The following is a 121,896-nucleotide window of genomic DNA, read 5'->3' on the forward strand; positions in this document are numbered from 1 at the left end:
AAAAGTTGGCATGCACTCGCACGGGAGCTGGTTCAGCTGTACTTTAGAACCTTTGTGCCCCAGGCGACATATAAACTTGATTCTGAAGTACCCATAACGTCTGCTGTTTGTAATGGTTTGTTTAATAAGGAAACAAAATCCAGTCTTTTCAAAATATTAGATGCCTCTCTCACTCTTTGCTGCATCGGTGCTTTCTCTTGTTTTGTGGGAACATCCATTACACATGCTCAGAACTGAATGCAAATTAGGAACTGAGATATTGTATATCCTCAAATAGTAGCCTTTGCTGTAATCAACATCATGCCTTAATGAATGCCCATGTTGTCCACTTAAATAAACCCACCCACACCCCACCAGGAAAATAGTAGCAGTTGGTGCCACTAGGTACCGGTAACTGTTATATAGCACATTTCCCCCAAGTGGGACTGTTCAGTTTGGTTGACTTACCACCCCGCCATAGACAAGTATCCATCCCTGGGGCATTTGGTACGGGGTCACACAAAGAAAATACTTTTTTTTAAAAAATATTTACTGAGTCACTTACAGTAGATATAGAAGTGCTATTCTTCTTTGTTTGTGTCTGCATGACTATATTATACTGCCTCACAGTGGCCAAGGCAGGCACACCCGAAGGAGCAGCACAATGAATTAGATTGCAGCATTAAATCATGATGCACAAACTGTTTAATTCTTTACATTCTATTTAATTATGGTATTACTCTATGTTTTAATAAATTACAATATTGTAGAGTGCTTTTTGTAAAATGCAATTTCATGTTTCTCGAAGATGATATCAAACCCTTTGTGGCCTTTAAGAATTTGGACTAAACAACCTGGAATGAGACGTTGTTTAAAGTTAATCTGTTTTCAGATTTTTAACTGCATTGCACTTACTCCCTGTCTCATTTCTAAAATCAGTGCAGCTGACACTGGGAAAGATGTAGACAGACCTGTATGTGGCGTTGCAAAGTGCGCACAGTGAGAGGGGTCGGGGGTTGGTAAACACACTCAACTGTCAGCCAGGTGAGAGGTTGTGCAGCAATAACAGTGTCACATTACTTTCATGTAATTCTCACAGTGAGTGTGGCCTTTGTAATAGTCTAAAACCTGTAATTGCCAAACACTATACTGTATCATTGGGTCAAAGTGTGATGCATGTAAACCGTGTAGAACTACAAACTAGGACAAGCTTGTGTGCAATGCATATGGAAAAGTGTGAGTGTGTGAGTGGTCATATTTCAGCCTCATTGGGCTTGTGTTTGCCTTTAAGTGTTGGTGATGGGGCTAATTTTCCTCAAGCAAACAGAAGCATCCGTGCACACACACAGAGGCAAGGTTGGTCTGATGTACTCTAGTGTGAAAGAGCATCAGGTGTGTGTAAATACAACTTCATCCGCCATATGGACAGGGACTGTTTTCTTTCGCTTTGTGACTGGGCGAGGAAGCATCTGCGTGATTTACTGGATTTTTTTCCTAAACAAAAGATAAAAAAAAAAAAATAAAAAAAATGAGAATGTCACGAAACGTTTCTTAGAAACCAGTGGAATGACAGCTTGGCATGTGATATTTGACAAGATGACCCATGATCTAGCAGAGGTGAGTGTGGGTGGGATATTTTGGGGCATGTGCTGAATGTGTGACTCCACTTCCCCATCTGACCTCATTTCTACTGTCTCATATCCTCTTTTGACCTACAGACTGTAGCCTCTGTCTTACACAATCTGTTTTTTTAGTGAAAGAAGTTAGGGTCTGAGTTGCATCTGAAGATCTGGAGGACACACATACACACACACACACACACACACAGACACACACACCGCAGCTGGCCTGTTGTTTGTGTGAACAGTAGGGGGTCGTACTAATTTGTGTTTGTAGCTCTCTTAAATCTGATTAAAGGTCCTCAATAATTGTTAGCTTTACTTCTACTTAAACTGAACGGGTATAGGAAAAAAATCTCTGTAATTTTAGACTAATAGAAAGTCTTTTCTTTACAGCATACAGCAGAATCAGCTCTTTTGATATGGTCCACTGATGATTCATGCCGGTGTGTTGCTATGTCAGACAGGAACTACTTAGTTTTCACTTATCATATCATGTGCCACACACTAACTCAAGCAATTTCTACTGGATTGGCTGAGATGACATTCTATGAATATTCATTGAACGCCATTACTGAAAACCACGTGCAACCTCATGTTGCCATAAAGACCACGTTGCAATGTAATGATTAGGTGTACCATTATTATTACCAATAAGATGATAAAGACACGTTTCTGGAAATGGTGATCATGCATCACCCATTAGTAATTCTTAAAACAGTAACTGTGTCAATGAGTGAGTGATTCAGTCATTCAAAAATGTCTCCTTTTAATTGCAGAAACGCCCATGCTTTAAGAGGCTGTGTATCTGATCAGACACACAGATTATTCATCGTTTCAAGAGGGCAACACTGTCTTTATATTTAATGACAATTAACTCTCACGGCATTGAGGTACAAAGCAAAAGAGAGTGACTCGCATTAATTTTGTGCGACTCTTATCTGGCAACTGATCTTAGAAATACCTCCCATTCCATTTCGCTTTGCATGGTGACTCTCAGCCATGCAGAGAGAAATGCTGCAGGGTGGGTTTGCAGGTTCTTGCAAATGCTCTCTTTCTGACATTAGTTCACCTGTAGTTCTCCATTTGTTTACATAGTGTTAATGAATGGAAAAATGTTTTTGGGAGAAGAAACATCATGAAGTTTCGCTACTATTATTGGCACATCACTTTTTAGGTATGTTTTTGTTTTTGCTCTTGCTCTTATGGATTTGTCTATCAGAAATGTCCATAAAACGGCAATAAAATTCGAATTGATGTATTTGTGAGGATACAGCGGTACAGAAAATGGATAGATGGATGGTTAATAACATAACAGTTCACATTTAACCCATCATTAAATCCCGTTGTTGTGGATGAAATATCCCAGGGCAAGAATTAGAGAAAACAATTTAAACTGTACTTGAGCTTTGCAAGGGACCATTTGCCAAATAGTTGAGACTCAAACTTTCTTCTCTTGGCTTCATTGTTGCACCTATGACAAAAGCATAGTGGAACTGATCATAATCCATTCAGCACATTGGTCAACCTCTGATTTGTTCTAATTTCAAAACAGTTTTTAATATAATGGAAATAGAAATTATCAATTTCTGGTTCCTATTGTCATCATCCCAAAACCTTCACTATAACTGTAGTAACATTTAAAAGTAAAATTTTGACAAGTCTTAATTGAATTACAATGTAATTGTGAAAATTATGTATTCCTTTATTTACAGGTGCTTTGAAACGATTCACCTGAGCGAGCCGGAAGTGCTTTTACCTGGTTTGCCAAATGCGGAAGTAGTTTGTGCATACACCAAATTGAGAACAGATTTTCATTTGTAATGCCGATCTGGCAGTGTTAAAACAAAAACTTGGTCCTCCAAAATGAATGGCGAAGGTATAATAGGAAGGTGACTTACTTCGCAGTTCTATTTTTTTTAACATTCTTCATTGTCACACAAGTGTAAAAAGAAGTGGAGAAGGAACTACTACTAAGACGTCAAAATAATGCAATAATGTACATTAACCTTGATAAAAAGATGACATAAAGTGCATCCATTAAGTATTTAAATTAGGGGTTTCAGTTCACGACTGCAGATTTGTTTTAATCGACACTAAAGGGATGAAAGTGGAGTTGATGTCGATGAGTTGCCGATGTCATTGATATTTTCTTTAGTACAGTACTATAATTATATTTAAAAAAATAAAATAAAATAAAAAAAATCAGAGGGGGAGGAAATGCTTTGGAATGATCTATTTTTTGGGGGAAATGGACAGCCCATACACCAAATTTACACAGAACATTAGAACACGAGCATTGATGTGGGCTGGGTAAATGTTTGCCTGCTGTTGCGTGATGGTATTTCCAGCCAGAGAAAAAAAAAATTCTCTCGCTTGGTATGCTTGCCACTGCGACAGCCAGGTAACATTTGGACAACCTGGCCAAATCAGGAAACCTGTCCTTGTTCTGGGCCCACTACAAGCAGTGAGTTCTGCTTGGTGGGAATTTACAGTGTTTACAAATAATCACGGACCTCTTTGGATGCGGTGGAATAATTCTTCGCTCTCCTTCCACTTTAATAGTGTGGGCTAAAAAAATAAATCAAAATCCTGCTCCAGCCTGCCAGACAACATGATTTTTGTTGTCGTTGCAAATTTATTAAAGTGAAAACAAACTAATAAATTACATGTACATGTCAGTATTTACAGCCCTTGATCACTATTTTATTGATGCACTTTTGGCAGCAATTACAGCTTCAAATCTTTTCTCTGATGCCTCAAGCTAGCCACTTCAGGTTGTTGTCCTGCTGAAAGATGAACTGTTGCTGCAGTCTGAGGCCAAGAGTGCTCTGGATCAGATTGTCAACCAGGATGTCTCTGTACATTGCTGTGTTCATCTTTTCCTCAATCCTGACTAGTTTCCCAGTTCTTGTCACTGAAAAACCCACAGTACCCTGCTGCTGTCCCCATGCTTCACTGTCGTGATGGTATCGGTCGTCCATCAGTATCATCTGGCAGGTGTTCAATGTGTCTCATCAGAACAGAGAATTTTGTGTGTTGTGGTCTGAGAGTCCTTTAGGTGTCTATGGGTGACTGAGTTTAGAGCATACATTTCCTGAAAGCCTTGGTCGATCTGTACAATGTGAGGCATTTAAATTTTAAGGTTCCGCTGTATCGCTTTTAACTGTACACTATGTACCACAAAATGCAGTCGAAGCATAGTAACAGCCCAACTCACACTAATGGAGTATATAATGTACTTGACGTTTGGCATATGTCAACATGCAGTTTCTCAGTGAAGAAATTTATGCTTTTTTTTAATGATTGAATGTGCATTAAATGTGACACGTCTCAAGGGTTCAAGTGTAAACCCTTTATTCTGTGTATTTACTACTACTGGTCAGTCAATAGCAAAGCCAAGTGTGGTCACCACATGCCAACTCAACCATTTGACACAGTGCTAAAATGTCAGTCTATACATGTCGAATTTGTGTTCCTCCTCTTAGCATCCATGGTGATAACAGCTCGGAGTGGAAAGTGGCCCCGGCCCTCCCTGCTCCCGAAAAAAAGGGGCATGGATTCTATTTATATATGTGTGATGGATCCATTGTCAAAAGAGTATTTGACTGTCTTGGTCAGTAATGATTTCTCTGGCTCCACTTTCCTTTTAGGATTGACTGGTCTTGACAGGAATGCAGGTTTCCCAGCCAATAAACTGAGGGCCTGGAGGGGTCCTGCCCCTGGACCAAAATAACCCTGTAAATACACTGCGGGCACTATGAGAACTGGAATTGGCCCAGCTGATGAATGCTTTGTGAACAAACAAGGCATGTTTGTCAGCCGGGTACTGCTGAACCATACAGGCCTACAAATGTTGGCCTTTGTTGTGATAGGCACCAACCACTCGTAGAGGGGCACTTTGATACCAATGTTTTTGTGCATTCATGGAAACAAATACTATAGGCAGGTTACATACAGTTATGTTGTAAATTCTTTTTTATTCTATTTTATTTAATTTTTATTAAGCATGCCATTCAAATAACCATCTTTCACAGATGTTCTATAATAGCAGATGGTGATAATTTCTTAAAACACTTTTTAATCAAAACTGAGTAAAATAGTATTTTTTTTTTCCAGACATTTATTTGTAACTTTTAATAGATTTTTGGCCCAACGTGTTTCTTTGTTACTCAACATGTTACCACAAGAATGTTCCCTTATAGCAAAATACTGTCACTTGATTCAGATGCAGATTGGGTTGCTTTTGGGGCTTTTTAAAAAAATAATAAATTATTTATTTATTTATTTTTAAGCAGTAATGTATATGGGTATGCTGAATATTTCACTGTGCATGTCCATACCGACTTGTCTGTTTTGTTTATAAGGGTGGTCAGGCCTGGACAGGAGAAGGAAACATTCTGGATATACAATATACGCAGACTTGGAAAATTATTCATCTGTCCATTTTCTATGCTGTTATTGTCATTAGGGTCACAAGTTAGCTAGCTGACTTCAGGCGAGAGGCGGGGTACACCCTAGACTGGTTGCCAGCAGAGCACATATAGACAAACAGTTATTCAAACTCACAACTATGGACAATTTTCGTCTTCAATTAATGTGACATGTATGTCTTCATAATGTGGGAGAAAGCCAGAGTATCCGGATAAAACCCACGCAAGAATAGTGAGAACGTGCAAACTCCACATAAGAGCTTGGATATGAACCCCCAACCTCAGAATTATGAGGCGGATGTTCTGACCTTTCTACCACCTGATTGACACAACATAGATTTTTGTCATTGCATTGTTGTCAAAATTAATGTAAAATATATAGAATTTATCAATAGATATCCAAAATTTGAATAATATTCCTAATCTCTTTTTTAATACTACTGATACTAGTTTGTCGAGTGTCTCATCATTTGCAGTGCCTGATGTTTCCTTGAAGAGGAATATCATATTACTCGTATTTGTTCATTTTAGAGCTGTTGTAAGAAAGTTGGTAACTAGTTTCCACGTACTGTGCTGTCCTGCAGAGATTTTCTGTAGCCCTATAGTCCAATCACTAAAAGCCACTTCATAAAATGTCGTCTGATCTTCATCTGAGTCACTGCAATAGACAAATGCAGTTTTCTTTAAAAATAATACCACACAAAATATTTTTTCCATGTTTTTACTTAAAACAACATGGAAATGTCACATCGTAGGGAGGAAAAAATATGTCAACCTTTTGGATTTAATAACTGGTTGAGCCTCTTTTGTCATAACCTCAACCAAATGTTTCCTTTAGTTGCAGATCAGACCCCCCACATGTTGGACCATTCCGCTTTACAAAACTCTTTCAGTTCAGTTGACTCTGACTTGGCCACTCCAGAGGATGTATTTACTTCTTTTGAAGCCATTAATTTGTTGATTTACTCTTGCATTTTGGTTATTGTCGTGTTGCATTACCCATTCTCTGTTAAGCTTCAATTGGCAGACAGACAGATGCTGGTGTGCCTTCCCCATTTTCCTCCAAACGTAGCATTGTGCGGTCTTTCCAAACAACTCAACTTTCATTTCATCTGTCCACACAATAGTTTGCCATGAGCATCCATGGTGTCCTCCAATAACATCCATTCGTTAAATGTTTTTGCTACTGTAAATTTGTCAACAGAGATGTTTGCATGGGCCCGAGATTTCTGTAAGTCTTTAGCTGACTTTCTAGGATTTTTCTTCACCTCCTTGAGCATTCTGCGCTGTGCTTTTGCAGTTATTTTTACAGGAGGGTTACGCCAGTAGAGACATTGCTTTTGCAGACAGTCTGCTTTACCATGGACTGGTGAACATCAATGCTTTTAAAGAAAAATTTTCCAGCTTCATGCAAGTTAACAATTCTCAATTTTAGGTATTCTGGGAGCTGTTTAGTGCGTGGAATGGTGCTTATCAAGCAATACTTACAAAATCAAAACAGGTGTGTGTTTGTGTGTGTGTGTGTATACGTGTTTTTAATAGGGCAGGGCTGCTTTAACAAACACCTCCAATGTCGTCACATCGATTGGACTCTAGGTTGGTTGACTCCGATTACTTCTTGGGTAAGGCATTAGCCTAATTGTTCACATACGTTTCCCATCCCTCAGTGTGAATGTTTACATGGTGTGTACAATTTACAACACACATGAAAACATGTAACTGTTTGTATGGTACGAGTTGAAGTAGACTGTCTATCACGTCGCATTTTAGGACCGAGTTATTAAAAAAAAAAATAATAATAATCCCTTCAAATTGTATCACGTACCTTCTTGTAATTTTATTTTTCACAAAAATTCTCAACTCTAAAATTTACAAGAATTTTAATTAAATAAATCTGGTGATTCACTGCCCTATATTGTATAACTAAATGTATTCTTAATTATGTAAGGTGGGTATACATCAAGGAACAGGGCTGAAGTTTCCACTGCAGAAAGAAGAGGAAAAAAACATTGGAGATGCATTTGTTTAGACAACGTTCCTCTTGTTTTTGCTTGACTCCATCTATCAGACTAATTTAGGGGAATAGTACGAGTGGGAGGAGGAAGCTGAGCCGGCGTTTAGAGAGAGGGGCGAACAAGATGATGAATAGTGACTGTAACTCCGCCAGTTCCGAAGGGGTGGCATCACAACCATTGAACTTGTTTTTTTGTAAGCAGTAGTTTTACGAGGCTCTGCAAGCAAAGTGTATCTGTGGCACGTGGAGGAGCAGCTTTCACATGGACTTGTTGATTTTGAGATAGTTGGAGAATTGCCGGTAAGAATTTGAGCTCCTACATTCTGCAGGTGACAAGAAAGTTGATTTTGTGGTTCTACTAGTGACATAAAGTTAACTGGACAACAGAAACACGTCTAGAAACTACGATATGATCACCCAGCATTATTTAGCAAAGATTGATTGCTATGTGGAGCTATATAATTGTGTTAAAAATTACCACTACTCCCTGAGAATATGTATTTTTTCAGATACAGTACTGTATAGTTTTTTGCTCCCAAGTATATAATATGTGTTAATAACTGTTTTTGCTGCAACAAGTTGTATAGCTTATGATCTGAGTGTGAATACCTGTGTAAAAAGTGTTCTCTAAATGATTTATGTCCAACCAGTTTGGTTAAGCATAAGGAATGGTTGTTTTCATTTTCGGGATTCAAATTAAACACAATTCTCTTTAAACCTTAGTCAAAAAGAGAAGAGAATACCAACCTTACCTGTTCCAAAATTTATATTGAAAAGTTCTCCTAATGTTTTTTGAAAAAAAGCACGAAAACGTTGGTTGTTTTCCCGTGTTGTCTGGAGAGGAAATTGCTTCACCTCTGACAACAGTTGGAGTTGTGATAACTGAAGTGAGAAAAGGGAAGTGATGCACTGTGTTTTGTTGATTGTGCTCATCTTTAGTCTTTGCAGTTTCTTTTCGGACCTAATGTTTATACATTCACTCATGGTGGACTAAATATAGACATTTGTTTTGTATTGTGACAATGTGATTCACTCATAATGTCGGCAGTTTTAATCCAATTTATGGTGGCCTTCAGAACGTTAGTTACTTAGCATTTATGCTCATCTTGATGATTAATGTGAAAGTGTACAGCAATTTGTTACATTAGGCAGGTGCTTTAAGTAGCTGTAGAGACCATTGTGCAACATGTTCAAATGTATACTGAGCCCCTTTTATGCTTAACTCAATACTTTTTTATTAGAAGAGCTTCATACTGTATATGCTTTATATTTGAACATGCTCTGTTCACACGTATCAGTGTATGCAGATACTCTGTTCAAAACCACGGTCTGTTGATTTCGTTCTTCCACTGCTTAGTCTTCAAGTGTTATTCTGCGGGTTGTGCACCTGTTATGTTCTCCCTGTGAACATGTCACTCATTCACATTGGTTTTGCCAATCTGTGGTCTTGCATTTGCTCTACTATCCTTTCATTAACGCCAGCAGTTTTCAAAGTGCAAAGGTTTTGAGCTGTGCATCACCTGGGAGGGCACCAGGGGACTTAAGACATGGCAAAACAAATAAAAATAAAAATAAATAAATATTCTAAGCTAACCTCAGTGTGAAGGCAACATGCTGCATTTTTTTGTTCCTATGGGGATAGAGGAGAGCGGAAAGCTTCAGAACAGAAAATCAGTTTGTTAACAAAAGCTTATTTTAAAAGGATTTCCATATGATTTTGTGTCATTAATGCAAAAGTACTTTATGGTGAGCAGCTACAAATTAATTTAATATCAGAGCGACGGCGATGGTGTTGTTAAAATTTGATTATTCAATTAGGGCTAGTTTCTGTATTTAAAGTTGATCTTAATTCAGGTACCCTGCAATTTCACTGTCAGTGTTGGAAAATGTTGGGCTGAGCACAATAGTGTTTTTTTTAATACCAATTTCAAAATCTTTAAGTGGACACCACACAGTTGCATCAACAGCAATAGCTTTTGTATAATACTGACCATGTGTATACTGTATCTGGCAGGCCCAAGTTATTTATGTTCTCTGAAGGGGTGCTCAATGTGCCACAAAATCAACGATTCATACCATTTGCATTTTGTAACCAAGCACCTTTTGTCTTTTTTGTCTATTTGTTCATGTTTCATCTCATCAACACTATCCTCCATCGTCACCATCATCATGATTCAGCTTCCAGACATGTAGTCAACAGCAGAAGCAGAGCGTATTCCTGTTTGCAAACTATTTTTCCTCTCAAACAAGGTAATTATGCATACAGTAGGTCTGCACAATGTGAGTTAGATTACTTTGTAGTGAAACTCATTAAGTCTAGAATTACCATTTGACCTCACCCACTCTAGCAGTCATTCTTCGTAGCACCTGCATGTTCCCAATGCTGATAATCCCTCATACCTGTATTATATTTATTTACAAGCTTTAGTTCACATTAGTGGATGCCAACAGAATAGCGGGCTTGTTTGTACAGTATAAAAAGGAGCTGTGTGTCTGTCTGTCTTCATCCAGAATGTTTGGTGTGTTCTTGTCACCAAGGGCTATGGTTGTTTGTGTTTGTGAGTTCATATTTGCCGTCCCAGCCGAGTCACCTAATTGTACCAAACATAACCTGTAACTGAAGACACTATCTGTCATGCTCATAGGCTCACCTCAAGCCACACACAAACACGGACATGTGCACAACACTAAGACAAGAAACCATGCATGGTTCTAAGGAATGTTGCAACGTGTTCCTAAAAAGACAAACAGAGAAAGCGAGCATGTTATTTTAGCCCTTACTCATACTGTGTGTTTGTGCAGTAAGGCTGATTGACTGCAATGTTACATTTGTGTTTTTGGGAGAATATTGGACTCAGACCTGAAATATTTTCTGAAACTAATTGGCAATTATTATGAATGCATACTTTTACAGTTTGTTTGGTAACTTTATTTGTACCCGAGGGTAGATTTGGTTGCAGTGAGCTGGATGCTCACACATACAGAGACATCATTTAACCATAAATAAAATAAAAGGCATAACATGACATAACATTGACAACAATGCTTCAGACATAAAAACATGGCTAAAACAAAACATTGAAATGCTCATATTTCTTATTGAGAGAGTGCACCTCTGTGTCTGTTAATGTCTGTGCACTAATTCTTTTTACCCCTGTGCCTTTGGCTGCCTAAAGCCCTTCCTTGGCATTGGACACGTCTAAAAATACACACTCTTATTAACGCCATATACAAACAAGTGCCATGGCCCCACACTGCCCCCAAGTGTGTTTCTGTGCACACTTTCAATTGTGTGCTATGTATTTGTTGGATTGAAGTAAAGCACTCCCTGCAATATGTCAATGTTTTAATGGCGTCCATGGTTTGCACACCACTATTGACATGCATGTCGGTGACTAATCTGTAGAGTTGACCTCCGAGGCCGGCTTCCTCCGCGCAGTGTCTTCCCACTGGCACTCGGTGTTTGAAGCGCCGGGCCCTGTGACATCAGAGGGTCAGACACACAATAGTCCTGCTGTCCCTGCACTGCGTCACAAATGCCTGCTTCCCCCGGTGGATGCTTGGCAATGGGAAGGCCAGTGTGGGATGTTATACTGCCTGGTAGCCATGTGTCACCATATGAGGTCAGAAAGTGATAGCCTACTCGTGTGCGTGTGTGTGTGTGGCACACTACAAATGTTGCATATCATGGCTTAGTCATAGCTGGAAACTATACACCAGTTACATAATGTGTGTTTGACAGCAGGCCTGTGGAATGTAAATGTTGCCATCACGATATCAGCTTTCAGGAGCAGTTGTGGTGTTACGTCACAACTGATTTGCAACAGACTGGTATTCATATGTTTTCATATAAAATTACTAAAATTCATTGTCACATGTCAAGTGACATCAAATCTTTTTGTCTAGAAAATTATATATATTTTCTTCCAATTAAGCTTTGCAATTGTTTTATATTTTATTAACTCTAAGCACAACGTTGAAGGTGAGTGTTTATGGTTTGTTAGTTGGTTAGTTAGTTTCTGAGCAGGATTCTTCAAAAAGGCTATCTCAAATTACCAAGAAATTTAGTGGAGAAACCTTTGGTGACAATTTTTGGTGCAAATCCCGCCAGTGGAGCTGCAGTAAAAAAAAAAAAAAAAAAAAAATATATATATATATATATATATATTGTTGTGTATGGCAGCTTTGTTTATGTGTACCGGCAACAACTGTACAGCAAAGCAGAGTGTTTACAGCTCCTCAGAAATAAAAATGGAATGAAAACAATACATGGTACCGTCCAGATGCCGAGATGTATTGGGGGAAGTTGTGACTGAAAAAAGGGAAATTACTGTATGTGGCTTTACAGTTAAACAAAATATGATTAACACCCTGGCTAACGTTTGAGTTAAGGTTAATTTTTGTTTGGGGAATGGGTATCTTCTGGCTTGAAATGACACGAGAAAGTGGCAAAAGAGTTGTTTTACAGATATTTATGGTCATATTATACTGTATTTCTGTTATAAAGGATCCTGGTAACTTCTATCATCTAAAGGATTCTGTTCTCGTGTCAGTTTAGAACACTGAATACCTGTATTGTGAGCGTATGCATAATTTTGTACACCTTTTTGTCAAACTGTAAAAAAACTAGCAAATACAGTATATCCATCCATTTTGCCTTCATTAAACATCCATCCATCCATCCATCCATCCATCCATCCATCGATATTCTGAGCCGCTTCTCCTCACTTGGGTCGCGGGCGTGCTGGAGCCTAACCCAGCTCTCATCGGGCAGGAAGCAGGGTACACCCAGAACTGGTTGCTTCATTAAACAACTCAACTTTATTTGTATAGCACTTTCACGACAACCACAGCGATAGCAAAGTGTTGTACATAAAACAGACGAAAATAATGAAAATACTGATTTAATTTATTTACTCTTTCCTAATTAAAATATAGAAGAGCTCCATTTACATTAGCATTTAGCATAGAGTAGGTGCAGTTTTATTCCCTCTTGTTGCACGTTGTGTGAAGCTGTTAGAGGAGCAAGATCAAGTCTGATAAGTCTCCATTGACTGGTATGAGATGTTGAAATTGTAATCTCGCGATCGGCGCATGCATTACGTCACTCTCGTTTGCCCACAAGCTGAAAGTAAACAAGTAATTGTATTTGTCTAATAGCCGATAGTTTGTCTGTTGGTCAGTAAGATGCATACAGAAATATTGTTTCAATTTTCCTGTCCCATTTAGTCATCTATCTCGCTTCACTTCATTTTAGTGCCAGGTCTCATCCCTCACCATATCTCCTCCGGGACGCATTTGGCTCCACGTTGTGGGGCGAAGCGCCTCGCGGTTGTAAATCCTCATGGTTGTAGCATCGCAGACAAGTGGCGACTTTGCATAGCTCAATAAAAATGGGGCTGTTTTAAACATGCTGCCAGTGGAAGGCGCAAAACAACAAGCACTGATATTTTCTGCCAAAGATCGCCAGTCATTCACAGGGCACCTATAGACAAACAACCATTAGCAGTCACAGTCTGCCCGTTTCTCTCTCAGACTAACACGAAGGTGCTAATGCATGCGTTTATCTCCTCTAATTGATCAAACTACTGCAATGCCCTGCTCTCCGGTCTTCCCAAAAAGAGCATCTCTACTCTACAACTGCTTCAGAACTTAGCTGCTCGTGTGCTGATGAAGACCAGAGGGCTGAAGCACATTACACCAGTTGTAAGATCGCTGCATCGGCTCTCCGTGTGCTTCATGATCGATTTGAAGGTTCTTTTACTAAATTGGGCCATTATATTTATCTAATATGCTTTTATCAGATCAACCCTTGCGGGTCCTGAGGTGCTTTGGCACCAGCCTTTTAATTATTCCAAAAACTAGACCAAAAACCTACAGAGAGGCTGCATTCAGCCATTATAGCCCGCACCTCTGGAACAGGAATCAGGAATGCAAAGACTATTGAGTCCTTTAAAAGGGGGCTCAAGAATCACCTGTTTGGTTTAGCTTTTAACTGATTTCTTTATTATTTATGTAGCTTTTAACTGATTTCTTTATTATCTATTGAGGCATTTATCTACTCAATTTGCTTATTCATGTATCGATTTATTTTTATCCTGCTTTATTGTATCTCCTATTGTCCTTCAGTTTTATCCTATTGTCTTTTAGTCTTTTTAGGTTTTACTCCAGTGTCTCCTTATGGGAGCCTCCACTCTGGGAGGTGTGTTCAGTCTGCCCAAAGGGATGTCATCGTACGTTTTCCGCGGAGTGGGGGGCCTGGGGAGCCCAGCACAATGTGGGGAGTCCTCCCCCGGTCTACCGTAATTGTAGTGGTCTGTGTGGTTGTGGGCTGTGGCTCCCACAGGTTGTCTTTGCTCACCCAGGATCCTCAGTTGCTTTCCATGTCTCTATACTATTAGTCAAAAGGTGCTGTGTTTGTGTGTGCGTGTTCTTATGGGTGTCTTTGTGTTTATATGTGAGGATGGGAGGGGTGGGATCTTGTATATTTGCTACTAATATAATTGTCAGTCTTTCTCTGTGAAGCACTTTTGGTTACTTTTTTGATGTACTGTATGAAAAGTGCTATATAAATACAATTTCACTGATTGATTGATTCACACCTATGGACAATTTTTTGAGTCTTCAATTAATCAAAGAAGCATGTTTTTAGAATGTGGAAGGAAGCTGGATTACCTGGAGAAAAAAATGTCAGCACACGGAGAACATGCAAACACAGAACCTGTTAACTGAGGCAGACATGATGACCATAATATCCCTTCACATAACATGCCATTTTAATGGTCCTTTCCACTTTCTTGTGTCATTGCCAGCAGATACACATTCAAACAATAAAAAATTGTTTAGTTACAGAATTTGGACAGGGTATTAATCATTTTGGGCTTTGCTATAGTGTGTAATTCAGAGACATTTCATAGCTTTAGTTCAGATGTCCAAGTAGATTACATCCATCCATCCATCCATTTTCTTTACCGGTTATCACCACTTGGGTCGCGTGCGTGCTGGAGCCTATCCCAGCTATCTTCGGGTGGGAGGGGTGTACAGCCTGAACTGGCCGCCAGCCAATTGCAGGGCACATAGAAACAAACAACCATTCGCACTCACATTCACACCTATAGGGAATTTAGAGTCCTCAATCAACCTAGATTACCTTACATGTTTTAAATTATTTTGAACAAAAACATAAAGACTTGCATATCAGAGTTAGAAATGACCCCATTTTTGTCAGATTGTATATTCCACCATTACAGCATTCTACCTCTTTTCTATTTATATGCTTCTTGAAAACATCTATATCCAGTTTCCTAGTGTCATTCGGCCTCTGAGGGGCTTTGAGTGTGATCACATTTCCAATTTAGTTTTTTGTGTTTGAATGTGAGTGTTTCAATTTGTCGTTCTGCATGGGTGTATGTTTTTCATGTGGGCGATCCAACGGGCACAAAGCGGGCAGTGTATGCCCCCTCTGGTGCTGAAATGTACACTTTGGACAACAGGCAGCTTCAGCCTTTCTCAATAGGAGCTGCCCTTCTTATTGTACCTCACGCACAAAGACCTTTTCTCTCTCTCTGTGTCTCTTTCCCCTCTGTCTTTCTTCCCTTCGTGACCAAGAACGGCCAATGTCTGAGTCTGGCTCTGGTTGGTGGTTTGGAACCTCATGTGACTGCTTCTGTGGTTCTCAAAACAACACAGAGACACGGAAAAGGAAGTAGAACCCATCAGTCACTTCCCAACACACCTTTTGTTGACTCCAGATGAGCTTAGTCATGCAGCGAATGAGCACATGTCATTGCAGAAGGGGAACTGGGACTCCCCACTGAATGTTTGTATGTGCATGTTGCAAGACTGTGTATGCGTGAGAGAAAACAGAAGAAGCTGCTGTAAAGAGGTCAGGGTGTTCCCCATTATCCACTTGCTTACATGACCAGAGTCAGCATGTGTTGCAATACACGTTTTATCATCCTAGTACCGATGATCAGCGTCATCGTCATTATCATCATTTTGAGATCAATTCTTTTTTGATACTTTGAAGTCAAACATGATCAGGATCTTTGAAAATAGTGCGAGACAGTCAATTAGTGCTGGAAAGACAAATCCATCCGAATATTTTCTTTTGCAAGAGGCGGCGAGTACACCCTGGAATGAATGCCAGCCAATCGCATGGCATACGAACAACCACCACCATCACACTCACGTTCAAACCTATGGACACACCTAATTTAGAGTCTTCAATTAACCTAACAAGCAGGTTTTTGGAATGTGGCTTTGTAGCTGGAGTACCTGTACCCACACAAGCACAGGGAGAACATGTAAATATTTGAAACCAAAAACTCAAAACTGTGAGACAGATCTGCTTACCACAATAACATTACACTGGCCAGGAAATTATTCATCATTCTAAAAAGAAATGAGAAAAAAGGAAATGAAACTTTTGGCTGGGTATTGGTCATATGCGATGCCACATGATTTGTTTCGGGGAATACTCAAGGTCTAAAACATCCATCCATCCATTTTCTGTACCGCTTATCGTCACTAGGGTCGCGGGCGTGCCGGAGCCTATCCTAGCTATCTTTGGACGAGAGGCGGGGTACACCCTGAACTGGTCGCCTGCCAATCTCAAGGTCTAAAACAGTTTTTTTTTTTTGCAAATATTGCAGTTTGGAAATTATTATATTTAGTACAGAAAACACAGTAATCCACCCCAATCCGCATTAGTCTCATAGGGCAACTATCAGATGAAAAGGTATAATACAATATTTTTTGTACTCTTTTTACCAATTTCTTGTACTGTGTAATATTACAATGTGGCCAAAAGGGCAAATTAAACAAACAAAATAAAATTGAGCAAAAAGCCATATTGATAAAAACATTGCACATTTTCCCCTCTCCTCGTCTCTTCTAACCTTTCCATATCAATTAGGCTTGTGTACAAAGACTATCATATTCCGCCAAATAGTGACGGAGTCATTTATTTGAAAGAGGCATCTATTTGACAAAACATATGCACTTGCTTCTTAGCTCTAAGACAATGCTAAGTCTTTTTTGTTTGTTTGTGCATGCTTCTTAGGGATGCTACAGAATGCAGCATGCAATTATTGCCTTCCAGCCTACATGTCTGCAGTGGAAACTACCCATATTAGCTTGCTATTAATTATTTTTTTAACCTGCATTTCATCACAGCTTCCTCTACCTCTCGGACTGGACTTCGGTGCGTTGACTTCGTCTCGCCCTCCCCTGCCCCCTCGCCCCCCAGCAATGGCCTCACGCATTGGTCTGCGTATGCAGGTAAAAGACATGAGCATCGTTTGTCACCCATTGTTATTGTTGTTGTCCACTTTTTAGAAGCTTGAGGGTAAGTAGAAACAAACTGTAAGAAGGGATTACCTTGTAATTTTGCAGTTATTAATGCTTTATTGCTCAGTGATTGTACGTATTTATTTCTTCAGCTAATGCGAGACCAGCTGCAGCAGGAGGAGCAGCGCGAGCGGCAACAGCAGCAAAATGCTGCCCTGCAATACATGCAGCACCACATGGCTGGACCACCTGCCCCCACTGCAGCCATCAGCGCCCCCCAGAACTACCAAAGCATGCAGGTGCCCGTGGAGGTTCTTAAGGTAAGTAGTACTCCAGCATATGATCATTTTAATTGGAGATATATTAACCCACACTCTAATTAATACAGCTCTTTAAATAATCATAAAAAAAAAAAAAAAAAACATGACTTATTTGACTGACATACAGTTAACCCAGAAAGTCAGAATTCGGTCCCTTTCGCCCATGAACACTGGTATTCCGTTGGATTCAATTTATTTACTGTGGTCTGTGAGACAAAGAATAATCAGCAAATGCATCTTGCATGTACACGTTAATGAACCCAGGTTACATACAATAAATGAGTGTGTTTAAATTATGTAACACAAATGCCACTTTCACAACTCTCATCAATAGTATTAGCTACCATAGTAGCCAAAGAACACACTCGCACAAACTGATGTGACGTCATACGTGCAAACAAATACGTGCAGTAGCACTTTAAACAAACGCTATACATGTAAGTCATTAAACTCATCTTCTGGGATTTACAATAATAAGTGTTAGAGAATACAGGAAATTTGTAACGGTAAACTATTAGTAGCTGCATTGAGATAGAAGCAAAAAAAAACTTTCTTTGACAGATGAAAAAATACCATCAATAAATTAAACCTAACAACAACAAGATGCCACAAGATGGTGCAAAAGTAATAACCTTTATTGCTTTGGCCTAAGCACAAAAAGACCAAATAGGCAAGTTTTTCAACGACAAATGGAACATTGCTTTCTCAAAATGATCTGCGAATTTGTGAATGCGGAAGTTAAGATAATAAGCCGTTACTTTATTTACAACCCCAATTCCAATGAAGTTGGGACATTGTGTTAAACATAAAACGATTTGCAAATCATGTTCAACCTATATTTAATTGAATACACTACAGAGACGGCGGCACGGTGACCGACTGGTTAGAGCGTCAGCCTCACAGTTCTGTGGACTAGGGTTCAATCCCTGGTCCCGCCTGTGTGGAGTTTACATGTTCTCCCCGTGCCTGCTTGGGTTTTGCGTGAGAAAATAGTCGAACAGTTTAAGGACAGTTCCTTAACGTACAATTGCAAGGAATTTAGGGATTTCATCATCTACGGTCCATAATATCATCAAAAGGTTCAGAGAATCTGGCGAAATCACTGCATGTATGCGGCAAGGCCAAAAATCAACATTGAATGCCCGTAACCTTCGATCCCTCAGGTGGCACTGCATCAAAAACCGACATCAATGTGTCAAGGATATCACCACATGGGCTCAGGAACACGTCAGAAAACCAATATCAGTAAATATTACAAAGTGGTGCAAAGTGGAAAAGTGTTCTGTGGTCCGATGAGTCCACATTTCAAATTGTTTTTGGAAATGGTGGACGTCGTGTCCTCCGGGCCAAAGAGGAAAAGAACCATCCGGACTGTTTTGGACGCAAAGTTCAAAAGCCAGCATCTGTGATGGTATGGGGCTGTGTTAGTGACAATGGTAACTTACACATCTGTGAAGGCACCATTAATGCTAAAAGGTACATACAGGTTTTGGAGAAACATATGCTGCCATCCAAGCAATGTCTTTTTCATGGACACCCCTGCTTATTTCAGCAAGACAATGCCAAACCACATTCTGCACGTGTTACAACAGCGTGGCTTCGTAGTAAAAGAGTGTGGGTACTAGACTGGCCTGCCTGCAGTCCAGACCTGTCTCCCATTGAAAATGTGTGGCGCATTTTGAAACGTAAAATACGACAACGGAGACCCCGGACTGTTGAACAGCTGAAGCTGTACATCAAGCAAGAATGGAAAGAATTCCACCTACAAAGCTTCAACAATTAGTATCCTCAGTTCCCAAACATTTATTGAATGTTGTTAAAAGAAAAGGTGATGTAACACAGTGGTAAACATGACCCTGTCCCAGCTTTTTTGGAACATGTTGCAGCCATAAAATTCTAAGTTAATAATTATTTGCTAAAAGCAATAACGTTTATCAGTTTGAACATTAAATATCTTGTCTTTGTAGTGTATTCAATTAAATATAGGTTGAACATGATTTGCAAATCATTGTATTCTGTTTTTATTTGTTTAACACAACATCCCAACTTCATTGGAATTGGGGTTGTATTTATGTATTTATTTATTTATTTATTAAAAAATGACTTATTATTTTTGTTGTTCATATTTTGTTTTGGCAATAGCAGTATTTTGGCTTTTCTGTTTCTTTATTTCCTACAGTAATGTTTACAGTTTTTGTTTTATCTCACATTTGTATGTATTCCCTGCCCCTGAACAGTGCAGTGAAGTGAAGTGTTTTGTTTTGCAGACAGCTTAAAGTTCTTCAAGCTCTTTAGTTGCCATAAATGCTGATTCAGCATTTAACATAAGTCTGATAGCTTAATGCTAACATACAATGGGAAACCCAAATAAATGTGTTAAAGTAAATTAGCATTGGTTTTAGATATTTTAAACCATCAAACAACTGTTTGAACTAAATGGCAATAACACATACTGTAAATGGCATTACTGTTAGACCACTGTTACAGTTTATCCATTTCATTTTTTGTTTGAATCCTGTGATTGCAGTACTGTCCAATATTTAATTTAAACTATGTGATGTGTGTTTGGGCATTAAAGAAGAAAATGAAGTTTGTTGTTATTTAAAATTTGTGGAATAACGATATGGACATGACCATGACTATGTGGGATAAAAGGATCTACTGTGTTAGTTACTGTTTTTTTGTTTTTTTATGTTACTGGGAATGATGTGAGACACCAAATAGATGGTGGCGAATACGTCAGTCACACGTCTCAGAGAGCAGAGTCTCTAAGGCCTAATACACACCAAGCAACATAGCCCAGTGTGACTAACAACACAATCACGAAAAAATACTGTCAGTGACACAACCGCACACCCTTGCTGCAACAGAAAAACTGCGAAACCTGTTGTTCTTATCGCAAAACAAAGTTTTGATGCGTCACATTTTATTGTACTACTGTGTGTGTGTGTGTGTGTGTATATATATATATATATATATATATATATACACACACATACATATTATAATAATACAAAGAGAGAAAACCGGTGACAAATAAAGAAGAGTGTGGATATTTTTCTCATCGGCTGCACTTTTGTATTTCGGTGACAGAGTATCCACGCTTTGCCATTTTACTTTTTAGCCACAGGTATATATGAAAAAATTAATATAGGTAAGTATTTTTGTAAAACACATGATATAACGTTAGCATTGGGCAGAAACCTTGCATCAAAACCATCAGCTTTCAAGTCACCAAAAAAAAAACCCAGCAGGTTTGTTAAGGCATTAACATTGCATCGTCAAACAGAGCAAGCCATTTTCAACCCTTTATATTAGTCAATAAATTCTAAAAATGACATACCCATGCAAGGGATTGACCAATGGTATCGATTTGTGAAAAAAATGAAATTGTCCAAATTTGGACAATTCAGCTCGACGGCAGCGTTATCTAGACTGTATGTGCCAGATGGATCTGAGTTCTCTCTCTCTCGATATATATATATATATATATATATACACACACACACACAAATAATATATGAAATAAAGCTAATGGTAATAAAGCTTATGAAAAGTAGTCACAGAACCCTGCACACCACTCAGCTTCACCGCTTTGTGTGTGCCAAACCTGAGTGGGTGGGGTGGGGCCAAATCAAGGACAGATTTGGAACAAAGCATGTGGTGGAACAGCAGACTGAAGAAGGACGCAGATGTGTTGATAAGAGTCGTTATACATGTTTGGCAATGTAGGTAGTCAGACAGTGACTGAGAAGACTCAAGTGACGTTTCCCCTGATTCCAAAGATACTTTTGTGCCCGTTGATGGTGTGTCTGAATACGGTATCTATATATGTCCATGTGCTTCTATGCCTGTGTGCAGTCTAAGGTATTTGAAAGTTCAAAAGGTGTGTTTACTGTATATGTATTGCTGGGAAGACTTTTTACAAGGTTCTGGGTCTGTTGGATTATTTCTTTTCCACCAGCAGTGAATGACTAATGTACTCTACTTTCTAACCCAAAATTTATTTGTTCTTGCAAACATGAAGACTGATTGAATTTACTCATCGTACAAAAGGGGAATGACAAACTATGATGTGTTTCAAAAAGTGTACAACTCATGATCTATTCAGCATCTTGTGTTCCCCATAACTGTGAATTTGTAATTTGTAAATCCAGTCAAACTAAAAAGATATTAATAAGAGACCTTAGAGTTGTGCTTTGCTTCCTAATGCAGGTACAGACCCACCTTGAGAATCCTACAGACTACCACATCCGTCAGTCTCGGAGGCAGCAGGTGAAAGAATACCTCTCCACTACCTATGCCACCAAACAGGTATCTGTCCATTACCATCCTTTATCACTACTGTTAGACTGTTCTGTAGGCAGTCACACATCCACTCTTCTTCTTCCCTCTGTCTTGAGATGGTCCACGCTGTAGCAGGGCCAATGCCACCATCTCCCCCTGCAGCCATTGGGCCTACAGGGAGTTCGGCGTCTCTACCCCCGCCCCTCCACTCTCCACACAGGCGCACTGAGCAGCTCATGACTGGCAACAGTGCACCCAACAGCCCAATGGCCATGCTCAACATTGGCTCCAGCCAGGAGCAAGAGGTAGTGGATTCGACAGCACGGTGTACACCTCTAAACATTTGTTCTAGGTCATGTCAAATAGTATAGTTTACAAGAACCACATTGAACATAATATTGCTGAAATATGGCTTCATTGCATGCATATAACATTATGAGGATTGAATATTATCCCCATTATCGTCAACATTTTATGAAGCATCGTAATGATTTAATTGGCCTTGGATAAGCTGAAGCGGCATTGTAAAAGCTATTCGGGTCGCGCGCACAGTAGGTGAATAAATGTGTTGACTAACTGAGGCTGACACTGGCTTTCATTGAAGTTTAAATGCTTCATTATGGCCTTGTAGCGGCAATTACGACTTAACAAGTGACAGAGAAACAATTTACCATGCCAAGGCCCTTTGAACCTTGCAGACTTTGACCAAAACCTCTCATACCGTAGCTCTCAGCCTCTGTTTTGTCAGATTTATTGAGAGGAAATAGTCTAAGCAGTTAGCCTCCATGGACAACTCATCTTTTAAGTCGACTCTAGACTGAAACATGCGCCTGCAGGTGAGTTCACCTAAAGGCCTCGACATGTAAACTGGTGTCAGCGACTTCAGTAGAAGAGAATTTAGTGTGCGCAAATGTGGCTCAGATGCACAATTTGTCTTAGTTAGACATTATGCGCTATTGTAGTACTCAAATAGCAAGTTTTACCATGTTTTTTTTTCTTCAGATGGATGAGGTCATTGATGACATCATCAGCATGCAGTCCAGTTACGATGATATTCAGGCCTACGTAGACCCCGTACAGATGCCCAACACAGTAAGTCGGGCTAAAAAGGACGAGTGAATGAACATTCTGAATGACGCTCAATGGACAAACGTATTGACACAAACGTCTTAATCAATTCATTAATCAATTAGTGCAGAGTTCATCTACAATGATTTGTTTTCTCAGAATTTTAATTCATCATCTCACCCTGACATATTGGAAATGTCCTTGCTTGCAGCTTGGTAGTAATCCAATTATTTTGGATAAACGGGGAAAATTTCCCAAAGACACACTTGAAAATGTTGAAGAAAATCTTCTCAGAAGACTGGAAGCTGTTATAGATTCATAGCTTCCATTTTAATTTCCTGTATGTGTAATAACCAGGTGTAAGGAATCCTGACCATTTAGTATCTGTTATTAATTAATGTTACAATCCAAGCACAATGATTTAGATCCATCATATGCAATTATATCAAATTATGACACATTAATGTGCTATTCTAGTGAACTGTTCGACTTTACCCCTTAATTAATTATTGTAGTATTTCTTTCATACCAAATGTTGTTCCATGTGATAACACGTTCGGGATTTGTATTATTTCTTTATTTAAATAATCGATTGATTTATTTTTAAGAGAGGTAAAAAAAATACTAATAATGCTAATGATGACAATGGTGTTCAAGTAATTTCAAGCAGTTAACGTTAAGTTTTTTAATAAAAATGTGATTTTGTCATTGCGACTGAAAATTCCAAGTGTTTATCACATTTATGCTTTTTATTTTTTGTGTCTGGACCCAAGAAACAATTTATGATGTCATGATACACAAGCATCTTGCGTAAACGCACAATGGTTTTATTGATTTGAACATGCTGAGCAAGGTTATGCACAAACCCAACAAAAACATGTCAATTGGAGACGGGGGGAGGGCCAAAATAAGAATTAACAATTAAACTGCCAGCAGTTAGAGTTAAACTTGTTTACAAGATATTTGGAAAAAAGGAGGAGGAGGAGGGGAGGTGCACAAAAGCAGGGAGGAGGGAAGGGGGTGAGGGCAATTTGAGCAAAGGGAAAACAGGCTGAAAGTCCAGTTAGGGGAAAGTTCACTCTTGTTTGGTGGTGGGTAGAGGATTATCTCAACGAAAGATTGGATCATTGCTACTGAGGTCAGTGTCCCAGCACTGTCTGCCTTGGAGCGAGGAGGAAGGACCCCTCCGACCTTGCAAGGATGAAGGAGATGAGTAACACGTATGCCATTGTGGAAGTTATTGAAGGAGAACAAATTCAGTTGGTAAGATGCTGACGTGCTATTTTACCAAGTATCAGTTGTGATCAGTGTTGGTGGAGTTGCTTGGTACTTACTGTTCTTGGCGAAAGACTGAGACCAACATGGTGCCTTCTTTAACTCCCAGCCTCAGGTCGCTGATTACATGCGGATGCACATGGAGTGTGGGGGTGGAAGGCTTTTTTCGGTTGTCTCTCTGCGATACATGGCATGACTGTTGTTTGATTTAATCTCACTACAGTGTGGCGCATTGGTGGTTTAAAATTTCCTCTGACCTCTGATTGGTTTAAGTTGAGCACATTTGTCTGCGTACATTCGTGTGTCAATATGTGATCCAACAATCACAGCAATAGATTGATTAAATTAGGATATAGATTAACACTGATGCTGTCTGTGCACTGAATGAACTGTCACAAAAAGATGACTATTATGTAAGAATGTACTGTATATGTGTATATAAAAATATACATTAAAACACAGTTGAAGAAAAAGCTTTTCTTTTAGTCCCAACTGAAAAACCAACGAGTCAATCAAACTCACCTGCTAATCCTGATAGGGATTAAAGAGGCATACTCTTGGAATTCTTGGAATCTCAAAGTTTAGTAAGAGCCGGGAACACCGCTGAATACCAGGCACTTACTCTGGAATGATCGTTAACTGTCTGTGTACGTGTGGACTTGTGCACTAAGCACTGAGCCATACAGTGCCTCATTTTTCTTTTGGAATATGAAGTTCGGTGGCACAGAGTTTTAGCTGAAAAGCCGTTTGGAACTGGATGCGCATCTTAACTGTTAACATGCAAATTGACAAACTAAATAAAATAATTTGAATAGCATCTGGTTAATTTCATTATTTACATTTCAGAGCATGCATTTGCACACAGAGGAACCTGTGTTTGTTTGTGTGCAAATGTGTGTGCGTGCGTGCGTGTGATGTCTGAGCTCGCACAGTAGCCAGCAGATAATGTATCGCTTCCTTTGAACTTCTTTATCATTCAGGCCTCATTAGCGCTGCCCCGTTTGCCCTAATGCCAGGGAGTTAAACACGATAGGCAACCAGGTATTAAGAAGTAAATCAATAAAAGAATAAATTTAAAAGGTAATCAGTTTTTTTTTTTTTAGTAGTTCGCACAAAGCTAAATCACATCTTTTTAGTGTTCGTGTTGAAGTGCAACCTTTATGAGTGTGTTTGGAAGGGGGCTGCACACGGCCGAGGAGAGAATAAAGCTATAGAAACTGATAAAATACTGGCAAGCGGATGACAGTCAATCATTGCTGTATGCCTGTCAGGTAGTCCTTAGGTGTGATATTATTACTTTATCCTCAGCTATCTGTTCTTCACAGCGCACTACACATGGACACTGACTTTACAAAGGTACTTAAGTGGGGATGTGAGGCCGTAAATGAGTCGTCTTGGAACCGTAGAGACATAATCTGGAGTTACGCCCTTTTGACCTTTGTTTGACTTTTACATTTTTATGATTGATTTTATGTGAGATTACGTTTAGGAAGGAGTTATGCCATTATGTGCATTATAATATTGAGCAGTAGCTCCCTTTAATCCAAGGCACGTATTTTACATTAGGAAAAACTCATGGCACACATGCCAATAAAAATGCGATAAAAAAGTGGATACACACGTTAAATGGCGTCTAGCGGAAGAGCATTCAATTGTTCTGCCTGTCACTATATGTCGTTGGCATAGATAGATGAACAAAGATACATTATTTGTGATTAATAAATAATTTTCAGACCAATTAAGTGAAATTCTGCAATTTTCCGCAGCACACCATGTCTCTCTCATGACACACTCATGTGCTCCGGCGCACTGGTTGGGAATCACTGCACTAGAGGTTTTCATGTTATGTAAGAGTGCTTATATTTAATTTCTTCATCATTCCCTCGGCTGTGTCAAGAAAGCCTGCTTATGTGTTAAGCTAGTGACACTTTTGATTCCTGGTCGTCTTATTGTTTTTGCGTGCATGTGCCTCCTCCCCAGCTCCCTCTGTCCAGCAGCCACCTGGATGTGTACACAGGTCCAGGCATGAAGGGGCCAGCCATTGCAATGACCAGCAACTCCTGTCCTGCCAACCTGACCATCAAACGAGAAATTTCAGGTGCAAACATTTTGCATAATTATTGATAAATGATTCATTTCCGTGAAGCCGCTATTTGTACGTAAAACAAACTTAAGCCATTAAATAGCAGACTTGTAGATGTACAGTGCAACCTCTAAGCTTCATTACTCTCTTCTGGGTCACTGGTCGACCACAGATGTGTTAGAATTTCACTTTTTCCATGGTCATACTCATTGAGACGCCATCATAAAATCTTTATGAACTGGACAGGCAATGTTTTATTAAGAAACATTTTAACATTGTAACCATACATACAAGTGTAAAAGAAGTCAACTACTATTAATGTTAACAAAACTGATGAAATACTCATACCTAAGGAGTAATACAAAGCTGATTTGTAAATGTCCTCAACTTTGTAATATTTCTACTTGTTTCTTCAAGTGTAAAAACGAGTTAACCAATGTAAGAAGCTCTCTGGTGCTGGACTGAATTGTGTAACTTCTGGTGTATATTTTTCTTCTCGTTTTTTTATGAAAAAGTGTTGCACCACAGCCAAAGAAAAAGCAAAATGGGCACAGAGTTAATCATTTGATGTTTGTCAGGCCTCACACAATATGCCGACCTGTCCTGTGACGGTTCGAACTTCCAAGTTTTTGTGCAAGTTTGGAGTCATATTCTTCCCTAACATTGTGGTCATATTCATAATTGTACAACCCCGATTCCAATGAAGTTGGGATGTAGTGTTAAACCAGAATACAATGATTTGCAAATCATGTTAAACCTCTATTTAATTGAATACACTACAAAGACAAGATATTTAATGTTCAAACTGATAAACTTGATTGTTTTAGCAAATAATCATTAACTTAGAATGTTATGGCTGCAACATGTTCCCAAAAAGCTGGGACAGGTGGCAAAAAAGACTGCGAACATTGAGGAATGCTCATCAAACACCTGTTTGGAACATCCCACAGGTGAACAGGCTAATTGGGAACAGGTGGGTGCCATGATTGGGTATAAAAGGAGCTTCCCTGAATTGCTCAGTCATTCACAAGCAAAGACGGGGCGAGGTTCACCTCTTTATGAACAAGTGCGTGAGAAAATAGTCTAACAGTTTAAGGACAATGTTCCTCAACGTACACTTGCAAGGAATTTAGGGATTTCATCATCTACGGTCCATAATATCATCAAAAGGTTCCGAGAATCTGGAGAAATCACAGCATGCAAGCGGCAAGGCCGAAAACCAACATTGAATGCCCGTGACCTTGGATCCCTCAGGCGGCACTGCATCAAAAACCGACATCAATGTGTAATGGATATCACCACGTGGGCTCAGGAACACTTCAGAAAACCAATGTCAGTAAATACAGTTTGGCGCTACATCTGTAAGTGCAACTTGAAAGTCTACTATGCAAAGCAAAAGCCATTTATCAACAACACCCAGAAACGCCACCGGCTTCTCTGGGTGAGAGTCCACATTTCAAATTGTTTTTGGAAATTGTGGAGTTCAAAAGTTCAAAAGCTGCATCTGTGATGGTATGGGGCTGTGTTAGTTCCAATGGCATTGGTAACTTACACATCTGTGAAAGCACCACTAATGCTGAAAGGTACATACAGGTTTTGGAGAAACATATGCTGCCATCCAAGCAACGTCTTTTTCATGGACGCCCCTGCTTATTTCAGCAAGACAATGGCAAACCACATTCTGCACGTGTTAGAACAGCGTGGCTTCGGAGTAAAAGAGTGCGGGTACTAGACTGGCCTGCCTGCAGTGCACACCTGTCTCCCATTTGAAAATTTGTGGCGCATTATGAGGCGTGAAATATGACAACGGAGACCCCGGACTGTTGAACAGCTAAAGCTGTACATCAAGCAAGAATGGGAAAGAATTCCACCTACAAAGATTCAACAATTAGTGTCCTCAGTTCCCAAACGTTTATTGAATATTGTGAATGGTTAACAGAACGTCCCAACTTCATTGGAATTGGGGTTGTACGACCTCAGTGGCGTTAAACATCTGTAGGTCCTTTAATAGGCAAAAATGACATTCCTTACCTTTTGAGAAACAAGGGCCATTTCAACACAATATAGACTGGCTGGTAGTAATCCCCTTACAAGTTTTACTTGTAGTACTGTCTTATACAATGTTTGTGTGAGGCATTAGCTGATGACTTTTTGTTATTGCAAAGACACAGAAGCCCGTGCCCTGGCCAAGGAGAGACAAAAGAAAGATAACCACAATCTCAGTAAGTCCCCCCCCCCCCCCCACACACACACACACCTCCAGCATGCAGTTTTCTTCTAAATGTAATGCTGTTGTTATTCTGTGCTTTGCATGTGCCGCTTACACAGACAGGGGCAACACACACAGACACACAAACTATAATCTTGTACCGTTGTATATCCCATTTTGCTGATCTAGCAGACATAGTGCAATGAGTGGGTGGATGGATAACCCATAAATTCGTTGCTGCTTTGGCATTGTAAGTGCACTTAATTGCCCATGACTGTGTGAGCTTGTGTGAGTGCGGGCAATTGTGTGTCCGAATACAAGTACCGGTATGACTCTTTTTATAAGACCCTTTCTTTTCCCTATTGTGTCTTTTCATTTATCCCCCTTTGTCTTTCCTCCCGTGGTTTATTAACAGTTGAAAGAAGACGGAGGTTTAACATCAATGATCGTATTAAAGAGCTTGGCACAATGATTCCCAAAACCAATGATCTGTAAGTATTTTATGCTATATTATGTTTAGGTTTAGGTTTGGATGTGTTGTGTAATTTTATAATTTGCCCTCCAGATAAACATACTGATGTCAATTTAAAAAATCTTCATATGAGCAATCAAAATTTGTGTCCAGTTAATAAGGGTAATCAGATAAAAATGTGTGGGATTAATTACACTGAGTTCACTCAATTAAAGATGATTATTATTTATATAGAGTTTTCATGCACTATACAGCATCACTGGTAGCTGCTTCAACATTTCAATTGCCTTTATGGGTTGCATAGCGATGCTCGCTGGAACAAGGGCACCATCCTGAGAGCGTCTGTGGACTACATCAAACGTATGCAGAAGGATGTACAGAGGACCAGAGAGGTGGCGACTAACTTCAAAAGGATGGAAATGGCCAACAAACAGTTGATGCTTCGCATTCAGGTAATTTGCCAAATGTGCCTACTGTAAACAATTCCAGTAAGTCCAACACTGTTCATACACTGAAATGTTATTGGATGAGGATCTTCGCCGGAAATCACACAGTAAAGTGGGGGGAAAAAAAACTGCAAGACAATGTGTTAAAGATATGAATTTTAAAACAAACTGCACTGAAAGGCCTGAGGTGGAATTTGATCCTAGAACCTTGGACTGTGAGGCAGTTGTGTCAATCAAATGCCTCCATGCATATCAAGGGTTCTAAATGTATACTGTAGTTAATGGCGTCATCAGGTTTGTGGTGGGAAAATATCCAATTTCACTTGTTGGCTAGGAAATGTCCTTTCTGGGTGACGTTTTAGGTTTCAGCTTCATATCATAAAATGTCTTGCTTTTATTTTTGTTTTGTTTTTGAGCTTCAGAGAGGGAAGGGATAGGTCACCATACTCACACACAGCAGTAAAACGTGTACTGTATGCTGCAAGTCAAAAACGCATGGTGTGTTTTTCTGGGATTTTACTAGTCTTGGCATAAACCGTATATACACATGCAAGCACACACACGCACACACACACACACACACAAACAATGCTCCGAAAATTACTCATTTACTACAAATAATGTATCTTTGTATAGATAGATGAACAAAGATGGTTTGTGGTAGGCAGAACAATTAAATGCTCCTCCACTAGATGGCAGAAGGTACAATTGACCTGTTGCCATTCATACAACAGAATAATAACTTTGTTCAACTAAAAAGGCCCAGAATTACACTGAGTAAGCATATTTGTGAGTAAATTGAGACAAGGTCATCGTTATTTTAGCAGGAAACACTTCTATAGATTATATTGGAAGTTGACTGGTGCAAAATATTGCGTTTCCTCAAAACTGTCCGATAAGATCAGGGATATGCATAATTTACTAAATTTTCATATTCTAATTGTAAAAATAAAAGAAGAAATCTCTCACACGAACCTCTTATCATTTTTTGTCACCTGGGCAAATGTGGCCTGGGTATGAATCATTTTGGGCCTAACTGTATGTTGAGACCCCTCAGTACAGTACTCTTTGACTGAAATGATGACGTTAACAGGAGTTGGAGATGCAAGCTCATCTGCACGGCCTTCCCAGCAACTCTCCATCTGGCCTGAACCCGGCAGACGTGATGACTCCATACATAAAACAAGAGACCAGCCCAGAGGAGAACCTCTCCCACACTCAGACACAAGCTCCACACCATCACCTAACCCAGAGCCAGGCTCCTCCCCAGCCCCAGCAGCATCACTTCCTCCCGCAGGCCCACCTCCACCCACAAAGCCATGCTCAGCCTCAGCAGTCCAGGCAGCTGACCATGCTCCCCCAGCACCTCCAGCCTCAGCCGCCCATCCAGTACCCAGCTATAGGCAGCTCCCAGCCCTTTGACTTTGCCCAGTCGCTGGACTTGTGCGACGGGATGCAGGCATTCTCAGACGGCATGTCGGGGCTGGGCGATCTGGGAGGACTGGATATGCAGGGCCGTAGAAGCGATATGGGATTTCTCATGATGGATGAGCCGTTGTCCCCCATGGGTGGGGACCCTCTGCTCTCCACCATGTCCCCAGAGGCCTCTGTCGACTCCAGTCGCAGATCCAGCTTCAGCATAGACGATGGCGAAATACTGTAGACACATGCATGCACACACACACACAGACACACACACACATACACACTCCTGCAAGTACATGCTAAAAAAAAAAAAAACGTGTTGGTACCACTATGGACAGCATAAAAAAAGGCCATCATCACAATGACTGGACGCCATTAAGCAGCAGAATCCTACATCACATTCAATACACGTCAAAAGTGATATCACGCACATGCAAAACTGGATAAGACATGAAATGAGGATCTTGAAACTTTCAAAGAACATTTCCAAGGGGTAAACAAATACTGAGAGGTCAACGTTCTACAGTACATTGTTTTCATGAAGGTGGTGGTCATTTTTCATTCATAAGTAGATATTTGTAGTAGGATGATTGTACATTGTCCCATTTTGCCGTATCAGCATAAATGATTACATGATACAGAAGGAGCAGCTTCGTGGTCCCGTGTGTGTAGTTTAGTCTACAGCGATGCTGCTCGGTCTCATTTTTGTTTTGCTATATCTGTAATTGCACAGTTTGTCGTCACGATTAGCACTATATGGTTGGTGTCAGGTAGAGGCCATCGTTAGCATGCTAAGCTTAGCATGGCCTTAAAGTGGCCATATTGACATGCACATTGTGGGCTTTATGGGAGTAATTCTAGGTGTCCTTTTCATCAACTCACACATTCACCAGTACCACTTTATACGCCTCTTTGCTTCTGTTAGTGTCCTGGTTGCCATTTAAAAGCATGTCATCCATATCTATCATACTCAGGTACTGTAACGGAATTCACAAGCGGGGGTCATTTTAAATAAGTGCTGATGGGAACTTGAACCAGGCCCATAACTTAAGCAGCTTTTTAAGGCCAGAGTTCATGACAAGAATTGATACTGTTAAAAAAAAAAAAAAAAATCAATGGTAGAGGGCCACACACAGGGTGGATTTTAATCCTGTGCAAATTGCAGTATACAGATAGCTCACATTAGGTTCACACACATACACACAAAGTGTTCACTAGACACAGATACAAGATCTCCCAACACACACACACAGCACATTGTGTATTAAGGCTGGTTTCAAATCAGCACCATAGTGAGGGTGTCTTTGACTGAGGTGAAGCTCTCAACTGATATTCACACTCTCATCCAAAGGGCATCTTTTTGGTCCATCTTGTCGTCATGGCAGTCTGAGCGTTATGGATGGTAAAGAACTCTTGTGGTGATATTTTTGATTATAAGTAGGGATGGGCATTTCACTACATTTCCTTGATTAAAAATAATGGTCAATTAATTGATTATTTGTTCTTTTAGGGAGGGGAGAATTGCTCTGGGAATGTTCTCAACTCCTGTTTCCATGGCACAGTAAAACCAGCTACGACTGAACCAACAGCGCCCCTGCTGGTCCAAACCAAGTAGTGCACTCCATTTTGCCTCAAATGCTCCAAGACACAACTAATTCCACACAATTGACCAAACTCTTAATCATTATCACTTTATCGATAGTTGATTATGCCCATCCCTAATTATAATGTGTTTCTTTATTGTAGTTTGTTGTTTATTCTATCTCCCAAAGCACTGGAAAGTATATTATTGTTTTGACTTTGTACAAAAATGATTATTTTGCCTTTTTATGCCGCTAAGCAATTTTAAAGTATTTAGTTTTTTTTTGTTCATTTTTCATTTTATTTGAGAAAAAATATTTTCATCTCCCCCTTTAAAGCCAGTTGAAGCCACCCATGTGTTACTTGATTTGGAGCAAAAAGCCATTTGGGAACTTTTTGTACATCATTGTCCCTTGTTTTTTTGTTTTTGTTCTGTTTGTTTTTTTAACATGATTGGGCTTTTGGTTTTCTCATTGTTAACTTTTGAAGCCAAATAATACATGAAATGTGATTCTTTGATCTGATTGAATTCAAATTTCTCACATTGTGGATGTAAAATTTACCAGTGTGTCTGGTCAGTGAGAAGTCAGTTTTGCTGTGCCTTTTCCCTTTCTTTGTAACTGTGGTTTCCACGGAAACTGGAAGACTGACCTCAACTCTGCTGAGGAGTTGCCACTGACTGAACGTGTTTGTGTTTCCACCAAAGTTATGCTTTTTCCCGTTTCAACCACAGTTTGACTGTTGTTGACAACTTTGCCAACACTCCAAAGAATCTCTCTGAACCCCTCTAATATTCCACTAGAGGGCGCTATACAGCGCAACACACACAAGGGACATGTCCTGATTTGAAATGTTATAAAATGTTTTACCAGAATTAATTAACTTGCGTCAAGTGTTTCATTCTCTATCTTGACATATTTTGTGTGTGCGTTTCTGCGTGTACATGGTATGGTCAGGTGAAGTGGGGTACATGCATTGATTTTTAACATCATAACCAATTTTTTAAAATATGAGAGACCCTTACACTTGAATAGGAAAAAAAAATGGGCAGGTGTGTGCTTACTGCTCTTATAGTGTACACACACAACAATATCCCCACCCACAATCAATCCTCTCAATGTATTGTAGTACCAGGAGTGATCTAAGGGAGGCAGCATAGTGCCAGATGTTATCTAGACTGCATGAAGACACAACAAAGTAGAGTAAGCGCAGAAGATGAACTCAAAGACGCTAGGCAAGCTGTTAGATATGTGGAAAGTACATTGCAGTTGTAAACTTGTGATGAATATTTGTGAGGCACATACAAACACTAAACACAAACAATTTCTCCTCTATTTGTGTGCGGCGACAGCGTGATGTTCAGGTCGCTTCCTAAGTGACTAATTGGACAATCACATCTACGATTGTCGGCCCGGACCGTTTCCGAAGGAAAAATCAATCTGATCACAGCCCACAGGACAGGCTAATTGCTCAGATTAATCTTTCGTAGACATCCCAAAATCAGTCCTTTGCTGACTTTGATTGGAAGAGAGGGAAAAATTATCAAATTTGTCCCAATTAGTGGTATCTTTTTACGCTGCTCTGGTTTTAGTCAAAACCTAGAGACAGGATTGACCAGTGTCATAAAGTGAGCCCCCGTTATATAACGTAATGCGCTTTTATTCATATTCATGTATCTTTTTACTTGTGTGACTGTTCAATGAAGCGATGTAATGCAATGTCCTTTTTCGTAAGATAATTATTGTGTTGTTTGCGTGTATTGTATGTGATCAGACCTGTGCTGGTTTCCAGTGAAAAAAGAAAAGAAAAAACAGTACAGTTCAAAGGCTGTCTTGTTTTCAGTTAGATAAGACAGATTGTGTGCTGGGCTCCAGTCAAACATAAGACACTGACTCAAATTAAACTTTTACTTACCATCAATACCACCTTAATAATATTCGCTGTTATTTTAACAAAGTGGATTTGCCAAATAGTGAGCCTGCACTTTCTGTTAATCTGTTGTAGGTCATTTACAACTCCACATTAATGGCTCCAAAAGAGTTCGTTAAGTCATTAGCAACCTATTTATATTCAATTTATAAACCATCTTTAAAGGGCCCCTTTGCTCCATGTCATTATACTAATGTCCACGAGGGGACACCAAAGATCTATGGCTAGTTGAAGACTAATTTCTTTATAAAACCACCGTTATGGAATATAGAGTAGTCGTTTTGAGAGGTGCACAATGTTATTTGTGCAGATATTTGCAGCTAAAATCTTTTGAATTCAATATGTTTGGTCCCAGGCAGTTACTATATATATGTATATATATACATATATATAGTAGAAGGACATCACATTCGATGCACCTTCAAGAAGAAATTCAATATTCGCCGAATTGATCATTTTCCTCCTTCACATTTCGCCTGCCAACTTTTGTCCGTCCCCCCCCCATCTTCTTGTGATGTATTAGCCCAAAGCTCATACAGGATGAACTGTAAACTGTTTAATAGTCCTTCTTAACTTAAATTGAGGTAATCTCATTTCTAATACTCTCTCTCTCACACACACACACACATAGTGATGCACTGAGAACATGTTAAGTGTAGTAGTGGTGTGTGCAGCCCGTCCGCAGGCCCATTCTCCAGGGTCTTTATGATGCTAATGTACTCCCTGGTCTAATAAATCCCTGTAGAGCTGCATAGAGTAGATCTTATGGTTCACTCCGATCACCACCTCCGATCTGCCTCCAGCGCACACACGTGCACTGCTATTACTGTGGCAGAAGTGCCTGCCTTGCACTTCCATTGATACTTGGGAGGCTGTTTAGTGAGAAGAAGCAAGGGGAAAGGTTGAGAAAAATCAAACACGAAGGGGCAACTTAAAGAGACGTTGCGCATCACTTGCAGCAATAGATTGAGGGCAAAATATAGAAAACGTCATTTTCAGATGCCTCGGAACTCTTGGAGGTTTTAGCATCCCAAAATCAAAACTATCATTCTTCATCCCACCCATACCTGCTCCCCCTCTCCTTAGTCTTCCTCTGGCCACTGGGCTTAGTGTTCCCCCTCCCACTTCCCTCTCTCCCTCCTTCCTCCTCAGGGGAGCAGTGTGTCACTTTGCTGGAAGCCCATGGAAGAGAGGTGAGAGGGGACTGATTGAGCTAATTTAGCCCCTGGATGTGAGAGCAGGCAAGGCCTCACCTTGTGCTAATAGACAGACATCAAAATGGAGATGAGGAGGATGGATGAAAGGAAGGGAAGAAGGACTATAAAAACTGGGAAGAATTTTTTGATGGATTTATCTTCTTTTATTCTTCAGGGATGTGAAGCAAACTTTTACGAGTGACATTGTGAAGTTGCTAAAGGTTTATGCGTATTGCCTTGCTGATATAACTCATTGATCCATCCTCCCCCATTAAGCTACCGTCAATCACTGCCTGCTTTACGATCTCTTCTGCATCGGCCCGATCCCCGTACATCCTCCTGGGCAACCAAAATAAATGGCGCACATCACATGATGAAGACTGGAGACAATTTATAGCTTCTGCGGCCATACATCGTTGTATAGTACCTCCCAAAGAAAGTCACGCAAAATTTAATTGAGAGCCATCATTCATCACTACTGCAGATTGAAGTTTCCAAGTTAGTTAATTGCAGTGGAGCCTCTAAATTCGAATACCACCATTAGTTGCACAAAAACTTCGATATCAAATTACCTTCATGAATTACATCGCACAATACATCAGTTCAGTTTGCTAATCTTTTTAAGATTTCATCAAGTAAGGATGGAAACAGTGATACACCATATCTGTAGACTGATTGATATCACATTACAGGCATCCCCTGCCATCCCAAAACCAGTCCTCAGATCCATATACAGTGAACCTCTACTATTTGCAGAGGAGAGTAACCGTAATTGATTTGCACCCTAAAAAGGTTTATGCTTGCCCATGCTACAAGATGGCAGCAAATCATCACTTTTGTCCAAATGAAATTCCTCAACCCACTTTAACATAGTTCCTTGACACCAAGATGGCAACAAAGCATTATTTTTGTCTAAATAAACTCCTCAACATAGTGCCTTGACACAAGATACCACAAGGTGCTGGCAAACCACTGTTTTTGTCGAAATGGAACTCTTCAACTCACTTCAACGTAGTTCCTAACTTCCTTGACACCAAGATCCCACAAGATGCTGACAAAGGACTATTTTTGTTTAAGTGAAACTCACTTCTACAGTTCCTTGCCACACAGGAATTCGAACCTCCAACCTCAGAACTGTGAGGCAGATGTGCAAACCACTTGTTCACCCTGCAAACCCACTTTATATTTTTATTTTTATATACTGTACTATATCGTTAACTACATTTTTCACTTGTATTACAGTTGAGAATGTTAAATGCTATTTAAATAATCACCTGTACATAGCAACAGTTTGATAAAAATATTTCTATGGGGAAAAAAATGTATCCAGCTTAACAGTGGCTTGCGTTCGACCTTGGAGGTTCCACTGTGACAGCAGCCACTTTAGACATTGACACTTTGGAGCCTTCCTTATTGGATCCCCATTGGCTCTACATTCAAATGTGGAAAAGAAGTGTCCTTTTTTTTTTTTTTTTGAAAGGTCAAAGCTGAGAGCACATAGCCACCCGTCAGAGAGAGGCGATGCGTCTTCTCTTTTCTTTCTCTCGTCTTCACATCCTCTCACTTTAACTACCTCCACACCACCGCCGCACACCTCCCGTCCTTCTTCATTCCCACCTCCGCTGCCCTTTTTATTCTGCCGCTCCTTTTGTCCATCTTCTTCTACATATTTAATACTCTTCACTGACTCCGCTCACCGTCCTGTGCTTCTATTCCTGAAACAAAATGCAAACTCAAATTGGCTGGAGAAATGAATAATGTCCCCGCCATTAACAGTGGCAAAGGAAAGGTTTGGTCTCTTCATGTGTGTGGAGGTGATGAGATGAGGGGGTCTGATGGTGGGGTGGTCAGCGGTCCGGGTCTGCCTATTCTCCTTTGCTTAGACTACTGCACAGAATGATGTCTAGTGACACGTTAAGAGATTTAGCCGATGACAAAAATAAAAGGACACTTAGTTTCTCGAGTTTTGCATAGCTATTTATTTAATTTTGCACCAAAATGAAGCTCTTGGACTGTAGCTTAACCATTCCCGTGTTACTAGCAATGTTGTTTTAATCATCACAGCCAGTAGGGGGAGTTAGTGGTCCACAACATAAGCCGACCCCATCGAGGCGATGACAAACACGGCCTGCTGAACATTGTGTGTTGCAGTAACAGCAACGGACAAACATTCTCAATCAATCAGGGGTTACTTCCTCCTGAAATGTAAATCTTCATCATTCCAAGATATTTTGGACTGCTGTGGAAAAACTTGACCTAAACCCAACCAGTAAGACTTTTGGGATGAACTCTTTTTGACCTTGCAAATGCCCCTCTGTATGAATGGACACACATTCCCAAGGACACATTCCCAAATCTATTTGTTGTTGTCCTCTCTCACATTACTGTGCTGTGAAAGATCATTAGCTGTGCCTCAGGAAATTATCTGATTTCACCTACGTAATTGGTCTGAATATTTTGTATTTGGTACAAATAATGTGTCATCGTTCATCTATCTATGCCAGCGACATACAGTGACACACTCTTCCACTAGATGACAGAAGGTATTTCATTAAGCTGTGAATCCACATTTTGTGACATTTTTTTTTACACTGTAAATGATGTGCCTTGGCTCAGTAGAGTTTGAAAAACTCGTGGATGTAAAACTATCATTCTTCATCCCACCCTTTGTAAAACCAAAACGTGTACGGTTGGGCCGGCTTTAGTTCGTCTGTTCGAATGATCAACGAGGGAACGCAAATATGCCGCCATCATTTAGTTTTGTGCTGGCTGCTAATTTAAGCTCGTCATTATTAAGATAAATAATGCATCTGGCAGAATTTGTCTCATTTTGAAGGTTACAGACTCCATTTTTTCTCCGGCTGTTAAGAGGGATGTAGCCTACCCGCACCTTTTCTTGATTGCAGCCTTCTTGTGGCGATAAATTTATCTATGGGACAAAGACTGGCGAAATGACGGCTAATTTCATTGTCCTTGATGAAAGAGTGCGAGCTTATGGTGTGGCACACAGGATTCATTCTAGCCTGAAAGCTCCTATTAAGATCTATTTGTCCTGTTGCTATGTTTGTTTCTGTCCGTCAAGGCACTCATCCATTCATCCATCCATCCTGCAAATCCGTTTGCAATGTTGTGAGTACGAGTATGTTTCAGTGAACTTATGATGTGAAGGTCGCAAAGATTAGATTTTTTTTTTTTTTTTTTTTTTTTTTTTTTTTTTTTTATCCACATCACTCCATGAGAAGGAGCTTATACAGCCTACAGCTGTTATCACATTTATGCCCTTCTTCAAGCTTCTTTTTTAGTCTCGTACCACCGTCTCCCCGAAGATAACGACGCGCCACATGACGCCATTGTCCCCCCCACCCCTTTTTTCGTAGGTGGAGATTTAAAGTTGTGTTTTAAAACTGCCACTGTTCCAATCCTACTTACCCCCCCTCCTTCCGCCTCCTCCCTTTTGTCTCCCCCCCTCATGAGTATACCACCTAACCCCTCTGAACTTCAGTCAGAGTTAGTGAAGACTGAGAGTACACTGGGGAGTCGAGATAGACGCAGACTTAGCTGACTGCTATTCCCCCACTTTTTCCACTAATAAGAAAACTTTCTCTTCTTGTGTGTGTGCATGGAGATCACACATACCTTTACACCACTTCACATAAACTCTTTGCTGACTGTAGTGTTTGGACATCTGACAGCAAAAAGGTTTGAATCTGTGCCTTTCTGATTGGAGTTTGCATTTTCTCAATTCCACACATTCCAAAAATGTTGGCTTCATTGAAGACTAAATTGTCCACAGATGTCAATGTTAGTGTGAATGGATGTTTGTCTATTTGTGCCATGTGATTATCTGGCGACCAGTCCAGGGTGGACTGCATCTCTCGCCAAAAGTCAGCTTCCATAGGCTCCAGCTCAAAATGGATGCATGAGAGTAGACCTTGAACGGCTCAGGTCAGTTTCTCTTTCGTATTAGATGTACAGTACATGGGTCGATGTCAAGTGGTAGGTGTTCGTTTGTTAGCCTAATGGATTCTTTTAGGGCAATGGTGTGCAAAGGGAGGCGGAGGGGGCAGTGGCCACGGGCAACCACCTCGTTGGGGGCGAAGGGGGCATCCAAACGGGTTTCATTGGGCATCCAACTCTTCCTCGCCATCAAAGTAATTTCGCTCAGCAAAACTGTCATAATTTCTATCCGCGCCCCTCCATCGGCAATAGTTTTTTAAGGTGCAGAAACTTCGAACAGCACCCAACCTCCGTCGACGATTGGTTTTCAAGGTGAAAAGATGTTGCTCATTTGAACAAACATAACCACTCAACATCTGAAGTAAAATGAAATTTAATCCTGGCAGGACAAGCTAGTTCAGCTCACTGACCAAAAAAGTGGGAGAGTTGAAGTGAGGAAGAAAGTAAAACTCTAAAACTGTTCATCCGTCCATCCATTTTTTGAACCGCTTAAAGTCTTCACTTAACCTACCGTGCATGTTTTTGGAATGTGGGAGGAAATCAGAGTATGTAGAGAAAATGCACACAGGCACGGGGAGAACATGTAAATTCCACAAAGGTGAGGCCGGATTTGAACCCATAAATTGTTAAGATTTGTTAACTTAAAATATGTAAAATTGTTTGGGACTGTTGTGTCGAGATTCTGAACAGAGAAGGGAATTTTCTTTCCCTTTATTTTATTTTTCTGAAGTTTAAGCACTTTATTTGAACCCGTACAATTTTCACTTTTTATTTACTTGTTCTTATTTAGAAATGCAGCCTTACTTTTACTGAGTAAATGAACATTGTAAAGTTGAGCTCATAGTAATTATAATGAATTGGCACAGTGGACAACTGGTTAGAGCATCTGCCTCACAGTTCTGAGGGCCGGGGTTCAATCCCCGGTCCCGCCTGTGTGGAGTTTGCATGTTCTCCCCGTGCCTGCGTGGGTTTTCTCTGGGGTACTCCGGTTTCCTCCCACATCCCCAAAACATGCATGGTAGGTTAATTGAAGACTCTAAATTGCCCGTAGGTGTGAATGCGAGTGCGGATGGTTGTTTGTTTGTATGTGCCCTGCGATTGGCTGGCAACCAGTACAGGGTGTATCCCGCCTCCTGCCCGATGATAGCTGGGATAGGCTCCAGCACGCCCGCGACCCGTGTGAGGAGAAGCGGCACAGAAAATGGATGGATGGATGATTACCGGGCCATAATTAATAACATGTGAATCATTGTTTAAAGAAAACATGAAGGCTCAAGCCAAACACATTTAATTTTATTTTCAATGTGATTCAGACTAAGGCTTTTCAGAAAGGCAAATCATTAAAGAAAAAGGAAAAAAAAGAAGCCAATGTTTCACAAATTCTGCCAGGGCATGTAAACTTATGAGCCCAACTGTACATAAAAATACTACGTCTTCGTTTAGTCTTGTCTTACTTGACAATAATAAATGCCCAAAAGGTTTTTGAATTGTATTGAATGAATTAGATTTGACTGAGATATTGATTACATGCAGATGTAGAACTAGGTTACTTAAATAAATATAACAATAAATAGATGTCTAACTATTTATTGATCTTCCAGACCTTTGCTTCAAGAAATGTTCTCCATTTGGACCTTTTAAAATTTGAGTTGAATACCCATGGCCCTAAGCTACTGCTTTAGGAACCTTTTGGGGCGTTAAAAAATGCACGAACAAATGCCCTGGTGTCTAAAAATTATACGAAATGGTGTACATTAGTGTAGATTGTATCTTGAGGGACTGAACTGAAGAGTTTTCGCAGAAGAATTTTGACTCGGGGGGTGGGGGGGGGGGGGGGGGGAAATATAAGGGATTTCATCCAACCCATTCTAATTTAATCAAATGATTCATCAGAATAAGGAATTAAACTTACACTAAATTGGTACAATAATGTGCTCACAGAAAAACTGAAAATACTAATTACAATAAAACCTTAATGGTATTTAAAAGTAACATGATGTGCAATAAACTATGGTGTTTATATGCCATGTGCAATATACTAGATGTTCAATATTAAATAATAGTGTTGTCCATGCAGAATACATGTAGCTACACTTTGCATGGGAACTGAAACTTAAAGAAACTAATTGTGTGTGTGAACGTGGTTTGAGTCAGAGGCTTTTCCACAAAGGTCAACGTATTCAACACGGTATCCTAAGAGGCAGGAAATTTAATACCCCCTCTTTGGTTGAATTAATTAATTATAATATTAGGCTAGCTCTGGGGCCCTTTTCTTCAGTGATTAAGTGAGCACATATCTTTAAAAGAGTGTGCTGGTCTCTGGGGGTGCTGGGGGCTTGTGAACCTTTGGGGGACCACAGAAAATGATGTTTAATACATGAGAGGACGGCGAAACACCGGCCACTTTTCTCACCTCCACAGTGAGAAAGACACACATCATCTTCCGTGTTTAGACCCTCAATAGCTTGTCTTTATCTGCAGGGAAGGGGGGGGGGGGGGGGGGGGGGGCGCTCTGCCGGTCCTCTGACCCCGTACGTCCCAGCTCTGGTGCCTCTGGATACAGGTTAGTCCACTAAGTAGTGTGCGCGCACTTTTCTTTCGCAGCTTTTGTATTCACATGCTCAAAGTGCCACAAAAAAAGGAGTTAACACTAAGTACGTGCTAGAAAAATAAAATAAAATAAATAAAATTATGCAAATCAGTCCTCCTATCGAGTCTTACTTTATTAATGTTGCAGCATTTTAATGTTTAGGTCATTCGTGTGCATCTGAGCTTTAACATAATAATGTGTTTCTCATTTTTGAATAGATATTTCCATATCTTGTTTTACAGTAGGCACGGTGGACGACTGGTTAGAGCGTCTGCCTCACAGTTCTCAGGACCGGGGTTCAATCCCCGGCCCCACCTGTGTGGAGTTTGCATGTTCTCCCCATGCCTGCGTGGGTTTTCCCCGGGCACTCCGGTTTCCTCCCACATCCCAAAAAAAACATGCATGGTAGGTTAATTGACGACTCTAAATTGCCCACACAATCTGTGTGTGAATGGTTGTTTGTTTATGTGTGCCCTGCGAATGGCTGGCAACCAGTTCAGGGTGAACCCCGCCTCCTGCCCGAAGATAACTGGGATAGGCTCCAGCACTCCCGCGACCCAAGTGAGGAGAAGCGGCTCAGAATATGGATGGATGGTTGGTTGGTTTACAGTAGTTTCCATTGTAAGGGAAGTATTAAACATGAACTTTTATTCATATCAACGGGTTTCGCACATTTTATGAAATAAACACAAAGTAGGTACATCTAAAAAAGGTGACAAAAAAGAATATGACAGCATGCTGATTCTATTTAGTTAGTGGGTATTAACTTCAATAACAAACACAATCGAGATGTCAACTTAATCCACGCAATTGTATTGTAATAGTTTAACCCCCCAAAACATTAAGTTAAGGTGGCCGAAACATATACACTTGAATTAAATACAACAAAATACAATTGTGCAGAATTGGTTGATTCTTTAAAATTTAAGTCTCAAACTAACTTTAAGTGTTTAAATATGATTTGCATTGCAATTCCTGTTTGGACCATCTTATGTTGCAAAATTAAGTAATTTGCACTAAAAGCAGCATTAATAAAAGTACATATTGTGTGTACAGTAGATCCTAGTATGTCACAACATGAATTCATTATAATTTTCTGGCTTTGACCATACTGTACATGCATTTTTAGCCTGTGCTAACCAGTGAGCAGCCTGACAATGTGTGTGTGTGCATGCGTGCGTGCCTGTGTGTGCATGAGTGTGAGTGACAGGGCTCGGACAAGACGTCTCAATGATGATGACTTAATGATTCTTTCTGTCTCCAACAAAGGTGGAAGATGGAGACAAAGAGGCACGGCAGTGATGACAAGAAGGTGATGACAGGGTGAGAGACAAATTATGACTGGCTGTAGCAATGTGTGTGTGCGCATGAGTGTGTGTAGGCGCACCTCACTTAACCTGCACACACACCAGAGGAGTTACCTGACCCCACTAAATATCCAGGTGCAATTAAGAATTCATTCCTGATCTAACGCACACAGTGCACTGATTGGACACCCTGAGGGTAGTGGGGGCACTGTTCACTTTCAAGTCATGAATTTTAATCACTTCAAATATATCGATCAATTATTAATTAAGTGACTTTAAGTGATACTTTAAGTGATGATTTTTCGGGGTATGCGTTGAGTGTTAAAGTGTGTCTCGCAGGCCTGATTTTTTTATTATTGGGTGTCAAGGTATCTGATCATGTACTGTATTTACATACAGTAAGTAGCGACCGGGGTGTTATTTACTCAACTGCCAACGGGAAGGCCTTTATTTGTAGAAAGAGAATTTTGGCATATTATTAAAACAACATTACCAGTATATTGTAAGCTAGTTTAACATAAGTGTTTCGACCCTTAATAGCTTGTCTTTATCTGAAGGAAAGGGGGGCGCTCCGGCCAGTTTGAAACAAAAAAAAGAGACCTTTATGGAGGATTGGAGCCAAACCTTTAGCCATAAATCGTAAACACAGACGCACAGAACATGGCGGAGCGCTGTCAGTCTACTGGAATTCCACCCTCTCCTCTTAAGAAATCATCTGAAAGATCCTCTTTAATGCTGCACAAGGAACGCATTTACAACATGCGGTTCGACTCCTCGCTTTAGCTCATCTGAGAGATGGTTTCGGTGCTGCTGTTTTAGTTTGCAACAGAATTCAAATAGGCAGAGCTGATAACTATAATTTGAATGTGGACACCTTTTTTAATGAGCTGAGATAAATGCACATTTTTTTCTGATGCGAAAAGAGAGACCTTTAACTGTCTTTAGTGGATGCACAGTAACATAAATTGAGTTCTGTAGCCACCCATCTAATAATAATATAATAATAAATCACATCTTGTATATGTTGCATGTCCTCCATCTAGGTATACAAGATGGAGGACATACAACATATACAATCAATAGCGTATTCATCAAGTCTTATAAAAGTTCCAGGACAGGTCTCACAAAGGATATACAGGTATTTCAAACCCAAACTACAAACTATGAGTATTTACTGTGTCTGTACAGTGTACACAATGTAGCTACATCGCGGTAGATTGAGTACAAGAATATAGCACCCATGTTTCAACAGCCCTTGTTTGCGTGGGTGTGACTGTTCTACGGGTTGACCTCCTGAACAAGACCCGAGCGGGAACAGGACAAATTACAAATTACTTCCCTAATTAGGCCTGACCCCAAATTTCCTTTTATGAATATTCATCATGCCCGGCCCGCTCGGCGCGCCAAAGAAATGAATTTGCCCTCTCCTCCGAGCGGACTGAGAAAAAGGAATGATTAATGGAATTCTGCGTGGTATGAATCCATCATTCTTCAGATGGAGGCTGGCCTGGTAATAAGGATCCAATTAGAGCCACAGTGGGTGGGACACGGCAGGAGATACTACAAGACCGGCGTTATAACACCTACACCACCACCCCCCCCCCCCCCCCACCACCACCACCACCCCCACACACAGTCACATTAGGTAATTTTGATGCTCTATCAAAAAATGTCATTAAGGATGAAATTGAGAGTTTGAATGTAGACACACTCCCAGTCGAGCAAACAGTCTCTGCTCTTTTACAAATCCTTTTTTGGGCTCTTTTTGGGTGGCGCTGAGCTGCTGCACCTCCTTGTTTTTCTTTCAGCTTTTTCACTTAGTTGGCTCAATCTGATGAGTTAATTTTTCGGTATTGTGCAGTGGTTCTCAACTGTTGTCACCTTGGGACCACCATTTTCCTATTATCGCCAAGTCGCAACCCACTTTTACAGAATTGAAGCACAATAAAGAACATTAACTTCAAAAATAGCCTTTGAAAATATTTGTATGTCATATTTTTAAACATTACACATGATTATACGCTCAAAGTGAAAAAAGGAAAATTAGCTATCAAAATTGCACAAAATAAGGCCACAAAATTTAATACATTTAGGCACGGATCTCCTCCTTTTAGGAAAGTCAAAATAATGTTATTTTCTAAATAAAAGTCAAGTTTGACCTAAGTTACAATTGGAATATTTCACTGGACAGGGGGTCCTCAGCTTTTTGCTTTTATACGGAATTTGTATGTAAGTCGGCTCTGCGCTGTAGTCTATCACTAATCTACACTAGTCTAACACAGTAGTAAAGCCATAATGACATTAGCATTTTGTATGAAAAATACTTGATTAATACAAACGTATCCAAGGAAAAACAATAAGTAAAGCATTAACTGAGGATTCGTTCTTGTGCCATGTCGTCTTACGCAGCAAACTAGTTCATTGCGTGCCATTCGTAACTTCGAAACGTTGTATGTTGGTACCGTTGAGGACCTCCTGTATTTTTTATTTTATTTTTTTACTGCGTCTTCGCGGCCCACCCATTATGGGTCCGTGACCCAGTTTCGGGTCCCAACCCACCAGTTGAGAATCACTGATCTAGTGTTTGTGTTATCAAGGCTATGCTTGCTTCTCAGGTACTGAACGACTTGAAGCAAAATGGGGTGCAATACTCGTCTGCAGCCAACAGAGGGAGTGGTCCATCCAATCAGAACTAGTTTGCTGATTAAAGAAGTAGAGGAGAGGTTTCTGTATTCAAAATGATCATTTTATAATAGTAATATATTTTAATATTAATAGCAGTAATGACACAATGATGATTTTTTTTTTGGATAAAAACACGGCCATGGCTAAAAGAACATGTTGGTAAAAATACTGCAATATGCCCATCGATCTAAATTTGGTTTGCTGGCTAAAGAAGCGGCAGAGGTTGAAATTACACATGGTCAAATGGACACTCTTCTATTGTTCTATTCCTTAACGTTCTGTTCAAGATATCATAAAAGTCAATAACATAGGAAATATTCAGCATGTGTCATCAATTACATTTCCATATACAGTATCTGATCAGATACAGTATATTTAGTCAAGTTCAAACTCTTACTCCAGTCAAATTGGCTCACTCAAGTTTGTGACTGTAATGCCTTGCTGAGGCCTCCTTGTCGATAAAGAGGTCCGTGTCTCACCCGTGGCCAAAAGTAAATCTCACTTCCTGCGGTGTCTTTCATATTCCTACATCGATTTCCTCGCATCATTTAATGAGTCGTCGCTCTGTTGCTCTCCCGCATCAACTAAAACCTTTTAGATGAATTACATCTCCTTCAGCTTTATCTGCAGCACAGTGGCTCCCTCCGCTTGCCTTTCTGACTGCATTTAATCCACATCGCATCTTCATTCAGAACAAATAGCCTCGGCGTGATACGTCGGTGGGTGCAGATGCTGAAGAGGTTTGCGGGTAGAAAGCAGAGAGAAGTGGAGCTGTGCCAGCCAGCACTCTGATCACATCCTGGATAAGACTTTCAGCTAATTAGTCACCGCTTATGTGAATGGAGACAAAGACAATGAAGCTGCCTGCCTGCTAGCTCAATAGCCAGAAAGGCTGTTGAAAGAGAGACAGATTAACATTTGTTCTTTTACATGCCTCCCTCTCGCACTCACACAATAACTTTGCTTATACTAATTAACAATTAGCAAAGACTAGTTGGCTAATTGTGTTATTGCTCCTAATCAAGGGGCTAATTACCAGAATGTCAATTTAGATTTAATTACTCAGCGCTTTGTTAATTCCCACTGAGCATACGTTAACCCTCCCTCCCTCCCTTTGCATTGCTCTCCTTCTTCCTCTTATTTGGTGTTGAACCTGCTCCCAGGTCCTGTGTTGGCGCTGGGGGTGGGTGGGTAAATACTCAGATAAATGAGGGAATGTATTTGAGCAAGGGGGCCAAGAGGCAGAGGCATTAATGAACACATTGTAGCACCGGGCGGGCCTCCAATTAGTCGCTTCTCTGCTGCCAACACCGGAGACAGGAGACAACCTGCGAGATTGACTCAGGCCTGCCCGCTACCATGACCATCACCTCCATCGTTCCCACAACCGTGACCGCCACTACCCCATTGCCACCACAACCACAATTACATCACTACTACCAATAACAGCAATATCGCCACTACCATCATTACCAGCATCTCCACCACTTCCACCACGATTACCGTCATTACCACTACTACCAACATTAATAGCGTGACCACCATTTCCGCCTTTATCAGCATCTCTACCATTACCACAATTGTACCTCAATTATCACCGCTATCACCTATTGCCACCAGAGGTGGGTAATAACGAGCTACTTTTACTCAGTTACATTTAACGTAAATCATTTTTTGGATGAATTGTACAGAGTAGATTTAATGCAACATACTTTTTACTTTTACCCAAAGATTTTGCTTTAGAATAAATGTTACTTTTACTCCGGTACATTGAGCGAGAGTCTTCTCGCTGCTTGTATTTTTTATCAACAGGTATTTATTATTGCTTGTGCGATCTATATTCGTTTGTTAGAAAGACGTGTCACATGACTCTGTTTCACCAATCTAATGTAACCGCTAGTAATGTTTGACTCCGCTTCACCAATCAAACAGAGGTAGGCAGTCACATGACCGTAATCAGTCCCCGCGCCTTGGCCCATGATATGAGCAACATTTTCAAAGTGATTCAATTACGTGAAACATGGTAGGAGTCTCGATTCACCTTACAGATAGACTCAGATACAAAAAATGGATGGCTGGTGTACGAAAAAGAGTGGCTATTTCACGCGCTGTCGTTTGTGTCTGCCTTAAAATGTCGGCATTTCTGCCTTCAACCACTCCACTTGGAATTTAAGAAACATACGAGAGGCTGTCTCGCTCTGTGTTTGCAAAATGTAATCCCCGGCCCCGCCTGTGTGGCGTTTGCATGTTCTCCCCTTGCCTGCGTGGGTTTTCTCCGGGCACTCCGGTTTCCTCCCATATCCCAAAAAACATGTGTGGTAGGTTAATTGAAGACTCTAAATTGCCCGTAGGTGTGAATGTGAGTGCGAATGGTTGCGATTGGCTGGCGACCAGTTCAGGGTGTACCCCGCCTCTCGCCCGAAGATAGGTGGGACAGGCTCCAGCACGCCCGCGACCCTAGTGAGGATAAGCGGTACAGAAAATGGATGGATATTAATATCTATATTTAATTCCTAATAAAGTGAATGGTCTGACTGTACAATCATCAGCACCTTTTAAGTCACCTCTAATGCAATTGTTTTTTTTCTCCATGGCAGTCATTATAACAGCACCACTGATTGGTCGTGATGTCACTCGGAGTCCAAAAGCTTCTTATTGCACCAAAGTAGATACAGATGAATAATAGAAGTATATACATGTATGTAATATTTAAAAAAATATAGATAACAATAAAATAATGTATTACATGATGTTATATAAAATCATAACATAATATTTATAAAGCATATCAGGAGGAATTAACGTGGCACACACAGAAGTAGTGTAATGCTGTAATAATTATGCAGTGTAGAGACAGTAATATTGTAATATTACTAATAACTTTGACAGTGAAAACAGCAAGTAATATATAGGATTAATTTTTGAAGTTTGTTTAAGTCCCAAGCAACCCTGATTCTCATAGAAATTGTTTGACAAAAACGGTCGACTTTGACTCCCATCTGACTTTAGACGAGAGGTGGATTACTCCCTGGATTGGTTGCCAGCCAATTACACAAACAACCATTCACACTGACATTGACACGCGTGAACCATTTTGGGTCTACAATTAACCTAACATGCATGTTTTTGGAATGTGAGTTGAAGTTGAACAAAAGCCCACACTTGGAGAGAGTGCGGAGAAAAGAATTCACATTTGCCACACAAGAAGGCTGCAAATATCTAATATGTAGTAATCACAGACACAAAACCTAATGTATCAAATGAATTTGTTTATTTAAGAGACTCTTCTTTGTTATGGATGTCAACTATACCGTGGTCCTCTACCTCTTCATTTGTTACAAAAATGACACAGATGTACAACCCTACAGAATTAATTATCTTTGAACAAGTAACAGTTAAATGTAGGTTAAATATAGGGTTCATAGGTTACACTATTTTGCCACAACAAGACTTCATAGTTAGGGGGATAGGAAATATTACCAGTGCTACCAGAGCTACAAATTCATTAGTTTTATGCAAATTATTGCTATCTCTTTAATCTTCCTCATGCATCATGTCGGGTTTGTTAACATAATGAAGTCAATTGATAATTTTATCAATCGGTATTTTTTTTTTTCAGAATTTTGTCTTTCTCACAACCAAGAATATTTGAGATGTCATTGAACTGCTTTTGTCATGCCTATAGCGAAAGAATGATACATCATGGACGTGTACTATAATGCCTTTCCCAATAAGCGCAACATGTGTTCTTTCAAGGCCCTCCATTTATCTCCTCCTCCAGTGCACTGTGATCACGAATGTTTTGTCTGTCCATATGAGCACCTTTTATGAATTCATTAATTGATTTGGAATGCAAGCCACAGGCTCAGCCACGGTTTGGTGCTGTTGTCTCACAATTACTCATTACCTGGAGCAGCAGTGAAGATGTGTCACGTCCACAAACATACGTGCATATCTTAAAAAGAGCAAGTACTTTCACTCTTTCATTCTAACTGCCTGGCTCCTCATACTCCTGCCAAAATACCACAAGACAGGGTATAATATATATAATTATCCCCACTTACATTAGCCATTATGCCAGTGGAGCATTGCCTGCAGAATGACACACGACCTGTCAAGACTTCATTCATGCCATTAATAAGCGCCATTAGTGTCTGCTTTGAATACCTCTCTTGCTCACTGCAGTCATTTCAACATGTCGTAGATTTTAATTTGAGGGTAAAAATAGCTGTGAGGATATTATGCACTCTACCAGAGAGTCTTTGTGGTCTTCTGATGGCGAGGAAGTTCACAGTGTGACCTTGGATTTTCTCTTTATTGGAATTAGAACCATTACTGCTCTTTAGTGCTGTGGGCCAGCGACGAGCGCTCACATGGTGGTGCACCTTCGCTTTGTGTTGTCCATCAACAGCCTTCAAATTTTAAGTTTTAAACCATTAATTTGTCACAGATGACATTGATGTAACCACCAGCATCTTACGTAAAGTGGGTTAACGCGCCTTTAATTGTTGCTGAAACACAATATATGGTCACACTCCAAGCCCCTGGAATTATCTTTTTTTTTTTTTGTGGCCATTTTGACTTGTCTAATCCTTTCAAATTTGGTTGTTAATTTTCTTACCCAAGTCGACATTCTGTGAGCTGTGGAGGCTGTCAAGTACTAGGTTAGGTAGATACTTTATTGATCCCCAACAAAATTCTGGACTCAGAATCTAACTTTGGGGTTCTGTACTTGACCCAGACATGTTTTTTTTTCAATCTGAACTTTTAACTCCCAAGGGCCAACTCTCTCCAACAGGTTGTCAAACTCCTCCTTGCTCAGCCTGAAAAACACCTCCAAGAGGCCTTCGTGGAGCTGTAGCTCATGGACGAACCTAAACTCCCCCAGATCCTACCCGGCCTTTAGAATCCAATGAAGCCATTTCCTTTTTTTTTACCTGCTGCATATCTCTTCCTGCTGCTCATTATAAGCAAAGCTAGAGCTGCAGCCTATTTTATGTCCAAACCACAGGGAAAAGACAACTGTTCATCCGCTTAGCAACCAGCACCAAGTATGGGAAAGATTGCTCTGTGCCATCCTGCGGTGGGCAACATGAAAAAAGGTACAGCGTGTAAACGCCTGAACGGTATCAAATCACTGATCAGTAGAAGAATGCGTGCTGACGCGGCATGTTACTGCCCCGTTTAGGACATATTTGTTTGGCCTCGATGGAGGTGTTCTTCCTCATTAAAAAAAACATTTCTGATTGTTGTTTTCAATCTTTGAAACCCAGTCTGGCTTTGCTGACATCGACATATGTGTAGCCTGTTTCATACAGGCCAATCTGCAGCGGTACTTCCTCTTTCATTCTTTTCCTGTTGCCTCCTTTCCCTAGCAGGTTCTGTCTTGATGTGCAACATTGCGTGTCTGTCTTTAAGTGTGTCACCCTGTTTGTGAGTGTGCAGCACTCCACCTCAGGAGGAGGCACAGGGGAATCTCCCACAGGTAAGAAGACGTGATGACTGTGAGTGTATGTGCGTATGGCAGAGACACTGTCCCACAGGTACAACTTTGTGTGTGTGGGTTAGTGTCCCACAGGTACTGCGAGTGTTGGAGCCTCTTGACAGGCTGTGTCTTTGATCACTTGGTGAGTCAGTGGTTGTTTGCCTCGCTGTAGGGGCTAATTAACCAATGAAAGGACTTAATCACTAGAGCCTGCTGTCAATGCTGTACCTTGCTTTGCTCTTAGGAATCTTTCAACAAGGAGGTGGAAGGGTGGATTTTTGTTTTTAGTTTTATGAAGAGGAGGAAACTAAGAGGTTTTTTTTTTAAAATATTTGCTCTGCAAAATAGTGTACTCTAATAGTATTCTTAAAAAATTATAAAAGCGATTAATCGGCCATGTGCTCCACAATTAGTTGAATGTACTAAGCAATCTGTATTCCATCTCACAGCTGCTTAACTCGATCACCAGCCAGTACTTCAGTGCATCTGCTTGCTGTGGATTCTGAGAGGGGGATTTGCTTAATTTTAGCTGTCATTTCCTTTTTGCATTCAAACACTGAGTCCATCACTTCAGTCATTCTTGTAAAATGAGAAAATCCACTCTTAGGCTACCTTCACACTGCGGGGCATGATACCCAATTAAATGTTTTTGGGTAAATCAGATTATTATTTTTTTTTTTAGTCATTCACAACACAAAAACAATTGCGACTTCTAATATGGCTGGAATGAGTCTGTTACGTAACATGCATGCACACCAAAACCAGACCTGCGCACAAACACAAGGCGCCGTGTGTTTCTGGGGAATAAAATGGTTGTCTCATGACACATTTGTGGCAACAAAAAGTATTTTGTCCTTGAACTGCACATGGGTCTTTCAGTCCATTCTTCTTTGAATTGCTGATTGTCACTGTCCACTTTTCTCTTAGCAGCAAAATTAGAACATGCCGTTTTTGTGCAATCTAGACTCCAAAAGCTGGCAAAGTGTCAGTCAAATTAAAAAATTGTACTTGCAGCAGTGAACTCAGTGACCCAGTAAGAGGCTGTCAGTGCATTGTTGGCATGAAAACTAGTCCCGGTACAAACATGCTGACTCAACTAAGACATAGCGAAGGAAAACATTTTTCAATTTGGGCACGCCTCCCACGCGATGCCCGACTCATTCGCTGCCAGCCTCACATACACAATTAATGGATTTGTCCACGGCACGCTGAGCTGTGCGAACTACTACTACTATTCTGAGAACGTCCGGTCTCGTCTGATCTCAGAAAAGGCCATAATAGTACGGGGGCCACAAATATGCAGGCGGCGGAACGGATGTGGCCTTTACATCTACAACTCATTATGTATACTCCCACTTGGTCACGACAGTTGACTATCTAAATGTAATTACTCTTTAAGTTGTACAATTCCAAATTCAACCAAAATGTCCTGGAAAAACATGACTCCAAAGTCAAACCTCAGAGTTTGAACTGCTGTTCGCATAATGCCTCTGCTGGCCACTTTTAATATTACAGTTGATTCACTGTATATTACAGCACAGCAACATCGCAGCGGACCCTGCGATGTGACCATTGCGCACGTGCATCGTGATCATGATGCTTAAACAATATATCGTGCAGCCCGAAAGGATAGAGCTGCCATCGACCATCGAGATTGGTGAAGGCGGCCAGTGCATGAATGCCTAGGTTACATATGGGGGGAGTCATTCCAAGAGAACTAAACAGTACATAATGTTGAAAGCAGGGGTCACCGACAGACCACATGAGTAGCCTATGGGCCTGTTCTAAAAATAGCTCACCAGTGATGAGATATTGTGATTTCCTAGGAATTTTGTTTAAGAGATCTTTTAAAGAGGCATTTAAAGAGCATGTATAAATCGATGTTTTATGTCTTTATATTTGATGGTTTATGTTTTTGAAATAGTTTTTGGTCTCTTGGAAAAGCAATTTTGTCCCTCTGTATGTTCACCGGCGGCACGGTGGACGACTGGTTAGCACTTCTGCCTCACAGTTCTGAGGAGCGGGGTTCAAATCCCGGCCCCGCCTGTGTGGAGTTTGCATGTTCTCCTCGTGCCTGCATGGGTTTTCTCCGGGCTCTCCGGTTTCCTCCCACATCCCATAAACATGCATGGTCGGTTGATTGAAGACTCTAAATAGCCATTAAGTCTGAATGTGTACACGAATGGTTGTTTGTTGATATGTGCCCTGCGATTGGCTGGCGACCCATTCAGGGTGTACCCCGCCTCTTGCCCGAAGATAGCTGGGATAGGCCCGCGACCCTTGTGGGGATAAAGCGGTACAGAAAATGGATGGATGGATTTTCCACATACAGTATATTGAGGAAAGACAATCAAATGCTACCATAGCACACTTGCAGAGATTTATAGAAATAAAGTGTTCCATATTGATGTTTAGGGTTAGTTATTTCAGAATTGTAATTTCAGAAGTGTGTGTCAAACTGGTAGCCCTTTGCATTCAGTACCCAGGAAGTAACTGCAAAAAGGTTGGTGACCTCAGGTTTAAAGAAAGAGAGTGAATGTTATGGCGAGATTAAGAGCAGAGCAAAAAGTGAAGCAGGGAGGTCCACAGACAGAGTGGAGAACTAATAGTTGGTGTGGTAGAAGGATGAGATATTAGTTGGAGGCTAAATAGCTTCCACTTGGCCCTCTCATTGTCTCCTTCAGCTCTCCTCTGACTCCACGTGAATGACAGCGATGTTAAGTGGCGTTTGACACCAAAGACGGAGGTGACTATGTGAAGGTAGCTATGTGTGTGTCAGGACAGCGGTTGTGTAATGAATTAGAGACGTAGGTCCGATTAAAATGACTGGTAATTTCTCCTGGGAGATGAGGGCCTGGAGCTGCATGAATCAAATGAGTGGCGGGGATGACTCACCGGCAGCAGCAGCAGCAGCAGCAGCAGCAGCGCACTTCAGACTGAAGGGACGAAGACAGTGACACGAGTAGAAACACGAGATGGATGCAGGACGTGTGACAGCCGAGAAAGAAAGAAAAAGGAGCCTTATTAGCGTTCACGACCAAATGGAGGAAGGAGAGACGTGACAAGACGAAGGTGTGCGGGCTAAGAAAGGTGGGAAAAGTCTCAAGCCTCACTAGTTTCAATCTCTTCTCACCTTTCCCACCTTTAGCTGTGGCCTCATTGCATTACCTCCTGCAGCTAGTCAAATTAAATAGGCCATATAGAAGACATATAGAATGTGTGCGTGTGTGTGCGCGCTTATGACAAGAGTGTCCGTGGTCACATTAATGCAATTTCTTTTTCGATCCCTCCGTTCGCTCTGCCCAGCTCTGGATAATGAGCTAGCGCACACCCTCCGCCCCTCACCCTTCCCCCTCCCCACTGGGCCTACCTGCTATGCACAAAAGGCTCTCAGCGCTATTTTTGGAGCCCCTCTTCTCATCTATCTGCCTGATTTGGTGATGATAATAATCATTGTGGCTCGTGGTGCCATATTCAAATGAACTGCCATTCCTCCGCCGCTATCGGCGCCCAGCATCACGTCAACCCGCCCCTGCTGCCCCCCCCCCCCACCCGATCTCCCTCCCCCTCCCCTCTCCTGGAAGCAATACAAAGTCCATTGAAGCAGCACCACCTGATATGTTTCCTTGTTGAGCGTATTTAAATCAGCCGTTTGAAAACTAACCTTGTTTGCATTGTAATGTGGCGTGGAGCGAGAGTGCAATTGACAACTCCCCCATACAGGCCTTCTGTGAATATGAAATAGTTGTTCACACACGAGTGCAACATGATAGCTTACACGAGCGGTTCTGAATGGGGTCTAACTAAATCAACTGGATTTGAAGAGGGGATGTTAGGCAGATTGCGCCACTCACCAGGTGTTGCCTCTGACAAAGTGCACACGTGCAGTGATTATTATTCTACATGAGCGGATGCAAGAATCTTAACATATGCAGCGGGACCTCCAAAGTCAAACGTGATGCTCGTTGACTTCAAAGTACACTGCAAAACAAAGAATATTTGTCTTCTTTTTAGTGAAAACTAATCTGATTACAGGGGACATTGACAGTGGAATAATTATTATTATTTAAATCTCCACTGGCAATGTTTTTCTACTTATTTCACATAATAATTAGCTGGAAAACAAGGGAAAATAGTCTAAAAACAAGTTACTCTTCATGTGATCAGTCTTAATTTAAGTGTAATCAGATTCGTTTTGACTTGAAATATGACAAATAGTCTTGGAAAGATTTTGAAATGTAATTTAAATTTGAAAGAGAAAGCGATACCTTAAACAGATCACCAGTTCTTATGATAAAGATTACAACCGGGCAAATTTGCTGACAGAACTCCCCCCCAACACACCCCACCCCCATTGGACTGGGGGGGTGGGGCATCTAGGGTCCAGGGGGCGAATTTGCACAGGGCCGCATTTAGGCCAGCATCGCCATTGCTTGCGAGTGTCGGTGGAGATATTGTTGTGTTTGCGGTATATGCTGTGTTGGTCATCGTGGGTACAACAGACACAATAAGTCTGAGCACACGCTTGCTGTTTTTTCCTTGTCAAGTCTGCGGTCACTAACATTTAAAGACAATTATTAAGATGTTAAAAATGGTGAGTGAGTACCCCTCTTAGCATTTTAGCATATGTAGGGTAAAATTGTGATCTTTGCTTCTTTGCCACTCGTTGAATTTATTCTTTGGATGCTCACTGAGCTAAAGTTTAATTAGATTTGACGTCACGCATGATGATGGCTTGAATTTCAAGTTTTGTTGTACATTAGCTGTTCCACTGTACCTGTATATGAATTATTTTCTGACTTGATGAAGAGATAAGGGTGGGATCTGTACCAAAAAAGTGAAAGTGTCCCTTTGACAGTCTCACTCTTTTTGACTTTTCATCATTTAAAAACACCAAGGGGGTTCCTGTCACAGTCACTGACATTGAATTTCTTCCCAAGAACGTGAGGGAAGACTTTTTTTCAGTTTTCTTCTCATATTGCATCAGTTGAAAGTTAAGATTCCTGGATAAAAAGATGAGTACATTCCCCTTTTTGGTGACAGGTGTGTGTATGCCAGTGTGTGTTCTTATGTGTGTGCATGCGCGTGTGCTTAGCAGCTGCTCTGGGTAATCTGGGTTGGTTGTCGCTAATGGCTGACTTGTTTTCTGGTCCAGCTGAGCTCTTAATTACATGTTTGAGCTCACTCTGGCCTAATTAAAGTGGTAAAACGCAGGGAAGAGAGAGAGCGAGAGAGAGAGAATGCATGAGAGCAATCAGTGAAGAAAGTGAGAGGGACTTGCAGCAATCTTGCTCTTAAGGTCCCTCGGTGTCCCCCCAGTTGGCCCCCGGCTGTTGAGCAGGGGCCACAACCACCAGCCTTAGTCTTCAATAACACACTATCATTTCACCTCCAGTTATAGCCATCAAGGTGGCAGTGTGTGTTGCATTTGAGGAACTGCGGGGTTGTCGATAAGAAAGTTAAACACCAAAACAAAATTATTATGAACTATTATTACAAGAGCCTGAGGAGGAAAGACCGAGTTTGCAAGACACAAGAGAGAGGAGACAATGTTTTTGTTGTCCCATATTTTTTTTCATCACTGTACTGTATGATGAGTATACTTTTGGGTGAATTAACAATAAAGATCAATAGATAGCTCCTGATCCTTTCTTCTGTGATTTTCTGGCCCGCAGTAATGAGATAAATATTTATGAAGGCTGAAAGTCCCCTGTCTCTCCTGCTTGTGTCAAATGCTCAGCATGATCAAAGCCTCAGCCCAAAAAACACACTGAAAGCATTCAGGCTCTGCTGGCATTGTTTTGCCACTGTCCCATAGCTCCAAAAGTGAGCATCACTCCCCCTCAAACATCAACCCCCTCCACTCAGACCATGCATGAGGAAAAAAAATAATCTGCATTGGTTTGGGACCGGCGCACTGTCGCTTTAAGATAAAATATTCTATCTTCTACATCATAATTATCTCCTTAAGGTAGAAATATTAGCATATCTACTAATCTTATTATCTGAGAAATTGTCTCATTAAGTCAGCAGCCTCCCCTTGCGCCCACCTTGTTCTCCATTGTCCACACTCCATCAGGGATGGAGGCAGCTGAGGGGCATGGTGACTGACAGGAGGTGCAAGAGTGGTCGGAGCGCTCCTCTGTGCGGGCTGGCCCGGGCCAGGACGGGTCTGATGTGACGAGGTCCTCCGTGGTCTCCAGCAGGTGGTTCCTATAGTTGTATGTTTCCCCGGAGATCAGGTCAGTCCTGGTGTGTGGCGACATTTAGGTGGCCATTTACGGTATGTTTACACCCAAATAGGTCCCATTGGGTTGCCATTTGTAAGATGTTGTAAGCTATTTTATTGATGTGTTTAAAAGTTGTGCTCTTTCTAATTAGTTTACCGTAAAACCTCATAACTCAAACATCCTGTCAGTTGTACTATTCAGAGCTTGAACAAAGCGTTGTACCTCAAAAAGGTTTTTGAAAGATTTTGCATACAATGTTGCCAAAAAAAACCTCAGTGAACTAATGCAGTAATTGGTGGTGACCTGAATTGACATTTCGACATGACCTTGTCCCAGCTTTTTTGGAACGTGTCGCAGCCATAAAATTCCAAGTTAATGATTATTTGCTAAAAACAATAATGTTTATCAGTTTGAACATTAAATATGTAGTGTGTTCAATTAAATATAGGTTGAACATGATTTGCAAATCATTGTATTCTGTTCTTATTTATGTTTAACACAACATCCCAACTTCATTGGAATTGGGTTTGTACTAAGGAGTACCGATTCGATTCTGATTCGGAAGTAATTCGTTACTGTCAATATGAATAGCCAATCGGGATATACTGTGAACACAGACCTGCCAAAAAGACTGAAAACGCTGCACTGTAATAGACATGCCAGGCCAATATTTTGGGTCGTCACTTTAAAAAAAAACAGTTGGAGTATCAACTACTTGTCCCCCCCCCCGAGACTCATCCAAAGCTGTCTTGAGTTGTAAGTTGACTTGCATATGAAAGTACTCTAATGCAGGGCTGTAACTATACACAAACGTTAAGATTTGATTCAGATCTCAATTTCTGACCCACAGTTTCAACACACAATTTGATTTTCTATAAGTATGGATGGTGCATTAACATGTTGATGTGACTTGGGAGACTTTTTTGAAGCACTTAGGGCAAATCGTCTGGATATGTTTCGACTTTCCATCTTTGTTCTTAACCAGGTAGATGAAATGCTCCCATACTGCTGACCAAAACAAACTTGGAGGGTCCGCAATTTTAGGATGATTAGTCAAACAAGCCAGGTTTCTTCCTCTTCTCCAGTCCACTCTCCTCCTGTAGTTGGACAGAACTAGCAGTTTTGCTCTCTCTGGAATGACTGTCACCAGAAAAAGTAGTCACATGACACACAGTTATAGGAGGCTTGTGGAAGAAATGTTTCTACAACTTAGGTTTTATATATATATATATATATATATATATATATATACTGAAACGGCACGGTCATGACTGGTTAGAGCGTCTGTCTCACAGTTCTGAGGACCGGGGTTCAATCGCCGGCCCCGCCTGTGTGGAGTTTGCATGTTCTCCCCGTGCCTGTGTGGGTTTTCTCCGGGCACTCCGGTTTCCTCCCACATCCCAAAATCATGCGTGGTAGGTTGATTAAAGACTCTAAATAGCCCGTGGGTGTGAATGTGAGTGCGAATGGTTGGTTGTTTGTATGTGCCCTGCGATTGGCTGGCAACCAGTTCAGGGTGTACCCCGCCTCCTGCCCGATGACAGCTGGGATAGGCTCCAGCACGCCCGCAACCCTTGTGAGGAGAAGTTGCTCAGGAAATGGATGGATGGATGGAACTCATTTTCAGTAACTTTGAGAGCAGTTTGTAAAACCGGTATCCCCTTTAGAGACAATGAACGGCTTGCAGGCAGATAAAAGTTGGTGTAAGTACTTTGCAGAGTTGTGCTCATAGTACGCCTGTTTGCCTCTTCCTGGGGATGTGGGCTGAACTCTGGACAGACACACTGTTCTCAGCCCAAGTGATGCTCTTAAATGGCAAAGCATACATTTGCTTAGTAATCAGAAAGACCGGCTTTCCAAATTACATCTCCTGCGCCATTAGATATTAATGAGATGCTGGAGAATAGCCTCAATTTCTAATCTGCAGAATTTAATCCCTGGAATGAAACCTGACACCAAAGGAGGCTAATGAAATCATCTTTTTAATCCGGGGAAATGTCCCTGGTAAGCCCAGAGCTTTAAAGCGCCACGGGACACGGAGGTGGGCAACACGGGCCTGGAGAAATTCTGGGGAGCGGGAAGAGAGGCACAAACACAAAGACTGTTCGTCTGAAAAGGGAGCTGGAGGAGCTGGAAATTGCACTAGTATATTGTCGGCACGCTCTCTGATTAAAGATGAATTTGACCAATCTTTTTGACATTTCTCCAGTAAGATGAATCCACACTCTGCTCACTCTTCCGTCACCCTATGTGGCATTGACTTGTTAATTAGAACGATGGCTAGGCCAAATGAATTTAGACCTTCTTTGTGAAATTGTGCTGCACACACCAAGCTGAGGGCGTTTAATTCTCTTCTCATCAACGTGATGGAAAAAGCACCTCACTGCATTCAGCTGTGGCCCTCATTAAAAGCAAGCCTACAAAGGTGCTGGGCACAATGGACAATTATATATCTTCTTTTTTTGCCTTTCCTTTCTGTCCCATTTTTCTTTATGAAGGCAAGATTATGCATGTGCATCAATCTGTAACCAAATTCTGTGCCACTTACACTTCAGCAACCACTTGCACATTTAATACGATTGAATTTAATTAAAAAAAAATGCCATTACAGAGATAATAATACTTACTTTTCTCATACTGTATATAAAAAAAAACCTGTTTCTACTATTAATATGATATATATAAGATACATAATCCAAATATTAGAAACACACCTCAGTATGATGCAGTGCCGTAATTAACATTGTTTGATTGTTTAGGTGTACAGTATATAATTAAGTGTGTCAAAATGGCCCATCGATACACACACATTGTTTCAAAGTGCTTAAATACTTCTGAGGCCACTGTGTATTAATAGGCAATGTGTAAGACACGAGGGTCAAGCCGCGATATGCTTAACAGGCAATTTACAAAGGTCAGGTGAGCGGGATCAAACGGGCGGGAAGATCACGCCTTACACTTCTAAATGAGAAACAATCATCCCTGCAAAGGTCACTGAGACACAACCACGGATTAGAATAATAGAGTGGGCCCAGCTCCTATCTGCAATGTCCTTTTCACCACAGGGGGCACCATGGGAGCAGAGCGAGACCCCCTACCTTTACAGGTTTAAGTCCAGTTCTTCACCCTCTTTATACTTTTAAATTACTTTTTGAGCTTTTTTTTGAGAATCAGACAAAGTTTATTTGACAAGAAACCATATATGGTAACTAAAATGAATTGACTTCAAAACACACAAATAAGCAATAGGGCCATGTATTTTTTTCCCTTCTAAATTAGTCCAGAAAAATCTGCATAATAACGACAATGACGCATTAATTATCATTATCAAATGTAAGGAAAAATTTTGAAAAAAGTACAAAACAATATAGTGTTATAGTGCTAATACTTTTCTTTTTTCATTTTGCATAATCTTTATGACAACTCTGAAGTACAGTATATGCAACCACGAGAGAGCAAACGAATATAAAATATTGTGCATGTGTTGGATTACCATATTGTATGTATTTTTACTTTAATTAATTAATTACAAAATACATTATATTATTGCAGGCTTGTGACATTTAAAACGAAATAAAGTGAACTATTAGAAAATACCTGCAAGGTTTCTGCGGGAAGACGAGAAGAGGCTTTGCAAAAAGCATCAACAGGGGGCAGTATTGGGTCACGCTAAACAGATTCTGTCCACCACTGTGCTTCTCTCTCGGGCCACAGTCCAGTGTTGCTCCCTCTCAGGATTAATTACTCTTTTTCAATTAATGGTCTAACAAGAGCTAGTGGTGAATGAGTCTGATGAAGTAGTTAGGGAGAGAATAACACACACACACACACACACACACACAGGCACGCACACATGCACGATGCTCCGAGAGTGACAGATGAGTTCTAAAAGCTTGTGGAGACAAAAGTGCACTCAGGGATGGACACTGGCATAACAGTAAACTGAAAAACAAAATGTGGAGAGTGATTAGGGAATTAAGAACACACCACTAGCATGTTGTGACGACGAGGTCCCCGTGACACACGCCCACACATCTGCAAACTGGGTTTCCATGGTAATGAGCTCAACTGTTGCAAGGGGGACCTTCCACACACATACAGCCCATACAGCGCGCATTAGGGGAGCTGTCAAGTATAAATTAGTGCAGCTGATGTGTCACAAGATGCCCCCGAAGGTCATTAATTGGTCAGCGATTGGAGGTTGGCATGTCATTTATATAAGAAGATCATTTGCCGCCTTTACTTTCTCCTCAAAAGCACTTCTGTTTCTTTTCCATCAAGGCATCCTTTTGAGAACACTTAAAAACAATGTCAGATACAGATCCCCAAATACTCATAACTCGCCTTCATTTTGAATGAGCGAACACATTGAACATGTTTTAGTCTCTCAAGTACGGCACAGTCTTATTATCATTCTTGAGTAAGTCCCGGTTTGAACAGATGAAAATGAACATCAATGGAGATCTGATGAGTCTTAAAGGCGGCCATTGTTGCTGAACCAGAACCAGATTGAAGGTCACGGAATAAAATGGAAACTCTCTGACTTTTTGATGACATCCTTTTCAGCATGTGGAGACTCGCTGTTCTTGGAGTACAAAGGAGAAGACGTGTGTGTCTTTGTGTGCGTGTGCGTGTGTGAAAAAGTACAGTATCCTGTATTTATAAAATGAAATCTAAAATGCTCAACGTGACTCTTGCTAATCAGAGCAAAGCATTACATCACATTTTACACTTTAAAAGATAATAAGAATTAATAATGTCTGCACAGTGTATGCATTTGATGGCTACATTAGAATGCCATTTCCTCTCATGTACTTACAATAGTCTTCAGAAGAAAAGGGGAAATATAACACAGTCACTCACTTTCTTCTCCCCCTTTCCTCTTTTCTTCGGCTTTCTCCGTCTCGTTGGCCCATAACCACAGCGAGATGAGTTCAAGCTACCATTGAAGCGTTAAAAATTTAAATATATATATAAAAAAAATCTTAACGCTCTTTTTAATTAAAAAGGATCCTAATAATCCACATCATATTATACGTCGCAGATTCATCGGTCAATTTAATAACAGTGAGGCTTTTGGATCTTAATATCTCTGCTACCAGGTTTCCTTCATAACTGAGAGCCCGTGTTAATTACAGCAGCGCCTAATGGTGGGGAATATTCCGGGCCTCTCCGTGTTTTGATAAATGGTTTTCCACTAAGATTTATTCCTAATTATCTCATTTGTCTTTCTCCATTACTTTTTATAGCTTAAATTTATGAAGTCATTAAGACGTTAGTGGGCCTGATAATGATTAGGAGAAGGAATTGTATGAAAGTGAATTATATGAAAATGATTAAGGCTAAAGGAGTGTTTAAAATGAGGGCTGCGGAAGCCTGGGCTTGTGTGCGTGTGCACACGTGCGCGTGTGTCAAATGTACACTGCATATAAAAAGTCTACACACCCCTGTTCAAACACCAGGTTTAGACCAAGATAAATTATTTCAAAACTTTTCCACCATTAATTTGACTTATAATCTTTACAACACGATGGGAACAAAAATATTTTCGTGAGGGAAATAAAATAAGGTGGCTGCACAAGTGTGCACACCGCATCATAAGAGGCTGTGCACACTTGAGCAATCACAGTATCTAAGTTGTTTATTTTTACTTCCCCTCTTAAAAATAAATAATTTTTGTTCTTTGTTTGTCTGAGTTGAGCAGGTTATAGACCACATTAACAAAGAAAAAAGTTTTGAAAAGATTTATCTTGGTCTATGGCATTTGAACAGAAGTGTGTAGACTTTTTATAGAGTGATTCATGTCGGCCTCTCTTCTTCCTTCTCAGCTAATGGTGCCGGCACTGGATATGACTATTGGCAGCTTTGCGTTAACGTAAGGGAACTTAATCCCACTGGACAGTGCTCTTTTCTTTGTAGTACTATACTTATTATTATTTTTTTTTATCATTTAATACAGAGTAATGTTTAAGTTTTAAAATGATTGTGAATGAAAAAATGGTGTTTTTATAATGGTGTTTTTGGATTAATTTCCTGCCAATTTACTTGTGCCTGCCGAGTATGTCCGTCTAATTCTAACCTCTACCCACTTTACCCGAACCCCCAAATCCTTAATCCCTATCATAAACAGTAAACCCCAAGCCTAAATTGAACCCCTCTCATAAGATTCCGTAATCCTACTCTAACCGTAGCACTAACCCCAACTCTTCCCTTACCCCAATCTTAACCAACTCTAACCATACCTATCGCTAACCTAACTCAAACCTTAACCTTACTTGACCATAATTCAGTCGAACCCCAAATTTCTAACCCACTGTAAACCTAACTCCAAACCACCGTGATCAGATAACCCTAATGCCAAACCAACCCCACCATAACCCACCTTAACCCTAACCTTAATCATATCATAACCCCTAAACCTACCCAAACCCTAACCACCTGAACCTAACCCAACTGTAATCCTAACTATACCCAAAAACAGAGTACACACATACAGATGTTTAATATTCTTTTTTAATTTGTTTCAATTTGAAAGACTCCTGATATTACGAGGAAAATTTTGGCATGTGTGTAGTTACTGCCTCCATATGGTGGGTGGTGTACTTGAGATGACCACCACAGCAGGCCACACACAAGTCTGTCTGTACTAATACCAAAACTCACCTGTGAGAGGCAGCATGTGCCACAGGACATCCAGCCGGCGGGAAAATACAAAGAAGAGTATTAGCAGAAGAAGAAATAGTAGAAGCTTACTGGTTACGGAATTACGGTTGCAAACCTTTCTCATTTTTAATGCGGTGAATGACTCGGAGATGCCATGCAAACACTCAGCACAACCGGTTGCTCCTCTAGTTGCGTACGGCAACAGTGCGGTGATCACGTCCGAATTGGCTTTTCACGTCACAATCACGGGCTGCACTGCGACTTGGCCGCAGTACACACATACGGTTTTGCAATTGTGACTATTCAGCAGATGTAACATTTACGATTGCCGGCCCGACTCTTTTTGTCATGGGTGTGTGTTCTGGTTGTTGTCTTCCCCCTGTCTCGTACACACCTGCTCCTGAGAGCCTCTTCCCCACCTGTGCCTCGTTTACCCTAATTACCCCTTGGTGTCTCATTCTTTCTGGTCGCCAGTTCGTTGTACCTTGTTGTCACGTTCCAGCATTCCTCGTTTCCACATCGCAGACTCATAGTAAGACTAGACCCTGTTCTGATTTTTGACCTTGCCTCTTTGCCTCACGTTTTTTGGATACTGTCGCCTTTTCAGATTGCCTGCCTGTGTACCGACCTCTGCTCGTATATTAAACCTCTCTGTCCATCTGTATTGGAGTCGTGCATTTGGGGTCCTGTCCTCGTTTCCGACGAGATCAGGAACGAAAACGGGGGTAGAATGCTCAAATTTGGCCCGATTACCTGTATGTAGGGACTGCGTTCAAGGCAAATTCCTTAATACTAACTCTCGCCCGAATCCCTAACTTTACATTAACCCTAACACTTATTTTACACCAGTGATTCCCAACCCCTGCGGTGGAAAATTATCCAATTTCAATTTCTTAATTGGTCATAAAATAATTATCTATTTGTTAGAAATAAAGAATCTTGGTTCAACTATCTATGCCAGCGACATATAGTGCAAGGCAGAACTCTTAAATGCTGTTGCACTAGACGGCAGAAGATGCAATTAACCTGTGTATCCACTTTTTGTGGCATTTTCGTTTGTTAGTGTGTTATTAATATTGTGTGCGAATGGTGTTGTGATATTTTTCTCACGTAAAATATGTGCCTTTGCTCAATAAAGGTCGGGAAACCCTGCTCGACACTAACCTTAAAAGTAAATGTCACCTTACTTTAACCTCAGCAGTGTGAGGGACGGACTCTCTGGGACTTTCTCTAACGTGTGCACGTATGCAGTGTTCTCTCAAAATGAGGATCTTACTTTCTCTGCTTCAAGCACAGTTCTGCTGCACTTTTAATTCCATTTGCCCTCTCAGATAATTCAAACATATCAACACAAAGGCTCACCTTTGGGGTTTTGGAGTGATGATCATTTTATAGTGCAAAAGCTCCCTTGCTTAATCTGGTCGATGAAGCCATTTAAGCCCTAAAACAATGGGGAATGATGGATAAAATGCGCAGGTCCTGTCTGATTCAAATTCTCTTTTGTATGTCAGCAGCTGTTCTGCTGCCCTTTCCTTATCCCCCTCCACACTGACAAGCTGCGTACTACAGATCATAAGAGGCGGTGCAAGCCCCCCGTTTAATGAATTAATTACTTGATTATTTAATCACCTAGATGAGACTTGTGTTAATTAGCCAAACAGCTGGGCCAGTCAGCAGGCCGGCCAGACGCCACCTCAGAGATGAAAGCAAACACACATTTCCACATTCGCGACCATTTACGTTACTTGTCTCCCTCAGGGAAACAATGAAAAGCTGATCTCTTTTACACCCCGTCAGGTGAAATCAGAGATTTGGTTCTTAATACTTGTACGACATGTTTGAAGATAATTGCTGAGAAGACTGAGATCTGTACTTAATTGTGGAGCTATAGCATGAAGCCTTTTTTCACTATTTCAGTTTTTCCGATGTTTTTGGGCATGGCCCAACGATGCACTCGACAGCCGGCATGAGTCGCCCCTCCCCAATTACTTGTGACGCAACACCCTGCGAGGAGGTGACGCAGCGGACTAGCCCGCCGTCTGTTCGTCGGCCAAGAGGAGCCCCGGTTAGCTTGCAAGCTAGCTGGTGGCAAGCGCTTCTCGTCAGGGGGTGGAAATCCCTGCCACGAGTTGGTGGGATAGACTGCAGACATATTTGTGCGGCTCATACCAGTAGGCGTGTGTAGCCATAAGAAAGGGGAGTGGCATTTGATTGACAGGTGGCATTTGAAGGGGCTTGGTTTTATGCCTACAGTGTCTGAGAGCGGAGAAAAAGCCTTGATTTTTCTTGATTTTATTATATTATTCATAATATATAAGTGACAAATCTTTTAATTATTCAAATTTGGCACAATCTTCCTTGTGGTGAGTTAAATGTGCGAGACATTTGTTTTTGCCTTACATGGTCTTTAGGGATATTTTAGCAGCGCATACTTACTTGATTGCATCTTCACATGCTCTTCATCAGTACTGTACTGTGTTGAATGCAGCATCTTGATGTGTGTGTGTTTTTGTGTGTGTCTGTGTGCATGTGTGTGTTTGTATGCATGCATGTTTTGCCAAGGTTAATTGAGACACAAAGCTCATCTCTGCCCTGATGAGGGTCAGAGCACAGAGGCAGATCTGCATTGCATTAATCTAACCCCAATTTATGCCGCCACACACTGTCAGTTGCCACCCTGCCCCCGCAATCACATGCGCACACATTCGCACATAGCCATTAATTTAGCCCAATTTGTGTTGTCTTAGCCTGCTCTGATGCACGGCACGTAACGCACGCACGCACGCACACACCCACCCGGACACCCACCCACCCACACACACACACCTACACACACAGATTCACAAGCACCTCAATTCATAAGGCTCATGCGTGATTTTGACGTCATTTCATCGAAATGTTAGCGCTATGTCATCTAACGGGTAAAGCTTAAAATGAAATTAGCCAACTACAAAAGATAGCAGTTTTCCCACTGAATATCTGTCTCCCCAATACCCTTTTTCAGGCAACACACATACCCCCCCATATACACGCACCATCCATGATGTTGCCTCTATTATTCATGTGTAAGTTTCTTGCAGAATGCTGGTCTGACAGAAGCAAAGCCTCACAGCATCACAAGAAGGGAGGCAAATTAAGCCGCCTCACTCCAACACTGAGGGACCATTAAAGTCGAAACGCCTGATCTCCCCAGCCGCCTTTTCTCTCCATCCTCTCCCTCGCTCCGCTCACTCGTTTGCTCACTCCAGCAGCTGGAAAGGTTAGCCGTGAGAGTCTCTCAGAGACACTCCAGCAGACACACAAGTGATATTTCTTTTAATTGGCTTTACCCACTCTCTTGCCTCCTCTGTTCTCCTTAGTGGGTCAGCGCCGGCCACTGCATGGCCAAACAGAGGGAGCACACACACACACACACACAGAAATACAAGCCACGACAAAGAGGCAGACAGGTTGAACTGAAGTCTTGATGTGCAAAGGCAAAGTGCATGCGTGTGTGTATCTGAACACTTTTAAATATTTTCACCCGACCAGTCAATCTGTGGTTAGTAGTACATGAGTAGTGGAGCTGTGTAATTGAGCTATGTACCTCTCAGGCCTGGTTAATGTCCTCCATGCATGAAGCAGCTGGCATTGCATCTCTGTGCACACTTAAGAACAATGACAGGTGGAGAGCCATTATCATCTATAGCACTTCCCAGCTATAAAACTTAGAGCTTTTACTTATGTGGTGATTTCACAAAATATTCATGTTTTTTTTTTTAAAAAAAGGACAGGTCTACATTTAGGCAGACATTGCAAGAAAGGCATAAAGTAAGCTCCTGCAAGAATAGGCCTCCTTTTCGTTGAACTTGAATGTTTTCACATAATAAAACATGCATTGATATTAAAATGGTCATTTTTCATTTTTTTGCACAGTACCACATTAAAGTAAAATACAAAAAAAGAAGAAGTCGATTCGATCAGTTATGTTTCACTTTCACCAATTGGCCTACTCCAGAAGATGCTGTTTTACTAATCATAGATATTTTAATCAATGTCCCAAAACAGTAAAAAAAACATTATTTGCTGGTTGCGAGGTGCTACTGTAAACAGGTAAACTTGTGTGGAGAGTTTTCTTGCTGTGACATGTAACGATTGATATACCAAATAACCAACATAGAGGGAGCCATAAAACTGACAGCTAACCTAATCAAACTCTAGTGCTTTCTGTAATGATTGCCATATAGACTGGCCAATGAAAACCTAGAGTTTCTACATTTAGAGACCATGCAAGAAAGTGGAACATTGACAAACACAAGTCGCACTTTGAAATACAGCGGAACCTGTTCCACTACCAGTGAACATCCGTTCATGAACAATTTGTATTACAAACCATGTTTTCAAAGAAATCTTGCCTCGGTCCGCGGACTATGCTTGGATTCACGAACAGCCTCTCCATCTACGTGGATGACTCAGTTGTGCTTTTTATCGCACCATAATTCGTTACATGCGTCACGCATTGGAGGTGTCTTTGTTTTTCCCTTAAATTAGCTCTCACAATGGCTCCAAAGAAACTGAAAATTGCTGTCGATAGTGTTATTATGAAGCCTAAACATAATACTTTGCTTTTATTCTGTTCTGTTTTACTCCGTTGTTTGCTGCCTCCTGGCCAGGTTGGCATTACAAAATGAGAATATGGTCTCAATTGCCTTACCTGGATTTAAATGAATAAATAAAATGGGGGAAAAAAAGTACTGTTGGAAAAAAATATGACAGAATAGCCAAACAATGATCTCTGTGTGTGTAATCTTGTGGCACAGTTTTGTTTGGCAATCTACCATCTGTACTATTGTTAAGAAGAAAGCGGCACTAAAGGCAGCCAATGTGATGAAAGGAGGGAGACGATTTTGACAAAGCAATAACCTTCAATTATAGAAGAGGTAAAAAAAATTATTGTTGGTGCGGATGAATTGAAAAGAACATGCCGGTGTAGTGGCGGCACAGTGGCCGACTGGTTAGAGCGCCAGCCTCACAGTTCTGAGGTGCGGGGTTCAATCCCCGTCCCTGCCTGTGTGGAGTATGCATGTTCTCCCCGTGCCTGCGTGGGTTTTCTCCGGGCACTCCGGTTTCCTCCCACATCCCAAAAACATGCATTAATTGGAGACTCTAAATTGCCCGTAGGCATGACTGTGAGTGCGAATGGTTGTTTGTTTCTATGTGCCCTGCGATTGGCTGGCAACCAGTTCAGGGTGTACCCCGCCTCCTGCCCGATGACAGCTGGGATAGGCTCCAGCACGCCCGCGACCCTAGTGAGGAGAAGCGGTTCAGAAAATGGATGGATGGATGGATGCCGGTGTAGTGTTAGCGTTACATGATAGCTATCGATATAGTCTCTTAATTTCCAAAAGGCTAAGATATTACTCAGTGAATTGCTAGCAAACACACCTTATTTCTTCTTAATAAAGGTGTAACTTATTTCTATATTGCATTGTATTTATTAATTACACACCTATAAAAACAACATAAAGTTAAACATAACTTTGTTTCGGGTTTTTTATTGGGAAACATTGCTTCAGTTTGTGAATAGAGTCTTGGAATGAACTAAATTATGAACTGAGGTGCCATTGCACATGCTGATGAGTTAATGAAATGCTGGACAGTTATAAAATTCCAGCCGAGTGCTTTTATTCCCGTGCCAAAAGTATGTCCATTGAAAATAAGACACATGGCCACCCTAATTATGGCGCCATGACTGCTATTGTTTGAGGTTTGAGCTGAAGCTGAAGTGAGGTCTTTGCAAACGGCATAGACAAAGATATCCAATTCTACAACTTCTCATCACATCTGGAAAAAATATTGGATCCTGTTCTTTTCAACACAATCTGGCAGCTAGCAGGTCTGTATAGGGGCGAAAAAATCACAGTGTGAAATGAGTTACACGCTACAGTGGCTTGAGCGCGCTGGCCAAGAATCAGAGGGAGATGACGAGACAAGCCGTCCGACTTATTCCCCAATTATTCTGCATCACCTCGTACGCTCAGCAGCCATCATCCGCAGAGCGCATTGTGTGAGAGGACATCATCCACTTGTCTGCTTGGACGTCGGCCGCAGCAATCTCTGCTGACACCACTCCATCTAATGGATTGGTCCAAGGAGACACGACGCACGCTACCTTGGAGAAACAGTCTCATGTCCTGACACAGATAGGACACACAGATAGGTGTGGCCTGCATACGAGCCTCCAGCAGCCTGATTATAGAGTTAGGCCATTCAATCATCAAGTTGAAAATTTACAGAGATGCATTACATTCACATGTTGCAGTGTTCGTAGAGAATCTTACATTTTTGTGTCATCTGTGTACAGCAGTAAAGGAACAAAAAGAATAGCTGGAGTATTAATGGTATTTAGTCTAGTTTAGGGTTTGGCTGTTAGGCAGTAGTGCCTGGCAGCCCTGCCCCCACAACCCTTGGCTCACTGACCTCTCCAGATTTGAATGCACCACACCACTCGGGGGTGGGGTGGCGGGGCGTGTGGGGCGGTTTGCATGGGGGGGTGCCATTGGGTCCCTGCGACACCAGTTGTCGGGGCGCCTCGGTGGGGCCGGCGGACCGCCCTGGGTCCCTCGGTGTGGGACGTGTCCCGTCCGCCGGGCAGCTCTCGTGTGGACCCCTGGGCCTGATCCCGCCCTCGATTGATTGGGTGGGGTCCTCAGTGGCAATTACAGGACACTTCTGTCAGTCTTTGTGCATGTAAAAGGGTATCAATTCACTTGCATGTATCCACAGGCACACACCCCTTACTGCAACAACTAACTCATGAATATGCAAATCGCTTTTATATCCCCTCACTTATACGCTCTTCCTGTACACTTTTATAATTTACATAATTAATGCCAGCACACTTCAGTTGTACAGCCGGGTTCACGACCCTGGTCCTGCATGCTTCTCCTGTCCTTGTCCTGTTCTATCTTGTTCTGTCCTTCCCCCACAGGGTGTAGCACTGCAGCCCCATGCAACACTCACATTTAACGTTTCATTTTTGTAGATATTGTAATGATTTACTTCTCTCGTCCTGTTTACAATTAGTGCTCTGTCTTTTTTCTTTGTTTCTTTCTCTCTTCTAGAAACTTTGATCTGTTCGACTGATCAAGTCTGATCCTCAATAAAGCTCAATTATGATACCAGAGCGGAAGCTTAAAAACTCCACTGTGACACAGTAAAACTGTTTTGGCATAAAAGGGATACAGGTTTTCCATTCTGCTTGACCTAACAGCCGAACAGGACAAACAAACAAAAAAAAACATTTGCGGTAAACCTTGCTGAAACATTCCATAGCAAGTTTAGCTGAGACATTTTGGAACAAAAAAGTTGTACAGTTACTATTGATAAAAATAATAAGACACAACACTTGTGAATAGTACTTTAATAGTAGTTAACATTTTCATAATGACGTTGAATCATGTTTTTATTAAAGTAAACTGACCATTTGAAAACAAATGACAAGTCTGTACATGAATTTAAATGTCACACTGCTCATTGCACTACACATAGCTAAAGTATGTTGGATAATGCATCGGTATACTGTATGCTGCAAACTGAACATTCGATAATGAGCTTGATTTCAGGTTTATTTTTCTCATGTGAATGACTTCAACTCATGTGGTGTTACTGATGTGTTGCAGCTTGACTGCGTTTTCCTCTGAGGTCCACACGCTAAAGCAGGTGGGCAACCACACAAGGGTGAAAGGCACTGACAGGAAATGGCTTTTGAGGTTGTCATGGTAATAAGAGAGTGTTCGAACCCAAATAGTCCCGCTGGCCATCCACTCCCTTGCTGAGTTTGTAGGTCATGCATTTAGGTCACTTGGACAACATCTTTTTGAAGTCTGACCACCGTGCTGCTGTGTGTTTCCTCTGAAGTGTGCGCTCAGGCGCGCACGTACGATACACACAATAGTCTCAGGCGCTCGGTCACGGACACGGGACAGAAAGTGTGGGGCGTCCATGTGGACAGGACGCTCCTTCCCAGAGGGCCACTGTAAATACTGTAGCCTACCAACATTCTTTCAAAAATCTCTTTCTCAAACTTTCTCAATATGTCCCTCCCTTTCCTCATGCTTACGGGCAGTAGATAAACAATGGAGTTCTGTTTGGTGATTTTATTACAATAGGCACTATTATAATGTATTTATATTTTTCTTGGACATATTATGGTATGTTATATTATATTATTCAACTGGTGGCATGCAGAGGCTCTCGAGTTTTGCAGTAGGTACTTGGTGAATTAGACAGAAGTGTGTGTATCCAAGCCAATTTGAGACGTAAGAGAGAGATAGTGTGTGTGTGTGTGTGCACGGTGTGCGTGTGTGGACAAGGCTCTGGTCTGTGCTCCCTGTTTGCTTAAGGTGGCATGAGTCAGCTTGACTCAAAACAGGAGCTCTGTTTTGTGTAGCCTGCCAACAGCGTGTCTGACACACACGCACACACAAACACACGTGTGCGCCTAGCCACAAGTCAACATCTCTCTACCGAGCTAAACAGCCCCTTGATTCCCCCATTTTTGGTTTTCTCTGATCTCATGTTTCGAGCCAAAGTAAACTTATGTTTATATTAATATTTTTGATTTGTGTTAGGGTTTTCAAACATACAGTACAAAAGTAAAGGACATGGTGATATATCTTAGCATACTGAATGCACTAGGATTGGGGGTATACAGCACAATTCATTGTTGAAGGTATATGCTACAAAAAGCTAAAGAGTGTTTTTCAAGGACATTTTGACAAATAAATATGCTTGTTTTGACTTCTATTAAAATGGGGTCGTGACTTAATGACCATGGAAAAATGCGTGTCCCAGGGTGAGACCAGTTGAGAACCTAGTGGTTGCTATGAGTGTCATCCATGATTCAGGCATTGAGGCTCCTTGAGTCCCGGTGCCCCTCGGAACCACGTCACTGCGGTCATGTGCCTCTAGCAGGTTTGGATGACCGCCAGATACATAACTGGGCCCTTAAACCTGTGGGAGGCCATGTCATTCTATATGTTTCTCTCCTTAGAGTTGATTAATTTTTTAATATTTTGAGTGCTGTACCTTCAATGATAAGCAAGTTCAGTCATTTGTCCAGTGGTTCAACTTTAATTTAGTGTGACCATGCCAACGTGCGTGAGACTACATTTGTTATTGCATTAGCTTTAAGATATTTGACATTGGCGACCAACAAGATCAAGAACACATTTTGACCAATTGGGTCAAGTTTTCTTTGGGCCTTTGTGAATCAAGACATTGTGATAAATGTGGTAAGTCAGCACACCTCAGCAAATTCAGCGAGGATCCCAGGATTAACGCTGCAGTGTTTTGCTTTTTAGTTTTGTCGCTTTTTACACACACACACACACAGTATATTATTGATAAAAATATAAGCTCACCCATGCAAATAATCGGAATCAGGTGTTCCAATCACTTTCATGGCCACAGTTGTATAAACTCAAGCACCTAGGCATGCAAGCTGTTTCTACAAACATGTGCAACGAGTCCTGAAATCGTGAATTTTCCTCACTGCTAAATATTCCACAGTCGACTTTCAACTGTATTATAAGAAAGCGGAAGCGTTTGGGAACAACAGCAACTCAGCCATAAAGTGGTAGGCCACACACGCAAACTGATGGAGTGGGGTCAGTGGATGCTGACGCACATAGTGTGTAGAGGTCGCCAACTTTCTGCCGAGTGAATCGCTTCATGTGGCCTTCAGTTTAGCTCAAGAACAGTGCGCAGAGAGCTTCATGGAATGGGTTTTCCACAGTTGAGTAGCTGCATCCAAGCCATACATCAACGCAAAGCGTCCGCAACGCAAAGCATGCTGTGAAGACTAATATCATTGCCGTACTGAGGAGCTGAGGCCGAGGAGCCAAGATGTCTATGTACAGGACATCCCTCTTTCTGTCTTATACTGCCTCAAGTGGTGAAGGCGGGCATCCCAGGAGGAGCAGCACAATGACCATATGTAGAATTGATGCAAAGTGGTTAATTTTTGAAAAATTCTATTGAATTATGTCATTACTGTATGTTTTAATAAAGTACAATATTGTAGACTGCTATTTTTCTCATTTTGTTGTTTTTGGGAGGCTGGAACGGCATTTTTATTCAATTTAATAAGGACAGCTGATTTGAGACCAGGGTGTTTTTTCAGTGACAAGCGTGGTCACAGAACAAATTAAACTTGTATCTCAAGTCACTGCTGTATACTGTACTGTACATCAACATATATACAAACACAGGTGTGCTGTACTGTCAGTAACAAAATGTCTTTTTTAATTGCTTTGCAGGTTGGTAACAGTTAATCTGAATGTCCCTCAGTCAGCAATCAGCCTTTCTGATGGATGTGAAAGCAAGCTGGTCATTGCCCATCATAAGAATAAATGACAATAGCAGTAGTGTAGTTGTAGTAGAAGTAGTAGATGTACGACTTGCAAGTCCATGTGTGAATCATCTGTTCAAAATGCTCAACTCTCAGCCTGAGCCAGATGAGTGGAACAGCGTAACATGGAGAGTGCAGCAGATTTTGGGCCGTGCTTTGCCGACTTGGTGTGTTTGGCATGTCCCACCCACACAGATGAAAGTCAAGCCTTAAGTGGCAGTGTCTGCTTAGTGTGCACCTCCCAAGTCTGACATATGTGTGTGTGGTTGTTATTATAGAATTGAGAAAGAGTTAGATCTCAACATCTTTCAATTTCTGCCTTTTCATTGTTCGCCTTCCTCCCCCTTTTGTTTGGCATTCACAAGCGTCTGGGATGGATAAAGCATTCTAATGACCGTTTCACATGGCTTTAAATTGGGTAAAGTTCCGCTTCAGTTTTTCCCAAAGGGACACAGGAGCGGGAATGATTTTTGTATGCATATAATCTACTTCGGTGACGTTTATCAGTCATGAATCGTGACTCTGAAGGCTCATTTCACCTTCGCACATTTCCTTAAACCAGATAACTTCTATCCACTACGGGCTACAAATACAGGAGTTTTTATTTCCTATAGTGTGCGATAATAACACCTGCAGGGAAATGACCAAACTGACCCTAGATCAGCATCTCAGATTTCTCTGCTGCAGGTTATGCATGGATATTAAAATGACTTTAGTCTGTCTTAGAGGAAGATCTTTCATCAGTGATTAATTATCTAACAGATGCTCTCACAGAATCGGCATCGAGCTGACTAGATGAATCTATCTGTCACTGTCTTGTAAGGAAGACGTATGGCTGTTGTTCAACCTTGCAGGGATTGGATATTAGCAATGAGAACATCACATATTGGAAGGGAGGAGACAAAATATACAAGTTCTGTCCTCTGGAGCAGAACTTGTGAGCAGCTGTAGAAACCGTCCAGATTCTTCTTACGTCAAACACACATGAGCTGGTATTTGAGCTGGCTTCTTATTTTTGAAGGCTTACTCACGCACGCCTGTGTGTCTGTATACTTTGTGTATGTGTGCGCTTTTCATGAAAAGCCACTGGGTTGCGGTCACCTCAGTAGCTCTGCAGCAGCAGTAACTCGATACAGTAAACACACATTTTTGTCGTGGATCCAAACTTGTCTGCTAGCTGTGATTTAGTTCCGCATCAGCTTGTCAAAAAGCTCCCGTGGATCATCGGGAAAGCAGGATGGGTACAGCGTTCATATTTACTTAACAGCGTGCTCAGTATTGTGAAAAGTGTCTTTAATTGGCTTTAATGAAAAATACCAAAAACAAAATGTTTTCTCTGAATACAGGCTTTGTTTGACATGCAAATTTGATGTGCAATCCAAAAGGTCATGATAAACTCTAGTTTGCAACCACAATCTCCTGTTTCCTCTGGCTGACATGAAGCCATGCAAGAGGAAGAAGTGTTTCTTTGTAAAGACTGACTCATAGTCTGGCATGCCTTTCTCTGACTGAACAGCTAGCATGCAATTAAACATTTGCAAACATTTTTAGGTCAAATGAACATAATTACTGACACCACATTGATCTGACCTTGAATTGGCGTTATCCAATTGACGCAACATCAAACACTAAATGGGTGTGTCTCACTACAGAATCACATTTCAGTGTAGGAAGAAATGGAAATAACTGCGATATAGGCAGTGTTTTCATTGAAATTATATCATTCTTTAGTGTTAGACAAGTGTAAAAACAAGCCCTTTTTTTTTTTCAACTCTGCACCATTATCTCATTAAAAGGGACTTTAACAGCTGAATGTGTCAAAAGATGTTATTGCCTTACATGAACTGATAAAATGTACAGTTAAACAAGTATTCATCCATGTTGTTTCTTCTTATTTGAAACAAATGTTTTACTCTGGAGATGGGAAGATTGTCAAAATATCTGTGCATGTGTGGAAGTCACTGATTTGCTCAGGTCTTGGGTGACGTCATGCGGAAAAGCCATTCAAACTGGGTTTTTACGTGACTTTAAAGGAGTATTTTCACAAAGAATTTCTCATTTCCAACGTCGGGCATTAAGACTTTAAAAGTTTTGCGTTTCTGATCTGAGTAGTTTTGTGTGCCTTAATAGCTAAAGGGCCACAGTCATTTGAATACTAGTGAACAATTCTTTAAAAAAAGAGGCTTTCAATTCTTTAATCCCACTTCTAATTAAGGTTTACTGTCTAATTAATCATAAAATAAAGAGAATTACAAGTTGTGTATTTAAAACCACATAATGTGCCTAATGACAGCTAATTTAATGGTAACAGATAATGGGAAAACATCGATGACGGTAGTGGTGTAACGCAACGAATATTTGAAACGTAAAACGGAGACAGACAATATAACAATACTCACAGGCATATATTCTTTATCCTCTGTGCAAAAAGACAATTATTACTGCAGTTTACTGAATCTCGTACAGTAGGTGGGAAACTCTTCTTCGATTGTGTCTGCATGACCACCAGAAGGAGCTACAATGAATTAATCGTGATGCACAAACTGTTTCATTCTTAGTTAAATGATTTAATTGTCATTAAAAACACACATTTTTTTGGAGGGGACGAAAGGTGTTTTCATTCATTTCAATGGGAAAATATGATTAGAGATGTTTTGAGTTACGAGCATGGCCATGGAAGGAATTCAACTCGTATTTCAAGGCACCACTATATATATTATCTGTAAAACATATGGTTTCTGTCTGTGTCTGACACAGTCACACCAGTTACCACACAGCGTATGTGTATGTGTGCCTCAGTAGACATAATCATCTCCAAATATGTCAGCAAGGCAAAGCTAAAAGAGACAAATGAATTAAGCAGATTGCAAAATAGTTGACACTGTAACAGAGGTCCTTAAAAACACCACCAACAAAGCTGTAACTACACATAGCAGTGACATTGTTGTCATCCTATACAAGTGTCGCATGTGACCACTATCAGGTACATTCAATGGCCGCTGTGACCTGAAATTAATAATGAATCGACTATTTCTTCCTCTTGGTGTCTTTTTTTTCATCCAGTGGAGGTGGAAGAGGAGAGGGATGAGGAGGAGAGGTGTATTTGGTGTGAGCCAAGGGCGAGTGACTTGTCATGAGAGGAGTATTAATTTATGATTTCCATCCCAGCGTCTGACCTCATCACCTTCATTAGAATGCAGCCTTTGTAATTTCATGCTTAATATTCAATAGCCACTTGTCCCCTGTGCCTGCTTTCTGCATGTGAAATTTCTGCAAAGTATGTGTATCATTTTTTGATTTGTTGAGTGTGTGTGTGTGTGTGTACGTGCATGTGTGTGCGTGTATACATGGAAAAGGAAATGAGGGCCGACTGCAGCATGGCTTCCTGCAAAACACTTGCAGATGTCCAAAGATGTCCTCTTCATCTACATTCCAATTGTGGAGTTTCAACTGACTCCATGTCTCATCTGAGTCATTGCCATACTTGTATGTACACTTTCATCTCCACACACAACTATACGCACACGCCTACATGTGCGTGTACAAACTCATCAATAAACAGTACCTGACCCCTTTACATTCATTTTCCTTCCTGAGTTTTACAAAGAATCTTCTCAAAGTGATGATGGCCCAACACATCATATTCACGCACAGCAAGAGCTCAGTCAGCAAACACACAAGTGCATGCACTCATGCACGCACAGCTCACATACAGTATAGTGTACATTGTTGTTCAACGCTGACTCTTGACTACATGCAACAGACCATAGTTAAATGAAGGAAGGATTAAGGCAAAAAAACAAAAACAAACAAAAAAATCTGTTAAAACCAATGTCCTCTGAACTTCTCCACAAACATTAATATCTTGGCCTGAGCACACATTCCTCCTCAACTACTTTGGCAAGATGTTAAAAAACAACACATTAAAGGATTTGGTTCCGCATGAGCCCAGTTGTTGTGCCGTTTCTCGTATTTCTGACATTTTTCTCCTCTTTCTGTCAGCTGCAGAGACAACTAATGTGCCAGGGTTCTGGGAAAACCTCCAGATACTAAAGATGTTTTTGAAACCATATTAATGGAGAAATCTAGGTTAAAAACAAAAAAAAGCAAGGATCAGCAACATTACTGTTTGAATGTGAGAAAATGGCCCTGAACTACTTGAATTGTTATCTTACAGGAACCATATTTACAAACACCTTTTCCATATGAAATTCGAATGTCTTTATGGACAGTCATATTTGGCCTTTTACCAAGAGTGACTTTATGAGAAACCTGCTAAAGAATTTCAAAAACAGTTGATCGATGATAATCCATTCCTCGACTGTGGTCCACCTTTGATTTGTTTGCATTTTCTTTCAACTGTTTTCCCAGTAGGAACTTATGAAACTGGAATTGAGGTCTTCCAGTGTTAAACTATCACCATCATAGAAGTACACTGCCATTTTTCAGTAAAAAAGTAACGTTCTTCATGGCCATACACATGTATAAACTAAGACGTTAACCACCAATAACTTAAAAAATATATTTAATGAAAAATGAACTAGACATAAAGTTATTCTTATGTGAGTCACCACCACTGTTTTGAGCCCTGTGCCCTTTTAATGCCCTTCTTCCACAAAGGTATGAGTATTAATGCCACCTACTGATAAAACCACCCTCCTTTATTCCCATACAAAGAGTAGATTTAAATGAAGATAGTTCTTTGAAGAAAATTTGGTTGATTTGAGTTTAATTAGTGATACAATAAGAGCAAAGAAATGGCAAAGAAATCACCTAACAATGGCCTCATCAGGAATGTTTTCCGACATTCGATAAACTGTGTTCAGCTCTGGCAAAAACAATTTGCCACGTTAAGCACCAGTGTGAGCCACAAAAAAATCACAGCGCTGTCCCATTTGAAATATTCCTTCACAAGTCACACTATATTCGAATATATGATCCGGAGAAGAAGCTATTCATTGAAGCTTGTCGATCCGTTACAAACCTTTTGTTCTGTTTCACAAATGGAGTCAGGAAATGGTGAAATTCATTATTTTGGTGGTATGAAAGTAAGGCCAAAAATAATAACAAATATCCATGTTTTGGAGTTCACATTGTTTATTCAGTACTAAACGAAAAGTTTTTCATGTGACTCCCAAGACAGCACTTGAAGTAAACAAAGTTGCTATGTTGTAAACAGATTGACATTATTGTGGACAATACTCAAGTAACATTTCATCTGGACTGTGATAGACTTTACACTACTAGTAGAGGGGGCCAGCTTATATATAAACCACTTAAAAAAATAAAACTAAAATTATCACAAGATTACAAATCCATAAAGCTAAACACTGTTCGTAGTGAAGTTAAAAAAAAATGGAATGGGAATAATGGAACATCATCCAAATACCAGAGAATCAATGGTATGGTAGGAGCTACATAAAATTTCTATTTCCAGTAATAATAGCCATAATATGCTTATCCAAATTACATTTATTTATTTATTTATTTTTATAAGGTGTTATCCACTTCCCGACCAAACCTTCCAACCAACCAACCAACCAACATGGTGCAGATGTTGCTTTAATAGTAGTGTTAAAATAAAATGTTTATTCCGGAACAATACACTGTATGTGATAACAGTGACAAGTTAGTTTAGCATGTATGTATGTATGTATGTGTTGGTTTAAAGCTTGGTTACTCTGAACGAGAATAAACAAACTGTGTTGCCCACGCCAAGTAGACTGTTAAAGAAAACAAACAAACAAAAACATTGTGCTGTTGTCATCAATGAATACGTTGTGCTTAAAAAAGGGCTTTTTGGCTGTGAAGCGATTGACTGATTTCAAAGTAGCTTTCATTTACTGTAAGGATTCACCCTAAAAAAGTCTGATGTTTATTTTCCTTTGGTTTTGCCAAGTACATACAATTTTGATGGTTGTTCTTGTGATATGGTTGGTTTGGCGACAGAGAACCTGTTCCCAGTTAAAGTGCTTCGGTATTTTGTATCTTACCCCAAACATGACATTGTAATCCATTTGTCTGTAGTATTCTATGATCCAGTTGTCCCTCCATAAATCTCTGTGAAATATTGCATTGTTTTCCAGGGCTTTCCAGTATTATAATTTTCAATGTGTTGGAAATTTTGAGACACTCTTAGTCATAAAATCTCCAGTTCCACTTGTTTAATTCCAGAAACGTTCATTTCTGCGTTGCTGTTATTAGCTTGATTTCCTGCTCTTTGTGTATTCTTACCAAAGTCAGCCCCTAGAATAGGGTTTGAATTCACACACGAACCCTTCTATGTACACACGTTGATAAATCAAGAAACTATCTTCCAGTCAAAGTAAACTTTGATATTTTCAAGAAACAAAATTGCACAAAATATCGGATTATTAGAGGAGAGATATGCATCAAGTCATTTATAAAGCACATAGTGTTGGCTTGGAGAAAATGTGTGTGATGGTATAAGAGTCAAGGCCTGTTATCAAAATCGTACCATTCATACTATGGGCGTGTGAATCCAACTTAGCATAATGCAATATGAGATTTTCACTGGCAGAATTCAATTAGATGTTCAGCCGTACCTGCTCTACAGCTAGCTTGGTCAAACCTGATAACACAGAAATGTGATTTTCACATTAGAGGAGAAATGCAAATATCTTAACGAAAATCTAGCCCCCAAAAAGGATTAATAGAGATTTGGAATCTACTTGGAAAGGGAGGCAGTGAGCTAAGCCGAGAAGACCATTTGTTCACATAACGAGCTTGACAAAGAAAGATGAAATGTATTCAAGAAAAATGCTGCCTTCTAGTCCAGTCCTTTTACCAGTTTTGACCATTTGGACGAGGAATATTTCAGTGGACACAGCCGAACTCCTCAAATCAATGTAAAAGTAAACACGATATGAACTATGAAATGAGGAGAGACATTTGATTGCGAACGCTCCCTTCACTTTAAGCAGAGAATGTGATCATTATAAATGCCATCAAGCGTTGCCCGCTGATGTCCATCACTAACGGGTCTGATTTGATGCACTCCATCTGCAAGCTGATGAATGACTCTCTCATGATTCTACGCTGATTACGTCTGTTAAATGAGACACTTACGAACAAAGGAAATGTGTCTATAATATTGCCACAAGCCACGATTATTCTCTGTTTTGTAGATTTCTCCGTGGACAAAGACATCAATGGATCCAACATCAGCCTCTTGGGCCGTGCGTGTCACAAAGGCCACGGCATGCAATCAGACTGGAAGACGTTAACCTTGCCAAGGACAGACTCAGACAGTTCTACAGAGAGCTGAGCTTCAATTTTTCCATTACGCTGCTGCTCTTATCAACAGAAACACTAAAATCCGGTTAAATGGATCCATTTTCTCATTTGCCTTTGGAGGTCATTTTTCACGCTTGGAGAACTCCAGTCACTTAGACGACACAAGGGGATCCATTGGAACAATCCACGTTAGCGGACCACAGCTGAAACTGCAGTGCACATCAGACTGTGTAGCGATGGCCCAACAGCCAGCACAAAGCAGGACGGGCTGCTTTTCTCTGGTTTGATCCATAAAAGAGGGAGGAATTCACCATTGACTGCTCTCAAAACTCTTTTGTGAGGGACATACTGTATTGTGGAGCCAACAAGGCAAGCCAATATCGTGAGAGCCACAGAGTCCAGGCCAAGTTATGACAACAAAGACCGAATGTAGCACTTCGCAGCTTTGACAAGACGCTGATCGAAGTCGCTCCCGGGCTTTGTGGAGATAAGATTGAGAAGTGAAGAAGTGGTTGCACCCCCCTGGGCGTAGTGACCTCAGGAAGAGAAGCAAAGGCTGCAGCACTCCATGCAGATCTCCAGGCAGTCTGCAGACTCACAGCAGGCGTCGATGATGCCGCAGTCCATGTCGCACGGCAGATCGCAGTCACCGCACTCCTCCGACGCGCAGCAGCAGCAGAAACACGAGTCGTTGCCTGCGCACGAGCCGCAGGTGGCGCAGTCCAGGACGATGTTACACAGCGTCAGGAATTCACAAAAGAGGCAGGCCAGGATGCAGTGAACGCAGCAGTCTGGAGATAAAGAAAGTTCACTTTTTAATTTACATTTCTCACTTTTATTGAAATCTGATATAAGTGCACCCATCAGTACAGTCATTCACTACAGTGTTTCCCTGCTGTATCACAATTCAGTGTTTGCGCCCCTGCTATATCGTGGATTTTTAAGTGATCAATTTCTAGGGTTTTTACTTGCGAACATTTGTCATGAGAATTACTATATCGACTTATCCTTCGATACACAAAATGGACAACGATAGTTTTTCAGGACTCGATAATTGGTCATTGTTGTGGTGAGCTGGCGTGCGGATCACACAGTGAGCCGACAGAGTTGGACGGCTGTGTCATTAGCCGCCAGTGGGCTCATGGAACGCCGGCCGACCGATCCACTCTTGCCGGTGTTGGCTCTGTCCAATACTCCACAGCCTTGCTTCATGTGCAGCGTGTAGACACTTAAGGGAAAGTTAACTGTTTATTGTGTTTGCTAGCCTGGCCGTGATCTTACGAGCTAGCCTGCGAACTAACGAGCTAGCGAGTTAAGGAGCTAAACAGCTCGCTCCACTGTGGCGAAGTCGTTTAAAACGTCAGTGCTGCTCCGAGTTGTTGTTGTTAGTTGTGTTAGTCCCCCAATTAACACAAACACGGGAACGTTAACTGTTTATTAAGCATAACCTCAGTGGCACACGTTATTCAGCCAGTAGTTGACTACAGCGAACGTCAACGTATATTTGATTGACAGGTGAAGGGCTCGTCTTGAGAGGACCAACCACACCGTAGCGGGGTTTCCATGGAGACTCTCTGGTCAACTGTTCACAGGTGACGTAATCTATTCCGATTGGGTATATACATGATGTGCACTACATTCATTCGGAACAGGCATGAAACATGCGCACGGTGTCTTGAACGTCACGTCATTTATCAAGATGGAGGTCTGTCCTCAATTCAGCACAGTAGTATCCATCCATCCATTTTCTGAGCCGCTTCTCCTCACTAGGGTCGCGGGCGTGCTTGGAGCCTATCCCAGCTGTCATCGGGCAGGAGGCGGGGTACACCCTGAACTGGTTGCCAGCCAATCGCAGGGCACATAGAAACTAACAACCATTCGCACTCACAGTCATGCCTACGGGCAATTTAGAGTCTCCAATTAATGCATGTTTTTGGGATGTGGGAGGAAACCGGAGTGCCCGGAGAAAACCCACGCAGGCACGGGGAGAACATGCAAACTCCACACAGGCGGGGACGGGGATTGAACCCCGCACCTCAGAACTGTGAGGCTGACGCTCTAACCAGTCGGCCACCGTGCCGCCGCACAGTAGTATAAGTAGTTAAAAAAACAAGATCACTGTCGCATATGAGCTCCGTCAGGAGCTACCATATTTACGCCGTGCGTAAACGATGACATCACCACGCATTTACGTTGAGACGAAGCATGCACAGACAGAGCTTTTCCCGGTACTATTGTGAATGACGGGATACATGGTGAAAATTTACTTCTGATCGATTTGGCAAAAGAAATATTCCACCCTGTGTAATCGAATGAAAGTCCATTCAGATTTGGTTTATTTCGATTGAGGTTTTTATTTGGAGCAATTTCATTCGGTTTGGGCTTCTAAACCGATTATAATCGATAAACCAGGTTAATCTTGCAGCTCTTGATTCTTTATTTCAGATATAGGGGAATCCATATCACAGAGTAAAGAAAAACAATTTAATAGAGAAATAAGAAAAGAAATAATAATAACAATAATAACAACAACAACGATTTAAAAGAAAATAATAAGAGAGGGCCTTATTTTTCATGATTTCAGAGGCGTGGAAAAAAACAACAATATCGTTTATTGTGATAGTTTTTGGCCGAATATTTCATCTTACCAAAAATTTATATCGTGACAGGACTAAATATGACAAAACCAAGGTGTTCTTTTTTAAATGAAATTGACACTTATATACTAACTCCATGTTAGAGAGTCACTCAATGGAGGTCTAACTTGTCAAAATATGGAAACTTTAATACTTTCGTGAAGAAGTACAGTTCAGTAAAGTGCTAAAAAAAAATCCAGCTGCATGGTCTGCAGCCTTTGGTTGGCGTAGCAGTGACATTTGTACAGTGCAATTTGCTTGTGTTGGGAGGAGCTACACACCCTGCTGTCCATTAATTGGTTGACAGATAGTCACTTTAGCGCAACAATTGAATATGGGAAAAAAAAAAAAAACATCATTTAAATAATATTGTTGATTGCGACGGAGGCATCTGCTTTTTATAGATAATGTCACTATGCAGCAGTGTGCTGTGTTGTGTTTATATTCTTGAGTTCATTGGCAAATGACATGCTGAATGCATTACATCTCGCAGTTATCATGTCACACTATTTATGTAGGTGATGCTGCTATCTCCCTCCTCACCTTCACACCCTGCAATAAAAGCCAAACCAGATCAGGATTTAGCAATTGCCGCTCTACCGTGGCAAACAATAATATTGGGATTTTTCCAGTTGACTTATTATGTCAAAGACCTCCCAAAAGTGCGTTAAAAAAATTAATCAAAATAAATTAAAAAAAAAAAATCGACCGGCCACCAAACCACTGCCATTGCGAAGAGCACGACAGTGCAACAACTCGGGCAAATACTGCACTGAACATCTGAGCATCGCCGTACACTGAATTTCTTGTGGTCTTCATCCAAGTCAAAGTTTGGGGCTCGAACAGTAGAGCAGGTACAGATTGTCCTAGTTCAGTTCTCTGGCCACTATGCTGTCAATAAATCTTTTTCAAACCATATTTTCCAGGTAGATTATGACTATGACTATGACCCATTTGATATGGTTCGATTTGGTCTTGTCTACAGGCATCTTGGACTAACTTGACCCAAGTGAGACTAAACCAAACAATTTGTTCTTAGCCATTTATACACACATTCACACAACAGTGTTTGCTTTCAGTGTACCTGAAAGGTACTTTTATTTTACTGTAGGATCAAGTATAGAACCCATAGAAGTATAGGAAGAACATGGATGTTCCATTAAAAAAATGTGAGAAACGTATTGTTGTGAGGCCACACTGCTAACCACTGGCAAGAAAATGCAGTTACTCCTTTTCATCCATCCATTTTCTGTACCGCTTTATCCTCACAAGGGTCGCGGGCGTGCTGGAGCCTATCCCAGCTATCGTCGGGCAAGAGGCGGTGTACACCCTGAACTGGTCGCCAGCCAATCGCAGGGCACATATAAACAAACAACCATTCACGCACACATTCACACTTAAGGTCAATCAAGAGTCTTCAATCAACCTACCACGCATGGTTTTGGGATGTGGGAAGAAACCGGAGTGCCCGGAGAAAACCCACATGCAAACTCCGCACAGGAGGGGCCGGGATTTGAACCCCGGTCCTTAGAACTGCGAAGCAGATGTGCTAACCAGTCGCCCACCGTTCCGCCAAGTGACTCCTTTATGTTATGATAATTAATGCCATGATCCTGTAGTTTGTCATTACATAAATGTTTAATATACACTGTGTCGGATTGTAATGATTAAAGGTTGTCATAGTCAAGGGGTGGTACAAGAATCTTGTTGCTGTAATATTATTTGGATTATTACTAGTCTTCTTACCATCCTGTGCCTCTGTGGGAATCTGGGAGCTGTTGCTCTTGGAGCTACTCCTGGAGCTGGCTTTGCTCCTCTTGCTGCTCTGGGAGGTGATCGAGGGGTTAGACTGCAACTTCTTGCTGTTCCTGGGCCCTGCTGAGGAGGAGGAGGAGGTGGATGAGCCTCCTCTGGGGAGGGAGCCCAGTTTTGGATGAGGGCCCCCATTCCTGTCCCCGCCAGACTGGAGTGAATGTGTGTGAGGTGTGGGACGCGGACAGTGAGGGGAGTGTGTGTGTGCGTGATGTTTAATTCCGTTGCGTATTTGGCTGCTAGGTTGCGTCCGACATGGCTGGGTGGGGTGGATGGGTGTGGATCTGGCTGCTGGTTGACCTGTAAAGAGACAAAGGAGTTACTGTTCGGTGATACTGACTTCATGTCACATAAATACAAGATAACAACTTCTTCACTACTATTAAAATTGTGAGTTCAATGTTTGTATTGTTTGTTCATGTACAGTCCTGCTCTCCAACTTCTGTACAGCCTGAGGCTTGTCTTTGCATGTGTGCAATTGCTCAGTGAGCCTCTCTAAAGCTACATTTAATTTAAAGCAAGTCCAAAGGCAGACTAGATTACTAAACTCCCCCTGATCTTACTTGTCTTACACTCCTCCACAATCACCATTAGACTATCACGCATCTGTTGAACAACTGAATGAATCTTGAGTTTCACTGTTAATTATTTCATTTGAAAACAGGTGTCCAACATCCAAGAAATATCTTTTCCTTTTGCAGCAAAGACAGACAGAGGATCAGCAGTTTTCTGAGAAATGTATTCTATTAAATTAGAATGATTGGATGGGTTTTGAATATGCCTAGCTCTATGGTGTATAATTTAATTAAACGATTCATTGAACGTGGGTAATTTCACTGTATAAAGACAAAAGAGTTAAGCCTAAGCAGAACACACATGATGTACGACCCTCAAGACACCACTTCATGGATGATAGAGCCACATGGGCCCAAGATTACTTTGGCAACAGTTTGTCAAACAGAACAATACATAGTTACATCCACCTATGCCAAATTAAAGTCCTCTCCTCCAAAAGGAAGTTGAATTTTAACAGTGTTGAGAAGTAACGTCAACTCCTCTGTGCTCATGACAACTATCATGCAGTAGAAATGTGTGTTGTGGTCATTAGAATTTGGTGTGGACTCCACAGAACCATCGAGTCAGCTATGCAGTCAAAAGCCAAACTTCCATCATGTTGTAAGACTGTGTCAGTAACTTGGACCAACTGCCAAAAAGTACAAGTGGCCATGAATATTTCAACAATACCGCACTGTGTGCAATGGTCGAATGTGTGGTTGCTGGAGGAGAGGTTGCTGGACTGGTGTGCCTGCAGTGGCGACCTCTCCCAAGTCAAGATTCTATGTTGTCTCAGGAAGAGAACAATGCTAGAAGGCATCTTCACTTCAGTCCTTAAAGTCCCTGTAAAGTAAAAATAGCTATTCTAAATTTGATACAACTAAAGTCATCACGTATATAAAATGAGGCTTCAAAATTGAGAATAATTAAGCCGTTGTCTGTGCTCTCGTGTCCACTGAAAAATGTATGCTACTTCATCTGGCAACTTTCTTATGCCTTCATGTATGTTTAAGATGTGAAAATACAGTATATCAACTAAAAGCCTGCGGTGGCTGGAATATATCCCACCACCTCCTCGTGGGGAGAGGCGCTAGCCACCAGCTAGCTTGCACACTAACAGGCTACCAGGGCTCCTCTCAGTTGGCGGATGCACGGTGGCTCGTCCGCGGCGTCACCTCTTCCATCCATCCATCCATTTTCTGAGCCGCTTCTCCTCACTAGGGTCGCGGGCGTGCTGGAGCCTATCCCAGCTGTCATCGGGCAGGGGGCGGGGTACACCCTGAACTGGTTGCCAGCCAATCGCAGGACACATAGAAACAAACAACCATTCGCACTCACAGTCATGCCTACGGGAAATTTAGAGTCTCCAATTAATGCATGTTTTTGGGATGTGGGAGGAAACCGGAGTGCCCGGAGAAAACCCACGCAGGCACGGGGAGAACATGCAAACTCCACACAGGCGGGGACGGGGATTGAACCCCGCACCTCAGAACTGTAAGGCTGACGCTCTAACCAGTCGGTCACCGTGCCGCCCGTCACCTCTTCACTTGGGAATTTAAATAATGACAACGAGCTATTCTGTAAATTGTGGCCTCCAGGAGAGATGAATTTACGGGGTTTGGCCATAGCTAGCTAGCTAACTACACGCTATAGTGGTAGAAATGGGCCTAGTAACTATAACTAAGTGACTCACAATTGCGCTGGATAATCACTGATGCGATTTTATATGGTGGGGAAGGGGCAACTCATGCCGGACACACGTGTGTCCCTGGGCACCATTTAAATTTGCCTAAATTTGATAGAATTTTTTTTACCCTAATGTTTATACTCGATATGACTGGAGTATAAAATATATAAAATGTACCGGCATTACCAGACAACTTGCAACCCTTTATTGCTCAGTGACTGTTTTTTTTGTTTTTGTTTTTTTTGTCAATGTCTTTATGTCACAAAAGTGTTCTCTGTCAATTGACTGTCTGTTGTCGTACTAGAGCGGCTCCAACTTCCGGAGACAAATTCCTTGTGTGTTTTTTTGGACATACTTGGCAAATAAAGATGATTCTGATTCTGACTCGATATTTATAGTAATAAAGTTTATAAATGTATAAAACTGGACCAGACCAAATTGATTGACATTATAAAGCAGGTTTATTTAACAATTATAAACATCAAAGAAATAAATAAATTTTGCCAGTATTTTAAAACATAATGATCTCAAAATTAGTGATTCACCGAAACAAAACAAATAAATAAAAAGAAAACAAGAAACCCAAGGCTGAAAACCGAAACACCGGAAGAAATTATTATGCCGATTATTAGTAAAATTACATTTATGGCTATGACTGCAGAACTGCCAACCTATTGAAGTTCACTTCCAGAACACTGTGTCTGAATTTCCATATTTTCTTAAATTATGACAAGAACATTATTGTGAGACGGTTATTGCAGCATATTATGTAATAGGACAAAAACAATTCTGCATACTGTTCAATTGCACAACATAATCATTGCTCTCCAGTTGTAAGCGTTAATATATTATGGCTTCAATATTTGTTATTTGAATGTACTGTATTTCTTAGGGTTTGGCTCTGTTGTAGGTGACAGCAATGCACTTAAATATGCCCAGTCTGCCGGAAATCAAGAAGACGAAGACATGAAGAAACTTGGCGTCATGTGGAACGAATATAATGCGGTGATATGTAAATAAAGCGAATAAAAAAGGAAATACAAAATAAATAAATAAAATTAAAATAATAACATTTCCACGATTGGAACGATTATTTCAAAAGCCTTCAAGGCTCCACTGTATGTTTAAAATCCAAGTGAAACATAACATCGTGTCAAATATTGAAGGTGATTAGTGATTTGACTGTTTCGTGCAAGACATTTTTACAAGCCCTGGATATGACTATGAACAGTCATATTAGCACTGATGCTAACACAACACAAAAGGCATCCAGGCTAGCCCACCTTCCGTGTGTATGTAAAACTAAAACACAATAACAGTACATTTAGTACATAAAGATGAAACTGAACTTACTAATCACTGTTTTGATTTAATTCAACATGGTCTGGCAACTTTTTCCAGTTAGGGGTTTAATAACGTGATCTGTTTAATCTCTGGAGTTTGTGCTATAGCGGTAAGAAGGCGGGAAAACACACCTTTGCTGCCAAGCCAAACAAAACTTATAAAGAAGTAATGGCAGCATTTCATAGCATCCTTTGAAACCTTTAATATTTTCTTGACCATAAAGCACAAGGTGTCTGGAGGTGTGGTGGGGCTCGATGGGACACGGTAGAGCACAACAGAACCACAAAAAAAAAAAAATCAGCAACATGGGTTGCAGAGCCACAATCAAGTTTTGGCTCAGCACCTTACACACACACATACATGCACACACGCTGAGACTGTGGTCTTAAACTCTGGCTATGAAACACGACTAGCAATAAAAGTGTCTGTTCGATAACCGCTCCCAGACAGATAACCCAACAAGGACTGTTTTAACTGGCTCACGTCTGGCGTCGCGCTACCAATCCACTGTTATTTAAGATTCTTTTCATTCAGCGTTTTCTAACTTTGCTCCAGATGTTTGGCAAGTTGGACAGACAGTGTGTGCATGTATGTTGCTAGTAGGAACTATAGTTTCTCCTCTAAACTATTACAGAAGTCAACGAGGACTGTTCTCTTGTCTCTTCTGCTTCCCCCCCCCCCCCCCCCCCCCCCCCCCTCACTTAATCACCCACCCCTGCCAACAACACTTCTCTGTGTCTGCCTTGTTTAAGCATTTTTCACAATAGAGCTTTTAACACCACAAGCTGGCCAGGATACTTCTTGGTGAGAGATGACGGGGATTACAGAGAGTGGTGGGATGGTGCACACGCCTCTTGGTTTGCATTGTCCTCGAAGGATTGCGGTTCGGGGTTTGTGTGCTGTGTGTGTGTGTGTGTGACAGCATGAATATAGCAGGATCTGGCATGCAAACAGACAAACTCTGAGAGCCCTGGAGTCTGGACTGTCTCCAAAGAGAGCTTGAGGTTAGACCCACTTGCGCACACAAATATATGCATGCATGAACACATGAAGGCCTTACTCCGAAAAAAAAAAAACGAAAACAAAAAAAAAACAAAAAATATAACAAAGGTCCCTTTGTCTGAAATAGAGAACGTAAAGAAGTGAGATGAAGTGAGCGTGAGAGCGAAGGAAAGCAAAGAAATGGGTCGGTGTTTGTAGGTATTTGAAGCAGGACAACTTGCAAAGGCGTGACTCATAAACATAATGATTCAGCAGTGGTTAAAAATAACAGCGAAATTGGGCCAATGTGTGGTGTTGACATGATGAGACTGGGAAACTGCAGCGTGTTGTCCCCAATGCTCAAACGCATGCGCATATACTATATTATTATGCATATTATTAAGTCCAGAGTGCGTAATCAAATGAGTCACAAACAGTCAAAGCGCTCCGTACCCCCTCCTCATGCACGGACACACCCTACTCATTTACACCCACACCCTTTACCTCCTTTCCTGGCATATCTCAGCTACCCTGTACTTACACACCTCCTTCCCAGCCCAGAGAAGTGTTCATCTCTCTACTTATCCTCTGTTGGCAAGAGCCACCGGGATAACTGGGAACTATGTTTGTCTCTAACTGCTTCATCTCCACTGCTGCAGCTTAGAGGTGAATATGGTGAAAGCTTTGAACGGCAGAGTACTTTATATGATACTGTATATTTACCAGTAAAGAAAACCCCTTCAATCCCGTCCTCATTATTGCACACTTGCATTCTTTTAAACAAGTCAAGCAAGTTGGTGCTGGGGAGAGAGATGTCTCAAAATTATTTGCGTGTTTTTCAAAGCCACAAATATATCTGCGATTTACATGTGTTTTTTTAATGTCGTGTGTGCATTTATCATGACTTAGCATTTGTAAATATTCAATTTTGCTTGTGAATTGTTGAAAGTGCCTTTGTGGATCAGTGAGCACGTACATTTATTTTTGAGTTAGGAAGGCCCTCCCTCCATCCGCTAGGCAGCAATGTTGCTGTCACCGTTGATACTTGACTGAAAGTCATTTTTATGGGAATCCAACAGTCTATGGTCTGACCCTGCTGAAATCCCCCACAAATTGACCATGGCTGAACAAGGTGGACAACCAGCAGCCTCATCATTAGTAAGTAAAATAAAAAAAAAATCACCTTCCTCATCTGTCAGCAAGATACAAAAAACAGCTTATTAATAAAGTGTATATAATAAAATAATAGTGTCTCGCTCTCAAACACATATTTTATATATATGTATATATATAACTTGTAAATCGCGGCTACAGTATATTTGTGGATTTTAAAAACATGTAAATCGCGGATATATTTGTGGATTTGAAAAAAGGAAACAAATAATTTTGAGACATATCTCTCCCCATACTGTAAAACGCTATTTAAAACCATCTGCACAAAGAATTTCACGCACAATAAACCAATGATCAATACTTCAATGTTAATGAGGCCTGTTTTGTTTTTTTTGTTTGTTTTGTGCTATTTTCGTGGTATGTATAAATGGTGTGTCAAAACCTGGTCATAATTATCAGTTCATATGTAAAACTAATTTTTGCTCATGGGATGCATTTGTTAGCCATTGATCGAATGATTTTAATGCATGGTAGAAGACATTCACTAAAACACAGTGGCTGGCCGTGTTTTGGGGTTTACTTGTGAGGAATCTCTGAGGTCTGGCATGGAATACCCATCTTGCCTAGATTTAGAAATACAAAATGATTGACGTCCAAGGAATTAATTTGTTTCCTTTATAGTACTGTCTGTGAACCAACTACAAAAAAAAAAAAACTGCAGGCGTAGACACCAGTATCAAAATAAACAGATTCAAACACTGTGCGGGCCAGGTAACTATGGGGCCCTTCTTTTTCACACATACGACTGTACTGTATATAGAACAACCTCTCTTAATTTCAGTAAATGTTAACAAGTATTTTTATATGACTTATTGAATGTCACTTTCAGTAGCTTTTGGTTTTACATTTTTGATGTAAATGCATTTACAGGGATGCAGAAACAACTTGGTGCCCCGAGTCCATCCAATGGCTCGAGCGCAGCCGCTAAGCCGGTCTGCGCATCTCCACGCAATCGATTGGGCGAGAGGCGCCTTTTTGTTTGTGTCCCAACAAACGCTAACCCACGGGCTGGCATCGGCTGTTAGTGGACTTCCGCTTCGTGAAGCCGCATCCTGGCTGACCGGGAAGCCCCTTTCGCCGGCCCTCCGCGGGCCGCCACCACCGTTGCCCCTCAAAGAGCTAATCCGCCGAATTATTTAATCATATTATAACAACAGCACTCTTTCATGGTATACTAGTGAATGTTTATCTCAAGTCGTGGGGGAAAGAACATAACACGGAGAGAGAATAACGATTGCGACTCCCCATTACAACATTTCCCACGCCAATACATTACAGTCGTACCAAATATTAAATAATGAAATAGGTCCACACCACACAAATACAATGCAAAAATAATCTGACATACTTCCCTCTCTTCAAATGAAATGTCCACATTTCAAATGAAAACAAATTACAATTTCTAATGTTATAAATAAAACAATTATGACTAAACAGTATATACTGTTAAATTATTGAACAGACAATTTCTCAATGGACAGTTTTGTTATTGTGAGCATTTTTAATATTGCTTCAGCAATATTACTGTTGTGGAGGTAGCGTATATGAATGTAAACATTGGATGGACGGGGGTAGAAGTGCAGGGTAATATATGATTTGAAGCTGTCTTCAATGCTGAAACCGGACAGAAACTACTCAAATCTACTGAGAAGGACTCGGCAAGAGTTAAGAAGAAGAAAAGCAAGAAAAAGACAGGTTTTTCGGTTCTCCTGCTATCGCTTCTTTGCCCCAACTATCCTGTACCGTGAACCTTCCTGCAATACCGTGAGTCTTCTTGCAATACCGTGAGCTTTCCCACGATATCGCAATAATTATCAAACCGTGAGTTTAATACCATGATAAAACCGAACTGTGATATAGATATCATTACATCCCCAGCAACCACATTATTAACCAAAGCTGCACTTTAGGAACATCATTATGTATGTAACGGACATCACAGAAATGAGCCGCAGCTGTCAATCAAATCGGCGAGGAGCCGAAAATAGTCACAGAAAAAGGGAGTAAACACAGCGGTGTGAAAAATGAGCACAATTCAAACTTATAGTGTAAGTCACTAAATAGTGTACACACTTTGGTTCAAAGACACACATGATCACTGCAGTGTTGTACAAATCCAAATATGGAAGCGTAACAAGTCAATTGCAGTCACTGCTCCATTGTAGATATTAGCAATTTGGTGTTCACCTTTCTGCTCAGTCTGAATTGCACTTTTGGCATTTTGTCCCCCCCCTCCCCCCCGCATTTACGTGATCGGCTTATTCTTCTTTGTTGTGTTTAATGCGTTTTGCAAACTATAATAGTGCATTTTTGCCATTTTACCCCCCCTTGAATCAAATATGCGCACCTCGCATTGATGACGTAAGCATGTTGTCGTCGTGCGTTTGCTCTGTTGAGCTTCACGATGAACTCTTTCCTGCCATTAACAAGCAGTGAATGAGTTAAATAAGGCAGAGGCAGAAAAAAAATCCTCGAGCATTTTTTGTCCTAGATATACTCGAGTATTCGTTGCAGTCCTATGTATTACAATGCAACTTTTTGTATCATTAGGTAATGTACAGTATGTCATATTCTGTGTATTTTTATTCTATTCAATACCCATATTTTATTGCACTTTAGGTTCAGTTGTCAAACCTTCATGTGTCCTCTGAGGGTGCGCCACAGCGCATCACTTGTAGTAAATGCTTAGTTAAGAAGTACAAAAAAAAAAAAAAACAACCGAAACAGTCGTGGCAAATACAGGCATGCTTATGGACTAGACTTAGCAGTAGTTTCCCTAATTTGACATAGTTAAGTAGTTGGCCTTACCTCTGTTTTACTGATAAAACATGTTCTTAGTTTTCTTTGATGGAAATTTGCAGTCTAGTACTTGTGCTATTCTTGAGTACTTGTTGATGAATTTGCACACAATGGCTAAACATGTTTTGAGCACCCAAAAACTTGTATGCGAGTTGACTGCTGACCCATTCATGCGTGCACATGTTGGCAGTGGAGTCTTTTTTAATCTAGGAAAATCACAGATGTGCAGAGGCATTAGTGTTCTGTATTTTGCACTGCATTTTGTACTCTTGGTACTCTTCAAGGATAATATTAGCTGTCACATAAGAGTGATGATTATACAAATAACTATACATTCTGGAAAGACTTGTGCTTTTTGACATTCAAAACTGTTTATCTCAACCTAGCAACTGCTTTTTATTTAGTTATTTATTTTTGCCTTTGACTCACTTGAGTGAATTCCAGATGAATGGAAATAGTGTGTAAACATAAGAAAAAGATGGTTAGACTTGGGCATAGTGAAACAACATGAGACACAGCAGCATTTTACATGACCTGCAATACCAACCTAAAACACAGAAGCCTGGACCTCTTTTTCTCATCTTAAGGGTGCTTTTACCTATCTATAATTCTTCTCTGGCCGAAACCAGTAGGTGGTTTGTAAACTTGGTCCACGAAGACTTATTTTAACTTCCTTTTCTCAGAATTAAAATTCAAAGCAACCAAAATCATTTAGAATAAACCAAGTGAGAGCGCTGTCTTCTCTTATTTGTTGCAAGAATAAGAAGAATAGGAAAGTTGGGACTAGTGAGCGAAACAGCACCGATAAACAAAACATGGAGAAAAAAAATTACCTTTGTTTATGAAGTTCATTTATTAGGATAATCAAGCAGACTACAGACAGTACACCAGCAAATAGCAGAGTGCAAAGATGTCATGAGTAAATTAAAAAGACATGCTCCTATCAGATGAAATGTTAATCTAGAGATGTTTGTGTTCAGTCAACCAAAGGGGAAATGAATTAGAGTGTGCTGGTGTGAAAACACTATTAGGGTGGTTTGTTATAATCAAACCCTAATTCATCTTCCCCCTTAATGAGGTACATTTGGTCTGGTTTGAACAGTGAATAATTGAATTTGGTTGCTGGGTCTTCTTGCGTCAGCACGGTGCCCTACTGATTAGCACATCTGCCTCACAGTTCTGGGCACCGGGGTTCAAATCCCAGCCCCGCCTGTGTGGAGTTTGCATGTTCTCCCCGTGCCTGGGTGGGTTTTCTCCAGACCCTAGTGAGGATAAGCGGTAAAGAAAATGGATGGATCTTCTTACTGTGTGAAATGGAATAGAACTGAATCAGAGGTTGGGTTAAGACAGCTTTACACTTTTACAAAGCCAACAACTGATTTGGACAACAAAAAGGGAACTTTGAAAGCACCTTTCAAGTGAGGTCGGTATATTATGCGCTAATTTGTCAATGACTAAGTGATTGCAAACAAAGTGGAAGGCAGCAAGGGATACCAGATAGCACGAGAAGAAAGCTGGAAGACACATTTGGTTTTAAAATTATATTGATGCTCAATTATTACTGTTTAAATGTATCACATCGTACTGAAAGTTGTTGATATTAATTTAGCCAATTTGTACAGCTAAATAATGTAAGATAAAAAAGGTGAACAACAAGAAACATAGCTGCATGATGTCTTCAACACCGTTAAACAGTCTGTGACAGCAGAAACCAGAGCATCTTTTGAAATGGCAGAGTTTGTAATTTAGGTCTTGTATTGGATCTTATTAAATTGAGCAGTTGCAGCTACTGAACTGTCCCGTGAGTGCAGTTTGGCACTGTACTGCTAAATTTCCCACCAACAAAACATTGCACACCCCGTGATGATGGCATAAAAGGCAACAATAACTCTATTGTCATCTTGTTAAAGACATAATACTTGCAGGGCTATGTCTTTGTTGGGCTGTCAACACATCTGCACATAAATTATCAGTTTTTTTGCGAAAGTATAGCATGAGTCAGGGAGGAACCAAGATCCATTTCTCTGACGGAAAAAACCAAAACAATTTTAACCTAGCCTTGTGTCATAAACACTACTGTGAACTTATCTGTGATAAATTACAAGTGCCTGGTGAAGCAGGGCCATTAAGCATGCACATACTGCTGTTAGCCTGACGTCAAAGACTGGCGGGTTCATGACATCACTGAGGAGTGCGTCTGTCTAACTCACACTTGCGCACAGACTCTCAGACATGTTAACAGCTCTCGTGGCACATTGTTCTCAGACAGCTCGTCATAGGCCCAGCGCCAGACACATGCTTGTGCTACAATGTCATCACAACGTCAGTGTTGAGAAACCTTCTGTTTTTGCTTCTGTTTCTTCATGCTCAATGCCACGCAAATAACACCCAGACACACAAACACACGCTAATAAACAGATCTCGCATAGCCATGACCTCAGCACACACCTTGAGTCATTTTATGCATCTTGTTTAGTTTGTAGTTGTGTTGTAGGTGAAGCAACCCATCTAAGAAAGAAGTGCAAAAGATAGTGAAGCATGGTAAAAAATTCCAACTAAACCCATGTTGCATAACTCTTCCTACCATATGGAGTCAGCGGGTTCCATAGATTTTATAAGGATATAGAACCCTGTTGGGAAGAAAGCACATGACTCAAACTACCACCATCGTGGGCCTGAGAATAGGAACACACAGCAAATAGACCAGGTCGTGAGGCAAAACCACAGACAGACACAGCAGACGTTCACACACCCACTCACACGCTCACCATTCACCTACTTAAACGCTTCCCAACTGAGCTGCGGGGTCAGTCAGTTGCCACAAAGTAGCTATTACCAAGGGGCAGGTTTGGATGTGCGTGTCACCCGTCACTGGATTCCAGGAAACAAACGCTCATAGTTCTCTAACACAAGCTCATATGTCAACTTACTGAACTGTCTGCCCACTCCACATTTGCTTTTTCAGTCACTGTTACAAAACTGCAGAAAAGGCACACTTAGACAATGTGGAGCACAATGTTTAGAGAGCAATCATTAGGGGACTTAGCTCCGTGGCTCTGGCTGTAGAACTCAACGACACAGTAGAACGATTGGATTTACATTTGCCTTATTTCAAATTGGAGCCAGAGCAAGACATATATACATCAGTGGTGGTGGAATGGCAGCCTAATTGTGCAACCTTTGGCTTTGATATAGCGGGCGTAACTGTGCTCCAGACGAAAAGAGTGAGAGACAGTCTCTCCGGCTGATACGTTGAACTTGTAATATGAGGGAGGGAAGTGGGTGGTGTCGGCTGATAACGATACGATTCAAGAGAAAGGACTTCCAGGTGTTTTGGACATGCACATCACAAAAACAGAACTAGCAGGAGGAATGCAGGACAGGAAAACTGTAGCTTAGACTTGTGTTTGAATGAAGCCATTATCACTGACACACTGCTATCACTATCACTATTTCTTACAGTATGGTAAAAACAATAAAACATTGAATTCTAATGAAGTTATTTATCAATTTATTTTTGTATACCCGTAACCAAGGTTTTTGCTTTTAATATGCCTTTTACAGTTGGACTGCATTTCTTTAAACTCCAAACTATTTTGAACTAAATCAACAGTGCCTCTGTTGCTTGCAGCCAAGTAGTGCACTCAATTTTGCACTGTTTCAAGATGAAATTAAATTGTTCTTTCATTGGTCAAGGCTAACTGGAGACTATCCCAGTTAACTTTGGCCGAGCGGCTGCTACACCCTGGACTGGCCACGAGATCACATCAAGACAAACAATTATTCACACTCACGTTCACACCTATAGGCAATTTATAGTCTCCGGTTAACCAATAATGCCTGTTTTTGGAATGTGGGGGGAAGCCGGAGTCAATCAACAATCAGTTCCACATAATCGAGAGAAATGTTAATGAATTAATCAGCTACTCGGTTTTACGATGCCCCATAACTGTAATATTCCTATGTATTGCCAACATCATGTCAATGATCATTGTCATCCTATACTTTGATTGTGTATTAAAAAGTGGCGGTCCCACTCTGTCTTCTTATACTTGTTCAGAAAGTGGTGTTATTACACTTCAGATTGAACCGACCAGACTGTAATACAATTTGATGTAACCCCAAACCACCTCCTTTAGTCTGATCAAATTTTGGCTCTTTGGTCCAGACGGCTGTCTCAGACACTTTTCACACCAGCTATTCTGGTTCGGACCAAACAAAGTTGGCGGAAATGCGCTCTAAAAGTCCAGCACTGGAAAATACAGGTAATCATGTTCTGTGGTTCATTCCATGAGTCCACACAAGCTGTTGCAAGTTTGATGTTTATTACATCTTTCTGATATAGGAGTTTCTTGTTTTTTTTTTTTTTTCGATTATTGTTTTCGTCAAGGCGGCACGGTTGCCGACTGGTTAGCACATCTGCCTCACAGTTCTGAGGACCGGGGTTCAATTCCCAGCGCCGCCTGTGTGGAGTTTGCCTGTTGTACCCGTGCCTGCGTGGGTTTTCTCTGGGTACTCCAGTTTCCTCCCACATCCCCAAAACATGCGTGGTGGTTGATTGAAGACTAAATTTCCCGTAGTTGTGAATGTGAGTGTGAATGGTTGTTTGTTTCTATGTGCCCTGCGATTGGCTGGCGACCAGTTCTGGGTATACCCTGCCTCTCGCCCGAAGATAGCTGGGCTCGGCTCCAGCACGCCCGCGACCCTACTGAGGGTAAGCGGTACAGAAAATGGATGGATGTTTTAGTCAATACAAATGAGAAGTAAAGTCCCCAACAGGGCTCAATATAGGACTGTTAACTACAACACATGGTGCATTTCAAAAAACAAATAAAGCAGCACAATGTCTTTTTTAGGAAGGCTGACAAAAAAATAGGAAAATGACATTTAGCGGCTGCTGGAAGAGAATATGACATCAGGCATGTGGCTTTCAACTTATTAAATCTAATGTTTCATTAGGATGCATATTGATTTGACTGATAAAATAATGTCCTGTGAACCGTGAACAATTAAATGAGATTTACAAATGGAAGCAAATTTTTCAGTGGCAGCCGCACTCGCCCAGTGTCGTCAAGGTAACGACAACACTCGTTTTCCCATTATGAAGAGAGGAAGAAGACAGAAGAAAGGAGGAAACGTGTTTCATTTCAAGTGTGCTGATTTGAACGCAGGCTTGCTTGTGTTCAGAAATCAAGAACGTAACCTACTTGGCTGACAATGTGGCTATTTTTGTGGACCTATTTGTTAAAGGTCAGGACAATGTGACTCATCCAACCTGGTGATATGTAATGGAAACACGATTCTCACCAGTCTTTCTCTATTTGTGTGTACGTCTGTGAACTTGTGCGTGAGAATGTGCTATTTACTCACATGTGATACTCCTGCTGGGTGTTGTGAGCTCAGGGTGCGAGAGGCTGCTTTTGCATTTGCCTCCGTCGTCACCTTGTGTCCTCTCTGGGATGACATCTGACCTCAATATGAGGGGCTCAGTGTAGGTGTTGGCCACATCTGAAAAAACAAACAAAGACAAAGCACCTAAGATAACATTAAACCTTTATCTGAGACCACACAGTAAACTTTATTTTGAAGGTGATTCCCAGTATACAAGTTCCTTTTTGAACCGTTGCTTTTCTTGGCCATATTTGTATGATGAAAAAGCCATACTCTCTGCCTGTGAAAACATGTCAATTCTTGTTGTTGTTCACATCCACATCCACTTCATTAATTTAAAAAGCAGTTCTGCTGACTTCAACAAAGCAGAAGATTTGTCTAAGTGTGTGTCTGTGTTGGTGTGTTTTCTGTGCTCAACCTGCATCTGGAAGTTGTTATAGTCAACCCCCTGGGATTGTTCAGGGGTCTATGTGCACACTCGTGTAACCTGAAATCCTGTGGCTCTGTGTATGTGTATGTATGTCTGCGAGAGTATACAGTTTGTATGTGTGTGTTAAAAACATACAGGAGGAGAACACATACACATTTAATATAAAAATATACAGCATACAAAATATACAGCATGTCTGGGTGTTTTATGTGTGCACTGGCACCTCACACTGCACTAATGAAGCTGTTATTATGTACACAACACACACACACACACACACGCGCATACGCACATTTACAACACGGAGGCCTTCAAAGCAGGGCAAGCTTGGGCCTCCAAGAGGTGCAGACTCATTCTGAGGCAAATGTGTGCCAGCTGGGTTTGATAAAAACACATTCACGCACACATATATGCACACACAAGCCAAACCACATCCTGTGCATGGACTCAACACTTCCCGGCTATGTTTATTTATTTTAGCAACTCTCGCTCACTTCTCTATCTGTTGTCCTGTCTCTGTCCCCAGCCTCTCACCCCCAAATTCATGTTGGCTCCACACTCACTTCAAATACATTCCCTCTAATAGCTGGCATAGCCTTACAAATACGTTCACATTTCTGTCAAGTCTTTGCAAAAACGTTTAAGTTTGAGCTGCAAGAGAGAAGTATTTTGCTCAGACTAGTACAAAGAAGATATAAAATGACTGCGGATGTTCCTTTCAAAGACAAACAAACCCCTGATTCCTTCAGGAAGAGGCACAGATTCAACTTCCTTTGCACTAAATGGCTCAAGTGACACAGTTCCAATGTTTTGTTCCCAAGTGGCACAATTCTGATGTGAGTCATAGCAGCGTAAAGAGAAAAATAATGCATAATATCAGATATCCTCAGATCGGTACCAAGTCTCTTGAATACGTGGATAAAAAAAAAAATCAGATATGTATTGGATACGCAACGACCGGAACGGCAGCGCAAACTCTGTCAATGCAAGCCTGAAAAATCCAAAATTATTGGATCGGCAAGGTCAATTCCTTTGTTTTTGAAGACATTTGGGTTTCAGATCAAAAGGTGAATATGAGACAAAAGTTCAGAATTCCAGCATTTATTTCATGGTATTTACATCTAGATGTGTTAAATAACTCAGGACAGAGCACTTTTTGTTTGAAACCATCCACTTTTCAAGTGAGCAAAAGTATTAACACAGACATGATTAAATTAACTTTAAGTGAATAACATTTAATATTTGGTGGCATAACCCTTACTTGGAATAACTGCCTCAAGCCTGCGACCCATTGCCTTGACCAGACTGCTGCATTCTTCATTTGAAATGCTTTTCCAGGCCTTTACTGCAGCCTCTTTCAGTTCTCATTTGTTTCTGGGGGTTCTCCCTTTAGTCTTCTCTTCAGGAGGTAAAATGCATGCTCTATTGTGTTAAGGTCCGGTGATTTACTTGGCCAGTCTAAGACCTTCCACTTTTTCCCCCTGATGAAGTCCTTTGTTGTGTTGGCAGTGTGTTTTGGGTCATTGTCTTGTTGCTTGATGAAGCTTCTCCCAATTAGTTTGGATGCATTTTTGCTTTTTGCGGTCCGGCCTGGTCCTTATCCCCCGCAAACAGCGGGGTTCCACTGTAATGGCAAGGTTATTATTTTCTTCTCTGTTGTGACCTAGTGGTTACAACTGCCTCACAGTTCTGAGATTAAGGTTTCGAATCTCAGCTCAAGCATTCCTCTGTGCCGTCTGTACTTTTCTGAATCCTCTAGTTTCCTACTACATTCCGAAAACATCTATGTTAGGTTACTTGAAGACTAAATTGCACATAGATGTGAATGTGAATGGTTGTTTTTTTAATATACAGTACGTGCCCTGCAATTGACTGATGACTTCTCTCGCCATAGTTGGGTGGGATAGGCTACAGCTGACCAGCTGTACTTGTCCCAATGAGGACAAGCACTGTAGAAAACGGATGGCTCAAGGGACAAAACCTAAATTCCATGTTGTCGTAACCCTTGTATAGTTGCATTTTGGACACCTACGCAGGCAGGTTGTTTTATGTATTCAGTGAATCTTTGTACATTGATATGGGATATGGGTCACTTGAAATATAGGCATTAAACCTGAAGCGTAAATCCATCCTTACAGCTGCCATCTCACAAGCTTTTCACCCAGGTCTATGTTATTCACTACCAAAACACTGCAGGAAGTAAAGTAGCATTCATGTATTAGACAAACCATGTAATCTCATGCAAGTGTTGGAACTTAAATAGATTAAATAAATTTCACTTTCCCGACCCCGGATGTGTGGAGTTTCCATGTTCTCCCTGTGCCTGTGTGGGTTTTCTCCGGGTACTCCGGTTTCCTCCCACATCCCAAAAACATGCGTGGTAGGTTGATTGAAGACTCTAAACTGCCCCTTAGGTGTGAATGTGAGTGCGAATGGTTGTTTGTTTATATGTACCCTGCAATTGGCTGGCGACCAGTTCAGGCTGTACCCCGCCTTTCGCCCAAAGATAGTTGGGATAGGCTCCGACACTCCCCCGACCCTCGTGAGGATAAGTGGTACAGAAAAAGGATGGATGGATGAATACCTAGTGACACCTAGTGATTAGGATTGTAACATGGACAGTAAAATTCTAACTTGTTGAGCATCATCCACGACCTGGAGTTTTTTTGTTTCAAACACTGCTCCTGTATCAGTCTATACTGTTTTTGTTTGGCCATGTTATTGTGAAGTGACTCAGGCAAATGCTAACGCTAATTGGGAGTGTAGTGATTTGCTAGCCGTCATTGCAGCAGCTAGTATGTGATCAATTGCCACTCAATGCAACATTCATGTGTCTGTGCCGTCTTTGTTTGCATATTTCAATGCCATTACATAACTGTATAATATGCTATGCTAGATGGCCATTGGTGGTGCATTCAAATATTCAAATAGCATGGAATCAATTCCCACTCAATACTTCAGACACAACCAGCCTGTGATTGACTGGTGACCAGTCCATGTCATAGTCTGTGTTCCACTCTTAAACTGTAGGGATCGGGTCCAGGCCCTACAGCACAGGTGTCAAACTCCGGGCCTGGGGGGCAGCTCTGACCCACCACACCATTTTATGTGGCCCGTGAAAGCAAAGTATTTGTGTCAAAGTCCATAATTCTTGATAAAATCTGTTCCAAAATGTCAAATAGCCATATGTAATAAATAACGTTGAGATATTGCAAGCATTGTTTTTCTTACTCAACCCCTTTTTACAATAACTTAAACAATAGCTGAATAAACTATTATCCTTGACTTCTGATTTCAAACCTATCCATCCTTCCATCATTTTGTTGTGTATATGTAATAGTATGATGGGCCAATTAAACATTTACAGTATATGGTTTTACAGTCATTACGGCCCTCTGAGGGAAATTGTAACTACTATGTGGCCCGTCACGAAAATGAGTTTCACACCCCTGCCATAAGTGATCAAATCACTGATAAAACCACCATTTTATTAATAAGCCCATTGTGTAATTTCATTTACAAGGTTAAGTTTCTTGGTTTCTTGGAGCCGGTATTATGTCATTACCAAGCCAAATGAATGTCCTGCCTAAACTCATTTTGAGAAGGGAAAGGGATGTTTTTCTCAAATCCTATGAAAATATGACTAGCTGGCTCCTTTAATATAATATTGTTTTGAAGTTGAACAATAACATATTTCCCGATTCTTGGTGTGACATATTTGTCTTTGGGCATGCTATTGTGATGGCCGCTAATTGCTTTTTTGAAAGATAGTTGCTGGCAGGGTCAGAAAAGTCGTTAAATAAATTCCCGAATTTGGCTCGCTGCTGAAATTGTATTCTTGCTCCTCAGCTGTGGGTGGCGACTATTACACTTTTCCAAATCAGTGATTTGAATCATTACAAGTTGGACCTAATCCACATTGTATCCCCAAACTTGCAGGCTGCACTGACTCTGAGTGGGCCACGAGCTGCCCATGCCTGACCTACTGGAGCTAGACTCAATGTTAGCTGAAGTTTCGGTGTGTTAAGTAATTGAATTACAGTAAGTTAGCACCCATTATTTCTGTCATGTTGTAATGTTGGTTTGACCTGACTGATTAGAATACATGATTTGACTAGAGCAGTGATTTCCAACCTTTATGGAGCCAAGGCACATATTTTACAATTGAAAAATCTCATGGCACACCAACAAACAAAAATATCACAAAAGGTGGATACATTAATTAATGTATGTACTTCCTGCCATCTAATAGAAGACCATTCATTTGTTCTGTCTGTCACTATGCCTCACTGGCATAAATAGATGAACAAAGATACATTATTGTAAATATAATTTTTGAGCAATTAAGTACACAAGTATATACAGTAAATGACAAAGTCATTTAAATCGACACATTGGTCCATCTTGTGATTGGATCAGTGATCGGTTATCGTTTTTTTAAATTCGCTGATTGGTGTTCGGCCCCAAAAATCCTGATTGTGTACAGCCTTGTTGAAAAAAATTTGAGTTCCTGAGAACTAAACACATTCCCACCAAAGCCCTTAGTGCCATCCAAGCAGGCCCTCAAACAATTGTTCACTGGCATCAACATCAAACCACCAACCCGCCCGACCTCAGAGCCATTCGGGAGATCTGAGAATGATGAGCTTCTAATTGGAATCAGACCAGAGCAATCAAGGTCTGAAGAGACCCGGCTGTGTCCCTATACAGTTGTTTGTTCACATAATGTTCTTGTGTTTATGCATGTTTGCAAAATTGGAGTAATGTATGTGCATATCCACAATGCACTTGCGTGTGTGTCACTGCAGGGCAAAGGGGAGGAATTTTGCTTTCCTGGTAAACACAGCTAGTAAAGCAAAAACATATGGATAACACATACACACACACACACACACACACACACACACACACACACACAGACATGCACACACATTTGTATATGCACAGAGGCTACTATATGAGCTGATGCAAATGATGTGACATATTTTAAACCAGCAGCAGGATAGCACAGCTTCCAGTTTCTTTGACTGGGATCGCTACTGCCTTTAAGACAGATAGAAATAATCACCAAAAGTGACCAAATGCTGTGATGTGATGGCCCTCTACTGTATATATTGTCTTGAGCAAAGTCTTGGACTTATATAACATACTGAGGATTTGCACAATCATAAATAATTGGTAATAAATCAGAGACAATCACGTCAAATGAATATGTTAAAAGTTAGTTAAATAACAGCTGAGTTTAGAATAATTTTGTAATAGACAGATACTGTATTTCCTCAAATATAATCCTGCACTATATTTGACGCAGCGTCGCAATTAATTGCCATGTCCCTGTATAACACAAACCATCTGCAGAGCAGACATTTTGTAAAACTGGAGTTTAGAGTCTAAAAACAACATTCTGCTGCATGAGAAAACTAAAAGAACAATGTTTTGTTGTGCATTCATTCCATGCAGGGAAAACACAACTAAGTATTGTCCAGAAAAAAAGAAAAAAAAAGACTTGACAGAGACCATAGTTTAATAAACAATAATGTTATTATAGACATTTTTTAGATTTCAATTTTATTATATACAAACCCCAATTCCAATGAAGTTGGAGCACTGTGTGAAACAAATAAAAACAGAACAAAATTATTTGCAAATCCTTTCCAACCTACTGCATATTCAATTGAATGCATACCAAAGACAAGATATTTAATGTTCAAACTGATTAACTTTTTTTGTTGCAACACGTTCCAAAAAAGCTGGTAAGTGCCATACCCTATACACGTATTATGCTTTATTATTGGACGATGCACTATGTAACCTTATGAGTGCACATTTTGTATTGGCGCACACTTTAATAGCTGATTGAGCCAGAAAAATATATAGTGGGAGATAGAAGTCAAGAGGACTCGAACGAGGTGGAGAGCATCAAAGCAGAATTTGGTAGCACAGATATTGTGGGGACAGTGCTGTAGTAGCTGCCTGGCCAGTGGTAACAACTGGAACTGATTGAAACCACACACGAACACTGAGGGTTTTGACCAGAACGAGCATAACACGAGGGAGCACACAACTCTGGTTGGGACAGTTGTATCTGAATCCAATAAGTAACAAAAACAAATCCATGCAAGAGCACGCATACAATGAAGAAAAGTGGAATTCATTGTTTAACTGCAGTCTGGTTGACACACGTGCACATACACGCACACACACACAAATAACCCGAATGTTTAAAGAGAGATTATACCTTGAACGAATGACAGTGATAGAAGCTCATTAAAAACTAAAACTGACTACTTTTAAACATTATAGTAATTGTGTTAGATGGTCACTTAGATTTGTCTTTTTCCTACACCTTCATAACTGTTATACTGTCACACTGTATTAAACTCATTACAGTTAGGTATCGAGATAAAAAAATAAATAAATAAACGGTAGGTAATGTAATGTAGTTCACTATAAAAGCCTGAAAATTATTTTCCCTGGATCTCTAAAATCACAGACTTGAGTCACCTTCAGATTCAAATCTTGTCTGTTTCAGTATGTCATTCTCAACAGCAATGTGTATTTGTGCCATTGTGGGATATTTTGTCTGTAGCAAAGGCAGCTGAGCTTACCGGGTATTGCTACGACACAGAGGGTCTCTGCCTTTATTGGCAGCAAATCCTTCGTGTTCCAGTAAGAAATGTGAGAAATGGGTAAGAAATGTGAGAAATGGGTATTCAGAAGACAAACATCTTCCAGAAAAACAGAAAGCAATTATGAAATAAATACTAATTTATGTTTTTTGGATTGGGTAACTGTGACTCAGTGGTAGTTAGACTGCAAATAGAGATTAGAGATTGTGAAAATAGCAAGCACCGGACATTTTTTAGTCAATATGATGTGGTTATTAACATTATTAATGTAATTGGATGTTAAAGCACTGATCAATCCAGTATGAAATATCACACTGCCCGTCAGGTACTGTGCAGGCTAATGCATTGAAGTGTAGAGTTTCACTTCTAAACATGTTGTAAGCAGTGGTCCAAGAGCACTTCTAGCTGAACATAATTGTTTCTGGGAACATTGACGGCTTGGTGATCTCAAGAATAACGATTATAATAATGATAACCAATCATGAAACATAAAGGATGGCAGCAGATAACTTGAAGCCAGAGGAGACAACCCATGCATTCACAACCATTTGATCTTCAATTCAAACTTGCACCAAGTGATTTTACATGAAAGGCTTGTTTATTGCCTTTCAAATTATGTTGACGTAGTCTCTCATCGGTTAATGTGTGTTTGTGTGCTTGTGAGAGGCAGCAACACTTTCTCAAACGTTTGCTAGGTGGAGAAGTGGTGGGGCAAGAAAGCTCACTCATTTTTGTACTTCAAATATGTTGTAAAAATGCCCCAAATTGCACCTCGGTTATTTCAATCTTGGTGGGAAACTAAATTAGACATTGGCCTCAATGAACTTCTGTGACTAAAATGAGACAGGCAGCCACACAGTTGCATTCAAACACTGGATAGGAGAAAACATACTGCAGTTTAGTGTGGAACAAACATGACGCGATCAAACAAAATATCACCAATATTTAGACTGTAGCTTGTTATTGGAGAAAAAAAAAATACATGTATTTGTATACATGTATATTAATGAATTAACTGAATAAATATCATTTAAACATTCACGAAGTCTTGATGACTCCACCACAGACTCATATACGACAGTGTGTAAACCAAACTGGTACATGTTTACAGAGAACTAGATAGACCCTAAAAGCAGCCAGTTTTAAATGACAAAAACAAGATGAAGTGACAGTGAAGAGAATTATTGTCACAACTACTGTATGTTGTCACGTTGTGGTAGAATATAGGCTAACAATACAGATCAACGTTGAGTTTGTCAACAAATAACTATTTTCACCTCACTAAATGAATTTCTCCCATATAATAAGAAAGCCCTTTATTAGACCTTGGGCGACAATATTCAAATAATTACCTCAACCAAGCACAAATTGTGTTAGGCCAGGAATTGTTTTTGATTGCCGTCTGCTGGTTGGTTAGATTGTTTTTAAAGTTTATATAGTTTGTTATAGAGAAGTGGCGCATGGGCTAAGGAATAACCCATTTTATTTTGGTGTAGATCCAGACAAACGTACAGCTCAGTTCATTTATTTTCATTGTCCACTGTTATAGACGGCTTGCATTTTGGCCAAATAGGGCAGTCATGCCGCAGATGGAACTGAGGTTAAAAAAAATCAACGGCCCAGGAAAGTTGCAAAAAAAGGTCTTGTAAATTTGACACATCACAGAAAAAAAGTCTTTTTAACAAGCCTGTCAAATTTGAATGAATGAAAAAAAATTGCGATGTATGTGAAATCGGGCTTCAAAATGGCCAAGAATTGAGACATTCTTTCAGCTTCCAGATACTGTGGGCATGTCGCAGAATGCTCTGAAAATCCCAACTCTTGGAGCTTTCAGCTGACAATCAAATATGTGTCAGAATTCCCAGCGATGCACATTCCACACACTCTCAAGGGCCGCAGAGAGGCATTCTGTGGCAGCCAGGCAGCCTCTGAGCCCCACGCCGGGACAATTTTCCCTCCTTTGCCTATGTTGAAATTTAGCCATTAATCGTGTTGCTGTGGCCATTGAAGGATGCACCATATGTGGTCACAGCAGTGCGATGGACCTGGGTGGCTTTTTTTTTTTCTCCTCCTCCTCGCCTTGCGAGGTCGGCAACTGCAAGGATGACGGCCCTAATGTAGTTAAGCTGGACTTCCCGCGGCTACTCTAGCAGCTGACGGGCTGGCAACTGGCCGCCAGGAAAGCAGAGCCTGTCCACTTCGCCGCTGCCTCACTATGCGCCGTGTGTGGGGTCACACCACGGCAGATATACTGTAGCCCAAATAAGACATTACACTTCAGGGAAGATGTATTTTTCTTTCGAGTTGTAGGCATAGTTTGAAAGCTAACTGTATGCTATACTGGAAGGACTGGGTCAAGTTATTATGAATAAGGAAGTGGCAATTCCGCCGAATATCCACTGCATGGAATGAGGGCACTTGGCATTTATATAGTGGGGGACGGGCAATTGATGCCAGAAAGTATACGCCCCAGCCCGCTTTCGTCATGGGGAATCAGGTCAGATGAGATGGTGAAAAAGAGTTTTAAGCTATAGCTAAACAATTTAGTACTATATTCTTCTCAGTCTTTGCATGTTTTCAGCACTTAGCAGCAAACATATTTAATGTTGTGAGAAAAAAAAGCATGTAAATGACTTATCTGGGTATTTAAAAACAGTAAGTCATAATTATTCAATAAAACGTGTCCCACAAACAGTTTGTTTGTTCAGCCACCATCTAAAGAGATCTCATTTTAAAACACAGCTGCAAAGTACCTGAACAATGTATCTTTGTAAAGGCAAATTTGTTGATGCAGCTCTTGCATTGGATCTCATTAGATTATTGTGCAAGGTGAGTGTATCAGTATCAGGAAATCAACAGGAATTGTAATCGACAAACAGTCCCAAAACAGGATTCCACCTATCCATCCATACAGTATATACTGTACAAATCAAGGAATTAGTAGGCTCAGATTAGGAATGCGACAAAGAAGCAAGATAAAACAACATGAGAGAAGTGGGTCAAAAACACTGAATAGGAGGCACAAAAAAAAAAGATGCCAGTGGTAAAAAAAAAGAATGAGGGGTTAGCATATGAAGCTGAGGTTTGCCTACATAAACAGATAGCCTCATTGCATCTTCATGTCTGAGGCAGAGCAACATTCCCAACAGTGAGGAGCACACATCTGTCAAAACATAGCACCATTCTGTGGCCTTGGAGCCAATGAGGGGAGCTTGACTTACTTAGAGCAGGAAAAGCTGTGAACACAATCGGGGACAACTAGATTACAAAAAGATCTCTCTGCACTCTGTTGTGCATGCTTGCTCACTACGCAAGGGAGACATTCATCATTAAAATGTAGACAGTTTGGTAAAAATGGTTTCATTTCAGTTATCAAATTTGTGATACCAAAATGGTTTGAATAAATTAATAAATGTACATGTTGATTAAATGCATCAAGCGGCGGATGTGTTTAATCTATAATAACTACATCAAAATACAGACAGAAGATAGATTTAGATTTATACTGCTAAATCTGTCTCTCTGGAAAAACTATTAATTTACTGCAATTCACCTTTTTATGGTTATAATATGAAAGATTTTGTTCAATGTGCATGAAGACTTTTTCTGGTACACCGTAAAAAATCAAATGTAGTGTTTTCTCCAACCAGAGATTTACACAATAAAATCATGCTGTCTTGAACTGCTAATTGGTACCAAAAATAAATGGTGAATAGAAAAATTATTAGTAAAATGATGTTAAAAAAAACAAAAAAATGCAATTTTACTGTATGTAGTTTTAGAAAAGTATACAAATATTTGTATATAATGTCTTGAATAAAAGAAGCATCCTTGGGTCCCTTTAAAGGTGATACTCTATTTAATTATTATTAATATTATTATTATTATTCGCATGTTTGTGAAAATGCCGACAGCCAGCTCAGACATTGACCAATTCTTGGTCTTGCTCTATTTGTGTTTTTGAAGTGTCTTTAAGCATGACGTCAGCGCAGTGGGTGAACAGGTCTTGTACCACTTCTTAGGAAGTCAAAGAGACCCAGTCATGTGTCGTGAGCTGTTGACGCAAACAGCAAGAGAAAACAGTTTTAATGCATGTGCTGGCTAGGCAAATATCTGGTAGATTCTTGTAAGTGTTGTATGTGGGCTGTCAGATGTTTTTTTTTTTTTTTTACTGTCGTTGTGTACGCTGTGTTGCCCCAAAATCCTGGCTTCTCTGGATGTGAATGGAGGGAGGGAGGGGGAACCGAAGTGGAGCACTGAAAGCAGGGCCTTGTTGCCCTCAGTGGTAGCCTGACCAATCCTCTCCTCCTCACCCTGGCTCACCTACATACCCTCAACACACACACAAGCACACGCACGCAACCAGTCAAGCAGACTGCCAGTCTAACTTTAATAGAAGTCTCAGTTATACTTAGTGATAGCTTCCTGAGTTTGCAAAGGTAACGTCAGCTTAGCTAAATGAACACGTTGAGGCACCATCCTGCTTCTTAATAACTTAAAAAAGATCCCCTGAGGTATTATCAAGAGAGTTGATGTTCTTCTTAATCTCAATACAGGAATATGGGAAGTAGCAGAGAGTAGTCGTTACTAGACTAGCAAATTGCCAAAAAAATTGCCAACAATAGAATAAAAAAGGTCTCAATAAAGAGTTTTGTTGCAGGATGCCATGGCAACACATGACATGACGTAAATCTTTGCACACTTCCATAATAGTTCCTACATTAGACTTGCTGATGCACAACTACTCAACATTAAGAGCCATAACGCATTCCCAATTCTGGCTGAGTCATTCAAGCACCAGATGGTCCACCTCCTGCCAACCACGCCCCACCACCTGCCTACCTACCCCATGACCGATCAAACAAAGGGGAAAGGTCACACGCAAATTCCCAGCAGCCCCATAGGTGATCTTCGGTGTTCCACTGAAGCTGAATTCATCTTGACCCTCTCATCTCATCCATGGAAGCACAGACCCATCCTCAAGCAAGTGCTGTGGCTGTCATGTGGCATCTACTAGGGGAAGCAGCTATTTCCCATGGACCCCAAACCAAGCTGCTGGCAACAACTTGATTTAATGTGTAAGCAGCAAACATACAACATGTAACAAACTGAAAAAAAAAAAAAAAAAAAGAGTGCAGCCCATTTGAACTGAACTCAGCCTCTATCTTTGTCATATGTCATATTACTACTTATTTCGATAGAGGACAATGGATGACAATATCCCTGAATCAGTGACAGGTTTGGGTGGACAAACAAAAAATCCTGGATGCTTAGTTATGATGTTTACCCATCCTTCCATTATATACATCCATCCATCCATCCATTTTCTGAGCCGCTTCTCCTCACTAGGGTTGCGGGGGTGCTGTCACCGGGCATGAGGCGGGGTACACCCTGAACTGGTTGCCAGCCAATCGCAGGGCACATACAAACAAACAACCATTCGCACTCACAGTCACACCTACAGGCAATTTAGAGTCTCCAATTAATGGATGATTTTGGGATGTGGGAGGAAACCGGAGTGCCCGGAGAAAACCCACGCAGGCACGGGGAGAAGAGCAAACTCCACACAGGCGGGGCCGGGGATTGAACCCGGGTCCTCAGAACTGTGAGGCTGACGCTCTAACCAGTCGTCCACCGTGCCGCCCATTATATACAATACTACAATAATAAATAAATATGTGACAAACATAATAGACCAGAGCCAGAGCTGAGATTTGAATCTTGAACCCCTGAACTGTGAGGCAGATGTGCCAAGCCGAATACCACTGTGCTGCCTAATGATGTTTACATTCATGAAAAATCTGCTTTCACTCAATCTGAAAGGTCATTTTTTTCTTCTAAGAATCCCTCTGTCACTACTCTGTGTGTCTTTTGTGCCGGCTGCACAGTTTATGCACTACAAAAACAACAAATGTTTTACATAGCTTACTCAACCCGTCACTTCTGCAATGTTCCATTCACAACTGCAGTATACCAATAACGCATGTCGAACGATAGAACCTGTTATCTTACCTCTACTTGTTGTTGGGATCAGGGCCTTATTTTCAATCTCTATGGTAGCCTTTACATGTAAGATGGGAAGGGGGGCTGCGGGACAGGGGTCCCCATCCTCTGGTGGCTTTGGGGAGATGGCAGGAGCACTCCTCTCCTCATCCATGGGCGTAGGCTTGGCTCTTTTCCGAGGAGGTGGAGGGGCCGAGGAGCTAGCCTGGTGGAAAGGGATAGTCAAACATATCATTACAGTATGGGGAAAATGATCACTGTATGAATAACAGGAACAATTTCTTATTGTGTTATGTGGTTCGTGGTGGGAGGTGGATCCCAGCGTGAATAAGGTATTCCTAAATTAGTAAAAGACACAGTATTCAGGTTATACTTTCTTTCAAAACTAGAAATGCCTCATCACATTTAGTTTCGAATGACCTTCGTTTTCAACTATGAAATGCTTCAATGCTTCCGTTTGATGGGGAAGTCCTTTTACATACTAGCAAAAACTTTTATCAAGCAAAGCACTAGAAACTGTTGTTGCTCAGAGACCAGGTGACAAAAATAACCCAAAGAGAACAGGAATAAACTTTTAATACTGAACATATATATTACAGGTACAGTATTTTTATTATAAGAAATATTTAGATTTTGACTGTCACTGAGAAACAAGTCAATCAATAGTACTTCCAGTCAAGTCCAAAACAGTACATTTGTGTCACACTTTCGCCATTAAATACCAAATGCTTCATTGTTTTATGTAGTGTAAAATACTGTATATTATGTAATATTAACAGTGAAAACCTTATTTTTTTTAACAGTTGTATGACAGTTGAGACTCTTCAAATTTTATTTTACAGGAAAACTGTTTCAAAATATGAACAAATCTGAGATGACCGGCATCACTGAAAGGGCTGTCCGAAACTTCATTCAAATGAAGACTAAAGGTTTTTTTTTTTTTTTTTTTATTAAAATCTGAAAATATAACAGGTATTGAACGTTTTAGAAAAATAACGATTAATTACAACAGATGAGAAACAGGTCTGAAGAGTGAGTCACTAGGACATTCCATCATGTGGTGTTTTGACAATGATAGGGAGAGACTGCCGGGTCAGCACATTTGAGTCATCAAAACATTCATTTACCATGGTTTTTTTGGGGGGGGTGTGTGTAATTTAATGTCACCATCAGTAAGTGCAAACAAGTTGGTAGAATATTTATAGAATCAAATATTTAAAGTACACAACAACAAAAAAAGAACCTTCAAGTGTTAGGCCACTGAATGTCAAGTTTGATAAAGTGACTACAGCCACGGCTCTGACCAGATCAATATGATCTTTAAATTCACAGTTTCTTCAGGTGGATATGAAACCGTTATGGAAAAAAATGCAGTTTTTGTTCAGAATGAACTGCAAAATAGAGTTGGACTTGAGTCACGTGCCAGCATGTGTTTGGCGCGCGCCTGCCACTCATCTGGACAGCTGTTTGCGCGCTCCCGCGGCTTCAAGCCACTCAATACCTTGACGACTTTTTGCCTCAAAACGCCCCAACAAACGAGCTTTTAACGTGTACGCACTCAGAAAGTTCAGTTGTTTAGGTAAAAAACCTTTCGAGAAGTTTCGACCCCCCCACCCCCAAAAGACTTCGACCTGAGTAACACGCAACACTTTACAAATCGGGCAACTTTTGGCGTGCTCTCACGATAGTTGCGAGCGAAATAACGTGTTGCTTTTGCTTGAATAACACGCGTCGGTTTCCCTTAACGAGTCCCTGCACGCTGAGAGAGACAGCTGGGTGTGAAGAACTTTCATTTGCGCGCAATAGAAAGTCGTTTTGTACCGCAACGACGATAAGGACGAGTGGGACGACGACACGAACTCACCTTGTGTGTGGATGGGTGGCGGAGTATCCCAACTTTTGGCTAATTCATTCTCTGACCTCTCCAGGTGGACTTCTGTCACCCTCCGAGAGCTCCTTCCCCCTTCCCCCTCCACCCTTATCTACACCCTCCCGCGGATCTTGCCCTCCGCACGCCGGGCACGTGCACTCCCCCCAAAAAACGTCACTTTTCAGTGCATTTTCCCCCACTCGCGATCCCACTTTCCCCCTCTTCCTCTCTGCCTCCCTAAAAACTTTCTCTGGCTCGTCCCTCGTCCTCCAGATGTTGCGACTCTTGGCAATTTATCGGTAGAGAGAAAAAAAAAGTGTGTGTGGGGGGGGGGGGGGGGGGGGGGGGGGGCGTTGTGACTGCAGCTTTTTTTTTTTTTTTTTTTTTGCTCTCGCGCGAGTAAAAAAAATCGGACTTAATGCGCGACGGAATTCGAATTCGTGTCCGTCTCGTGTGGTGCCTTCATGGTCCCAGCGTGCTGCAGCTTTTGGGCAGGAAACTGCAGTGATTGTGCTTCCTCCAGGCTACAAACTGGGCTGTCATATAATTACCGATTAACCCGAAGCAGCGAGCACTACGGGCGAAAGCTTTAATGCCAGTGAATTACGAAGCCGATAACCACATGTTTTCACATTAATAAAAGACTTTGTCACAGATGGCAACAGTGCAGGTAGCTATACACGGACACATTGAGGCACTGACTTTATGGACGCTATAGTCAACAGACTGTGTCATGATGAGTCATTGCTGTGATATTTATTTATTTGTCTTCAATGTAAAAAGTTGCACACACACGTTTGTGCACTTTTTGAGGGGGTGGGGGCGGGGGGGGGGGGGGGGGTAGTCTACCAACATAGAAAATAGTGCTCATTTTCTTCTTTTTCTGGCAAAGCCAGTTATCTTCACGTGAAGAGAATCACCCCAAAGGCACACACAGTAATCTGAAATTGATTATTTCCGTTTTCATTCATTCTTGAATGGGGAAAATTGTAGATGAGAAGAATCACGGGAACATTGAGGGCCCACTGTAGTGCAGTTCAGCTGCACTAACACATTAGTTGTTAACGTTTACGAAGGCATACATTTTGACAATTGGAGATGTACCCAATAAAGTGTCCAGTCACTGTACTGGTGTAGGGTCTCGCTTTTAAATTCACATGTTGTTGCAATCCCCTTTGTGACTCTTCCTCTTCCTTCCAGTAAGAGGCCATAATGGTAGGTTCCAGAACATTATTAAGCATTTGTCTCCATTGAGTCATACTGTATTTCGTACACATAAGGTGAAATTAGTCTTGGCAGATGTGTTATGCATTTCAAATAACACTAAAAGAAAATATAACTGTATATGTGCTTGATATCAACAAAGCTGTTCTGTCTTTTCGATAACTACAAAGAACGACTGTTCTGTTCTCTTCTGTTCTGTTATCAAAAGCGATTTGGTTGCATTTGTCTGACAGTGGCAGGCCACCTCCTGGAAGACAAGATGACCGTCTATCCTGTTCAGGCTCATGGGTGAGCTGGAAGCTATCCCGAAAGATTTTTTGTGCAAGAGGTGGGGTACACTGTCGTGATCTAATCTGCCAAAGAAGAAAATCATTTCTACAAACGACTGTGGGAAAACGTGGAGAGCTACAGAATATTCTGTTTTTCCATCTGTATTTGAGAAAGCCAGTCACTTTGTGGTTCATGGAGAATAAGGAACAGGACTACTATCATTTCCACTTGTCAGGGCTGCTGTTTCAGCAACCTGAGTCCAGCCCTTAAGTGTGTGTGTGTGGGGGGGGGGGATGTCATGATTGCTTTGCATGGCTGACGTGTTGTCCAATTTTTGCTTCCTGAAGACCTCGTAATTTTATCTCTAACCCATTCTTGCTGTTTGTCCCCAGTCTGCCATCTGCCCTTGCTCCCTGCAAACCAGCGCTCACCTCTTGCGGCCCACCGACAACCCGGACTCCTACCCAGCCAGACTGGTCCTCCTTGGAACCCTGCTGATCCTGAATCTAGTTCTCGGAGCTCTTTTTGTTTGCTTCCAATCTACAATAAACATTTGTTCACAAACTGCCTTCCCTCTCCTCTCTGCGTCTGGGTCCAACTCGCAAGCCGAATCCTGACACCACTGTAGGGTAAGGGTTACATCTTCCATTTAACCTGAGTACTCCTGATATGCATCATATCCTATACTGAACCTTTTTGAGCCACCTTACTCGCGTCCGGCAATATGGTGATACCAGCCAGCAATCAAAATAATGCCCCTTGCACTGTCTTTCTTGGTGGAGGCAAAAGCAATGTTCAGTTTAAATGTAGACAAGTGATTCCCTTTTTTTTGTCCTGTTCGGCTGTTAGGTCAAGCAGAATGAAAAATCTGTATCCCGTTTATGCCGGAACAGTTTTACTGTGTCACAGTGGAGTTTTTAAGCTTCCGCTGTGGTTTCTTAGTATTATAATTGAGGTTTATTGAGAATCAGAGACGATCAGTCAAACAGAACAAAGTTTCTAGAGGGGAAAGAGAAACAAAGACAAAAGACAAAGCACTAATTGTAAACAGGATGAGAGAAGTAAGTTATTAAATTATCTACAACAATGAAACATTAAATATGAGTGTTGCATGGGGCTGTAATGCTACACCCTGTGAGGGAAGGACCGGACAAGATAGAACAGGAGAAGAAGCATGCAGGACAAGGGTCGTGAACCCGGCTGTACAACTGAAGTGTGGTGGGATTAATTATGTAAATTATAAAAGCCTACAGGACAATAGTATAAGTGAGGGGATACACAAGCGATTTGCATATTCATGAGTTATTTGTCGCAATAAGTGTGTGGCCCCACATCCAGTGAAAGAGTCCCAGGGGTGCGTGCCTGCGGATACATGCAAGTGAATTGACACTGTTTTACATGCACAAAGACTGACAGAAGTCTCCTGTAATTGCTGTGCCCACACCACGCAGGCTGAGGACCCCACCCAATCAATCAAGGGGCGGGATTGGGCCCAGGGGTCCACCTGAGAGCAGCCCAGTGGACAGAAAACGTCCCACACCGAGGGAACCTGGGCAGTCCGCCGGCCCCACCGAGGCACCCCGACAACTGGCCACCCAGTAGGGGCCGCAGGGACCCAATGCCACCCCACCAGCCACCGCCCCACATGCCCCGTCACCCCCCCTCCCAAATCCCACCCACGACCCACTGCCCCCCACAGATGTGTGTATGTGGTGCATTAAAACGTGGGAAGTGTGATGCATTTAAAATCCAGGGGGGCAGGCAGGGCGGAGAGGCAGGGCGCACGGACAGGGAAACAGCACAGACGTGCTGAAACCCAGTCCGACACCCACACCCTCCCGATCCCATACCAGTCCCCCAGGAACTGTGCCCAGATGTGATTAGTGAAAAAAATATGTACAGTGAGTGGTGTGAGTGTGTGCTAAGTGAGTGATTAAGAGGCATGGGTCCTGCAGGTCGGGCCCATTAGGCCGGACAACCACCGAAGAAGAGGGCTATGCCACCCAAAGCACCGACCCCGGGCCCCAACCCCCCACATTCACACCAGCACCCACTACCCGCCCCCGAGTGTGGGAGGTACACCCCCCCCTCCCAAACCAGGCAGGGACAAAAACCCCACAGCAGGCCCCACAGCCTGCAGGGGACCGCCCGGCTCCCCCACGGGAAGAGGAAGAGGAGACCGCAGCGGGACGCAAGAAACGGAGGGAAGAGGAGGAAGCAGGCCCGAGGAGTGATCAAAAGCATCGAATTGGTGTACATTCCCATAAAGCATGAAAATAGGTGTCTGGGGTATTTTTGGTGTATTGCACGCATATATTAGATGGAGAGAAGCCCATTTTATGCATAGTGTACTGAGTAAAGTGTGTTCTATGGAGCACTTTATATTGTATAAGCTGTAGATTTGTGTTTTTTGTCATTCTAAACATATTGTTACAAATCTGTATCCAGTAGCTACGGTCAGCAGACATGGAAAGGTCTTCTTCCCATTTGGTGATTGGTAAGTGCATTGATTTAGTGCATGACATTAATTTATAAACTTTGTGATTCCCAATTAGGGTGCTGTGAAACTCTTGTGTGCCGTGAGAGATCATAAGGGGTTGGGTGGGAAATTATCCAGTTTCTCTTAATTTGTCTGAAAAGTATGATTTATTAATTACAAATATATTTCTGTTCATCTATCTATGACAGTGATGTGTAGTGACAGGCAGAACAATTGAATGCTCTTCTTCTCAACTGTCTTCTACTGTAAAGACATTTGGTAAAGCAGAGCAGTGACAAAGGACATACTGTATGCTCCTTTGACCTCAATTACTTTGGCCATCTTACTGTATTAGACTTAAAATGAACGGGCTTCTTACTGATATACAGTGTAGAAACATCAGTCAGAGTATGAAAAATATGCCTTGAGAACTAAAAATAGACATTTTTGGCTTTCTACTGCTGGTGGTTGGAAGAGTACAATATGCAAACGTGTTGCACATAATTGTAGTGTTTCGCACAGGCTTGCAAAGGACATAAAGCAAACAAGTCGTGGTACAAGCCAACCCAGCGGACGATATTCGGCTCATGTTGACACCTGGACGTTGCAGCGTGGGTACGGTAATGTGCTGCAGCAAATCTTCACACGCCTTTCAGACAACCTCCATTTTTGTTAACAACCTGACGGCCACCTTTTCAGTTTGGTCTCTCAATCAGTCATCTGACCCGGTCAAACTTTGACAGTGAGGTGTTTGCAGGATTTTTGACAAATTGCAAGTTGGTTTGTTTTTGCATTGAGGAAAGGATCCACAAAGTTTTTGTTGTTTCAGTTGAAATGGACAGAAAATCTCTTTGATCTAAACATCCAGGTTTAATTTGAAATAAAGACAATAAGGTACAATAATGGAAAGTTAAATGCAATATATCTCTGCTTGTAATCAAACCAACACGTGGAAGGCCCAATAACCCAAATTCCCAGCATTTACGCCTCACCACAGCATCCCATTTGCTCTCCCTGTGGCTGTTTATAGGGCAAGGAACCATATTTGGTAACTTAGACCAGTGATTCCCAACCAGTGAGCCATGGCACATTAGTGCGTCATGAGAGATTATCAGGTGTGCTGCGGGAAATTATTCAATTTCACATAATTTGTTCCAAAAATGATTCATTTACTACAAGTAATGTATGTATCTTGGTCCAACTATCTATGCTAGAGACTCCAACTATGTTATTTCTGCCAAGTCAAATCTGCAGCCCAGTTATCTCTTTCTCTGTACCGGAACATAAAATTCAACAACACAACTGCCATGTGCACATCTTAATCTTAAAACAAGATTGGTGATCAAAATCCTATGGAAAAGAGATGTATTGCAAACCCAAACTACGAGCTTTACCCTTCAGTGTGGGCCAGACTGTCAAACAGCACGTCAACAAAGAGTTCCTGTGATGTTTGCTTCATTCAGTGCGCAAGAAGAGGCGAGAGTTGTGGCAGGACAATTTGTGGCTGCTTCATCAGGACAACGCGGCTCATGCGCTCACAATAGCCTGAACATCCAACAGTTCCTGGCCAAGAAGAACATGCCGGAGTAAGCTCCCTACTCACCAGATCTGTCTCTGTGTGATGTTTCAACGGGAGCCCTTTTTAAGAAGTGGACGACATCAAGATGGTCGTGACTACAAAGCTGCGAAGGATTCCAGAAGAATCCTTCCAGGAGTGCTTGAAGGTGTGACAGAGAAGGCTTGGAAAGTGTATTAGACTCCAGAGGGATTGCTTTGAAGGGGAAAAGTTGTAGGTTGTACATTGGATTTGAACTATATCTTTTGTGACGCCAGTCCTGGAACCTTTCTGACTCACCTCATATTCAAGTGTGGAATGTTTGCACAGGAGTTATTATTCATCACACATGGTGCTTGTAAAGAAACGTAACAATGCATGTTACTTCAGCCCACCATATTGTCTGACGTTGGTATTTAAACACATTAGACCTGGAGGTGTTATGCTCCAGTGTGAACACCTTGTGGTGCAGGGGGTCAACTTTTGGTCTGGTTCATAGGCGAATAGAGCTGAGCCATCCTGCGCCTGAGTGCACCAAGCAAGCAAATATGACAGCGTCGTTCCACATTCCTCACCTCCAACACGATCAAATCAGTCTCCAGTTATGAAGCAGCGGCAGCTGCTATCACAACGAACTGCAACACATAGTCGGTGGATGATGTGTCATTAGCAAAGAGCTATAAATGAGAAAACACTCTTAACTTTAACTTAATCAAGTAGGTTAGCATGAAGTTTAGAAGTAAGATGATGTAGCTAGCTTTCAAAAATCGACTACATCTAGTTTATTCTACAGATAACTAATGTTTTTTTCCGTATTCTATAAAATCTGTTGTTATTACCTTGACCTGGTGCTGGCAGATTGAT

At 41.1% G+C, this 121,896-nt stretch overlaps 2 protein-coding genes and 2 long non-coding RNA genes across 13 annotated transcripts in view; 2 read left to right on the top strand and 2 right to left on the bottom strand.

Annotated features, from left to right (window-relative positions):
* The window catches only part of tfeb (transcription factor EB), a 34,920-nt gene extending 1,540 nt beyond the window's left edge, over positions 1 to 33,380 (top strand). The window contains exons 1-12 of one of the 9 annotated variants that reach the window (XM_061784604.1): positions 8,188 to 8,345; positions 10,224 to 10,295; positions 17,223 to 17,327; positions 17,489 to 17,656; positions 21,872 to 21,970; positions 22,060 to 22,248; positions 22,946 to 23,035; positions 26,267 to 26,384; positions 28,535 to 28,591; positions 28,994 to 29,069; positions 29,346 to 29,502; positions 30,590 to 33,380. In XM_061784604.1, the coding sequence (XP_061640588.1) occupies positions 17,298 to 17,327; positions 17,489 to 17,656; positions 21,872 to 21,970; positions 22,060 to 22,248; positions 22,946 to 23,035; positions 26,267 to 26,384; positions 28,535 to 28,591; positions 28,994 to 29,069; positions 29,346 to 29,502; positions 30,590 to 31,159 (1,554 nt within the window). In that variant the 5' untranslated portion in view covers positions 8,188 to 8,345; positions 10,224 to 10,295; positions 17,223 to 17,297 and the 3' untranslated portion in view covers positions 31,160 to 33,380. Of the gene's footprint in view, positions 1 to 8,187; positions 8,346 to 10,223; positions 10,296 to 15,190; positions 16,664 to 17,222; positions 17,328 to 17,488; positions 17,657 to 21,871; positions 21,971 to 22,059; positions 22,249 to 22,945; positions 23,036 to 26,266; positions 26,385 to 28,534; positions 28,592 to 28,993; positions 29,070 to 29,345; positions 29,503 to 30,589 lie in introns of those variants that run through there. The other 8 variants (XR_009790104.1, XM_061784602.1, XM_061784606.1 and 5 more) reach the window with 8 other exon arrangements.
* LOC133483411 (uncharacterized) lies at positions 24,063 to 24,912 on the bottom strand. Its single transcript, XR_009790105.1, has 3 exons — positions 24,809 to 24,912; positions 24,346 to 24,464; positions 24,063 to 24,202 (listed from the first exon to the last, which is right to left on the bottom strand). It is a non-coding gene; the product is annotated as an uncharacterized LOC133483411 (long non-coding RNA).
* A 46,632-nt stretch (positions 33,381 to 80,012) lies between the features above and the next one.
* mdfi (MyoD family inhibitor) lies at positions 80,013 to 115,745 on the bottom strand. Of its 2 annotated transcripts, XM_061785174.1 has the most exons (5): positions 115,499 to 115,728; positions 113,644 to 113,839; positions 100,552 to 100,689; positions 86,577 to 86,942; positions 80,013 to 82,985 (listed from the first exon to the last, which is right to left on the bottom strand). In XM_061785174.1, exons 2-5 carry the CDS (start codon positions 113,786 to 113,788, stop codon positions 82,732 to 82,734), a joined length of 903 nt encoding a protein of 300 aa, XP_061641158.1. In that variant the 5' UTR covers positions 113,789 to 113,839; positions 115,499 to 115,728; the 3' UTR covers positions 80,013 to 82,731. The 2 variants fall into 2 exon arrangements, with proteins under 2 accessions (XP_061641158.1, XP_061641160.1); XM_061785176.1 differs by lacking the exon at positions 100,552 to 100,689 and having other exon boundaries at positions 115,499 to 115,745.
* Positions 115,746 to 116,359: 614 nt separating this feature from the next.
* On the top strand, positions 116,360 to 119,473 carry LOC133483810 (uncharacterized). The gene is made up of 4 exons (XR_009790203.1): positions 116,360 to 116,719; positions 116,937 to 117,016; positions 117,391 to 117,627; positions 118,450 to 119,473. It is a non-coding gene; the product is annotated as an uncharacterized LOC133483810 (long non-coding RNA).
* Positions 119,474 to 121,896: the final 2,423 nt, after the last annotated feature.

Source organism: Phyllopteryx taeniolatus, chromosome 9 (genome assembly GCF_024500385.1).
Source record: "Phyllopteryx taeniolatus isolate TA_2022b chromosome 9, UOR_Ptae_1.2, whole genome shotgun sequence".
Taxonomy (NCBI): Eukaryota; Metazoa; Chordata; class Actinopteri; order Syngnathiformes; family Syngnathidae; genus Phyllopteryx; species Phyllopteryx taeniolatus.

Excerpts from the sequence above, each read along its gene's own strand:
- mdfi (XM_061785174.1), bottom strand. The coding sequence starts at position 113,788 with ATGGATGAGGAGAGGAGTGCTCCTGCCATCTCCCCAAAGCCACCAGAG. Across the intron at positions 100,690-113,643 it reads GATCCCAACAACAAGTAGAG|ATGTGGCCAACACCTACACT; the intron begins GTAAGATAACAG and ends TTGTTTTTTCAG. Across the intron at positions 82,986-86,576 it reads TCCCACAGAGGCACAGGATG|ACTGCTGCGTTCACTGCATC; the intron begins GTAAGAAGACTA and ends CTTTATCTCCAG.